General features: G+C 38.5%; 3 protein-coding genes across 6 annotated transcripts; 2 read left to right on the forward strand and 1 right to left on the reverse strand.

Moving 5' to 3' along the window:
* Positions 1 to 8,508: 8,508 nt before the first annotated feature.
* Positions 8,509 to 28,227, reverse strand: LOC134852914 (sodium- and chloride-dependent glycine transporter 2-like). Of its 3 annotated transcripts, none has more exons than XM_063868777.1 (8): positions 27,415 to 28,227; positions 22,880 to 23,100; positions 22,057 to 22,288; positions 20,955 to 21,389; positions 20,184 to 20,378; positions 13,458 to 13,618; positions 9,712 to 9,850; positions 8,509 to 8,857 (listed from the first exon to the last, which is right to left on the reverse strand). In XM_063868777.1, the coding sequence occupies exons 1-8, from the start codon at positions 27,665 to 27,667 to the stop codon at positions 8,655 to 8,657; spliced, it is 1,839 nt and encodes a 612-aa protein (XP_063724847.1). In that variant the 5' UTR covers positions 27,668 to 28,227; the 3' UTR covers positions 8,509 to 8,654. The 3 variants fall into 3 exon arrangements, 2 of the variants coding, with proteins under 2 accessions (XP_063724847.1, XP_063724848.1); XR_010164303.1 differs by having other exon boundaries at positions 8,751 to 8,857; positions 13,447 to 13,618; XM_063868778.1 differs by lacking the exon at positions 9,712 to 9,850 and having other exon boundaries at positions 8,663 to 8,857.
* Positions 28,228 to 43,103: 14,876 nt separating this feature from the next.
* LOC134853027 (uncharacterized) lies at positions 43,104 to 104,858 on the forward strand. 2 transcript variants are annotated; one of them, XM_063868942.1, is made up of 8 exons: positions 43,104 to 43,124; positions 98,838 to 98,901; positions 99,010 to 99,130; positions 100,097 to 100,223; positions 100,560 to 100,632; positions 101,238 to 101,352; positions 101,644 to 101,761; positions 104,162 to 104,858. In XM_063868942.1, exons 2-8 carry the CDS (start codon positions 98,847 to 98,849, stop codon positions 104,747 to 104,749), a joined length of 1,197 nt encoding a protein of 398 aa, XP_063725012.1. In that variant the 5' UTR covers positions 43,104 to 43,124; positions 98,838 to 98,846; the 3' UTR covers positions 104,750 to 104,858. The 2 variants fall into 2 exon arrangements, with proteins under 2 accessions (XP_063725012.1, XP_063725011.1); XM_063868941.1 differs by lacking the exon at positions 43,104 to 43,124 and adding an exon at positions 88,170 to 88,176.
* A 245-nt stretch (positions 104,859 to 105,103) lies between these two features.
* On the forward strand, positions 105,104 to 110,597 carry LOC134852909 (leucine-rich repeat-containing protein 9-like). The gene is made up of 2 exons (XM_063868771.1): positions 105,104 to 109,623; positions 109,987 to 110,597. The coding sequence occupies exons 1-2, from the start codon at positions 105,372 to 105,374 to the stop codon at positions 110,238 to 110,240; spliced, it is 4,506 nt and encodes a 1,501-aa protein (XP_063724841.1). The 5' UTR covers positions 105,104 to 105,371; the 3' UTR covers positions 110,241 to 110,597.
* Positions 110,598 to 144,179: the final 33,582 nt, after the last annotated feature.

Genomic DNA, 144,179 nt, shown 5'->3' on the forward strand with positions numbered 1-144,179 from the left:
TTCAGTGCACGCTCCCCCCTTAAAATTTGTAAAGGCGCCTTCAGAACATTTTTAGGGTCCGTCACCAAATATGGATATCTCAAAATAGTACAAAGGGATGACCCTTTGGGTCGGCAGGGGGTCGAATCCTTGAGGGGAACTTCCGCCCCCCCCCCCTAAATCCGCCCCTGTGACATTACATGTCAGGTCATATTTCATAACAAGCGACGCAACTCAAAACTTCGTTATAGGCAATAACTTTTCACAAGACTGCTAGTACCATGACGACTCGCTGGATAAAAACTGCCCTTTAATGTCTACGGAGTAGTGTCGAGTTTTTTTGAAAGTCATTTTCCCACACGCTATTTATCGTGATAGTATCTTATAAATTAGAAAAAAACTCCTCGTGTCATGGCTAGGTAAACCTACATGTTCCCAATGCTTCTAGGGTCTATGGAGTACTGTTCGCTTTTAAAATTTAGAATTTTTTTCGGTTTTTTTAAATCACTTTCGACAGTAAGTTAAATGCAATTAGCGAAGTTATAGATTGACCAAATAGCATGCTCAATTCAACTTGGAGCATTATCTGACACGAAATAAAACTCCGCTTACGCGTTTTTTGCACAAAAAATGTCTAGCGTTAATAATTTCAGGTTGGCCAGTTCGGCTATCTTTAAACCTCCTTAACTTAACAAAAATGATAATTGAAATTTTTTTTTTAAGTTTGAGCTCAAGAGAACCAAATTTTTTGAATGATTTTTCAGAAAACTGCGTCAAAAATTGCTAGAAAAGTATTCCAATTTTGTTTTACAAGTATCACCCCGAGCACAAATATTCCGTAACTTTTTTCAAAAGTCGAAGCAATAACTAGCATGCCTCAAGTCAAAGTAAAAAAATTTCTGAGTCTTATTAAATCAACGTTCACGCGTATAAAGCACCAAGTATACCGCCCGTTAATATCCCAAATAGCCAAATTACTTTGGCTTGGATCATTTAAACCGTGTCATCTTCTTTTTAAATAATTATTCTGCAAATAGTGAAGACAATGTTCTCTGAAATTTGCAAGCCTTAAAGATGTGATTTCTGTACCTCGGATAATAATGAAAACAAAAATGCCATGCTAATGTTTTGCCTTCTTGATGTTCCGCATTACGAGGCCAAAATGTGCACTGAATAGGCACACAACTTAGTATTTGCATGTCTCTGGAATGCAGAAACAAAATTTTTAAACATGTTAAAAATTTGTCGGAACGATCAAAGAAAATGAAAGGCCAAAAGAAGAACAACGTGAAGGCTTTCTTTGCTTACAATTCTCAAAATACACAGTTTGACCTCGTTTTGACCTCAAACCCAAAACGATTACTCAAAAATTGCCAGCGTGTTTTTTTAAAAGCAATCTAAAAATTTTTTAAATCAAGAAACATTTATTTCAAAGGTCAAAAAATGTTCTTTGGCGGCTAATTCCATTTTATGATTTATAATTTTTCCAAGTTATGCTTTTCAGTTTTTCTGTAACAAGAAGATTTAGTTTTCATCATCTCTTCGTAATTAAAACTTTGATAGCTTTTACTTAAAAATTTTGGGAAAATATGAAACTGAAATTCCAAAGATTAAGTTATTGGGAAGTTTTTGTTTAGATTCCCTCATTCTTGACTGATCTGTAACCTAGCTTTAATTGGCTACGTTACCTTGAACTTCCTGAAGGAGCTTTCCAATTGAACTGAAATAATTTTTTGTATAAGTTTTGCCGCGCGAACAATGACCAACAATTTTTGTAGTTCAAATATTGCAAGAGCAACAGAAGTCTTTCTGTTTGAAATTAAGCAACAGTTTGATTTCTGACTACCACCCGTGCTAAAGTTCTTTAAAAAAATCATGTCTGAACACCTTTAAATCAGGCACACACATGATAGATCTAGCAGACACATGATTAGATCTGGCATACACATTACCAGATCTGACAGACGCGACAGCAGATCTGGTTGAAGACCAACCAAAAAAAAATCAAATTTGCCAAATCAAGATCAAATCTTCATCATGTGACGTCAACACCTATGGTGACCTCATATATCGCGCTGACCTAAATCTCAGTAACTTTCAGGTCAAATTGTTGATATAAGACTGTTATGTTTGGTGTGGATCAGAGGATTATAAAAGATACAAGATAACAGCGTATTTTGACAATACTTCATCACATTTACGAATCGCCGCCGAAGTTTCACAAACATAACTTTAACAAAAATTTTACTCAAAAACAACGATGCTTTGTTTTCATAATCATGCTACCGTTTTCTTGTATTTAACAAATTCATAAAATCGCATAGTCCGTCTTGGGCTAAAAATTTCGAAGTTTTTCCTTTAGTGGATTTATCCTCCTAAGACAGAATAATATAGAGTCTATTAAAAGATAAGAAAAAACCTGTTTTTTTAGCACTATGTCGTGCCACAAAACACCAGAATTGACTTCATACACCAAAAATGCTTATCATACAATTCCATATATTAAGCGTATGCAGAAAAGCTTTTCGTACAAGTTTTGTTTATTTTCGATAAATGGGTGAAAAGGATATAAAATGTAAGTTTTGTTACAAAACTATTCTGAGGTTATTCGGTTTAGCATGCTCACAAAAAAGCTTTTGAAAGTATTTATGTTTTCCCCTTTTAGCTATAAACGTGTTACTGAGATCTAATTACGTGCCCGACAGATCTGATTACGTGTCTGCCAAGTCTAATCACGCGTCTGCCAGATCTGGTCCAGATCTGCAGCTGTTCATATAATTTCACTCCAGTGCACTCCTGTCATAGATGCGATCAGAACTGTTCTAGAATCAGAAATGTAAGTTAAATGGTCAGGTCTGGAATTTAAAAAAAAACTTCAGTACGGGCACAAAACTTGAATCAGCGACTCGTTATCATAGAGTCTTAGATCTCGTCAGCGATGCAAAATTAAAATCAATTGATTGTTTTGAAACATCAATCAGTCTTCGAAAAAAACTTTCATCTTGTGCATAAAGATGATTATAACAACAGCAAGAAATCTTTTGGATTTTTCATGGCGAATAAATTTTTGTTCCGATTTTCGATACGAAAGTAACGGAATATTTGTGCTCGGCTGGGTTTTTTTTCTTCAGACAAGTTTTGTCTTTTTGACTAGCCATTTTTAACGGATTTTTTTAACATTTAAAATGTATCGTTTTCCTGGGCCTAAACTTGAAAAGATATTTCAACTGTGATCATTTTTTGTTAAGTTGCGGGTTTAAAAATTACCATTTTGGCCAATTTGGGACAATTAACGCGCGCTATTAATGCGTAAGCGGAGGTTAAATCCGTCTTAGAAATCGCTCCAAATTGGTTGAAAGTAACTTATTTGCAATAACTAATTTGTTACAAGGAGCGGAGTCTATTCTTTTGAACTTAATTGGGCGTGCGGGGTGTTGATTTTCATTTAAAAAATTTCAATTTTTAGAAAGAAAATTTTTCATTTTATTTTATTACATTTATTTTTTTATGTTATTACTGCTCCATAAACCTTAGAAGTCGAAACTGTTGGAGCATTCGTCCTGACACCAGTAGATTTTATTTGTTTCGTGATCCTTATTTTTTGCTATTGGTATTTGAAAAGGCATTAACTTTTTCTTGAAAGCTGATTGTTTCATCAATTAGCTTTTACAAGTGCTTACTTTTTATGAATTCAGTAGAAATTTTTTAAATTTGTTTTATAATCTTGTCCTCCATAAGTATTGGAAGTTGAATTAGTCTCTCTCATTTTATCCTCAATTCTAATGTAAACTGAGATTTTGAGGCTCTTTCAGGCTAACTACTGCAATAACAATGGATATTTCACATAAAAGCACAGCATTTTGATAAAATCTAAGCGATCTCTGGATAAATTAAACTTTTCGCGAAGCAACAATGACATATGATGGACGCATTGCGAGATAAATATTTGGAAAACTTTTGATTATGAAACTACAACAAAACTGCGCGTATCAGGGCGAAACTCTGAATGTTCCGACTGCTTTTTAAGATTCGTGGAGCAGTAATAACTTAAATATCATTAGCAAATTAAATGTAATTAAGAAATGATTTTTTTTCTATCAAAACTAACCCGCCACACGCCTTATAAAATTACAAAAGAATAGGTTTCGCTCCTTATAACAAATCAATTATGGCAAATAAGCTTCTTTCAACCATTTTGGAACGAATTCTTGGACGGATTAAATCTCCACTTACGCTTTAATAGCGCGAAATATATCGCGCGTTAATTGTCCCAAATTGGCCAAAATGGCAATCTTCAAACCCTCATATTTTTACGGAAAGTGATCAAAGGTGAAATATTTTTTCAAAATTAAGCTCAGGACAACACTACCTGTTGAATGATGTAAAAAAAAATTACGTCAAAAATGGCTAGTTGAAAAGTCGAAATTTGTTTGAAGAAATAAAAACCACCCCGGTCACAAATATTCCGTTACTTTCGTATCGAAATTCGGAAAAATAAAAACTAGCCAGAAGAATCGGTGGTGCTTATTTGATAACAAGACTGCTCGTATCAAGGCAAATCCCTGAATGTTCTGACTGCCCATTTATTAGTCTCGAATAGTTTTTGGAAAATGAAATTTTGACATAGTTTCAATTTTAGGCTTATAATATCATAGCGCTAAAATTTGAGTCAATTATGGAATTAATAAGACCAATTAGCTTGCCTCAATTCAAGTTAGAACTTTTATGTGTGCGGATTATTTGCCACGCATATAAAATTCGGGGAGGCGGAGCAATAAGCAGAATGGACCAAGTGCATAATGGGTCCAAGTGTAGAAAAACCAAAAAATGTCTACTTTCAGAACTATCAGGGCTAACTGATAGAAACAATTAATAGAATCGTCAATAATAACACGAAAACGATTAAATTATGCATTATTTGGATAGTTTTATTATGTTTTTTGTATTATCAGGTAATTCAAGGTGGAATGAAGAAGAAAATTTTCAAATACTTTTTCGAGGTTCTATATGGAAAAATTATACTTGACGAAGGGAACGATGCTGGTGGATTTTGCAATTTTGACAATGCTCCCGGGCACAGAAGAATCGAAGATATAGACCTTAGCGGACTATTCTCTCTGAAGAGGCTCCCAAAGTAAAGCCCAATTCTAACTTTGGTTGAAGCTGCTTTTTCATGCCGGAAGGTGGCTATGAAACGAAAAAAGCAAGAAGAGATGGATTTGTTCATCAACGCTGATGCCTTGAAAGAGCCAGGACAAACACTTCAGGATTACCGTTTCCGGCATGTCAAATCTATTATGGAACGAACAAGTTGTGATAATACCCCACAGAAATGTGTTGGTTGGTACAACCATACGATCACATATATCCCTGATTGTTTGGCCAGGAATAAAATAGATGGATGAAAAAGGGCTGTTGCATAAAACCCGTTGATTCTGTATATTATATTCCGTACTTATTCATTTGAAATAACATGTTTTCAAATGAAGACACTTGTGAGCACTCCATCGTTTTTCTATTCCTTAGAACTTACGAAATAAATGTTCTTTCAATAGAAGTTACCAATAAATCTTTTCAAATTACCGATTGTTCAATAGTCTTTGATAAGGTGTAATAACGTCTACCAGGACAGACCCACTGGATGTGGTCACAATAGGGGTACCCCCAATGATTTCAGCGATCGAAGATCTAGCTACTCCTCCCAATTTAAGCTTTGGGCGTGAACCTGCAAATCGATATGATTCCAAAAAAGATCATATCAGAAGCCTCTAAGATGGCCACAGTGTTTCTTTAGCCCCACGGACGCCCAATCTCAACATTCCGCGATAGACATGACTTCGATGGAGCATGGGCTTGATTTGGATTCAGTCGCTAACATCATAGACGTTGTGAGAAAACCTCTGTAGGTGCAAAAGGCGAAGAAGAGTTCGCAAAAAGCAGGAGAGAATAGTCAAAAACTATTATAAAAGAAGATTTTTCTCTTCTAAAACCTTAGGGTTTATTGTTGCTTGTTAACAAAAATAATAGTCAGCATAAAACGCTACATATTTTAGAAAAATTTTGCCTGCTCTTTTGTTGTAGTGCCCAACTAATCAAAAGATTTTGTAAGGAGAATACGCCTGTTGTAGATGCTAAACGTTGTCTGAGAGAATCTAAAATGCTTGTATATCTTATTTTTGTTTTGCTGCCATACAACCTATTGTGCTTTCCTACTAATCATCACTAAGTTTAATTATTAAACGTTGATTATCATTCTCAAGTATTAATCATCCACAAGTCTGAACTTTAGCCTGCTCCAAAAACGTCAGCACTTCCTTCACTCTCTTTTGGGGTGAAAAATGTCTGATCCTCATTTTAGTCATATAATTTTTCGGGGTTATGTGAAGTAGTGATATGATATACTATACTGCATAGCAGTGCTGTCACTCAACTTTATCGATGATAATTTACTCTGATGATCTCAATTAGTACCTGCCAAAAGCGATAAAGTTTCGGACATCCTTCCTTTTTCGTTAGCTTAATTTTATTTCAATTTCAAGAACTAGATTAGCATGGTCAATATCTCCTAACGGCACCTCTAACTTAAATAACTTTCCTTTACATTAAAAGCAAACTTTTCAGTAGATATATTTGATGTAATCAACCTGGCCAGAAGGTAGACAATTAAATCATCCGATACCCGAACAACCGGCAGAGAACAAAGACGCTACACAGCCACAGAATAGAAAGGCAAGATATTTAGAACTCCAGATCTGATATATCAATTTAAAAATAGAGTTCAAAGCTCTACCTAGCAAAAAGCAAAGAGGACCAGACATTTTTTGCCCAGAAACATCCGAAAGAGAAAACCCTCACTGTCAACTTGGCACAATTTTAGAATTTGCTGAAGATATTTTTCGCTAAAAGAACAAACCTCGCGTATGGGCGCTTTAAAAACTTTTAAAGGCGACAAAAGCGTAAGACATTACACCGAAATTCTTACGTAAATGGCAAAAAACTGTAGTCTGAAAGAACTACAATCAAAATTGGCCAGGAAATTTTTTAATCAAAATTATCAAAGGAGATACAGAAAAAACTCAAAATTTAATATTTAAGCCCTGATAACATATTAGCAAATGTATTTGCTACAATCCAAAACGTTAATGTACAAAACAATCCGACCTTCAATATCTCAAAAAACCAAAATAAGTCGGAAATACGGTCAACTAATCAACAAAACCAATCTCTTTGTAAGTCTTGCAAAATGAAAAATTGTGAGATAATTGCGGTTGACAGAAACAGGTCGCAAAACACAAAGAGAGTGGAGGAAGCAGACAATTTCCATTAAATATCATCAAACAAAAAAATAACAACCAACAGCAATTTCCTTTTCCAAAGTTTGGGGTCATTTACATGGACTTTGTTTAGATGAACTTAGAAGGGGAGGGTTCTCATGCTTGAAGGACCGAATGCTTGAAAATTTTCAACCAATCAAAATCGCTAAGCGTTTCTATTGGCTGAATGCCTTTCTCACAAAATCGAAGTCAATCTTAACAAAAAATGTATAACGTCAGTCGAAAATAATCGAAAATATTACAAATTGCGGGCTACAACCGCATTACTATTCAGATAATCATCAAGATTAATGAGTTCAAAATAATAAGAATTTTTCAGTCTTGAAAACTTATCTACCTATTATCTAATCGGTCAATAATAACACTAATGGCCTGGATTTATTTTCTTACTTTGAGATTTTCAAGATTTATTTTGAGATTTTGAATACTCAATTTTGATTGGCTGAAAGCAAGCTAAAATTAATTTCAAGCATTCGGTCCTTCAAGTCGGACGCCACCAAATTAGAATACTAGCAATTGATGGAGAATTTGACGTGAGCAAAACACGGAGCAAAAACAAAAACAAAATGAAGACTGCAGTATAGTACAAAGTTCAAGAAATTAAGCAAAAACTAGAGGAATCCTTGGGCGACAATAAAAATTTTGAGAGCGAACTCAAATTGACTCGGAAACAGAAAATATCTTTCTAACATGAGCTAAAAGTCCGAGCCCATTTTTCAACAAAAGAGCCGGTAGATCAAACTATTGGAGGAGCGTATCAAGATTTTGGAAGCAACATTTTCTTAGTTTTTCAACTTAGATTAGTTAGATTAGTCTACCAGAAGGTAGTATCCAGAAAACAACTTAAAGCTATTTCGGCTTATTCCGATTGATATGTAAAGAAATTCAGCCAGTTTTTCTCACTGTCGAGTAAAAGTGTCAAAACGATTAAGTGACATGACCAGTAATCTATTTGAAATATAATCGTAAACTAAGCCAGCTGAAAAACTCAATTTTTGATTTCAAAATCTGGGAGTTCTGAGAACGCCTCTCATCTCAAACTTAGAACAAACAATGAGAAAAACAACGGATTTCTGGTGCGTTAAGTTTGAAGATACGTGCACTTCAGAGGGTAGACGGATCATTTTGGGCTCTGCCCTCATAAGAGTTATCTTGCGAGCATTGAGCGAACGATTTAAATAGCGAACAGCGTAGATAAAATGAAATATGAATTTGGATAATTTTTTCTGTATAAAATTTGAATATGTTGTATAATTCATAAGCATCGACAATTTGAAATAATTTCACAATTTTTATAGGCAATTTATTTAATATTTTCATTGAAAAAAATTAACAATTTTATTATAAGATTGGATGAGATCCGTCTGATACGTATTTGTAGCCCAACTTCTCTGCAATTAACTTGTTATTCATTGCTCTGTCTTCAAGGTCAGCTGGCCCCCAATCCTCACTGGGTTGGAGGTTGATCATAACTCTGCTCCACACTGATTCTCCTTTCGTAGTCCACACTTTGTAGATTGCATAGGCCGGTATAGGAAGTATTTCTAGAAACATTGGCAACTTGATAAAAGTTTGAGATGGCATGCTTCATTAATTTGAAACCATAGCAAGAGTGATACAAATTGAAACGTCGAAGTTGGACTTCAACTGAATTAGGTGGCTCAATTCGAAATTTAATATTATCAGGTTTCTTGAAATCTGCGTTTTTTGTAGAAAAAAAACAAACTATACAAAACTATCTCTCCCCTGTGGCTCAGCTCTCTTCTGGGGTAAAAACACACCTCCGAATGTGAAACAGAAAAAAACAAGGGCTGTACTTTTATCACAAAATCTCCCGACCATTCTAAGCGTTGCTTTGATGAAAGGAACACCAATAAAAATGACTTTTTGACACTGGAGGAACTCGCTTCAAGAATTAGATCTGTTTATTAGCTTATAAAAACGTATAAATCAACTTGCATTTAGTGATTTTAATGTCCTAAATCAAAACGAGTCATCGCCAGATTGTTCTAAAATGCTCTGAAAAGCAAGCAAAGATTCAGAACTTTTTCTCGACACCCAGAAACCACGCAAATTGAAGCTTGAATGACGAATGGAAGGGTTTTTATCTGATATCAGACGTTTATTTGCGGTACCTGGAACTAGAAGGAAAAAAACAGAACTAAGTCCGCACTTTCTCTTTCAGTGGATATAAACAAACGTTCTCTAGATCAAACGTTTTTAATGATTTGACTTACAATCCAGTGATAAGCTCATCCCGATTGCACTTTATTACGTGCCAACAAAAAAAAACCTTTCAAACACCAATGTATCATATCAATTAGGTTCAAAAAATTGAAACCTCAATGACTCATCAACCCTCCCACTCGAATTAAAGCAGAGTAATTGCATCTCCTACCGAGTAGCATGACTGTGAGTCCAAAGATAGACGCCCACCATGGGAACTGGTAGTGGCCTAGAGTGACGTCACTGTACCCGACTAGGTTGTAGGCGAAGAGAGACAGGATGATGGCGGGAGACACGAACATCCAACACACCTGTTCATCAATCATAAGCGCAATCATTGAAATAAACTAATAATAGATAGTGCTAACTCCTTATGCATTGGAAAAATTAGCAGAAAGTCTTAACTTTTTTTAAAATTCTCGATCTTGTCTCCAGGTGTGGTTGTAATGGCATTTGTTTTTCAGCAGATTACAACAGTAAAATATCAATCGTCAGAAATGCCAGCTAGGGGTGTGAAAAAATTAATAATCCGCAAATTATATTAAGCACATTTGCTCATAACAAAGTTTTGCTTGCTAAAAAATTTTGATCATTTTACTGGAATTTTTACTCCTGCTGAATAGGTAAGATTACGTATGAGGAAAAACAAGCGAGCAAAAAACTATCATATATTACAAAAGGTGGGAGATTCAAGTTAAATGGTTGGATCGCTCTTTGTAATACTTCGAACAGGATTTGTAATCTATTTCAAAGCCGATTTTTTGGCAAGAGATGTAAAAATTTGATTTGAAGCCATGCGAAATGTTGTTCAAAAAATCAAATTTTATACTTCTTTTGACAAAAAATTGGCTTTGAAATAAATTTCAAACACTGTTCGATAAATAAAAATGAGCGATTTAGCCAATTATCTTGAATTTGCCACCTATTGTTTTATATCACCTTGGTAGCATGTTCAAGTTATTAAAAATGAAAGGACTATATTATGCACAAGATTTCTTAAATTTAATACTTGTACTAGTCGGTTGTACTACTTGTAAAGTTACCACCTATTGTAACATATCACCCAAAATAATAGTTAAAAAGATTTAAGACCTGTAAACAATAGATCAAAAGAGGGAGACAGGATCAAGACGAAATCGGACATAGATCCAGAATATTACACAAAAACTTTTGACTACTAGACAAGTTGCCAAAATGTAGAAACTTGAAGAAACTTGAGAATTGTAGACAAAGCAAAAGACGGACACAATTAAATGTACATAAACAAAATACCAGGCAACAAAAATTGATAGCTTGAAGTCAAATCTGTTTACAGGGTGTTTTCAAAAACGTTTTTATGAATCTACTCTCATTTCACAGTTGTTTGCACTATTGAAGCCATTATTTTCGCAATAGGCAACAAACATTTTCTGGCTTCTGATGATACCAATTTTTTTATTGGATTGATATTAGTTCACTATCTGTTCGCGATTTATCGAATTTTCACTGCATTTTGTGCTGATTCAAAATAAACGGATAAAAAACTTGACATTGGTAAAACTAATTGACAATATTAAGACTAATGACTAATCGATTAGTTTTGGACAAAAACTGATTATTACACAAACTACGAAGAAAATTACGAGAATTTTTATAATGTAATTTATTTTCATGATTGACAAAAAACAATCCACTATAAAGAATGATGTTATCACATTTTGGCGATTTTTTCTACTATTGCAAAATTATTCGGTTTAATTGTCCAAACACTTCTGAAAAAAAATCGTGTTTTGGAAAACACACTTTATATATTTTTTTAATTTAAAAAATACACACGTATCTATATGTTCTAGAGGCCAACCTGGATTGTAGTATTACAAATCAACTTTTGTATATTTTTGAATAAGAACAATATTATCCAGAAAAGTTTTCAGGCCCCGGTTTTTCTGTTTATTGGTGAGAAAGTAAGAGGTGACAAGTTAAGCAATTCTAAGTAGTGATTGATCATGAATATCTTGAAAACACAAAAACTAATAACTTTCTATGCCAAACACTTACATGGCACTTTCAAAACTATACCATTTTGATTCCAGGTAAAACTTTCCCCGTTTCTTGAGATGAAATCAGGAATACGGATAAAAATTTGAAGAATTCCATCGTAAGTTTTTATTCAATTGAGCGTTTTCCAGATAAATTCGAACAGCAGCAGCTAATGTCAATCAAAACAAACATAAATTATCCCTAAGATAAAAATTTTTATTGCCTAGTCATTCCAAATTTTACTACCTTTCCTTAATGAGGTTGCTTGAATGATAATCGATACATGGATTATCATGGTATGTCTGCATGAAAGTCTAAAATTATTGATTATCATGGATTTTTCATCGATCAAAACAAATTAATCATTTTAAACCATTATAATTGATTATTTCGGATTATAACAGATATCTGAGGATTAAAATCGATCATAATAGATCATAAAGCGTTATAATCGATTTTAATGCATTTTATGTTTTCTGAGCAAGAGCCTGATTTTTCAAAAAAATTTCAGTTGAAGATTCCAAACTTGACGTTGTAAATGGTTTTTGTAAAAGTATTCTACGGGGTGTTTCTAAAACTTGTTTTTTATAAATCCTCTCTCAATTCCCAAACACTTTGCTGGTTGAATTGGCTTTTTTGCAGTAGGCAGCAAAAATTGCCAAAGTCTGATGATATTTTTCATTAAGTTGGGTTGTTTTTGGTTGACGCATGTTCCCACAATTTATTGGGTTTTTACTGCATTTTGTGCTGAAGAGGCGACAAAGTGCTTTAATTAAAACAACCGGATGGAATGGGTTTAAATACTCGTTTTTCTCAAGTATGGTTTGGCCGAATAAAGATGAGAACAAAACTTATTTGAATTTTTATCAAATTTTTTTGTATCGATATCTTCAAGCTGGTTAAAAACTTTGGTACAAGTTTGTTTTCTGGAAGTCAAAACTTATCTAGAAAAATATCACTTCTAGAAAAAGTTACTTCACTCTGTTAGAATGTCGAAATATGAAGTTGTTGAACCAAAAAAAATTGTCAGCTACTTTACGGCCAGTAACAATTCCCCAAAAGTTCAGTTTTTTGGCTCTTTCAACGACAGCCTTTTCTGACAGAACAACCGTTACAATTTTAATACAGGGTTTTGGGCGCTAATAAAAACTTCTTTGGCGCGCCCTCTTTCCCTCCTACACGTTTCAATTTTATCTTCGAAAATTTAGTTTATAGTTGTCATAATGCAAGGAACACATTCGTGCTTTTAACTCTCAGCCGAAGTTCATTTACCCACAATAGCATATAAAAGTACAGAAAACTTGAAAATATTTGAGTGGCGGGAAGTGGAAAAGATGAATCAATTGGAGAGGCGAGCGCAGTCCAAAAAATGCGTTTTTTGAATAAGACTTTGCAAAAAAAGCTCAAATCAGCATAGCTTAAAACTTAAGGAGCTCAAAATTTCAAATTGTTCGATCTGAAAAAAGGACAATATATTTCAATTGTTTTGGCAAAAAATCCTGTTACTGTTAATGATCATGATTCAGTTGCAAAGGAATTTGATATGGAACGTCTTTTTCAACTACTAAGCATTTTATTCTGATTAAACTCCCGTGCAATGAAACTTCCTTTTTTATAAACGCAATTATTTGTAATCTTTTCGGTATTGTCAATACATCTTTAATCTAATTAATAAGCGGTTGAAAATATTCACCAACCCTGATGAGAGAACCAAATTTGAACTTCTGGAGTCGAACCAGAAATTAAAATGACTTTGATGGAAACTTTTTATATTATAAACTGTGACTTTTTAAAGTCACAGTTTCTAATTTCACTTTGTAACTTTTTAATTTAGAAATGCGAGCGGGTTGGCTAAAACAGAATGAGTTTTCAGTAGAATAGGACTGACAGATTGGTTACCTTCCAGTAGATATTGACAGGTTTGCCAGTCATGGTCTGGATGTCGAGTGAGAATCTCTTCACCCCGTACACATATGCCACTAGCATAGACTGGAGGGACTGGATGAGGAAGATAGGGTAGAGAGCCACGTACCAGTCCAGCAGGAAGAACCAGTAGAAACCTGCCGACGGAACAGAATGAATGTCGTTACAAGCAGCACAGATTTCGCTAGGGGCTCGAATCTTCTAAAGCAGTTCTTTTTGCATATTACCCCCCCCCCCACAATCCGCCCCTGATCCCAACTATCATCTTTATACTATCATCATGAAAAGCTATCTCAACTCATCATCTTGATTGTTCATAAAATGATTAGTTCTTCGGGTGATTATGATTTTAAAAATATTTTTATTAATGAGCAAACTAATAATGGCCTTAGAACTGCGGTGACTGCTATTTTTTCTCTTATTTCTCTCTCATTTCAACTAGGGGTGGATCTAGGACTTTCGAGGGTGTCGTGAGGCCACCTTCGGTACCTCGTTACTTACTTTTTCTTTTGCAGTCTTACTGCAGTTTGATGTTAATTTCACTAATCAAGGTCATTGTGCTCACCTACACAAAATACCACGCTGTGCTTATTCATTATTTTTTGCTATCTACATTGTTTGCTAGATGTTCCTTATTCAATTCATTCTAATGATCATTAGGGATTAATTTCCTAACTTAAAAAATATATTTGAAACTAAGCAACAAAGTTGATTCAAGAAACCAATTATTCTATCCGATAAACAATTTAATTACTGTTCAACAACCAAGTTTTCACTCTAAAACCTCGGCAAATCTCATGGCGCAGCCAGCAGTTCCTGTGAACGACGACTGGACTGACCTGTTAGGCATTTCCCCTTTCAGGGCGAAAGCTTCTATTAACCCGCCATTTTTGTGGGAATTGTGGATTGGTCAATTTTTCTTGGCCGCTGGCTTGAAAGATAATATCAATCCTCACGATCTTCTTGTCGAACCCGCAGAGGTTCTTGATGAACCTCCTCCAAGACCTGAGACAATTGCCGACGGCGAAGATGCTGGAGCAGCGGACGCTCGAAGACAGAGGGATCAAGCGGCAGTTCAAAGAGTTAATGAACTAAACATCGAGAGGAAGAGAAAAGGTCCTCGGATCAGTCAGAATTGGTTTTACCACAAAACTGAAGCTCGTATGAAGTCTCGGTTGTTCTTCGCTTTGGGGAACGAAGGGAAGAGACGTTTTGCTGACTCTTTTCCTCATACGGACATCAGTAATATTCCTTTTCAGGAATTTCATAATGGCTGTGAGACGTTATTCAAGGTCGAACAAGAGTAAACGGCTGAGCGTATCAAATTGTATAACACGGTTTTCAAGCTCAAAATGACACTTTCTCGTCATTTTACGCTCGTCTGCGCGCCCAAGTAGCTCTGTGTAATTGGCCTCAGGCTCAAGAAAGTGAGACCTTGAAAGACCTCTTTATTGGACGAATTCGAGATATAGATGTTCAACAACAACTTATTAAGGCTAAGGCTGATCTTGATGGCACCTTCAAACTTGCACTAGAGTGCGAAAAGGGAGCGAATACGTCTGCTCAATTCCAAAGCTACTTCCTCATAATCAACATTCAAATGCTATCAAGGTTAATCAAGAACCTACTTTCTCCATTCAGTCGTGCAGAGGGAAAAGGAATTATCCTCAAAATCAAAACAATCAAAAAACCTCACAAAACAACCAAGAGAATAAGTCGTGCTACTTCTGTGTTAATGCTTTTAGTCGGGATCTCAAAAATCTTGTCCAGCTCGGGAAGTAACATGTAATCTTTGTCGGAAACGTGGTCATTTTGCGAAATGTTGCAACTCGTCAAAACGACGCGTCAATCTGGTTCAGAAAAATGAGGACGCTTCAGGTCCATCTATAGATTGTAATTTTATAGATGTTGAGCAGGACAGTGAGCCAGAACTTGGGATGTTACAACTGGAATCCGCTGTCATGATAAATAGTATAGAAACCCTCAAGTCAAGCGGAGGGAAATCTAGGAGCCTCAGTATTCAATTGCCTTCCGGTCACAGTTTTTTCTATTCGACTGTCGACACAGGAAGCCCAGTCTCATTCCTGAATAAACGTACCTGTGATTTACTTTTGCAATGGAACCCATCAGTTGAGTTTCGCGATATCACAAGATACCCTATTGATACCATATATGTTGGCTATAACAAGCAGCCCATTCGTCTACTTGGGTCGATTCAAATCCCGATTTCTTCTAGCGGCTGGAAGGTGGATAACGCTCAGTTCCTCATTTCGGAGAACCGAACTCGTAATTTTCTTGGATTGGATTTGCAGGAGCAACTGGGTGTTGTTACTACACAGATGAAGGCTGAATCAGTTCAGTTGCTGGAGACATGTTCCTCGGGTCCAATATCAGAGTATTGGAGCTCTTTCTTTGCAAAGAAATACGCCCATGAGTTCAGTCGTTTAGGTCGATCTGAACATCATAAAGTTTATACCAACTTCAAGTTCCCTTTGGTGCCACGTCAATTTAAAGGACGTAAAGTTCCCATTCATATTCAGGATAGGGTCGCAAGCGAGATAAAACTTCTGATGGAGCAAAAGCATATTGAAAAAATGGACAAGTGTACGACTGATTTCGTTATAGCACCAATTGTGCTAACCGCAAAAAAGGATGGCTGCATCAAACTGGCCCTTTAATGCTAAACCGGTGAATGCCCAGATCTGGAAAAACAAGTACCAGATGCCGAACATTCATGAACTCATTAATTCCGCGGCACATATCATAACTAAAAATGTTCCTGGAAAAGTCTGGTTCACGTCCTTGGATTTGAAGTATGCATTTAGTCAGCTGCCATTGTCATCGCTAACTAGAAGTCACTGTACTTTTTAATATTTTGTGTGGCGAGGCTACGGGAACATACCGATTCAAGACTGGATTTTATGGGTTCACTGATATGCCTATAGAGTTTCAGAAGGCAATGGATTTTACCTTACAAGTGTTAGAAGGGGTCATTTGCTACCTTGATGACATTTTGATAATCACTAAAGGAGATGTCCGGGAACATAACGCACTAGTTGAAAAGGTCATGCATAGACTCGATGTGGAAGGATGGGCTCTCAAACTGAGTAAGTGCGAACTCTCTGTTAACCAACTAATTTGGTCAGGGTATGACATAAATGAGGACAGTTACTCTCCTAAATTTGCAAAGATCGAGGCAATTCAATCACTCAAGCCTCCGCGAACTTTAAAACAACTCCGCTCATTCACGGGAACGTTAAGCCATTTACAAAGGTTTATTCCCGATTTACATACACACACTGTTCATTTCCGGGCATCTTTAAAATCCTGTAACAAACAGTCGTTTTTGTGGGGAGAGGAACAGAATAAGGCCTTTAACAACATAATCAAAATGATTGCAAAAATCCCGAGTCTTTATCTTTTCGATTCATCAAAGGGCTCAAGGGTAAAATGTGACGCTAGCCAAAATAGCTTAGGAGCTTGCTTCGAACAAAAAAATGAGCGGGGAGCATGGGCCCCAACTGCTTTTGCTTCGCGTTTTCTTAACAATGCGGAGGCTAAATATAGTACCAACGAATTGGAGTTGTTGGCAATCGTTTGGGCCTGCGAACATTTCCGTACCTATCTGTTGGGTACACGTTTTCAAGTGTTGACTGATCACAAAGCTATCATATCGGAACAATATTAAATGAGAACTATAACAATACCTCGTATCAGTCTCGTCTTGCTCGTTGGGCAGATCGTTTGTTACCTTTTGATTTCGAGGTTATTCATGTCCCAGGGGTCACGGTGGGAATAATCGATTACTTATCTCGTTATCTTACGTTCCCAGAACGTGAGCCCTCTAAATATGATGAACTCTTCGTTGTTAAATCTATTGAGGATTTTCATCAGGTCCTCACTTTCATTAACTCTTATATTTCATCTCAATTGAGGGATATAAATTGTCTGCCACCGCAAGAGGGTGTTCAATTCCTGTCGCAGTATAATTGTGCGAATTACTTTTGTCACTCGCCGCTTGGGGGGGGGGGCGATGAGAATGTTACTCAAAGTTCAACCATTAACAAGGGCATCACATCTTTTAACAAGCTTGGTGCGTATATGGCCCAATTTTGGACTAGAGCAGCTGTGGTTAATAACTGTGTAGTTATTGATAAAAAACTGGCCATTACCGAACCTCTTCGACAATCCGTGCTTACTCGTCTTCACCATTCTCACCCGGGACAAGAGGCTATGATGGCGGCCTTTGAACATCTCTGGTGGCCATTCATGAACCGTCAGATTATTGAAAAGTGCGAGAAGTGCTGTGAATGCACCTTGTTTGGTAAGAATTTTAAGCCAGCGACAACTTTTAATACTGCGCAACCTTTGCCTAGTCTGTCTGTACCTAGTCAGGAATTAGAACTAGATTTTGCTGGTCCTATACTTGATGATAAAGGTTCCAAGATCTTCCTTTTGGTAGCAAACGATCGTTTCTCTAAGTTTCCTTCAGTTCTTTTTTCTAAAACTACTGGGGCTAAGAAGGTTACTAAATTCTTTGCATCTTACATTCGTATTCATGGTTTACCTCACTCTATCAGAACGGATCATGGGTCAGGTAATAAAAACAACTTGGTGCAAGAATTTTGCTCTAGCAGAGGTATTAAACATATCCTCTCGCCGGTTGGAGATGATAGAGGCAGTGGTTTGGTTAAACGAACGATTCTGACAATCAAGAGAAAACTGGGTTTTGCAAAACTCGATCTTAATTTCAAAAACTTTAAGGAAACGATTCAACATATACTTGAAGATATACGCAAGAGTAATTATTCGGTGCTTAAGAAATCACCTTTTGAATTGCATTTCGGTCGTAAACCTAATACTGTATGGTCACAGGAGTTTAATAAGGATGTTCAATCTGATACTTCAGCCCGAGGACTGGAGCGGAACCCCATAACGCCAGACCAGATTGCCAGCCAGGACTATAGCAGGGACAGGGCAAAAGTTGTTCCTCGGGGCAGTGCTAGTCCAACAGTTCCTCCCCGCTTCAAACCCTTGTTTTCTCTGGACGGAAATGTGGCAGATAGTGAACCCTACAAGGCGTTGGCTGAACTCGCTCGAGCGGCGAATAAATGCTCGCAATTCAAACGAAACCTTCCACCGGATGGAGGGAAAAGGGTTCTCAAGGAACTAGCAACCCGGCACTCAGACCTCGCGCATTCCCTCAAGTCAGGACTGAATCACAACATTCTTCGCTTCTCGGCTTTAGTAGTATCTCTGGGGGCTCAAGTTAGCCCCAGACGTGTACCAGCTGTGCAACCCCGTCGACTGTCGAAAACAATTGCTCCAAACACTCTAGGTGATCGCCTCCAAGCCTCGAATTCTACCTCTCGGGGTGATGTTAAAAGGCCCGTTACGCGGTCTCAGCCTGTAATACTGGGACAACGGCCAAACAATCCGACTTTATCTACCCCGATGGTGGATCTTACAGTGGAATCTTCCAGTGAGAGTTCAGTTGAATCAAACGGCGGTCTCCATGTTATCCAGGACTCTTCTCCTGTGGAAAAACGCCAAAGGCTTCAGTGCGACTCACCTCCCGTTACGTTTGCTCCTCAGTCTAACTCCATATCGCAGCTTCACACTTCAACAAGTGCGAAGAGGGCCCAACTTGAGGAGAGCCCAACTTTGCCCTCTGAAAAGGTGACCGGATCTTCGTCCTCACCACGAAAACCCTTCATTCGGGATCGTCTTCAACCTGGATCTTCAGTGTCGATGTCTCCTCATATCGCTCATGCGAAAGAAGCTACCGAAAGGTTGACTATTTGTCAAGTTTAAAACTCTTCCTAACTCAAACAAACTCTTTCATGTTATCGTATTTTTCTATGTAACTGTACAGCATTTGTGTGGGATAGGGGGGCTATCAATCTTTTGCTTGTCTGGGTGCAGTTTATTATCTCCTAAATTTTGGGTTGTTTATCAAAATTCCGCGGGGAATGTCGTGAGGCGACCTTCGGTACCTCGTTACTTACTTGTTCTTTTGCAGTCTTACTGCAGTTTGATGTTAATTCCTCTAATCAAGGTCATTGTGCTCACCTACTCAAAATACCACGCTGTACGTGTTCATTATCTTTTGCTATCTACATTGTTTGCTAGATCTTCCTTATTCAATTCACTCTAATGATTTTTCAGGATAAACTTCCTAACTTAAAAAATATAATTGAAACTAAGCAACAAAGTTGATTCAAGAAACCAATTATTCTATCCGATAAACAATTTACTTATTGTTTAACAACCAAGTTTTCACTCTAAGACCTAGGAAAATCTCAGAGGGGAAGGGGCGGATTTTCCAAAAAAATTTTTGATTGGCTTTTTCGATCGGCTTTTCCGACTAATTGATTTTCTGAGACCGTTTTCGGGCACTTATTCGAAAAATTTGACAAAAGAGTATATATTGGCGGCAAAGGCGCCTCCTTTAGAAAAGCTTTAGGGTTGTTCGGTCGAAAAAGGATGTCATAGGGAGCCTTTTGGTTGGTGAGGGGGTTAAATCCTTAAAAAAAGGGCGTACGCACCACCTCCCCCCCTCCCCCCTAAATCCGCACCTGATGCCAACTTGATTCTATCATCTTGAAAAGCTATCTCAACTCATCGTCTTGATTGTTTTTCAAATTATTAGCTTGCTTTTATATCCTTTTTCATGTAGCTTGTTAGTAGTCCCACTCTTACCTGACTCGGTGCAGATGGGCAGTGACATGAGGGTGGAAGTGAGAATGACGCCTAGTGTGATGTACTTCCTGTGGGGCTTCAATGCAGGCACCTCGTCCAGGATGTTGGTGATGTTGGCCTCCAGTCCAGCGAACACACTGTCCACTCCCACATTCAACATCATCAGGAAAAACAGCACCGCCCACAACGGAGAAACTGCAGCACAAATTGAACAGGAATAGTTCTCAGCCTATTTTGAACTATGAATGATCGACCAATAGTCGATCCATAACATAGCTGGCAGGCATCTAATCAATACCGAAGGCCATATGAACTAAGTGTTTAATACAAACCACAACAGTTTGAAATATTTAACAGGGGCGAAATTAGGGGGGGGGGGGGTAGGGCGGACACCCTTTCCCCTTCAGGGATTCGACCCCCTGCCGACTCAAAGGATCCCACTTCACACAATATTGAGATATCCGTTTTTGACTGAGTGACCCTAAAACTTTTCTAAAGGCGCCTTTGGCGCCAATACACTAACTTTGAGGGAAATCTCGCGCCAAAAAACGCAATTTTTGTCAAATTTGTGGCCTAAACAGCGTCTGTTTAGTGCTTGAGGAGTGCTCGGAAAATCAACTTGGTCGACCTAAAAAAAAGGTATATATGTATTTAAAAAAAGACACCATTTTCAAGTAAAACCATATTTATCTGGAACACAACGTGGTAGCCAGCAAATCTCATAATATAACCTACTTTAACCTGTGTCTTTTTCCATTCTTCTATACTTACATGGCATTTGGACAGTTGCGCTTGGATAGGCCACGAAGGCTAGTCCCATTCCATCTTGCACTGCATCTGGCACCGAAGTCTCCTGCTGGTTGGCCAGAAAGCCCAGAATGGAGAATACTGTGAAACCCGCAAAAATACTGGTGCCACAATTAGTCACCGCGACTATAAAAGTATCCCGCTCACAATCAACGTTAAACCTCTTGAAGCTGGATAAAGTCTGGTTAATTCCACAGCCGAGAGCCAGTGAGAAAATGATCTGATTGGCAGCCCCGGTCCAGACTGTGAGGTCGGCTAGTCTGCTGAAGTCTGGCTGGATGAAAAACTTCACGCCTTCTTCCATTCCCGGAAGAGTGAGTCCTCTGATGAGGAGAATTAATAAAATGACGTAAGGTGCAATTACTGTGACGTAGACAACTTTCCCCACTGATTTCACGCCTAATAACACAAATTTCAAATAGCTCAAAGTGATATAGAGAGTTGCGAAAGGTTAAAGACCGAATTTTTTCCCAAAAAAAGAGCGCGAATCGAATGAGATTTTGTGGGAAAAAAAGCAACCGCTCATGTTTTAGAAGTTGATGTCCAATGGTCGCCTGAACAATTCTTTGCAAATTTTCATTAAAATTCCTTTTTTGTAATTATTTTGGTCGGTTGCATCGTTTTAGTTCTTGTTATATAATCTGACAAAGTTTGATCCAGGTTGCAGACGAAAAAAAACGGCTCTCATTGCAATAAAATTGCTCAGCCGAAAAAACCGTAACTCTCCAGCCGTTCAAGTCTTCCTACAATTGGGGCTTCAGCTATTGGTATTTCACTTGTCTGGTATGACATTTATGATCTTAAGTGTCAGAAACGAAACAATAGAACAATTAAAAAGCCCAGTGACGGGTTCAGATCTACTGATGGCAGATACTTTTTCCTTTTCTTGCCACTGGTCAAAAAATTCCTATGCGCAAGATAGTTTCTTCAGTGAAAAAATTGAAACTCAAAATGCTCTTTTTTTTTTTAATTTTTCCACTGCTTTGTGCTCTCTAAAATACCTGTAATCATGGGTAAAAAATCAGATATTGCTCCTGGTTAATTGGACACGAAAAGTGAGAGCTACCTTTAATTAAGATGAGGTAGATGATAGCCTGAGACATGACAAAAGCGGCATATTGAGGCAGGAGGAAACTTCCAACTTGGTCGATTCCGGGACTCCTTCTGAGTACATTGTTGATCCAGAACTCTTCAGCGGGCGAAGTCCAGTTGTCGTTGGGTTGGAATAAGTGGTTGCTGCTTCTTGATTCGGAAGGACTCACATCTGTCCGACAGACGAAACCGTCAAACTGACCGTTCTACAAAAAGAAATCAACATTTTTGAGTTCTAGTTTATCGGAAATTTTCCAAGAAATATAAAAAAAATCACTTTGTATATAGTTGACAAAACTTTTGCTACCCCAGTCATTTTTTCGTCACAACAAAGCTAATCTGTTTTTACTTTTTTGGCCTTTTAGTCTGAGACATGCAATTAAGTGCCAAATCAAATGTTTTGCGAGGGCGGGTGGATTTTTTGATGGAATATATCCAGCATTTTTGATGATTTTTACGACTAGAAGTTCAAAGAAAAATGAAAAGAAAGCGGCCATAAAAGTGTATCAAAGGAGACGAGATGGTCAAACTTCAATTGACTCCTTCACTTTTGCTAGTTGCAGCATCATTGCAACCGGATAGGAAAATGTTTATCATAGCTCTACATCTACTGAAATGGTAACACTTTAATTAAACTGTTATTACGCGGCCATAAAAATTGCATCAAAAGATGATCAAAACTTGACTGATTATCCTTCACCTTTGAAACATATTATCAACCATTGTTGCAGTGAGAATGCGAACAAAGGCAAAACACTTTCAAGTACTCAAACTAGAACACTGAGATAGGAGCATACTTTTTCTCGACACTGTGTGATGGGGTGACTGCAGTACTGTGAGTTCCAGCTGTTGTCACACCCACTCCAGGGAAGTGAGGTGGGGGTGAAAGAGTGGATGAGGAAGTAGATGACCCATCCGAGTAGCATGTTGTAGTAGATGGAGAAGAGGGCATTCATGATGAACATGGAGTAGCCTATGCCTTTGAAGAGGGGACAGAACTTCCACAGTGACACGGGACCTGCAATCAAATACAAGAAAAACACATCAGAATCTCTCATTCCAGTCAAACTAAGAAAAAATATACTACAACTTAGCACTGATTTAATTCAGAAAAATCACATCCTACGAACAAACAAAAGTTCGCTTTTCTGTCCTGAAATATACGGAAAATTTTACAGATAAAAACTTGATCTAAAGTAAAATAATAATGAATGCTCCATTTTTGTTGAAGTTTTTTTTTATTTTGATTTTTTTTGTCATGTGCGCGGGGTGGGGGCTAAAAAATAGCCTAACACGGGCAGCCAGTGACTTCATTGTCGAATCATGATTCAAAGCAATAGCAAAAATTTAAGCCTAAAGCGAATCAATATGAGGACTGACTTTTGAGTTTTGTTAGCACTGAACGAAAATTTTGAAAATTTTATAAAATTGATCAACTCATGACTGAAACGGCTGAAATATGATATATCAATTTACTTCAACTGATGTTTATTTATGGAAACTGACTTAAGAATAATGACTCAAAAGTGCGATTTTTGGTTACTGCAAAGTCCGCTATGATTATGAACGAATTCTGACAACACAAAAATATTCAAAATATAATTTTTTCATTAAGTAAAAATTTACGAGTTGATATTTTTTTAAAAGGGGAAGAAAAAAAACTCAGAGCAAAAACTATAACTAATATAACCGTAAGCTAAGGTTTTGACTCTAATTGTTTTTAATCTAACTTTTTGCAAATGGTTTTTATGGTTATATCAGATATGAAATTATCTATAAAGCTGCGACGAGTTTTTTCCTTTTTCAGTTAGAACAAAATTTTGCCTTTACAAAATTTTGCCTTTAGAACAAAATTTTGATAATCGAGCAGTCTTGTTCCAGATCTGAAAACAACTGTAATACTGAGGACGCATTTTTCCTTTTTCAGTTAGGCCAAAACTGTATAGTTTTAATTAGACATTAGCAGGTTCAAAAACGTTGGAATAACACTTGTATGCTTGAACCATGGATAAATTCAGTTCTAATTTCAGATCTGAAAATTTTTTTCTCGGTTAATTAACATCTAAAACTATCTACTCTCTGACAGCGCAAATTTTCCTATTTTGGCCAGCTCATTAATACTTAATACTTTATAGTTCATACTACAAATTAGCAGGTTAAGAAACGTTGAGATAACGCTTGTATACTTAAAAATGGATAAGTTAGCATCTTATTTCTAATCTGAATAATTTTTCGCTCGGTTATTGTTCCGACGTTCGAAGGAAACCGAATATTTCTGCTCTGTATGGTTTTTTTATTAAATCAATTTTCACCGCTCGAAATAATTATTTTCAACAACAATTCTTATACCCCATTAAAGATATAGAGTTCAAATGTAAAAAGATATTTAACTTCCGATAATTTTTTGTGAAGTTCTGGGAGTTTGAAAATTGCTAAATGTGCCTGTTCTGGACCAATTTATGCGCGCTCTGAAACGTTTATTCTTAATGCTGAGAGCGTAACACGTATTTTTTATGCGCGGCAAATTATCCCGCACAGCAAAATTGTTCCAAATTGAATTGAGACTAGCAAGTCGGTCGTATTATTTTCGTACGACTCAAAACTTTACACATTGATACTATCCAAAATGTATAGGTTTTCAGTATTTTTTTTTTCAAAAAGTATTCGATATAAATTATTGGACAGTCGGTACATTCACGGCTTTGCCTTGATAAACGAGCAGTCTTGTTTCACATCTGAAAATATCTGTAATACTGACGACGCATTTTTTTCTATTGCCGTTAGCTTGAAACTGTATAGTTCCTACTAGACATTACGGGATTAAAGAAACAAGGAATAAGAACATGTATGAATAAAAATGGATAAATTCAGATCTAATTTAGGATCAGACTACATTTTATCGCGGTTGTTTTAGATCTGAAAACATCTATACTTTTGACAGCGCACTTTTTTTCAATTTTAAGCAGATTAGTAATTAGTAATTTCTACCAGATACAGGAGGTTAATTAGCAAAATCTCCTATCGCAGAATGCTGAAATATGTTTTGTCCTAAACATCAAAATACAGAAAATGTAATAGAATAAAAACTGAGCAGTTTGATAGATCCGTTGATAACTTTGAGTCAGAAAGTGGAATTGGAGAAAAAAAATGTATATTCATTAATAATTTTTGCTGCAACTATACTTAACTATTGCAAAAAAATAGTGAAAATTAATTTGCACAAAATGCTTACAATGACATACATCGAATAATATACATTGGATTTCAGTTTGAAGACAGTAAAAAAAATTTTGTTGCGAAGTTTATTTAATTGAATCAAAATTTGGATTTCGAAATATAACAAAAAATATATAGCCGATTGAAGATATTGATTCCTTGAGACCAAAAAAATCATAATATTTACCACTGATTATTAATTTGAAAATGTGGTGGTTTGAAAATAGGCAAATTGGTTGTGCTCTGAGCTAGCTTAGACGCACTCTGAAGAAATTATTTATGTTGCCAATATAACGAAAAAAAACTATGCGCCCATAATTATCCCGCTTTAAAAAAGTTCAAAATTGAACTTAGAAAAGCTATTAAATTTGTTTTTACATCATAAGAATCATAATTGAGGTTTCATTGTCTAAATTTTACGTTTTGTTTTGCCAACAATTATTGATTCCCAATCCTTATGGGCAATTTGAATATTCAGGGCTTCCCGGAATAAAAAAAAACTCGTGTCAGACAAGTTAAATTATGAAAAAAAGCATTTCATATAGTTTATACAATTTCCTTGACTGAAAAAATTGCATGAAAAAAAGAGGCATTTTTTCCATAAAAATAAATTAAAAAATTGGCTTTTTTTCCTCACTCTGGAGTTAAATAACAAGCTGATTTGGGGATATTAGCTATGTAAATAAATGATTAAAACTTTCTCTTTGAATTGTATAACAAAAGTTTTTTGCATATGACTCGAAAGTTTTCAGTGGTTGAGCGAAGAGGCCTTATGTAAATTTAATTTCATCGTAGCAAATGAAAACAAAAACTGGATAAACGAAAACGCTTTCTTGATAATTTCGGATTTTTGGTAGAAAGCTCAATCTGGACTATGTTATAGACACAAAATATCAAATTTTGATGAAATATTTTTTTCTTAAGACTTCCGTTTGAGCTCAGAAGTTGCTATCATAAACCAAAATGAAATAAAAATTTTTTCAATAAAACTTTTTAAAGCCAAAGCTGCTCTCTCTCAAAAAACTACCACCAATTGATTGAGTCTTGTTTTACGGCCATTTAAGATAATTTTCAAAAAGTTCCGAATAAAATACTGACTGTTTATCAGAGATTTTTTTTCTGTGAAAAGTAAGTAATATTTTTCCGTAGATTTCGTTATCTTTCTTTACATGGTTTTCCCAATTATGAGATTATCTTTTTCAGATCTAAGTTTTACACAAAAAAATAGGGCATTTCAGATTTGAAAATTACTATCGATGGAAATTAACAATTTCAGATCTGAAAATCGACTTACTTCAGAAATAAGGAATTGAGATCGTTGTTAATAGATTTTTTCATGACAGGTCAATTCGTGTTAATTATTGTACAGCGCTGCTAATTTTGTTTTTTTTTTCAGCGGAGTTGAAACTTATAAAAAAACTGGAGCCAAAAAGTCATCAACGTTGTTCAATTACCTCAAACTGCAGTCAAATATTTCTTTTTCAGGTTAAAATCTTTTGTTTTGCTACACAATTGGCACGATAGTTCGCTTTCCATAGAAAAAATCAAGAAACTAACTCGTTTTTAGGATGATATTGTAGGTCGTAAAATAAAGACTACATTGACTCTGCAAAAAACAGTCCCATCTTAGTCAATATTTGAAAAAAAAACGCAATCAAACTTTCAGTCTTCATTCATTAATGTCAAGTTTGATTTTCAAATAATAACTCTTCCATAGATTTCCCTTGTATTTTTTGGGGAAAAATTGCTCCAAATATTTTTCAGTTTCATTAACCAGGCGCTTACATAGATTGAGATCAACTCTTTCGCCTCATTGCAGAAACTAAATAAATTCTCATAGATCAGTTCACAAAAAATGGTCAAAATTTCTAGTAACCGCTGAAAAGCTTTGAGCTTCTATTTCAAAAATATGTTATAATATTCCTTAACAGTTTGAATGAAAAATGATTGTAAGAACTTCATAAATCAAATTTATAATAATGTATGTACATAGCTTTGACTTCCCAATCACTGTGAATTGTTTTTTTTTTGAAATATTTTTTTATAGTTTTGAACAAAGTAATTGTCAACGGATCATGGAGAGAAAAAATAAAAAACCTGAATTTAAACCACTCACCCAGACTTGAAAATTGGGCCAGCGCCTGCTCCATAAAATACATAGGCAACCCTACCAGGATAAGCATAACAAAATAAGGAATAAGAAAAGCCCCTCCACCATTTTGGAATACTTTGTAAGGGAAGCGCCAGACATTTCCAAAGCCAACACAACACCCAACTGCCGATAAGATGAACTCGAAGTTTGAACCCCAGTGACCTCTGCTGGACGCAGCACTATGGGTACTCGATGAGCTTTTACTCGTCGAAGTCATGACTATTTAGTTAATTAATATTGTTCTGCGGTTAACAACAAAAGCGTCCAAGTAGAATGGGCCGATTATCAATGAAAAAGTTTATATCGTTTTTTATTTTTCTGAAGTTAATATAGATTTTAGGCCATTTTTTTGAATTTCTCGATTGTTTCTTTCAAAATTAGATATTTGCAAGTTGATTACTAAGTATATGCTTGATTATCAACAGCTAATTAATCTCCAGTCGCGAGGTACAGAATCTAGTAATATGTACCTGAATAGATACATGTCAAGTAAGATAAACAGATTTATGCATCAAGTAATCTGTAATTATGATATGGCAGACCAGATGGTTTTTACTGGCGCTAATCAAGACCAGTTAAAAGTAAGAATAATAGCATCCAATAGTAAAAAGTAAACACGATTTTAGCCAGCGCAGTCACTCACGGTTAACCAGGTGTACAAAACGTGACTCTCAGTTTAGATCAAGTCTTTGGCATTTTTCAACGATTGGTTTGTTTTAGTCATTTTCATTTTCGGTTCAGCTCATTTTCAGACTTCGCATGCTGTGACTAACAAAAGAGGTCTCGAAGACCACTTCATGCGGTTATTCTTTCAAATCTGCACTACTTCGGAATTTTCTTAAATCTCCAATGTGAACATTTGAATATTAAAGACAACAAACAATGGAAATTTCCAAAAGTCTCTTTCCAAATTTTTATTATTCCAAAGAAATATTTGACCGTTTTGGAAGACTTGCGTTGAAAAACGAACGCACCTCCAAGATAACTTTGAACACTTAATTACTGCACTTAAAAAGTTGCCTTGTTTTTCAAGCTCAACTGGTTTTTCTCAGCAGCCGCTGGCTGGAAACTAATTTTGAAGCTGTTTTTACTCATTCTGGTTGACTGGAAGACACAATTTTTAGTAAGAAAATCTAAAGCCAGTCTCAAGTGTTCGGCAATTTTTCAGCCGCTTAATGTATTAACACCTCAAAACTGACCTTGAACATCTTGATCAGCTTTAGCTGTTTTTTAGCCTGATTTGTTTTTTTTGGCTGGGAATGCAATGAGTCGACAAGGATGAACAGAACTGATCGACAGGATGATCAGAACTGATCACTGATCTTTTGAAAATTCTTTCGAAAACAGCTCACACGCAATATTGAAAAACTCGGTTGCAATCTCGACGCAATTTTACTATCTCAAATTTAGAATACTTTCATAATTGAGGCGTTGTACGAAAATTTTTTGGAAAGAAGACTGTACACTGTTAACTCCAAGGTATTGGCGAGTTTGGTGATCTTGAGCGGGGCTAAAAAATACGATTTTTTTTTGCTTTTTTTAACTTGAACGATCAAGATGAGCATCTTCAGTATAATTATTTTCATTCAGATACTACAAACGAAAAAATATATGACCAGCAATTGGACCAGCAATTTATGCCAAATTCGGATAAGCATTAGTATAATTAATACTATCTGAAGCAGAAAGCAAAATTTATCACACTAAAGATGTTAAATAAGCGTTTTTTTTATACTTTCGAATTTTATGATAAACTTTTCCCATATCCTATGAAATATTATTTTAATTAATTTTTTTCTTAAATGAAATAGAAAGCCCAGAGTGTAAGTGGCAATTACCATGCAAGTAAGTTGATTTAAGGATATGAAGCTAAACATGAAGCTGTTTTACCCATTCAGGTTGTCAGGAAGATGCATTTTTAGTGTGAAAATCTAAAACCAATCAAGTATTCGGCAAATTTTCAGCCTCTTAATATATTAACACCTTAAAATTGAACTTGATCAGCTTTCTTTAGCTTGATTTGATTTTATTTGGCTGGGGTTGCAATAAGTCAACAATGATCTCCGATGATCAAAACGAGCAGTCTTTCAGATTCTTTGATAAAAAAGTTGAAAACCTTTTGGACTCAACTATAATAAGTTACATCATTTATGGAGACATGTAACAAAAATCCTTTTTTAAAAAAATGATTTAAGTTTATACTCAATTACGTTTTTCTTACAATGACATTAAAAAAGAGTATATAGTTTGTTGAAGTTAAAGCCAAATTTTTGGCAAGTTCGTTGACCTCGAGCCTCTTAATCGATTTTAAAAAAGTCGTAATAGATGAATTATATTTTTTCAATATCAATTTTACGCGCTCAGCCGAGTGAGAGGTTGACTTTTGACATCCAATTGAGCAGTTTTAAATTTAAAAATTTTGTTCTTTATCGTTCTAACTTGTTGAGCAGTGAAAAGCGTTTAGACATGCTGTCAAAATTTAAAAGGAATGCACATTTTTAGTGACGTTTGTGTTATAAATAACTTAAGCCCAAATTTTCAAACCAGTTATCATTGAACAACGTTGTTCAGAAAATGAACTAAAATATAATACACAAATAATTGACAAAAATAAACGCGAATTTTTTTTTGGCGTTTTTAGATTTATTTTAGCTCGTGAGGTGACGCTGACCAAAAATTTTATCAACTATCTTTTAACGAAACTAGCCAAGTTGTGCAAACTGCGAGAAAACAATTTTATGAGCTTACTGGTCTAGCAACATACAATAAATGGTCTATTGTTTGAACAGGATAAATTCAAATAGAAAACAAGGCTGCTCGTATCAGGGCGGAAACGTGAATGTTCCGACTGCCTTTTAAGGTTTATGGAGCAGTATTAACATAGAAAATTTAAATGTAAGAAAATTTAACGATTTTTTATTCTAAATTTGAAGTAATTTAAATCACAAAGTGATAGATTTCGCTCCTTGTAACAGATCAATTACGACAGACCAGCGTCCTTCAGTCAATGCGGAACAAATTCGAAGACTGATTAAGTCTCCGCTTACGCGTTAGTAGCACGAAAAGTGTCGCACTTTGATTGTCTCAAATTAGCCAGAACGGCAATATTTAAACCTCCATAAATTTACAAAAAATGATCCTAGGTGAATTGTATTTTCAAATTTAAGCTACATACAACAATATCTTCTGAAAGACACAAAAACTTCCGTCACAAATGGCCATTTAAAAAGTCTAAAATTGTTTGAAAAAAACCTACACCGAGCACAAATATTCCGTTAGTTTTGTTACAAAAATTAGAACAAAAAGCAAATAATATAATTCAAACACCTTTTTTGAAATCATTCGGACTTCTAAGTCCATAATTAGTTCAAAATTATACAGGGTTGTCTGAGAAACATGAAAAAGGTCACAAAAGTTAGAAATAAAAAAGTTCGAACAACCTATAGCTTTTGGAAGCGTTTTTCAAACTCTGGCCTTCAAGCTAAAATTTACTCAAAATAGCTCTTTTGCATTTTGATTTTCCTTTTTTTATAGTTTTTTTTTCAGTTTTTTGCTCTGAAAAAAAATGTATTGCAAAACGCTTGTGAAAACAGCTCACGCGCAATTTTGAAAACTCGGTTGCAATCTCGACGCAAATTTACTATCTCAAAGCTAGAATACTTTCATATTTGAGACGTCCTATAATAAATTTGAAGAAATAAAACTGTGCACTGCTAACTCCAATGTTTGGGCAAGTTTGTTGATCTCGAGCAGGTAAATAAGATTCGATTTTTTTGCCTTTTTGAAACTTTGACGATCAAGATGAGCATCTTCAGTATAATTACATTCATTCAGATATTATAAACGAAAAAAAGTATATGACCAGCAATTGGACCAGCAATCTATAACAAATTCGGATGAAGATAAGTAGAATTAATATTATCTGAAGCTATTCGTAGTGCACGCTTGATGTCTCCCTCAGTTACTTTCTCGCATACCAACGGAGCAATGTCTCCTTTCCTGTTTGTCTGTCGATTGAATCCCCGTTTATTGTCCTTGGGCTTATATGTGTTCAACCTGGATAAAAACCTCGAGCAGTGCAACTAATTGTATTTAGCCTAACTGTTGTGATAAACTTATTAAATAGTTTCAGAGTGTTTTTCTGTGGAGGGGCTAGCAGTTAGTGAGCCCCATATACTTCTGGTTAACTCTGGGACCTCGTCATATCGCGCGCCTGGACTGGATCCCCCCCCCCCCACGACTGCCATATTCATTCTATTGACACCGTTCTGATCGCAACCCATGTGCTAACCCGAGGTGCACTTGACCTCGCAACAACACGTTTCCTGCTCGGTGCTGAAAAGCTCCAGGCAATGGTCGGACACCTTCATCTGCGCAAAGTGCTTAGGATGCCCTATCATCCAATGGTCAGGCCTCCCATACAGGCCTCACGCAGCGGATGGCGATCCTTGATATTCATGACCAGGATAACCATGATGCTATGCTGGGGGCTGAAAGCTCAATACTCACCCAAGACTTTGCTGGTATGAACATTCATGATGAATATGCCACCCAAGAACAATTTGACAAGAAGAGATGGAAGTGTCCCGTCTGCCACCGCTCGGTTGCCATCCTCTCCGATAGTACGCTCCGGTCTCATGGCTCTGTGGGAAATCGGTGTGCAGGGAAGGCATCAGCGCCAGCTCACGCAACGGGTGCGCAGGTTATATGCGCCTTCTCGGGCGATGACTTCGCAAAGCTGTTCAAAGGTGACCAGCCGAGGATTCTGAAGTACATTCCGAAAGCTGCTCGACCGTCAGTGGTAACAGCCCTGACTGAGTATCTCGACAAAGTACATTCGGATCCCGCAGACAAATTCGCGTGGGCTAAGCTGCTGATAGTCTTCACCACGTGTCTCAAAGCCCTGCCAAGAGGAGGCTCTGCACATCAGGGAAATCTCACCTCAATGGTCAAGAAGCAGACTGCTGCTTTTATCTAGGCTGAACACATTGATAAGATCAAGGACGTGGAGCCAATCGACAGACAAACAAGAAAGGAGACATTGCTACGTTGGTATAGGAGACAGTAAGTGAGAGAGACATCAAAGGTGCACTACCAATAGCGACTAGTGATGGTATTATTGCACCGACTCTCGAGAATGCTGAGAAGCTCGCAAAGCTAAACAGTCACCAGCACCGATCGACAGGCGGCCCTTCCCGTCGCGCAATCCTGAACCAATCCGAGTGTCAACTCAGTTTGTTCTTGAATGCATCCGGTCGTTTGCAACTGGAACAAATGCTGGACCGGGCCGCCTAAGGGCGCAACATCTTCATGACGCCACCTCACGCGACGCAAACGAAGCCGGTTGCAGACTGTTGACACTCCTTACAAGATTCACAAAAAGCCAGAAGTAGGCATCCATTCGATCGGTATTACGCTGAGAACTTGCCGGGAGTTGTGTCTCGAAACCTCACGCGACGCAAACGAAGCCGGTTGCAGACTGTTGACACTCCTTACAAGATTCACAAAAAGCCAGAAGTAGGCATCCATTCGATCGGAAATACGCTGAGAACCTGCCGGGAGTTGTATCTCGAAATCGAAAACACCTCGACTGTTGCACCAATTTGAACTTTTCTAATTAGGGACCGGAACGCGCAACTGATGCGAAGCAGCCGTTCACGCAGCAATGGCCGACGCACGCAATGACACTGCTTTCTTGAAGATAGACTTCCGAAACGCGTTCAATACAGTCAGACGCGATACTGCAGCTGAAGTTATTTGTGAGCTTACAAATTTTACCAAACATGCTACAAGAGTTCCACTTTGCTGTTCTACGGTGACCATCTTTTGAGCTCTGATGAGGGATTCTAGCAAGGAGAACCTATCTCATCCATCGGCTTCTCGCTGTGCATCCAAGATATCCTTGAGAGAATGCAAGCCACATTCAAGCAAGGTTATCTGGACGACGTGTCTTTGGGCGGACTTTGGGAAGTGGTTCTCGAAGATCTCTCAAAGCTGACGGACCAAGCGAAAAGAATTGGCCTAGGACTGAATGCGTCAAAATGTGAGCTGACTGTCATCGGGCATACTTTTTTCTGAAATATTCCGCCGGTTCTCAAATGTGTGCCCTGGATTCGAGCTTATTGCTGTCAAAAATGGAACCATGTTATCATCCGCCCTTGGCTCGTCTGCATTACCATCTGTTTTGACAGAAAAGGGCAACATGGTCAAGGGCTCTGCAAAACACAAGATTTACTCCCGCGGCACACAGCCGTTTTCCTGATTGAAAACTGTTTCTCCACTCCCAAACTAATGTACGCCTGCGCACCGCCCCCATTTTCTCTGCACCAGATGTCAATTCACAGATTGACTCGGAACTGAGATCCTCAGCGGAGCGCATCCTGAATGTAGCCATGGATGAGATAACATGGGCGCAAATGTCTCTGCCAGTCAAATTGGTAGCTTTGGTCTACAAAACATGATTGACATCTCCAGCTCTGCCTATGTATCCTCAACCAAGGCCAACAGCGCGATGATTGGTCGACTTTTTAGTGACCATGCATATGAGCTGCCGATTGATGCGGCACTAGCAACATTTATAGAGCGATTGAATGCTACGCCTCCAGACACGCAGACCTCCAAACAGACGTCATGGACGGAAAAGATCCAACGCCATACTCAATTGCGCCTTCTCCAACGAACCACCGACACTGAGTTGGCAAGGTACAAAGGAGCCAGCTGCACTGGTTCAGGTGACTGGCTGAATGCACTGCCCTCTTTAAACTTGGGTCTTGAGATGTCTGATGACTGCTTCTAGATCTCAGCCTGTCTGCGGTTGGGTGCCCCTGTTATCAATGATTGCTCCTGTTTTTGCGGCGCCACCAACGACATGTTTGGGAACTATGCACTCACCTGCCCCAACATGAGAAGCAGGCCAACTCGCCACCAGACCTGCAACAGAGTGATACAGGAAGTGCTCAAATCCTCTAGTGTTCCGTCCACGCTAGAGCCTCAGGGACTCTTACGTGATGACGGAAAACGCCCAAATGGCGTGTCGCTGCTCAATTAGTGCCGAGGCTGTGTTCCAGCATCGGAACTTACATGCACACACAGACTCGCCATCAGCAACTCACGCCTGGCCACCAGTGTCGGACCTGTAGTTGCCACCGAAGCTGAGCACCGCAAGCGTGGCTACTATTCTGCCCTTCCTGAGAACACTATTCTCGAGCCCGCTGCAATCGGGACGCTCGGCGAAATTACTAAAAGCAGTTATGATTTCTTGCGCACGATTGCTCTCCACATGAAATCGCTTTCTACTGAGCCGCGCAGCTTTGCATTCCTCCACCAGCGACTAAGTAATAAAGTGCAGAGAGGAAGTGCTGGATGCATCCGGGATTCGATCTGTGACGGAAGCTGATGGCCCTGTTTTAAGAGCAATGGAGGACCGCTGCTAGACTTTTTCCAACTGTTTTATTTTTCTTTTCTAAGGGTTTGTTCCCTCTTGCATTTTACTCTTATTTGTAAACGCCTGCATTTTTATCAACTCTTTTTTTAGCATATTGTGATTGATTTGTAATTAACATTGCATCACGTTGTTCATTTGTACTTTGGTAGTTCAATTTTTTATAATCTGAAGCTAAAAGCAAAATTTATCACTATGAAGATGTATAATAAGCATTTGTTTCATACTTCGGAATTTTATGATAAACTTTCCCCCCTTGAAATTGTATAGTGATCAATTTTTTTCTGAAACAAAAAATGAAGCCTAGATTGCAAGTGGCAATTATCATGCAAGTAAGTTGATTTAGATTTATTTGCTAGGTGAATAAATGGTTAAAACTTTCTCTTAGAATTGTTTACCTCAGCCGTTATTTTTTTGAATATATCTCAAAAATTTACTTGATGTTCGTAGAGGTTCACTTAAAAATTATTTATGGAATCAATATCTAGGCTCGTTAAACAAAGAAACAAAAATAAACGCTGTTTAAAAAAACCAAACTGATTTTTATCAGCCAAATTTTACTATCAGTTATACAAATAAATCCCTGAAATTTTTCATTATCCTCAATGAGATCAAGAAACAAATGTAACAAAAATGAATATAACAAAAATAACTTTAAAAATTTTCCATTTTGAAACATTGAATCCTTGTTTCTTCAAAATTTAATCGAATTTGAACAAAAAACAATAAATAACAAAAATTACGAAAAAAAAAACAAATAACAAAAACTTGAACAAAAAATAAAATTTGAAAACCAACATTCTTTTTCAATTTTTAGCTTAGACAAACGAAAAAAAACTAAGAAACAGCTGTAGTTCAAGATAATGAAGTAATGATTTTTGCGCGAAATAAGTAAGCAGACACACTAGTTTGTACATATAAAAGTTGCATGCAATCAATGTATGCAGATCTTGTTTTTTCAAAGAACTGAGAACTGCAAATCAATAGAAGACGAAAAATGCTATCAAGACTTCTTAGCGTGGTTTAGTCTCCTTGTGGTTTCTGCAACGAACTACATTTTAACGGCATTGTGCGTATTGAAAGTCTTCTCTGAGAATAACTGAGTTCAACAACCTTATTGCAAACAAATTTATGAAAAATAAATATCGGATTGTACCAGTTGACAAATATGAGTCCTTTTCCTATGATGAAGTACATTTGCTTAGATCGGTGAATACATTAAAGAATGCAAAAATGGAAAAAGTGCTACCACTATAGAGCCTATCGCCTCTAACTATGTCACAGAGCCCTTCTATCTTAAGGGGCCAAGTACACCCTAGGGGCCCGATGCACCCTCAGAGGAACCAAACAAAACCTAGCTCAAATCTAGTCTCAAGCAGCCAGAGATTTTGACGAGCTACGGCTCTAGAGAAAAAGATTATTCAAACTTCACAAATAACCAAACTTATAATTTAATGAACAATAATCGTCATAATTATGACTTTGGTAACAGATGTTATCCATACTAATGATGATTTACAGATTATGTGCCCGATGGATGACGACTTTATTTGTTTATGAATCAAGTCTATTAATTTCCTCAAAGGTAGGTACACAGCTTGTATCTCTAGTGCAGTTTTTTGTTTAATCCCTTTTTCGTTTTGCAACGTCGCCAACCTTGTTCCTCCTATGCGGGGACATCGAAGTAAACCCAGGCCCTGTCATGTTTTATGAGAACTTCAAAAGTTTTGCGACACAGCACAATGAATACATCAAGTTTCTAACTCTAAACTGCAGAAGCCTAAAAAACAAACAAGCTAAAATACGCTTCCTTTCAGAAATTCTCAAACTTTTTAATTTAATTGGTTTCACTGAAACTAGGCTGCATGAAACATGCGATCATCTCACATGATCCTTCTGTATGTCAACCCATATCATGTTGCGATGTAACCGAAATAAAAAATGGTCAAAAATCAGGAGGGGGTACACTTCTTCTTATGTCAAAAAAGTTTAACCTTAGGATCCGGGAAGACTTAAATTTCTTACGTCCCTCCCACTTCGTAGTCATCTGTGTAGAATTTAGCCCAATTTTTTCAAAGCAATCAAAAAAGCACGTAATAATTTTTGCTTACAGTCCACACAAGCAATTTGAACAACTATTCCTTGAGGACACATTGAAAGGTATTGACTATGTAGCTTGGGAAGGCAGATTTTAATCTATCCTTGGAGATCTCAACAATTATCTGAACATAAACGAAAGCTAAATTTCTCAGCAATTTGATTAAACCAGTATAATTTATTCATTGCGAAAAAAACGTTGCCAATATATATTTCCGCACATAGTAGAACTCTCTTGGATTTTATTATCACAACCAAATTAATGGCTTAAGCAACATTCAAAACGGATCAAATAATGACAAGTCGTATAAAGCAAATCAAAAGAAGAGAGAAAACTAACCCAATTTCAATTTTGAGCTTAAACAAGAAAAAGTACAAAAAAGATCAATTTCGTGAGAACCTGAACTAAAATCCATTACTTCTTAGCTACCGAGAACAAACAGTTTGAAATACTTAACTTCAAACAAATACTCTTAGAGGTTTTGAACATTCACGCATTGTTTGAAAAAAAGTTTGTCCGTAATATTTTACCACTTCAATTATCTAAAAAAGAATGAATTCTCTAAAAAGGTTTATCTAAAAAGCATGAAAAGTATAGAGTATGAAAATAGAAATTGCCCAAAGAAATTTCCACTCTTGATAAACTACTGTGGATAACGAAAGTTTTAAGCGTTTTTCATAAGCAGTTTTCGTAAGCAGAAAATCTCTCTCGCAATACAGGTTGCGAACGCTGCCTGTGTATCTCGCCTCTATTAATGATAAAATTACTTTTGAAGAAATTTTTTTATAGAGTCAAGGAAACAAAAACGCAGCTTCATATAAGTGGCCTCGTCATACCAAGTCAGTCTTTTTGAGTCACTTTCAACTCCGGTTTAATCTGTACAGCTGTTACTTTTTGTCAATCTGGTTGACTTGATTCCCTCCCAACCATCTGAATCTCTTTACTTCTATCCACATTTTATTGTACGCTTCTATATCTAGAAAATTCTGATGATTTTGACTGGATAATGTGATGAACGGACTGCTGACTGTAACCTCGGTTGCTACGATATTTTCGACCTTCTGATTTTGTTTTTTTTTTTGAAAATTTTTTTTTGAACTTGAGAGATGCTTACTAATTTCAGAGATTCTTACCAAAAGTAGATTTTCCCACAAATTTTTTCCTTTTCTTTCCTTGCCAGTTGTTCTTTACTCTGATATATTTTTCAAGCTTTTAGTACTTTTGAATAAGTCATTGCTAGTTTTCGATGAGTTGAGTCAGATCACGCAACCACAGGGGTTTGGATTCAAAATTTGCTTTCATGATTTTACAGAAATTGACCCTTGTCCAATGCGCTTGAGATACGCTATTGCCTTTTCTAGTTTCTTTTTACCCACTTACTGCAGACTGTTGCCGCGGATTCAATTTTACTAAGACTTTCCTCGGCGATATTCCGCTGTTAGAGATCTGAAAAGAAGATGTCGGCATCAGTACGAAAATGAGTCTCAATGAGTTTATTCCAGATTGGATATTATGGTCAAAATTGTTGATCTCGTTTTGTTGTTGTATTCTTGTTAGGTCGATATCTTTTTCAATGTGTATGTTTGCAGTACTGTAGCATATCAGCTGGTGGGTTTCAATACAGTTTTTTATCTTCATACGTTTTATCATTGGTAGCACGATGTAGCAATGTCTCTCGCCTTGTGTAAAGCGGTCAGTTGACGTCGAACATACTCACTCGAACACCAGATTGTTCGAGTAAGTATGTTCGACGTCACTTGACCGCTTCACACAAAGCGAGGGTCGCCTTTGTTGCATCTGAGTCCAGTGAGAAAATTCAGCATGCCTTGAGGATGAATACCGTCAATTTGATAATCCTTTTTTTTGATTGGATCCAAAGTATTTTATCTTCGAGATAAAAAATGGCGAGGTCCAGGATCTGTTGTGGGAAAAGACGGACCAATAGTGTACATCAGACACGGAGAAGCAGTTATCAGAGGTCATATTATGAAATAGTTTTAGTTAAAATATGAATACAAGGGGCAGCCGTGGTGGCCCCAATAGTCAATATTGAATTGCTGAGAAGTTTGATCACGACGATATCATATGGATTACCTATCACTGGACTTTTGGTGGAACTACACTGGACGGCTCCCGACTTGCTGTGTTCACCATCCCATTTCCCAATCAGCTCTTAAAAATTTGTTCTTACAAAGAGTTCTTAGAAATTTGTTTATTTAATTGTTTTCCTTAGTCTCTGCCCCTTATGATCAAAATTGTAGCTGCTAGTTCTCTCTTACCATTCCATCAATAAACTAGAACAATGGTAACAAGATAAGTTTGCTGATTCTGTTCGCACTTTCCCTGGCCTGAATCTTGACACTAGCACATCAAATTATTGCCTCGATTACCCAACATCAGCCCCTCTTGGGAACTGCAAACTTGTTCTCTGGCTCAATTTAAAAAACAACACAATAACATCGCACCCAAAAAAGGTGACATACCCCAAACATCGCGACCCTTAGGAGTATTCCAAACAGCCGGAGGAAAAAATGCTCAGTTGATATGCAACAATTGCGTCGAAGAAAAACGTCAAGATAAGTTGACTCAAGCTGCCCAAGAAATTACAACCTCGAAAGAATTTCAAGAAACTCAAATGAAAACACTGGAAAACAAAATGATTGACCTCACAAAAACAGTGACCGAAATCAAAACGCTGCTTACCACAAAAAAATCTGATTCAGATCATCCATTTCAACCTAACTTGATTGCCAGTCGCCAAGAACTGCCACCGAAACGCGCCGAGGAACTCGATGGCATTCGCATACGAGGATTCCCAGATTCAACGGAGAATGAAGCAAGATTGCGCCAAGAACACGACCTCGCCGGAGTTCAAAAAGTTTTGACCCATATGCATGTCAATGCCTTAATTGGCGATATCAAACGCCTGGGTCTATATGACAAGAACAAGACAAGAAGAATCCCTAAAAGTTCCCAATGGACACCAACGAAGAATGATCTTGCTGTCTGCGAAGAAGCTAAAAAATTCCCTTCAACCAATTTTCCTCAGCTGACAACTGACGAAGGAAGAAGCTGATCTAGAAAACATTGCTTTCGTCAGAAGAAGGCAACTTATCATCGACAAATCTGTGGACAGAAAGGACCTAAGAGTCCGCGATGCAACTCTGTTTATTCGGAGAAGTGGAAAGGGGATAATAAAGAAACTCCCCGAACCCGAAGCTCCCAATTGACTAGCAGCGACGATAAATAGCCTTGTTTACAATGTCAGAAGTATAATTGATTATCAACGGCGGACAACCTTCTCTAATGCTGTCCTAGTAAAAAAGCGTTTATCAAGTCAACTGCCTAACTGAAACCTGGTTGACAGAAAGCATCGGCGACGATGCAATTTTTTCTGACAAATTACGTTATCCACCAAAATGTCAGACCGAGTGATAAAAGTTTGACAAAACATGGTGGCGTACTTATAGCAGTAAACCGTAACATTCCAAGTAGCCAAATCAATTCCGCGTTTTAAGACTGTGTTATATCCGCATATCCATGAACAAGCCGATTATATTATGCTGCATCTACATCCCTTGCTCAAACAATACCTACACATGGGATCTCAGATCTAGTTGAATTCCTAAAACGCCTGAGGCTTAAGCGATTTAAACAAAGTCCTATTTGTTCCTATGTAAATGGAGATATAAGTTTTACTGTACACACTGCCGTCAATGAATTTAACTTCTCTAGAAGAGCAGTCAACCCTCCGCGAACTATGTGATCCAATTTTCCAACAACTAAAAAAACTCCTGATGGAAAATCACTAGACGCTCTCCCTAGTAACAAACCGCATTTTTTCACCAGCGTAAGACTTGACAACCATCTGAGAAGTCTATTCAGTTCGGCCATTTGCCACTCCATGCCAAAGTCTCATTTGACTACCGACCTGTTCATTAAAAGACACCAGCCATCAAACAAAAACTAGATGGGAAGAAATGAATTAATTCATTCGTCAAAACCCCTTCCAACCATATTGCTTGAGCAGCGTTGAATTGATGCTAGAACAATGATGCGAAATTCAACGATACCTGAAATTGATCACAAAGTCTAGTGCGATCACTTCAGAGATCTTCCTAGATCAAAAATAGCCAAAACAGACGCTCAAAAAGCTGAATTGCTTAACATATTTTTCCAATCAGTTTTCACACAAAACGCCAGCCTTGAGAAAACAGAACAATAAGACAACGAGCTTCTGAAAAGTATCAATTTCACTATCGATGAAATAGAAGATGCCCTAAACAAGCTGGACATAAATAAGGCCAATGGACCAGACAAAATTGGTAATGCTCTTCTGAAAAACCTCTCAAAGTCACTACCAAAATCACTTCACTCACTGTTCAACTTGATTGCAAATAAAGCGATAGTTCCATCAAAATGGAAGATCAGCGAAATCGCACCAAGTTTCAAAGACGGGGGTAAATAGCCGTTTCAAATTACAGGCCGACCAGCCTGCTCTCAGCAGTGTCAAAAGTGCTGCTTGAGAAACTAATATTTGAGAAACTAGCTCCAATTGTCGACTCAATCCTAACACCAGACCAACACGGTTTTAGACCTAAAAGATTGACGATAACAAACCTAATAGAGTATCTACACGAGATACTCATGGAGAAATTCCTCATGGAGAAATTATCGACTGGAATGGAATTGGAGGAAATTGTTTGTCTCTGATACACAGCTACCTCTCGAACGGGGAGCAAGCAGTGAGACTGAATGATACAATTTCGGGAGAGCTGGAAGTCTTCAGCGGCGTTTCCCAGGGCTCTATACTCGGGCCGCTTCTCTTCCTAGTTTTCATAAACGATCTACCGTCATGTGTCATTTCCGCAACATTTGGTTATGCAGAAGACTACAAAATTGTTAGAGACAACCATTTAACTCTCAACATAGATGTTAGGAGACTGTAGAGGTGGTGTGAGGAAAACTGCATGTCAATTAGCAGCGTTTAAGACTTTTTCAGCCCTCTTTTTTGCGTATTGCGTCCAAGAGAGCGTGCCGGTTATCAGGATGCCCTGATCTTTCATTACTTCAGTGGTTATGAAACTGCAGTTGGGGAGCGCAACCGTAGCTGATCCTGTAGTTGGGGAGCGCAATCGTAGCGCAATCGAACCTGACGAAAAGGATTGATAACCGGCACGCTCTCTTGGACGCAATACGCAAAAAAGAGGGTTGAAAAAGTCTTAAACGCTCTCTTCGTACTCAAAAGGAACCTCTCAATTGCATATTTTGCGACCAAAATAAACGCATATATCTGTTACCAATTCTGTGCTACAGTTCAACTATCTGGAATTCATCAGAAGATGACATAGGAATCATATAAAGTGTCCAGCGGAAAGTGATCTTGTGGATTTTTATGACAAGCAGTAGCCAAATCTCCTACAAAAATAAACTCGTAAAACTAAATATCCTTCTTCTGTCTCTACTTCAAGAACTTCATGTTAGACTGCTGTTTGAAACACTACTTGGTGGAAAAGTTGACATCGACTGGAGAAGCCATGTAAACATTACTGACGTTGGAAACCGAAGAACTCAATTGACACGAAATTTCGTCTGCTAGCGAATGCGTCTGAAGAAGGACGAGTCGGATTAGGGGTTTCGGGCATGTCGTCTTGCTAATCTTTACAACAGATACTTCAAATATGACTTATTGTTTGACCCATAATGCAAAAACAGACTTCTAGAAATATGCACGAAATTTTTCAAAATACGCTACAACGAACAAGATACTTGCACTTGACGCAATTTATGCGATTGCAGCATTTGTACAGACCTGACGAAACTTACACCTATAACTGAAAACTAAACTTTGAACAGCTCAATAACTGGAATTTACGCGAACCCTTGATTATGATCCTAAACCCTTTTTTTATTATGATTATGATTTTTATAAGACGAGAATTATGCAGCTTTCACCGACCGAGAACCCAGCAGTTACATCTTCAACCAACAGAAAAACAGATAAGAACAAAGCAGACGGCCGTGATAATGAGACCGAAGACAAAGTTAATGAGAGTTAAAGTGACGAGACCGAAGATATTGTAAAAAACATTTCCACAAAATATCGTCCTAATTGTTGTGATAAACTTATTAAATAGATTTCCTTTCCCCGTATACAAACTGTGTTTTTTTTCAGATATATGTCCTAGAGCTAAATCTAAAATCGCATTATTGAACGGAAAAATAGCAAAGTCCTGCTGCTCTAGGTGTTGCAGTTGAAGACTTATGGTGCACTTTGTTGGAGCAAACTCTTTTCGTGCGGCTATCGACCCATCCCTTAGAAATTTGCAACGAAAAATATTCCCCATCCAGACATCAGTAGGAGGATTGAGCATCAACTCTGCTACAAAATAGAACTACCAGTCAATCCAGGAAAACGAAGACAAATTTATTCTGTGGCACGACTTGATCAACAATACTGTGCCCCCCCCCCCCACCACAGCAATAGTTGGAAACATTGTTCAGTAGAACTACTGCTTTCGAATCTCCACGGACTGCGTCACCGGATCGCAGCAATAGTATACACAAAACGAACGAAAACCACAGACATACTAAAAAGATTGAGAACATTGGACATCCTCATTATCCCAGTAAAAAAAGTTATTATCCACAAGAAAGAGACAGAACAACAAAACTTGCGAGATTCGAGGCAAATTCACCGATCTTCGATCCTTGAAGAGAGACTAATCAGAAAAATCTACAGAAGTAGAAACAACTTGAAAAAATTAGTCCTGAAGAAACGGTCAAAGTCTGCTACGAAGAAGTCAAAGAAACAGTCAACTTCGAAGCGAAGGCAGAAAAATAAAAGCAAAAAATAAAAAGTAAGAAGCTTTTTCTGAAATTCCAAGGGTAGCTTCTTGGGACTTAATTGTCTTAGAGCGGCCCAGTAATAATCAGATAAGAGCTTAGTGGTTTTGAAGGAGAAATTACGGGGTAGCTTCTTGAGACTTCAGTTTCTTAGAGCGGCCCAGTAATTTTTGTGAAGTTGATTTCATTACGTAGCTTCTTGGGACTTAAGTGTCTTAGAGCGGCCTGATAAAATCAAACTTAATATGCCTCCAAAACCAAAAACTAGACGTGAAGGTACTGAATCTGTGAGTGAAATGGACGCTTGGCAATGTAAAACGTGCAATAAGACCTATGGTAACATCGATGATAAAGTAATGGAGTATGATAAGCGTCATGAGCACCTTTGTACAACATGCATAAATATGCCTGACCAAGTCTACGATTAATTGTGTCAACTAGAAGTCGACTAGTGTTGCATTTCCTGCACACCGAAGGTGAAACTTCTAACTGAAGCTGACAAAAATCCAGAACCGGATACACTACGGAGTGATCTGGACAACACAAGAGCGAACCTAAACCACATGATTAACGACTTCTACAAGTTTGTAGCAGGACCAAAAGACGTGAATCAATCTGAACAGAAACCATGGGACGTGGCCCAACAACCGAAAGTCAAGCCACTAAAAGAAATTATAATGGAAACATCTGAAGAGCAAAAAGAAAAGAAGAAGCCGACAAAAGAAGAAAAAAGAACTTGATAATTTACAAAGCACCTGAGAGTACACACCAAGATGGACATAACAGAACGGTAGAAGACAAACAACTGATAGAAACATTTCTAGCTTCGTTCAAAATGGGAAACAAAACAGCCATAAGTTTTGACCGACTTGGGAAGAAGAATGATGAAGCCACGACAAACAGACCACTGCTAGTATCCTTTGATAACGATAGAGATGTAAGCGAGACACTGAAAAATTTAAATAAATTAGAAGATGCCGAATACAAAGTCAAAAACCTGCCGATTGGCCCAGACAGGAGTGTCAAGGAATGAGATGAAGTCAGAAGATTGATAGCAAAGGCAAAAAACTTAAAAGAAAAGGAACAAGGAGACTACGTGCACATTGTGAGGTGGTTGCAAAAAATGAGAAAGAGGAAAAAACCTCAAACCGGTTTTTATTAATCTGGTACACAAATATAGACACATTAACTCAGGACAAACTGCACGAAATTACGTGGAGAATGAATCAAGAAAAATGCAAGCCTGATGTCATCGCTCTAGTGGAAGGCAAACCGAAAAATTTTCGCGCAGAATGGAATCCAGTATGGCATAAAAACCAATACTATATTATAGAATCAATAAATATGAACCCATCTGATCAAGGACGTGGATTTTTAGTTCAAAATAATGAAAACATTGACTACTCATTGAACACAAATAATTCTTCTTTCTGTGAAAACTTGTTTTTAAAAATTAAAATTGGCAGGAACATCATCATCCTTGGTGTATTGTACAGAAGTCCACACTCAACTGAAGAAAATAACCACCAATTAAAAAATTTGATCGCCAATTTGAACGAAACACAGTCAAATGACTCAATACTAATAGTGAGAGACACAAATCTACCACAGATAGATTGGGAGGCCATGAGTACATTAAAAGATGAAAATAGCACTGAGTTTAACTTTATAGAGGCAATAAAATACGCACTACTAACACAACATATCAAAGAGCCTACAAGGCTAACTGGCAGAGACAAGGCATCACTGCTTGATGTTGTCATGTCAGATATAGTCCTAGAAGATCTAGACATCACGTTAGAGGCGCCAATCGGAAAAAGTGACCACGTCCTTGTCAAGATAGATGTGCCAGTAAACAAGATTAAATCGAAATGTAAAAACCGGAGAAACTATGAAAAGGGAGACTACCACGGGATGAGAAACCATCTAGCTGACCCAACGGTTCAGTTGAATACATGGGAAAAACAGAAAAACTGCATGAAAGAATTAGTCGAAAAATTCGTGCCCTTAATTAAGATACGCAACAGTGGCAACCAAATGCCGCTAGCAAGGGCGGTGTGCATGAAGATAAAAGAAAAAAAAGCCTGGAAAACTTTTAAAATTTATCAAACAGCCGAAAACTTAACCAAACATAAAATCAAACAAAATGAAAATAGATCTGCAACACAATCGGAGGCACTCACACGTGAAAAAGAAATATCATGAGAAGTTAAAATTAATCCAAAAAAGTTCTGGAGTTACGTGCGCCAAAAACCTACCATACAAAAATCAATCCCAGTTTTAATAAAACCAAATGGTTCGCTAACTGACACAGACGACGAAAAGGCAGAAAAGCTCTCAAACTTCTTTGCATCGGTTTTCACTGACGAACCACCGGGTAACTGGGAGATCAGCCCTCCACCAACCGCCAGCATTGATGACAACCTGGAGCTTACAATGAATGACATCCGAGAAGAACTAAATCGGTTCGACACTTCAAAGTCGCCTGAACCAGATGGAATTCATCATAGCGTCCTATTTGAATTACGAGAATTCATCTTAAAACCACTTTTGATTATTTTTCAAACGTCTTGGGAGACAAGCACAATACCCGAAGACTGGAAGTTAGCTAACATTTCTGCAATATTCAAAAAAGGTAAAAAATCTATGATAGATAATTATAGACTAATCAGTTTAACATCAATATGTTGCTAGTTGTTCGAAAATTTGTTCGAAAGCATTTAAAGGATCATTTCTATGAAAAACGGCTATTAGCAAATGCACAATACTGTTTTCGATCTGAACGTTCACTGAACTTACAACTCCTAAAAGTATTTGATGACTTCACCAGGGCAATAGACACATGAAAATGTCAACGTGATATACTTGGACTTCAAGAAAGCCTTCGATTCGGTACCACACAAAAGATTGTTCGGAGTTCTTAGACAATATGGAGCAACTGGATGAAACTTGAACTGGATAAGAGACCTTCTTCCGGGACGACAACAGATGAGTACATTGAATTTACATCAATTTACAAATTTTCTTTACATTAATTTACATACACTTTGGTTCTAAACCATCATGTTAAAAAATTAGCCAACCACAGTTGACCTCTAAATTACTATTAAGATTAAAATAATTAATTAATTTTTTTTAAAATAATTTCTCTGGAAGTTTCTGAGTCATAGTTTCGATTTAGACATGCACGTTTTAAATAAAAAACCAAAAATGTTTTAGGACTAAGTTTTCAGTGTAAGGCAAACCCTAAGAGACAAAGCCGTTGAAAAAACGAGGAAATATCTCAACGATAACGGGTTGCTGGCTGTGCCTTTTGATAAGGGGGTTGATTTTTGGATAATGAGGAAACAAATGTATGAATCAAAGCTGGAATCCTTGTTGCAATCTGCTCAGTTTGTGAAAAAAAAGATGCAACCACTGATAAGGTTATACTGAAAGTTGAGAAGGAACTTAACAAAGAATTACTGGCCATGAACAAAAGAGACGAGATAAGTGATCAGTTATATTCTAAGATGAGGTCAACAGGGGGGCAATTCGCCCGTTTGTACAGTTTAGCTAAGGTACACTAGGCTGAGACACCCCCACGACCAGTACTATCACTTCTAGGCAGCTCGTACGAGAATCTGAACAAAATGCTTCCAAAGTTTTTTGACAACATCGATGGAGTCAATATAGAAGCCAATACTAAAGATGCCAGAGAAACAATTGAAAACATTGCTCTAGATCCGGATGAAACCATAATATCTCTTGATGTGAAAAGTTTGTACAACAACGTTCCCCTGAAGGAGGCAATTGAAATTGCTTTACAGAAGCTGTACAGCCAAGATTCTCCTCCTGAAATTCAAAGAGCAACCATGAAAAGGCTTTTGAAAATGGCGGTCAGCAAAGTATATTTCAAGTGTAATGGTTCATGGTATGTACAAGTTGATGGTTTAGCAATGGGTGCGTGTCTCGATGTAATTCTGGCAAACTTATGGCCGAAAGAGTACGAGTTTGCTCTAAGACAAGAAATACCGGTCGGAACGGAGATACAGCGAATTAATGACAAAAACGGCTTGTGCCCATGTTGCAGCAGGAAAGTCACATATAGATCAAAGGGGGTTGAATGCGAGAGTTGCCGAAACTGGTATCATCTAAAATGCGGAAAAATATCCGATGACGTATACGCATCAATAACCGAGATAATCTGGTACTGTGAAAGCTGCTGCCGAGCTAAGAACAAGGAGAAGGATACTCCCCAGGTGAAATTGTTCCTCAGGTATGTGGATGACCTTGTTAGAACAGTCAGAGGGGATCCGAGTTGTCTTCTCGATGCCGCCATCCAAATCTGCAGTTCACTCTAGAGAAAACTAATTCTGAGGGGAATATGCCGTTCCCGGATTTGAACATAAATGTATTGCAGGGTAGGCGTGTAACTTGCAGTTGGTATCAAAAAACAACAAATACAGGGACTATACTGAACAATAGAAGCTGCGCCCCAACTCAGTATAAGCGTAGTGTTATCCAAGGCACTGTACACAGGGTTTTTAGGAGTACATCTAGCTGGGAGCAATTTGATAAGGCTATGGAAACTAATAGTGCGCAATGGCTGACAAATCAGTACCCTAAAATCTTGTCCGCAAAGGTGGCTTCAGACGCTTTGTGCAAGATCATCGAGGGTAAGGGCAAGCCCCTGGACAGTGGTAGGTGTTTGTCAATTCAATCACGAAAGGTTGTGAAGCCCCCAATGCGGATGGTACAATATAGAGATAACCAGAACCAGTATTTTGCTAACAGCTTGCGAAAATTAACTAATGTTCAAGTGTTTTTCACCACAAGAAAACTAGAATCATGTTTACCATCACTGAAGTCAGCATTTTCTAATGACCTCAAGTCAAGAGTGGTTTATAAACTGTTTTGTAGTGGATGCACTTCCAACTATGTCGGAAAAACTGTCCTAACTTTGACTACTAGAATTGAGGAACATAAGAAAGGAGACTCACCGGTAGGCCTCCACCTTCAGCATTGCCAACTTGAGGGAAAGAGCGCAGATCTTAGTTGGGAAATAATAGAACGGTCAAACCACCAAACAAAATTGTTAATACTAGAGGCAATACATATCAGGAAAAAGAAACCGGGCTTGAACACGCGCGATGAGTTTAGGAACAGGAAGTTAACACTGAAAATTTACTCCCAAAATTTTTTTGGTTTTTTTAAATGTACATGTTTAAATCAAAATTATGACTCAGAAACTTCCAGACAAAATAATTTTAAAATGTTTTGTCAATTTTAGAGGTTAAAAGTAATTTAATCTTAATAGTAATTTAGAGGTCAACTGTGATTGGCTAAGTTTTTAACATGATGGTTTAGAAACAAATTGTATGTGATTTATTCTTAATAACATTTGTAAATTGATGTTTTATCGTCATTTAGATAGGTTTATTTAAAAATCCTGACGATGTACATAGTTGCGACAACGTTTGAAATTTACTCTTTTGGTAAAAATTTCCTTAACGATTCAAGATCCTCATGGCAGCGAGTAAAAATTGGGATACCCTAGGGTTCAGTACTCGGCCCAGTACTTTTTTTATTATACATCAACACAATTCCGGACAAAATAGCGTCAAAAATATTTCTATTTGCAGACGATGCAAATTTATACCTTCGGATTGAAAACAAATCGGATGTAACACGCATACATGAAGATTTACAGTCACTAGAAACTTGGTCAGGCCAAAGTTTTTGTCTTTTAATATCGACAAATGTGTTCACATGACAATAGGAACCAAAAAATTGGATATGGAGTGGAGCTATAAAATCAATGGCAAAAACATTAAAGAAGTGCAACTCAAAAAAGACCTGGGTAACTGGCTTGACAAGAAACTGACATTCGAAACACACATCATTAAAAAAGCATAGGGCAAACGGCAAGATAGCAGTAATAAAGAAAAGCTTATCTAAAGTCACAAAACAAGCATTTTTAAACATCTACAATTGCCTGATACGGCCACACCTTGAATTTGCGAACTTAATCTGGCACCCAAGGTTGTTCAAGCATCAAAAGATTTTGGAAAACGTACAAAGAAGAGCGACGCGTCTAGTTAGTGGTATAAAAAATTCTATCCTATTACGAACGCCTTAAAAAACTGAATATATCATCGCTGGAATACAGAAAGAAAAGAGGGACAATGATATAAATGTATAAAGTCTGCTATGGTTTTTATGATAGGAATGCCACTGCGAGACTATTTGAGCGGAATGATAGGAATTCTAGAGGTAACGCATGTAAAGTTGTTGTACGTAAAGCAAATCTAGAAATGCGAAAAAAATTCTTCACAATAAGATCACTTCTCGACTGGAACAATCTGCCAAAGGAAGAAGTGCAAAGCAAGACCATCGACGAATTCATGGGGAAACTGGACAAAAATTGAAAAGCGATTGGAATAGAAAAGTACGAATTCGAACGGAGATAGCAAAAAAACATTTGAAATGACCACAATAGGCACTGCCTAATGGTAAAAAAAAATTGACTCGACTTGACATGAGAGAAAGAACGCTAAAACGAGCTCGCCAGCACCTTTTATCTCAATATCTCATTAAATGCAAGTTCGGACGAACAAGTTACAGAAGCCAGGCGTTCAGTACATTCCAATGATTTTGACAGTCGTGGAAATAACTTATGAACAGCAAAAACTATTCCGAGCAGATGAAAATCGGTCAAATTGTGTCTGTTAAGTGTGATGGAGGAATGATCACTGGCCGAATTCTGAGTGGCGGTGGAAAGATGCCTGAGTAGGAGCGAAAGATGCCTTGAGCGAAATCTTTGGTTTGGAGCATGTGGATGGAACCTATGATGATGCGCTTAAACGGTGGTTTGACATTGGAAAAATTGAAATGGCTCCGGAAAATGAAATCCAAAAAAATTGGACGGAGCCAATTTTTGACAGCGAAATTGCAGACTTGGTTTTACGACTCGAACCAACGGACGTAAAAATGTTCAACGCGTTCCAAGATAGATTTGGCTCCCTGTGACATTCGACCAGAATATGAAAAATGCAATCTCTGCAGAATTCGGAATTTTAGCAGTAAGCCTTCCGGATTGGTGGTTTTTAGGAACTAAAGGCGTTATTGGAACGTTTAGCCAAAAGGTGAGGGCTGGAATATTCTAGTATTTTAAAATTTCAAAAATTCGAATGATGACGTCACATTTCTGAGAAATGCTGAAACGGCCATTTTAACGAAAATTGAGAGAAAAAACAGAACAACAACATTAGTTGCGCTAACGAGAACAACTTCATCGAAATTGAAGAAATCGAAATTGAAGAAGACGACAACGAATTGCAGAGAACGTTCTGGGTTGCAACTATTGTGCTGCTACAATAGTTGCAAGGCCGTTGCGAGCAACGGTGAAGGGTGGAGACCAGCCTTCCGTGTTATCGTGAAATCGAAGTTAAGGAGCTTGATTCACCGGATTCAAGAATTCGGAAGGGTCTCGGGACTGAAACTTTTAACCTGTTATATAAACTTTTAGCATCCTGTCATGTCTTGACTTGACTTTAATTGATATTTGGATTAGTTTTGACAAGGATGAGGTGCTAAGAGTTGGGGGGAAAGGGTTGATCCATCTTCGATGGAGATGATGATTTTTATCTACTGAACAAAAACAATAGTAATATAATAAGTAGTAGCCCTGTTTTTAGGAGTGACCTCGTGGTCTGGGGATACTGAGACCCAGCCATGAGCTCACTATTTTTGCATGTAATTCAGTTAATTTGAGCGTTCTGGTCGAAGCCGGAGAACAGTAACGTTTTTGTCGACCCGATGTTGGAAAAGACCACCGAAAAGTACTGGCTTGGTAGAGACGGTGAAAAACATGCAAAGCTCTGTTTAGACGCTGGCCAGTCGTCTTAAGACTTAGTTTTGTTATCCGTCGATATGTATCTTCCGGGCGAATGTTACATGTATGTTTTTATGGCGCTCCTGGGTGTTATTCTTTTTTAACATCATGACCGGCAGAACCGTTAACGAGCACTCCGCGCCGAGCGGATGCTCACATTAACGCCCTTAATAGGCCTAAACCGCCGGGGCGGAAGGGTAGTTCGGAACGCGGAAGCCTTCCGGATTACCGGGAATAGTTTTTTAACCAAGTTAAGACCGAAAATTCACGAACCAGGAAGGGTGGGGGGAATCGCGAACCCCTCATCCCCTGAGTGGTTTGTGACCAAAAACACTTAAAGATATAAGTAAAACCAAACAAAAAGTAGTATAGTACCCAAGAAAAACAAAAAACATAAAAAAATAACCGAAAAAACCAAAAACAGTAAAAAAAAAAAGTAAAAAATCAGTAGAAATCATCCCCCCAGACAAGATGTGATCCAACCCCCCCGTTTGTTGTTGATAGATATATTGTTGTTACAGGCATTTATATCAGTCAGGATCGTTACGATCAGTTTTGTAGCCCGTTTGTGAGGCTTGTACTGTAGGGTTATTTGAGCATTTAAGCACGTTAATGATAAATTGCGCTCAATCCGGAAGGGTCAGCTGATTTGCGCTCAATTCGGAAGGGTCTTGGGTGAAGACCGATCCGGCAAGCAGTACAAGGATCAACAAGAAGGGGCTCAACGACAACAACAATCGACTGTTGGGTATCGTTAACAAGTTTTGTATCCCTTTTGGTACAAAAAGTAAGATAGTAATCTGTGGGGGGCTCGACAGTGCTGCACTGTAGTGACCCTTCACCGAACTGCGAATATCCGAGTTAAGCACCTTAATTCGGATAATAAACAAACCCGGAGGGGTATAGTATTACTAATATTATTACTTATATAGCCTATATTAATAGTCTTATATCGTTTTTCAGTAAGAAACAACGAAAACAGACCGGTTTTTAGGGTCAAAATAGCGATATTTTGATCCCCCACAAGTCGCGATTTTTGAGATATCGATATTTTTTGAAACGGAAAAAAGCGCTAAGTTAGTGTGTTACATCGTAACTGCACTACTGTAATAAGTAGAACCGGTTAACTTTAGTTCGGAAGTGGTTGGAACTAGTTTGGTACCAAAAACCAAATTTTCCCATTTTTTGATAGTAAGAAACACTATAAAATCAGAAAATTTTTTGAAATCTTTGAGTTAGGACAGTAAAAATAGTTGTTCGGACAACGTCCACTAGTGAATCTACGAGTTTTAAAACCCGCTACCCGAAAGCCTTCCGGGTTGCAGAGAAATCGAACATAACGTGTTTGATTTGGTGGATTCATCAATCCGGAGGGGTCCAGGTAGCATAGTTTTTCGCAAATTTTTTCTACAAAAGCGTTTTAGATCGGGTCTTTTGCATTGAGCTAGAAGAGTATAGGCCTTCTGAGCTCGGATCAATAATTTTTAGGTCGAAAGGAACAGAATTGCGGAAAAAGTTAGGTAGAATCTATAAGTGAGAAATTTTTTGAGTTTGCAAGAAAGACGTTTTGGCTAATAACTTTTCGACAACTGGACAGATCCGGTCAATCTTGGTACCATTAGATCAGAAATTAGCTGAACTTACTAGTAGGAAAGAGAATTACTCGAGAAAGCGAGCGAGAAAATTTTTTGAGATTGTTTTTAGCAAATTACACAAATCCGGAGGGGTACACCCTTCACGTTTTATAAATTTTTCTGAAAAACCCTTAGACCCCTACCAAAAGGTAATAGCGGTTGAATAAAGTAACTTTAGGCCATTCTAGACCAAAAGGGAGGGCTAAAGGCACAGCAAAAGCTTAATCGAGCCGAAGTTAGGCCAGCGATAAGACCCTTCACCGTTAGCGTGAATTGTCAAATAAGAGGCTTAACTTCAATCAGGAAGGGTCTAGGAAGGTAGTAAATACCCTTCCCAGTTAATTGAAAGAGCATAATTGCATCGGAGAACGTATCCGGAGGGGTATAGGTTGAAAAAGAAGGAAATCTCAGAAAAGCCACTTTTACAAAACCGGAGGGCTCCCAATCCGGAGGGGTCAAAGTTTTTTCAAGTTAGGAGGGGTCCGAATCCGGAGGGGTCTTATAGTTGCTAATTCGGAGGGGTCCAAATCCGGAGGGGTCTTATATTAACCAACTCAGAGGGGTCCCAATCCGGAGGGGTCTAGATTTTGTTAGTCCGGAAGGGTCCTATTTGTGCCAATCCGGAGGGGTATTATTTTATTAAGGACTTAGGTAAACGAAAAGAAGACTAAAAAGCGAGAGGTATTAGGTTATTAATACACAGGCTAGGTATCAGTGACTGCACTGGTAACTTGCCTTTCAAAAAGAACCAGACTAATACAAAACAGGTCTGAACTCGGATATTCGCGACACTAAGTCTAAATTAAAAAGAGCGTGACTCATTGGTGTGGATTGAAACATAATACGTTTTTGGGAAAAGTGACTGCCCTGAGGATTTTAGAAGGTCTAGCTCGGGCAGTCCGAAGGCAGATAGGTAACACAGTACTCGGTGGGTGCAATAGACGCCCACTTGAGAAAATTACTGCCTTCAAAGTTTTGTCTGTTTGGTGCAGCACCAAGCAGGGAAAGCTTTTTCTTTAAAAGACAGGTTCGACTATTGTACTGCGACCGACTAAGAGTACAATACACATACGTTTTTTTATATATACATTCATATTGTGTCAATATATTTTTGTTTTTGATTTTAAATCAACGTAAACTGTGCTTGATTGGGTAGTGAACACACTATCTTTTAAATTGACTGATAACATCATATTGTGCTAGTTTCCAGATCTTTGGACCGGTAATCGGTTAGTGTGAATAAATTTTATACAAATTGAGCTCTAATAACATACAGGGATTCGTGGTCACTATTGAATAGAGTCTGGTGAAATTTATTGTGTTGTGTCATTATTATTGTTAACAAAACTATAAGGCTTTGAGTTAAGAGTTTAGGCATTAGAAAGTGACAAGTAGAGAATGAGTCTAGACAAGTCAAGGATACCAAAACGAGGTAATAGCTCTAGGAAATTCATACCTGAAAAGCAAAGAAAAACGATGACCGATCCTTTTGTGGATTGGATCAAGCGATCCCGGTCCGATAAAGAGGAGACGGTTTCAGGCAGAATGGTTGAAACGAGAAGTCAGAAGACCTCAGAAGGGCGACGAGAACTGTTAGAAGTGGAGGTCAATACGGACCATACCATGAACGACGACCAGGGAGTAAATGGACTGGAAGGGAGAGGCGGAAGGCTGGCGAGTGAATCTACTCCGGTAGAACAAGGCCACGATTTTGCCACTTCCACCGGGACATTGGATCGGGAAGAGATGTCGGAACTGTCCGACATCTCAACTGAAGTAGCGACAAATAGAAGATCTCCGACAGACAACACTATGATGGCAAGCGGAACTGGGAAGCAAACAACGTCGTCATCGTTCTCAGAGGATGAAGAACACCTTGGGAAACTTCTTTCCCTTCAGCATGGGAGGAGGAGCAGAAAACGATGGTGAGTCCCAGGAGGATGGGGAAGATGAGGAAGAGCAAGGGGACTTTGGATCTCAAGTCAGCCTCAATAGCTCGATCCAGGAGAGTGAGGCACACGTCGGAAGAGAGACTGGAACCATGGACAAATTTGGTGTAGTGACAACGATAAGCAAGGAGGCAAACACACCGGGCCAGTCAAAGGACTTCGCGATTAGGACAAGTTCGGAGCCACACCTGAAGACAGTAGAACCAGAGGGCTCGGCAATGCGTTAATGGATCCTGAAATAAATAATGAAAGGACGTTGAAGCAGAGAGTCAAGGCCCGGATCTCGACAAGCACGAAGTTGCCTGGGACCGACAGGGTTACACCGCCACTAGTGACGCCACTCGTGGATAACGGGGCAGCACTAGAGGAAGCCTTAAACAACATAGTGGGCAGTTTAGGAGAACAAAATGAACAGATGTCGATAAGGATGAGTGAACTAGAAAGAGCAGTTCACATTGAAAGAGAAAGTCTGCGGGAAGAAATAAACCGCATTAGACAAGAAGTTGGCAGAAGCGAAAAACGCTTGAAAGAAAGAACGGACGAACATATGACGAGGAACTTGTCGCGAATGACAAGAGAGGCGGAACAGAGGGAGTTACGCTTAAGAGCCGACATGGAGAAGTTAAGAATTCAGCAAGAGCAGTCTCTTGGGTCTCTTGACACAAAGATAGACGCGATGATGGAGAGGCGAACTCAGGCTATCATGGATAGGTTGGACGGGCTACTAAGCAGCAAGAGTGGACCAAAAGAAGGAGAGCCGAACTCGGGAGGTCCCAGCAGGGAACCGAGGGTGAACTTCAATGAACATCAAAGGAGGAAGACATATGGATCCACTAGAGGCAGGGGCAGTTCATCAGGCTATGCCACAAGGGGTAATTCAGCATGGGGCCCAAACAGTAGAGCAAATTCAACGGGGAACAGACAGACCTCTAACGAACGACCAACGCAAGGCACACATGCGACTGGGAGAAGTGATTCCGGCAACAGGGGGCATGCAAGCCCGAAGAGGAGTCATGTAGGTCAAGAGGGAAACACTCATGGCGATTCGGATTGCAGGGATGCACCTCATACAGAGCCTTCGACGAGGTGTGAGGACACTCAAACGGGACACTCAAGGGATGCTACTGCGATGGCCACGGCATTTGAACCCCTGAACCAATGAACGCAGTGAGAAGTCCAGAAGAGTCTTTAAGAAGCCAAGATGCTACAAAGACGAATCTGATGGCTGTATTGATACCTGGATAGAGGTAATGAAGCTGCATTTCGAGGAAGAGGACTTGTCGGAGAGACAGGAATGCAGCGCGCTCACCAGCAACTTAGAAGGGACAGCCCTGAACTGTGTCATGGCCAAGAAACAGTATCAACGTGACACTGCTGAGAAAATCTTCGAAATCTTGTTAAACCGTTTCGGATCAGGAGTGCAGGGGCACCAGGCGATGATGCGCTTCGAGAAACGGAGGCAACGAGAGGATGAAACCATAGACAAGTTTCTCGAGGATTTGGAAATGCTGAGAAGGCGCAGCCAACCGGATGAGTCAAACCGAAGGATGAACCTGGCCGTAGCCTCAAAATTCATCGATGGTGTAAAAAATGATGAACTTCGTACGATGCTAGCAACGCATTACACACCACTATCAACTAATGCGCCAACACCGGAGGAGTTGAGGCTCAAATCAAAAGAGTATCTGTTGTTGAAACCTCCTTCGAGATCTGGATATTACAAGAACAATTATGGAAGTTTTAACAACGGACCAGCAAACCAAGGGAACAATTGGTACAAACCGAGGGATGATATGGACAAGAGACGTTCTTGTGCTAATTGCAGTTCAACAGACCATCATGTGTCAGCATGCCCAGCTTACAAACAAGGCATGAAAGCAATAGGCTTTAGCCTCGAGGACGAAGATGCGTCAGAGTTGGATCATGAGGATTTCATGAGAGGAGTAATAGCGAGATTCGGCCCGAGGTGTTTCTTTTGCAACTTGGAAGGTCATTTTAAATCAGATTGTCCACAATTCTGGGATGCAGTGGCAGACATCAAGCATCCAAGACATGAAGAAGCTTTGTCAGGAGTGAAGGCCAGCAAGGCTCGACTTTTGAGTGAAGCGGAGGCACGCAGAAAGGATAAACCTCAAGAGCTGGTGGCAAAGAAGATGCAAGCGGTAACAGAGGAAGCAGGTGAACCGGAGCCAGCAACTGCGGCCGATGACTTCAAAATCGATTATAGGGCAGCTGCGAGGGATGCTATAAATAGAGTACAGCAGGAACTAGTGACGAAAGAGATTGAACAAAAGGTGAAACTCGAGCTGGAGAATGAAAAATTACAGGAGCAACTGAACGCCTTCGAAGCAACGGAAGTTGAAGAGGCAAAAGCACCAAGCAGCTTGAGCATGAAACTTAATGTTATCTCTGGTCAGAGGTTCGGTATGGCACCGCAAGGAAGTAAAATACAGTCGATAATCTCGGTGGCAGGGCATCGGGTAATCCGAAATCTGAGTGAACCGTCTGAGTTCACATTGATGCATTTGGACACATATGCAGACTATCTGAGGCAGGTGGAGCCACGCACCGAGTCGAGGGCTGTGAGGGCACTACTAACGACGGGTGGCCCTCGCATGAAGAAACTTCATGGACGCTACCTAGAAGTCTATGGGCCGTATCAAGTGATGCTGAACGTGGATGGGATCAGCATCTACACCAGGACTTATGTAACAACAGATGATGACCAAATAGGGCAGATCTATTTGGGAGAAGAGGAACTCAAGGTCCGCAGGATAGGCCATGACGCCATGATGGAACAAGACGCAGTACACATTGGATATGAAGCAGATGTGACAGCACATCTGCTCGACACCAACGGGACAAAAATCGGAGTCACAGGGCTTCTGGACACAGGAGCGGTAGTGAGTGTGATGCCGATAAAAACTTGGGAAAGAATGGGCTTCACGCGGGAAGATCTAATTCCAACGAATCTCGACTGGCCGCCGCCAATCGAGGAGCTATCTACGTGGCCGGAAGAACACCGATAACGGTCCTCCACATGGGAGGACGTGATCTTTGGATGAGCTTCCTGGTGGTAGAGAATCTGGACGACGCCGACCAATTCATCTTGGGCAGAGATTTTGTCAGGAATTTGGACGTGATGATTGACTTGAACAACGGTCTGATACGGATTAGAAACCCGGACCGAAAGTATGTTAAGAGACCAATTAATAGGATAATAACAGACGAAAACAAGGTACCAATTTTTTTAGATAGAAAAGTAAAATTACAACCAGGACAAGCTGTGGTAGCAATTTTTAGAATGAGAAATCTAAACTCGTTGAGTGATAGTAAACAGGTTTGCTTAGTACCGAATCCAAATAGTCAGAGTTCGGTGATTTTAGGCCGGAGCTTCTCGGTAACGCGAAACGGACTGTGTGTCAGTGTGTTGTTGAACACACTGGACACCACGGTTTCAATCGAGCGTGGAAAGAAGCTTGGCTACGCCTTACCGATGAGTACCGACTATGAGGAGACAGAAAACTTGAAGAAATATAGTGTGAAAGACTGTCCTTATCATGCAAATAAAGATAAAATCTTAAAGAGAATTAATGAATTAAAATATATTCATAAATTGTTTTCAATGAAATCCGAAACGGACGACGGCTTATCAAGCTGCTCGAATTTTCCGGAACGCCCCTCGTTATATGAACTAGATTCTGACAAACCGGTTTTGCCAGAAATAGAACATTTAAAAGGAAAAATAGGTGAGGGAGATTTTGAAAAATTGCGGGACCTCCTAAATCGGAACGCCGAGGTATTTTCAAAACATAAGGCGGATATCGGTTGCTGTAATTTCGTCGAACACGAAATCGAACTGGAAGAGGGCGCCGTTCCCCATAGGGAAGGCGCACGGCGAATGACGCCACATAAATCGGAAGCGTGCCGAGCGGAAATAGAAATGTTGCTTGAATACGATATGATAGAACCCTCGAAATCGCCATGGGCTTGCGGAGTAGTAATGGCGAAAAAGAAAGGGGGGCAGCTTAGATTTTGTTGCGACTTTCGTTACTTGAACGCGGTAACGATAAAAGATGCGTACCCGATACCGCGAATAGACGAGAGCCTATCTAAACTTGGTGATGCCAAGTTCTTCACCACATTGGACTTAGGTTCTGCCTTCTGGCAGGTTCCTTTGCGGAAAAAGGATAGGGAAAAAACCGGTTTCGCGTGCGAATTGGGGTTGTACCAGTGGAAGAGGATGCCCTTCGGCTTGTGCAATGCAACAGCAACTTTTCAAAGGCTGATGGCTCAGGCTTTGACAGGAGTGACCAAAAAGTACGGGAATCTCTTGATGTGCTACGTGGATGATGTAGTCATAGCGACACCGACCCTGGAGGATCACATTGATCGGCTCGATGAGGTCTTCGGATGTATGAAAAGAGCAGGCTTGAAATGCAAACCATCGAAATGTGAAATCCTTAGGGACTCGATCAAGTACCTGGGAAGAATGGTGGACAGGCATGGTGTGAGGCCAGATCCAGAAGCAGTAGAGGCTGTGCTGACATGGAAGGCTCCGAGGACGGACACACAGCTAATGAGCTTCCTGGGGTTTGCCAATTATTACCGTGAATTCATTAAAGGATATGCGGACAAGGTGTACCCGATGCAGAAGCTGATGCGCAACAAAGGGAAAAAGTTCGAATGGAACGAAGAGGCACAGGTTGCTTTCGAGAACATAAAGCGGGAACTGTGCGAAGCGCCAGTGCTGGGCATGCCTACAGAAAAGGGCATGTATGTTCTCGACACAGACGCATCGGTGGTGGCCATCTCAGGAATCTTGCATCAAGAGCAAGAATGGAACGGAAGAACAGTTCTCCGTCCCATTGCATACGGCAGCAAAGTCTTGAGTGACACAGAGATGAAATATGGCGCACCAAAAGCAGAAATGTTCGCAGTAGTCACCTTTGTGGAGAAGTACCGTGCATACTTGGGGAGCGCTCCCTTCAAGTTACGCGTGGACAACAGAGCGTTATCCTGGTTGAAGACCTACTCGATGGATCAGAGTTATATTGGTAGATGGATAGTAAGACTGGATGGCTACCACATGATAATCGAACATAGGATGCGTGATAAACACCAGAATGCTGACAGTCTCAGCAAGAAAACTGAGTTCTATGAAAGATTGGAGCAGAAGCAGGCCAATCAAGCGGAAATAAAGGAGGGATTCTCGTTTCTGGACAAAGAAACTTATGAAGCGCTTCCCCTAACGAGATGGTTGGATAAGTCTGGACATCCAATTCCAGGGCATCCTGAGTTACCTGTGGAGAAAGCAGCCGAGATAAAGATCCTGTCCAAGGGGGACCCGGTCCCCTTGGATTTGTTTCTACGCTCGAACCTGGTCCAGCAAGAACTCTCTCGCATGAATATAAACAGCCTCTCATTATTGGATAAAACGGTGCAAGTCACACCACAAATGATGCGGACGCCGGGTGGATTGTTAGAAAGAGAAGTGACCAGAGATGACCCCGAGTGGACAGCAGCAGTGGCATCGCTAACAGTCAGGGAGAAGGTGAAGATCATGCCGTCCAGACGACAACACGAAGAGAACGAGAGGGATTGTAGGACAATAGTTCAGCAACTAGTATCCTCAATACCCCAAGAGATTTTAACCAGTACTTCTTACGGACAGAAAGAACAGGGGAGCAGCAAGCGAAAGAAAACCGTCACCTTTGTAGACCGGGATAAAGAGGGTGAAGAGGTAGAACAAAATCTGCTGCAAGACTATTTGTCCGGGGAGAAGGATGATGAAAAGAACCAGCGATCACAAGATCAACACCCGGGACAAGAAAATTTGTCCGGGGAGTCTGAGATAGACGAGAAAATTCCTGATGAGAAACAGGACCCAGAGAACAAGGTTTTGTCCGGGGAGTTCAGATGGATGCGAAGAAAGCACAGACATGATCTGGAGGAGCGTGCAGTCTCCAGCACAACCTCTTCGACGGATGATGATTCCCGAAACTCAGGAATGGACACCTATTCAGACAGGAACTCGAGTTCGGGATCCGAACTGTCAGAACTAGCGATACACACGCTACTAGTGGAAACTCGGGCAAGGGACCTGGACAGAGAAGTGTACCAGGATCCTGACAGTGATCGCTACCTAATACCAAGCGAAAGAGTCTTTGACAACGCAGCGGATGACTTAGAAACGATAGCGGTATCGAAACGCTCGATAAGCCTGTTGCCGCAGAAAGAGGCAGTCAGGACTGATCTTCAACCGTTTCAGCAAGAAACACAACCGTTGGCGAAGATTTGGTGCGTTAAGATGGAAAAAGACACACATCAGCCCAACGAGCTGAATAGTCAGATGAGGGTCATGAAGACGTACTTGAAAGCGAGATACAGACTCTCGGACCTTCTAAGGGCGCAGAGAAATGATCGCATGACGAGCAACCTAAAAAGGTGGATAGAAAACGGTGCACCTGACAAAGGTGACCTAGAAGAAGACAGCTATAGGATCCTGAGACAATACTTCATGCAGAAGAAGGGGAGATTATATCTGAACAAGGACGGGATCGTGGCTTGCAGGAGAAGAGAAGAAGACAAGGTTTTATACAAATATAACGCGATAGTGTTGCCGCAACTCTATCAGACAGAACTATTGTTCAGGTCGCATGATCAGATGGGCCATCAAGGGATCGACAAAGTGTATCAGAGGATCCTGAAGCGCTTTGAGTGGCCTGGAATGAAAAAGGCATGTGAGAAATGGGTAACAGCGTGCCTGTCATGCCAACAGGTCAAGGATCCAAGGAAATTACGATTTCCTTTACAATCGATTGAGTCGTCTGAATTCAACGAGGTGGTGCAGATAGATCACCAGAAGATATGCATGACAGACAGCGGTTACAACCAAGTCTTGGTCATGATAGATCACTTCACGAAGTATGCAGAGGCCGTGCCCTGCATAACTGCCTCGGCGGAAGAGACATGCGACCACCTGATCAACACGTGGATAGCAAGACATGGTGGTCCGATGACGTTTCAATCGGATAATGGAACAGCTTTCGTAGGAGAGCTTACGAAAGAGCTTATGAGACGCTCACAGGTCGCTCAGGCTCACTCCACGACATACCACCCTCAAACGAATGGCCTAGTGGAAAGACAGAATAGGACGTTTGTGTCGATGCTGAGGGTATATTGTTCCAGGTACATGACCGATTGGGACAGATACCTTCCACAGGTGATGGGAGCTTATAATAGCACGCAACACTCCACCACTGGAGTCAGTCCACACATGATGCTGACGGGACACGAGAAGTCTTTACCCTTGACGTTCTTCTACCCAGAGTATGAGGGAAAGAAAACATCTCCACAGGTTTACGTAAGGGATGTGATCAGACGTCAACAGGAGTTGAACGATCTGTGCAGACGAAATACTCAGCAAGCACAGGCAAGGCAAAGGAAAAGATTCGACAAGAAAGCAGCTGGCGCAAAAGCTTACTCGGTGGGAGACTATGTATGGGTATTTCAGAACGTTATACCACCGAAAGGGACAAAGAAACTTCTAAAGAAATGGAGGGGACCCTTCATGATTACGGAGGTGCACCAGGAGGGACGCTTTTATAGACTGAGTACTGGCCGAGCCGCCCACTACGAGAACATCAAGCCACACAATCCATCGACAGAAGACTGGTGTATACCTGCAGACATGGAAGAAGGGGATTATCTAATGATGGATCCTGCTTGTGAGGTCAATGAAAAAGGCACCAGAGAGAAGAACGATGGAAACGAAGTCGTAGAGGAAGGTACGGATACACCATTGGACCTGGATCCAAACGAACAGATCGAAGCGGACGATGAAACCTTACCCTACGCAGAGGAAGATTGGCAGGATCCCGAACAGACAGAGGTTCCCAAGAACTTCGAACCGGACCTTCCGTTCACGATGCAGACTCTTCAGACGGACGGGACGAGACCAAGAAAGAAATACAATCCTTACGGTGAGGACTTTGTAGTGGATAGGATAGATCTAAGTAAAATAGTGGAGGAAGTAGTGGGTCTAGAGGAAATAACCGTGTCACAAGACATTGACATAGTCAATGATCACAACGATGAGTGGGTTGACGACTGGTCGAAACCCGAGGTAGAATTCGACGATGTGCAACAGCAGTCAAATGAACAGGACCTGACGAATCTGCGTGTCTTAGAGTGGCTGAACGAAATGACATCAGACCCTAAAAAGTCCAGCGTTACGATTCAAGACGTAGATCGTGAAAGCGCGAAATACATTAAGACCGAACGAGATGATCCTTCCTGGGCTGCCCAGGAAGGACAACTTCTCACTCCAGCTTCTAACCTTGACTTGATATCCGGTATGCGATCGACGGGGACGCCGATGGATATTTTTGTCCGGGGAGTGGGGGTAGGACTTACCCACACTGAAAACCTGATAATAAAAAAATTGAGAATAGCAAGAGAAACAGGAGAGTTAGAAGCAGAAACAGGCGAAGAACCTAAGAAACCTGACATAGGCAGGGTGGTTGAGTCATATTTTAACTTACCAAATGAGTATTCAAGTAACATAATACTAACAGACAGTGATTTCATACTCACAAACAGAGCATGTGCGATAGGAATCACAGCAGACATGAGTTTTAGGACAGCGTTAGCGGCAGACTTTAGGAGAGAATACAAAAACGTGGAATTCCTTTGGAAGCAGAGACCAGGGATAGGGGGCGTAGCAGCCTTACCTCCGGCGGTGTCGCAGATACCGGGAAAGTACTTATGCTTCTTGGTAACGAGGGCGACAGAGAAGCAGCACGTGGACCCAGAAAACCTAGTCTTGTCCTTGACGAGGCTGAGGGACTTCCTTGTGGAAATGGACGTGAAGGAGCTCTCGCTTCCAGTGTACGATCCAAACAGAGGAAGACTGCATCCTCGGGAATTGTACGCGCTTGTACACGTGACATTCTCTGATACAAACACACAACTATATCCACACAAGAAATATTACTTAAGTATAGGCTGAGTGATGTGCCAAAGAGTGTTAGGTCAAAGACTAAGTTGCATGTGATATGTGTGTTATGTTATGTTATGTGTTAGGTTATTAAGATCATGGGTAAGTAGGGGTTAGTGACCATGAACAACTAAATGACGATCTTGGAAATAGATCCAAAGTTTGGACTGTCCAATCTTAGGTCGAATTCCAAAATTTTAGAAACCAATTGATTTTAATAAATTTTAGGATAGATATATTTTTATCTGAACTGTTTTAAGCAAATTTTAACGATTTATGTTAAGGTGAAACTGACAAGTGTGACATTCGTGATTGCTTTTCTAGATCCTGATTGATCATTTAAATTGCTCACTTGAGTCAAAGAATCGAATCAAATCAAACTTGAAAAGAATAGAATGGACAACTTCAACCTGGATGAATTGATGGACCTGGCAGAGGCATATGTAGGACCGATGGTAGATGCGATCTATCGTCGGCTGATCGAACGAGACTTCGCTCTGGAGGACCCAGAGGTGGTCATGTTGCTGACCGCCCTGATCAACATCTTGGGGCACGACAACCGTGGGGACCGCCCCACGGAAGTCCTGTTGATGGCAGCATATGGAGAAAGAGGAGTACTTGACCGCCCGAACATGAGAGTGATGAGGTGGAGAAACGGGGCTCTCTCAGGGAGTGACTTGGCGAATGAGCCTGGGTTGGGAAGTTCTAGGACTTACCAACCAGGTGAGATGCCAATGCCCTCTAAGCCTAAACCTGGGCTGACGAGAATGCATCGGGAGATGAACAGCGAGGCGACCTCGTCTGGTTCACCACTGAGAGCAGCTGTGCCACCAAAAGGGGCGAAAGTAACACAGAAGGTTCAGACGAACCAAACCATGCAAGATCTGGACGAGATGAACGATCAGCTGAGAAGTACGAAGAAGGAGTTAGACGATATGACGAAGACCATGCTGGCGATGGAGGAAGACCGGGACATGTGGAGAAAGTTGTTTGAAGACTGCAACAAAAAGCAGGGTCAAGAGATCGAACGCTTAAGGCAGGAATACAAAGAGCGATCGGAACAGGCGGCGTTGAAAACGGCCATTGAGAAAGTGATACCTGCAAGGGATATTCCTCGTGGGCAGTCCCCGATGAAGCTCTTGACACCTCGAGAAATGAGTCAAACAACGGAGACACGGCTTCCAGCAGAGACGAACCGAGTAACAATCCCGGATCCTAGTGACACCTTGGGTGACCCCGTCGTGGAACAGACAGTGGGAAAACTGATAGAGACAGCTGGACGATTGGTCGCTAACAAGAATGCACCAGGTTCCGGGGTGATTGCACCCTATGGAACGATTGACGATACGGGCAGAGTACAACTCTCCCAGACAGTAATCAGACAAGGGATGAGTAACGTGACACCACTCATGGGGAGCTCGAGAATCCCAGAGAGGAGAGTACGGAAGATGCCAGCGAAGAAAGTGTCTCGCATAATGGACGTGCAAAAGAATAATCAATTGAAATATAATTTCACGGGAGTTCCGGAGACAGATCCGAGGGCCTGCTTCAATCGAGCTACCTGGAGCCCGGCTGTGAACCTGCAGCAACCACCACTCGGGACATGTCACCTGATATTGGGAGACAGCTTAGTCAGAGTACTGTCGAATCTGAGGACCTCGTGGGTCACCACGGTGATGGCCTTTGGAGGAGCGACGATTGCCCAATTATATCGAATGGTGGAACTGATGAATCCAGGAAAGATTCCCAATGTGATGATCTTAGTTGGGACGAATGACATCTCCAGAGGTTCAGACGAGCAGGAAGCACTGTGGGAGTCAATGATGGTGTGTTTGTTCACTACTCTCTGGCAGAAGTTCAGTTGCGCGGTACTGACCGTTTGCACGGTGCCAATGAACGCAAGAAGCCTAACAGCATCAGGAAGAAGGCACAACGAGGGAGTCATGAGATGGAACAACATCTTGAGAAACCTAGCAAATCGAAATGCCGGAAGAATGATCCTCATGGACATTGAACATGAATTGAGAGCCATGGATCAAGCCAGACTGACCACGGATGGCATTCACTTCGACAGCATCGAAGGACAGGCTTGGTTGAATCGAGTCTTCCAAGAACGGTTGGATGAGCTGGAAGCAGAACTCTTTGACACAGGAGTGCTGAAGGAAGAGGGAACGGTGAGTGATACGGTGATCACCACCTTTGTGCCTCCTAATCTGGAAACACGATTGGGTACGGTCCCAGCCGTCATAAATTACCGGCAACAAAGCTCCAGTGAACCAGGTCGAAGAACAGACGTGCAGGATCGGTTGGGAGAAGCACCGATGAGGAGGCCAATTCATCCTAGGAGAAGGATAGGACCTGTCAGCCAACCAATCGAAGAAGTCGCAGGCACATCTAGATCGGATACTAGATCGGAGACGACGAGTACCAGCCGAGAGGAGAGACCGAGCAGAGGTTCATTGTTGTGGTCTCGATCCATACCGTCTCCCTGGCATATATGAAAGACGAACTGATGAAGCTGGACCTACAAAGAATAAGCTTCATTGAAGATGCAAGGAGGATGCTGAATGGAGCGACGCTATCCGTCAGCAGATTATACTCAATAACCGGCGTAGACTGGTTGATAGCCGCTAGCAAAAATTTCAGCTCCACGACGGCCTTGAGATTTGCCGATTTGGAGGGACTGCCCTCCAACAACACAATGGGACCTGTGAATGCAAGACCGTTGCAAGATGTGAGATTGAACCATGATGAGAGGAATCGTGAAGAAAGACCAGGAAGATTCCTGACGGCGAGAGCGCCGATTGGACAACACGTGAAGATATTTAGGCAACTGACGACACCACCTGGTCATGTGAAGGAGAGAGTGTACCCAAAACTAGTGAACCAAGATGGTGATGCCCAGAGATATGGCGGATTGACAGCAATAAAGAAAGATGAGACCATCTTCGCCGCCTACGACAAAGCAGAGATGAGAAAGGCCAAAATCATGGTAGTAGCGAATTCAGAGTTCGTGTACACCTCTAAGTCTTTGTTTTGGCCGGACGTCATAATGCTGGCCGCAGTTGACCTAGACCTATTGCAATCAGTGTCATTGGCTATAGGGGTGCAAAGGCAGACAGAAATGAACCCGATAACGATTGTGTTTGCTGGCATCAATGACCATCTACACAGTAGAGGTTTTCTGAGCAGGCTCAGAGATCCTGCAACAGCAGAAAACGCAGTATGGCCAGCGATAAAAGACATCCTGGAGTCGATGGGTGAAGTGGTGGATGCGACGAAGGAGGGATAATTCAATAAAGTGACGTTGAGAGTAGTATTTGCGTTGTCTCCGGGATATGCACATCTCCCGGATGGACTGAAATTTGTGTATGCAATGGTAGCCTTACTTTCGGAAGGGAAATATGATGTGATCATATCAGCCCCGAATCGCATGATAGAAATGGAGAACCTGAGGCCACTTAAGGCTGAACTGCCTGCAGTATGGTCAGATATCTCAAACGCGATGAGAGGATTCAAGGACCACGCGCTACACATGTTAGTGTTGGACGAAGTGCTGGGGTTGGAACTGTCCAACTTCAGTCGGCAACTCAAACTGAAACCAGGAATAGATGACGACCATCGAGTGATCACGGCAATGTCCAACGACTTGTGGTTCCGAGCAATGGAAGTGGCGAGTGAAGACACGAGAAGAAAGAATTCACTGGAGACGAGAGCTCATCTGGAGGCGATGGTGCTGAGAACCAAGCCGGAAGTAAACCAGTGGCTACACCTGAATCCTAGAGTAGCGGCATTGGGTGCAGATGCTTTTCAGCAAGGCCCCGTAATGATCACGAAGATACATGCCTAATTGTTGAAGGAGGTGAACCTGGCGGAAAATGCCGGAGAAAAGACCGCTGAGTTCGTGAACATAATGTGTCAGATTACTCTGGAAACCTTCTGGACTCAGGAAGTGATTGGACAGGAGGGATTTGAAAGGACAGACAGCATGCTAGAAGGGTTGGGAGCCGGATGGACCGCGTCCTTCTTGGCAAAAGTTTACCCGAAAGTCTCGCACTATTTGATAAAAGAATTCCTCCAAGCAGTAGTGAAAGTATCGATAGTGGAATTAATAGCCTTGTTCGTGACATTCGGAGCGGAGAGTTTCGTGAAAGGACCGGCGATACTGCTTACGGATGGAATACAGAACCTGCGACTAGATGGACTTCTGACATTGATCGCAATAACCCACGGAAACTTGGGAGGACTAATGAAACTGGCACGTTGTCCAGAGCAGATGAAAGAGAGAGTGAGGAACCTGGATATGAAGAAATCCACGGACTCGTGGAACAAAATAAGAGACCTGAGACACACTCTTATCCAATATCTCTTGCAGCAAAATCGCTTTGGAACCGGAGAAGACGAAACAATTGATAGAGAGGAAGATGTTAGACGACATGTTGGAGGCATGCCGCTATTAACAGATCTGAGCTTGGCTATGAGGACCGATCCCTTGGCGCTGATCAGAGGAGTCACGGAGTTCGTGACAGTGATCTATGGACCAGCAGTCACCTTTGCGTTCCCTGACGTTAAAGTGGAAGCATATAGGAGGTCGGTGCTGCACCTGAACCTCATATCGGCAGTGGACGGTAGTACACTGAACTGGTGTGAGCAGCACACACTGCGGGAGCTCATGAGCGAAGATCTGTTGTTTGCGAAAATATCGGAGCCGGAGATGACAGTCATCAATTTTGACGATCACTTCTGTGACCGCATGGGAGAAGTAGAAAGAGGACACATCGAGGTGTTTCCAAAGCTTTGGAATCTGAGGCCCTATGACAAAACGAATGGTGAAATGACCAGAGTGCCTCGTCTCACAGCAGCCTATCACAAAGTGAGAGAAGAGACGAAGGACTGGGGCGATTACAAGAAGCTACCGGAGGCAATCCCTGAATTCCCTCTGATAAGAAGGATGCTGCTCGGAGCAGTCTCCGTAGTACAAACTCCTAGATTGAGAGCATTCGAAACCAATGAAAGGAGAGTAGGGAATTTCTCGGTGACGATGGATCCATACTTTGTGGGGAGAAATGCCTCCGTGTTACAGTACACACGATTTGCGTACACGGATCAAGCGACGAGAAGGCGAATAAGCAACGTCGCTACTCCCAAGCCTGGAAGATTTGATGAGGAATGGAAGGGACTAGACTTAGCTCCGATGAGAATGAGAGGCAGGACTGAATTGCCTGAAGCCTCATTAATCCTGACCAGTGTGAGAAAGGAGATGAAAGTTGGAGGAATATTGCAAACGAGAACCTTCCTAGCACCCTTCGGCTGCGAAGAAATCAAAGTGGTCCATGGAGAAGAGGAAGATAAATCGGCCGGTACATTGCTCATACCGAGATTCCAGGAAGAAGCCGACAATGACGAACAAGGACCATCGAGCTCGAATAAGGATAAATCAGAAGGAGATGACGGACAGGATGGAAGCCGTCAGACGGAAGAACCCATGCAACAAGATCAAGCTGGTGGGGAAGACGACAGGGCATCGACAGGAGGAACATCCAGCCTGGATTTCAATATCTTCAGTGATCTTGAGAATAATGCAGACACGTTGGAAACGACTGAGCCAGCGGATGAAGGCATCTCGACAATGGAACCTCTGGAACCTTTGAGGAAATGAAACGGAATTTGCCGGAGAGCAGCTCTCCTGGCAATTCAAGAAATAACGACCAGAGAATCCTCATGGAATCACCTCGGAGGAGAAGAATAGAGGCCTCAGCCAGAGTACCTTTCTTGGGAACGCTGCCCGAAGAAGAATGGGAAGTACATCACCGAGACCACGAGAGTAGGACGGGATGTAAGCTGGACAGAGTGGCGTTCATGGAAGAAGTCTGGACTGTGATTCAGAGCTATGGGACCCAGTCCATTCTCAAAACAGGTCTCAATCAACCCTTAATGAGAGAAGTACTTGACAAGCTTGATGAGTGTGAAGGGAGACTGAGTGAGTTATTGATCGACTCAGCCACTGATGAGAGTGAAGCGAATTCTCCCATCAAGATGACACCGCAGGACGATGAAGGAGAAGTGGTGTATCTGTCAAGAACCAGGAGAGGGACGATGCGATCGAAAATGGTGATTGATAAAATCAATGCGATGAAAATGAAGTTAGGCAGCAGAGTGATGCCGAGGAGAGTTGGAAAGACGAAGGTGGATTCAGAAATATCGATGAAGGCTGGTAACACAGCAAAAAGGAAGCGAGTCGAGGAGGTCATGGATTTGGGGCAAGGTGATTATCAATTGTCTGGCACAGATAGAATATTAACCGATATAGCGATGGTGCCACCCATTCTCATGGCGGGGATAAAGTCAACCGGTTATAAATCCAAAAGGAGTGACCGCACTCTGACTGGAGCAACGTTAGAAATGGAAATACTCAGCCAATGTGGAGAGAGCAAAATGAAAGACTTCAAGCCATCTCCCATGAATCATGGAAAGGGAAGTGTCACAGGACAACTAACACCAGTGGAATACAACCGGCTAACCGTGTCGGAGACAGTGTCGATAGATGAACCCACCGGTGGATACATGGAGATGTTGGAATGCCGAAACTCGGCTAGAGGGTATGTAATGGCCCTGGAAGAGGAAAAAGCCATAGAGGGTTATCTGGAAATGATGTTGCAAGGCACCACCCTCAAGCAGAAGGCGTATGGAACCTTGGCGTCGTCTGACGTAGAGTCGGAGACGATCGAGCAGTTAGTGAGCCTTCCATGGAAAGCAGTAGTATTGAGGTATTTCGAAGAAGAAATGAGGACTACGCCAAGAATACATGCTCTCGTGGCAGTACCTTACGTAAGGACAGAATTACAACTCAGGTTCGCCTGGTGCATGATGGGACTGACTCGCGAAGAATATGACTCAGAGGAAAGAAAAAGGTCAAAAGAAGAAAAGGTGTTCCTTATGACGAATCTGAGGGATCTGATAGTCCAGGAGGGAGCAGCAGTAGCGTGTGCGAAGCGGAGAGATGCTCTCTGTTTCATTCGATTCCTGATAGAACAGATTTCAGTACCTGCATTAAACACTTGTGTTAAAATGTTGAGGGAAGGCGATGAGCGAACGAAAGCCTTGTTCTTGCTAGCACTGCTGGACCTGCAGCAAAGTAAACCGATGAGGGTGAACATGAAAGAACCTGAAGAATTGGAACCCATGAAAAAGATAGACGAGATCAGGGGAGATTCTCAAACAAGGAGTTGAGACTCACTAAAGAATCTATGGGAGCATTGCCGAAATCCAGTGAATACTGTGGACCGATCAAGAAGAAGTCATATAGCTACGTATCTGGGATCATAGGGATAGCGTACAACCCTTTCCTGAGTGAAGACATACGTGACTGCTTCTTTGATTATGAGCAGGCGGTGTTACTAAGATTCTGGACGTCCAGAATTGTAACGATCAAGAGCGTTAACAATCCACAGGCCAAATTGGGACTGGTCTTGGAAGAAGAGGTAACTGCACCTTCAGTACCAAAATCCGACAAGAGAGTGGAGTTTGGGTTGGGATTCTCAGATGAATTACTGAGAACGAGCTTGATGGCAGTGTGGGAATTGATGAGGCCATCATGGTGTCCTAGTCCCAACGCTGACTCAATATTACGGGCGACACAAGACGTACAGAGGGAACTGAATGCCGACTGTAACCTGCGTGACCTCAACATCATATATAATGTGATGATAACAGCCTCTAAGAACAACGGAGAAGATAAAGTGGAGTTGCCTGGCTGGGGACCAGAAGACTGGGTCAAACCTGGTAGCTGTCTGGCGGAAGTCTGTGGACTAGAGGGTCACGTTTGTGGAAGTCTAGACTGTGTGAAAACCCTGGAGAAACAACACAAGCAATTGACAGTATTGTTTGGAAATGTAGTGATGAAAGCAAGAACGGAAGCGGAACTGATAGCAGATTGCCATGGAGGAACCGATGTGAATCTAGTGACAGCACTAGGATTCTACAGCATGTTTGGTTCTTTAGAGTCACTATTGAATCTAGAACAGAAACATGAGATGGTCACAGCCATCAGCGTAGAAGTATTCCCAGGAGTTCTGCAGACTGAGCAGAAGTATATAGGAAAATGGAGGGAAGCAATTGAAACAGAGATGAACATCAGACACAGCGAAACTTATTGTAGACCATCAGGAGCACGATATTTGGTGGGTTCAACGTTGGCTCCAATGTGCAAGAGCAGGTATCCTGTACATTTCGTAGCTGTGGACGTGAAGAGTACAAGAACGATTGTGGATCAAGCCTTCTCAGTGCCGAAGTGTGTGAGATTGGCGAGAATGTCTGAAAAATCTTACGAGTTACTATGTAAGATGTTCTCAGCAGTCCCAGAGAGAACCAAAGAAGAATTGGAGTCAATACTAGGGAAGAAGTTCATGGGATATGTGAGCGGGAACTTCAGTGACTTTGAGAAACAGAAAGAGAGAGGATCGACTGTCACAGATTACAATGCAGTAGATGAGAATGATGAAATCCACCGAGTGATGATGGAAGTGGAACCATTGCTGGAAGCCTCGGGAAAACGTAATTGGAGGAGCATCATGTTGACGCATGATGAGTTTCCTTGCCACTGCTTGCTGCAGACCTGGTGGTATCCCAAGCGTAGTAATCTGATGTTGATCTGGGACTCTGGAGAGCTGCTCTCCATGGGTTTACCAGATTCATCACAGCCCGTAACGATAGTGATAGTGGGAGTTATGATGGCGATACGATGGCTGGAAGCTCATGTGAGAGAAAATAATAGACAGGAGGCACCGACGAGAGAACAATTGCGGAAGTTAGATTGTCTAAAAGATTTAGATCTTTTTGAGACAATGTGCAAAGTTCTAAACATTCCGATGGAAGTGAAGAAGATATGGGTGAGAAATCGATTAATGCCATGGTTCAGAGCCAACATGACTGCATGGTTGTACGAGTATGCGAAAAAGCATATGTCGAAGCACGGCAGGGTGTACAGTGAATATCAGCTGGACATTGGGGCAGGAGCTTTCAAGCGAGCTCTCGTGACTCATCGGAATGCAGTGACCACCGCTGTGAAGAAAATTTCCAGGACGAGTGAGCGTAGTGGAAATGAGAAGGCAGAGATGCTGAAAGAAGATCTGGAGAGAAACGTGACGTTGTGTCTCCACAACAGCTTCTGCAGGAACAGAGAATCCAACGTGGATCCCCTACCTTGTTGTAAACAAAGGGTGGAAGAACAGAAGTGTTAGAGGACGGCCTCCAGCAGCGTCAGGATTGCTAACGATGTGTTACAAGATACGGAGACTGAGAGTGCAGAGTCAGTGTCACAGTAGGAAGACATGGAACATTGACGGATGGCCGAAGGACAAGATGAAAGAAGAATTTAGAAGTTTTAGAACTTCTAAACGACGAAAAAAGAAGAGAACAAAGGAGTGGTGAAGAAAAGTTAAAACTCAGAATTGTTTTATGTGTGTGAAAAACTCAAGTGAGAAACCAAGCAACCAAGTTGTAATTGAAAACTGAAACATTTAGTTGAGTTTTGAAGTTGTTGCATTTATAAATTTGCATTTTGATTTTAGTTGAAGTGGCTTTAGAGACACTCACTTATTATTTATTTGGAAAGGCTTAAGTGAAGGAGTATATTTAAATATTCCAGCCTGCATGACTGTTTTTAATCAGCTAGGAGAACTGATCACTTTGTGGTGACATGGAAGGCTTGAGTAATCTCTCGAAGAGGGAGATTGTTTCATTGTTCTTTCTAACCACAAAGTTTCTTAGTTTTAATATTCAGGACAATAAACAAGCAAGATTTCCGAAGGGAAGGAGCATAGTAGGATAATTTTAGCTTGTTGGTTGGCAGGACTGTCCTGCAAGCCAATACCTTTTAAATCTAAGAGAAAAAGTTTCAATCGGGACATTGACATTGGAAGTCAGAAAATATATTTTATCTTAGGTCATATCCTCAATGTGCAGATTAATGAGAGAATTTGAAGGCTATAGTGATGTAGTATGATGCCATTTATATTCTGCAGTGAGTCGATGTGACGTGGATAAAAGTAATTTCGTGCATTTTGTAAATTCTGTTCGATGACACTGTAACCATTTTACGAACATTGCGTGATTCAATGAGGACATTGACCGGACTGTCCGGGGAGTATGTGACATTCGACCAGAATATGAAAAATGCAATCTCTGCAGAATTCGGAATTTTAGCAGTAAGCCTTCCGGATTGGTGGTTTTTAGTAACTAAAGGCGTTATTGGAACGTTTAGCCAAAAGGTGAGGGCTGGAATATTCTAGTATTTTAAAATTTCAAAAATTCGAATGATGACGTCACATTTCTGAGAAATGCTGAAACGGCCATTTTAACGAAAATTGAGAGAAAAAACAGAACAACAACATTAGTTGCGCTAACGAGAACAACTTCATCGAAATTGAAGAAATCGAAATTGAAGAAGACGACAACGAATTGCAGAGAACGTTCCGGGTTGCAACTATTGTGCTGCTACAATAGTTGCAAGGCCGTTGCGAGCAACGGTGAAGGGTGGAGACCAGCCTTCCGTGTTATCGTGAAATCGAAGTTAAGGAGCTTGATTCACCGGATTCAAAAATTCGGAAGGGTCTCGGGACTGAAACTTTTAACCTGTTATATAAACTTTTAGCATCCTGTCATGTCCTGACTTGAATTTAATTGATATTTGGATTAGTTTTGACAAGGATGAGGTGCTAAGAGTTGGGGGAAAGGGTTGATCCATCTTCGATGGAGATGATGATTTTTATCTACTGAACAAAAATAATAGTAATATAATAAGTAGTAGCCCTGTTTTTAGGAATGACCTCGTGGTCTGGGGATACTGAAACCCAGCAATGAGCTCACTATTTTTGCATGTAATTCAGTTAATTTGAGCGTTCTGGTCGAAGCCGGAGAACAGTAACGTTTTTGTCGACCCGATGTTGGAAAAGACCACCGAAAAGTACTGGCTTGGTAGAGACGGTGAAAAACATGCAAAGCTCTGTTTAGACGCTGGCCAGTCGTCTTAAGACTTAGTTTTGTTATCCGTCGATATGTATCTTCCGGGCGAATGTTACACCCAATGGTTGAACGTCATCCCGTGCAAAAGTTTAAGGTTAAAACTGTCGAACCAACAACTCAGAATTGCAATAGGACTTCGATTAGGATCAAAAATATGCGAATGGCATAAATGCGTGTGCGGAAAGGACGTTCCCGAGGATGGTTGGCATGGTCTTTCTTGCCTCAAAAGTCAAAAGTGCAGGGAGATTCTCTAGGCATTCAAACCTGAATGCCCTTATAAAGCAGAGTCTATCATCTACTCACATTCCGTCTTTTTTAGAACCACGACACCTCTACAGGACCGATCAGAAGCGACCAGACGGATTGACGCTCGTTGCATGGGCTAATGGTAAGCAGCTCTTGTGAGATGTAACGGAAGTAGACTCCTCAGCTCCTTATAGGATTAATGCCGGGTCTGTTTGTAACCCTGGTACGGCTGCCGCTGAAGCGTAAGAGCAAAAAATTGACAAGTATAAAGATCTTGTAAATGATGGATATCTTTTTCAACCGATAGCTTTTGAAATTCAGGGCGCGGCCGGCCCCAGCACAGAAGTTTTTTGAGCAAGCTTTGTAAGAACCTAAGCATATGCACTGAGGAACCCAGAGCAGGCAGCTTTTTAAAACAGAGAATCTCCAACAGAGAATCTGGCAATACAGATTATCTGGCAATACAGATTGCGAACGCCGCTTGCGTACTCGAGACAATAAATGACAAAATAACTTTCGACGAAATTTTTTACTTGTAACACTTGTATATTATATTATCTCGTGTCGAGTTGCTTATTGTTATTGAAGAAACGTAACCCGTATCGATTTTAATTGAAAAGGACTTAAACACTTGTCATCTTCTTATATCATTATCACTTCCATATCTAAAAAATTCCAAGGATTTTGACTCGAATACATGATGAAGGGACTCATGACTGTAACCTCGGTTACTATGATACTTTTGACCTTCTGATTACCATTAAAGACGGTGGAAAGAAAGGCGGCAAACATTAAAATTGGCGCAACATTGAAGTTATTACGCCTAATTCGCAGTATTTAGAAGGCCAGAAAGTTAGCTGCGATGTAACAGCAGCTTCCTGCGTTGTTTCTTACCAGGCAAATCTAACAGACGAAGTGTTAACAGTAGATTTCGAATCTTTTTTAAATGAAAAGGTTGCAGAATTGCAAAACTGGGCCAATATGGGAGTGTACACGGGTGGTGAAGACAAAGGACAGCATTATGTGTACTCAGATGAGTTTGTACTGATAAAAATGGCCAGAAAAAAGCACGACTTGTTGCTAAAGAATTTGAAGATTTTGAGTTGTCTCGGCCTGAAAAACAGTCGCCTACCTGTACTCGTGAAAGTATCAGGATTATGTTGCTTTGTTGAAGCATCAAAAAGTGGCAGTTAAAATTGTTGGGTATAGAAAGCGCCTTTCTCCGCTTCACGGACCGTGTTCTTGCGACCGCCAAGAAGTAAAGACCTTGCTGTTATGACGTTTAAACAAGATTGCTTATGGCTTACAAGATGCGTCCTTAAAATGGTATGAAAAATTGCAGAAATGCGTTCTACAAACCGGCTGCAAAAATTCAGTGCTCGACCGGTCGTTATTTTTATTTTTCGAAGGAAACCTTCTTTCCGGATTGCTTGGAGTTCATGTAGACGAATTTTTATAGGCAGGAACGGCGAGTTTTAAAGGCAGAGTTGTTGAGGTCTATCCTCGGAATTGAAAGTTGGGAGCAAGGAATTCAATACCAAGACCAAATACCAATACCGAACTGTATCATCAGTACCAATGCCAACACCAATACCAAACCCAGTCAATACTTTGTTACAATACCAAAAAAATTTTGCAAAAGTTTTGAAAACTCGTGTTAGCAAAAATCACAAAACGTTTAAAACACGAAACATTTTGGGTAGATCTCAATCGAATCCCCTTGAAAAATTAATTTTACAATGATTTTTGTGATCTGAGACAATTCTTATTTGTCATTTGTCTTTTACTGTCAATAGCTTAACGTCAATTTGCAATAATTATTCACCTTATGCGCTGTCTTTGCTGAACAAAGTGATAAAACATGCTAAATATGAGCATATTGACATAAGATTTCCGACAACCATGAAACTTGAGACTCTGCAAGACGTTTGCTTCACAGACGCTTCGTTTGGCAACGTAAAAAACGGAGGATGTCGAGGGGGTTACATCATATGTGTTGCCAATAATTCGGGAGTTTGCGCTTCTCTTAGTTGGTCATCAAAGCGTATCCGACGGCTTGTCAAGTCTACACTGGCTGCTGAAACATTGGCACCAATAGACGGCCTAGACACAGCAATTTTTATTCGCCAAATACTGACAGAACTCCTCTACCAACGTATTGATTATAGAATTCCAATATTGTGATTTATTGACAACAACCACCTGTCAGTAGCGTTGAAGTCTAAAAAAGACGTTACGGAGAAGTGTTTGCGTTTAGAAATAAATCTTGAAAATATTGTGAAGGAAAACGTAAGTGTTGTGGGTGTCCACAAAGAATCAACTCGCAGATATATTGACTAGTGTTTCAGTGAGCCTTTTGCAAGAAGTTTGTGCTATATTACTCCTCAGATCAGTCCTGCCTTCCATTCTGTAGATCTTGTGCTTTGAAATGTGTTTACACGTTTTCTCTACGTTTTAACGGTCTTTTTATGAATAATATTAGTTCGGAGCCGTTGTGAAAAGTCAGTATGTGGCATTTTCAGCAATTAGTAATCTATTCATTCGATTGGCCAATCACGGCTATGCTAGAATCAGTTTCGTGGAGCGCTGACGCTTCATTTGATGTGCTTTACGCTCTATCGCGATAACGCTGTATTGCGATATCGTTAAAATATTTAAAATGAACGGTAGATTGAAGAGATTTTTGCTGAAAAGTAAATTGCAAACGTTTTCCCAACTATGTGCATCGTCAGGATTTTTACAATGAACTAATCTAAAAAACAATAAAGCATCAATTTACAAATGTTATTTTCAATAATTCAAATACATGGTTCTAAACCATCATGTGAAAAAACTAGCCAATCACAGTTGACTTCTAAATTACTATCTATCTATCTATCTATCTATCTATCTATCTATCTATCTATCTATCTATCTCTATCGATTATTTAATTGGCGTTTCACGTGACACATGTTTAAGAAGTCCCTATGTTGACGTGTTAAAGAAGTCCCTATTTTTGCATGTTTAAGTTTTTTCAACGTTTTTTTTTGCATATTTAACGAAAATATTTTTGCAAGTTTAAGCTATACCGTAGGTTAAAATGCTTAAGAAATTTCATTTGGCTCATGTTTAAGTCTGTTGGTCTCTTAAAAGGCCGAAAAATTGCAAGATTTGAAAATTTTTATATATACATACGTTCTATACATTCCTATATAGTGGGGCGCTGTTAAGTACATTTAGGGGTTGCAAATCTGGCGTTCAAGTATGACTGCTCAAATCCTTATTTTGTTCGAGATATGGCGCTTTTATGATTTTTTTAATTTTTTCAAAAAACCTAGAATGAAAAAACCCAACCAAACTTGAATTTTGAACACTATAGTGAGGTGCTGTCAGGGTACATTCAGGGGTTGCAAGTCTGGCGTCCAAGTATGACTGCTCAAACCTTTTTGGTTTTCGAGAAACTGCGTTTTTTATGATTTTTTCTTTTTTTTTCAAAAAAACTTAGATATAAAAAAAAAATTAACCGAACTTTAATTACTCAACCATATAGTGGGGTGTTGTCAGGGTATATTCAGAAGATACAAATCTGAACTACATTTATGACAGCTCAAATTCTTTTGGTTTTGGAGAAACTGCGTTTTTGTGATTTTTCCATTTTTTTAAAAATCTTAGATATAAAAAAATTAACCGAACATCAATTTCTCAAGCCTATAGTGGGGTGCTGTCAGGGTGAAATCAGAGGTGGCAAAGTTGGAGACCTGGTATGACTGCTCAAATCCTTTTGGTTTTCGAGAAACTGCGTTTTTTATGATTTTTTCATTTTTTTTTTTCAAAAAAACCTAAACGTAAAAAAAGTTAAGCGAACTTCATTTTCTGAACCCTATAGTTGGATGATGTCAGGGTACATTCAGGCGTTGCAAATCTGGAGTCCGAGTTTAACTGCTCAAGTCCTTTTGGTTTTCGAGATATGGCGTTTTTTTATGATTTCATGTTTTTTCTCCAAAAATTTAGATATAAAAAAACTTAGATGTAAAAAAAGTTAACCTAACTTCAATTTCTCAACCTTATAGTGAGGTGCTGTCAGGGTACATTCAGGGGTTGCAAATCTGGAGTCCACTTTTGACCGCTCAAATCCTTTTATTTTTCTAGATCTTTGGTTTGTCTGTTTTCTGAAGACTTGGTTTTGTAGCACCGGAGGTGCGATTGACTCGCTAGTTAAGATTAAAATACTTTTAACCTCTAAAACTAATTGAACGTTTTAAAATTAATTTGTCTGGAAGTTTCGAGTCTTAATTTTGTTTTAGTGTGTGTATTCTTCATTTCGAAATAAAAAATCAGTCCCGTAGAAGCCAGATTAAGGTCACCGGTGGGCGCGCTATGCGCGCGTCGACGGTTCGCGGCAAAAACCGGCTCTAAATTTCCTATAGAGTCCTACCCTTTGGTGGCAAGCTCACAACACGTTGGCGCGGCTGCGGTGATCACTATTCTGCAGCTTGAGTTTATGCTGGTTGAACAGTAAACAATCAATCCATAAATTCGCTGACTCAAATTTCAACCAATCAGAATTCAAAAAGATAAATTTTGGAACTTTTTGGGAGCTATGACTATCAGAACCTATGGGAATTCACTTGATTTAGACATGTGCGTTTTACCAAAAATATTTTGGGACTAAATTCTCAGTGTTAACTCCCTGCTCCTAAACTCATCGCGCGTGTTCAAGCGCGGTTTCTCTTTCCTGATATGTATTGCCTCTATTGTTAACTATTTTGTTTGGTTGTTTGACCTATATTTTCCCAACTAAGATCTGCGCTATTTCCCTCAAGTTGGCATTGCTGAAGGTGGAGGCCTACCGGTGAGTCTGCTTTCTTATGCTCCTCAATTCTAGTGGTCAAATAAGAACGGTAGATTGTTGATCTTGTTTTCTTGTTGTATTCTTGTTAAATCGATATGTTTTTTTTTGTGTGTATGTTTGTAGTACTGAAGCATATCAGCTGGTGGGTTTTAGTACAGTCTTTTATCTTCATTCGTTTTATCAACAACGACAATAGTTGCTGAATCAAATATGGTAACTCTGGCATCGATGGTTGTCACCAATCTCACTTTTCTGACCTAATGGTCGATCTGCCTTTCGCCCATTTTTTAAAGCTTCTTTAAGTTTGAAAGGTCAATTAAAGTGGGCCTTTCCGTCATGCGACGGTACGTACACAGGTTGGATAGGGCCGTACCAACACTATATAAATACATCGACAAAATTTTATGAATATATCAAGTCAATTTAAATGCATCAAGAGAATTGTCAATTAAAATCTACCCTCCTTGATTACAGCACAGACAGAATTGTCTATGTTGGATGTAAATTTAAGTTTTCTGCACCCCCTAAGGCAGAGGATTGCACTCCTCAGAAGTGCAAAACTTGTTATTGTTCTTATATTGTGTATTGCGTTCGAGTATGATTCGTTCCGTTTTTCGCTTAGTTTCTCTGCCTGTTTCTGGATGGTTATTGTAGAGCCCAGAGCTGCACCTCCGGTACACGCAAAAATTAGTGGAACAAAGCTAATGTGTTCCACATCTAGAATTCTTTGTTGGTATTTTAAAGTTTTGACACTCTCATGATATTTGTAGGCGTCAGATATAATTTTAGGGCAAGTTTTAGCATGAGGTTTGAAAATTTTTACATCAAAAAAGGTCGGCTGAATCGGCTTCCCCATAGTCCATTTGCCTCGATGTCAAGTCGAGCGTCATCTTCAATAGTGGTTGTTTTGGTTGTGGAAGCTTTCGCCTTCCAACGATTGAAGTTTCGGCTCTATTTCAACATCATGGCATACTTTGTCCAGGAGTGTCGCAAAGTTATCGCGAATTTCATTATGTTTTAGGTGAGTTTTAGTATATCCACCTTTGGGACAGTGTAAAGAGTGGGTCAGTGTGAACGGTTCTCCATATGGGTATGTATATGGGGTGTTTAGTGGTTCCCATCCATATCTCAGATGTAATCCATCTTTAAATTTTGATTTGTTGGGGGGAAAAATTGTATTTTTTAGGGGTAGCACGCTTAGCCAATTCAATGCTCCTTTCTGTGACGCTAGATTTATTGTCAATTTTTTCACTGATTAGCATTTTTCCATAATTTTAGTCTTTTTTTGAGAGTATGATATTCTGCTTCTTAGTTTTGATGTTTCTATTTATCAGAGTTTGTTCCGTTTCAGCTATTTCTGGATCACTGTTTTCTAGCGGATCACAAATGGCTCGTGACGATTCATAGTTTTTGGGAAAAGCCGTGTTACTGAGGAGGTCTAATCCTCCCATTCTTAGTAATAAAGCAAAAAGGTTGCGATCTTCATCGGTTATATAGCTTTTACCAGTATTACTAGGAAGTAGCTGCTGTCTTATGTTTTTCTCAATTTCATCCATTTTCTTAAATGCTTCCGTAGTTGTTGTGGTTAAAGAGCTCAATTTATTTCGAACTCTCTTTGTAAAGCAGTAGTACGCATTTTGTGGTGATGTTTGAGCTATTTTGGAAAGCTTTTCAGTTAGGGTAGCGTTCTTTTCATTTTCTCTTTCCATGTACTTACCGCATGCTGATGGTGTTCCTATAACCGATCCAAGTAATGTTTGTGCCTTCGAATACTTTTATGGCGCTTTCACGACAGTTTTCTTTTACTATGAGTTGACACTTGGAGGCTTCACATTGTATCCGAAAGACTTTCCGTCTAGATTGTCCTGACGGAGACATCTAGGTTGTCCAGTATTCCGCGTAGACTCTTTAGATCACCTGCAGCGCTTCCGTCATCTGCGTACCATTTTTGGGTGACATTTGGTTTTTGCAGGAGCTCAATCAGTGTGATTATCTTAATTCCGTACATAGCCATTGCGAGGGGATCACCTTGCGTTGTGCCTTCGGTAGATGTCAAAACCGTGTTATTGACATATAAATTTGAGGGATGTTTATATGAGTTGGCCAGCGGATGATGTAGTGCCGGACAAAGGATTTCTACATTCTGTAGAGCAAAATTTCTATTGAGCGAGGTGAAGGCGTTTTCTGCATCGATAAGTAGTATGGCGTCCGTTTGCGGTTTCTCAAACTCGTTCCTCAAGCTGTGGATAGCATGTTCGATTCCACACTTCTGGCCTAAGCAGAGTTGGAAATTTTTTCCGAGATTTTTAAGGTCTGATTTTATACATTGGGCGGTTGTTTTGCCAATTATTTTTCTCAGAACCTCTCCTATACCAATGGGCTGTACCCTGAATTTTTGTCCAGAGGTATCAGGCGAAACAAGTTGTACGCCAATAAGTTTTCATGGCGGACAACTTTACTTGCTATTGTGTAGGATAGTTTAGCAATTGTTTTGCAACGCTCAATGGATGTCTGGTTGAAGTGAGTTAATATCCTTCTCCATTCGCATGCATCTAGACCTGAGGGACCGTGACTTCCGTGCGTTTTCAGGGTTGATTTTCGAAATGATTTGGCGTTAATTTGTTTGAAAATAGAGGGGTGGTATGGCATTGTGTCTTCACTTCAGTTATATAGTTAGTGTTCGCTGTTTTGGCTGGGGAGTGTTTTTCGTTCAGGATACTAAGGACTGTTTTTCCTTCAATGAATTCGTTTAGGGGAAGTACTCCTTCTATTTTTTTGTCTGAAAGGCAGCCAATGGCAGGAGATATTTTTTCGATACTCATTACTTTTTTGAATTGTTTAAGCTTCCTCGTTTACTTCGGACTTCTTCTGTTTTGGATGTCTAATTTGGAGAGCTTTCGCTTCAGTGAAAAATTCGCCTAATAGGCCTTGCTTCCATAAAATTTTGGAATTTGATCCGTTCGTTTCTGATTTAGTTTTGGGGAGCAGCAGATGTGGGAAAATCATTGCTGCTTCCATTGCGACGTTAGAATTTGGTCTTTCTTCTTCTAATGACAACAGCTGCTGGTTCAGTAATTCTAAGAACTGGAAAGCGGGCTTGTTCTTGCTTAGAACTATGAAGCGCTGTTTCCAATTAACTACATTCTTGTATATTTCATTCATTTTAATTTCAAGTTCTTGGTCGATAAGTTTTCAGGGGGCTGTAGTGATTGCTGGGGGTGATGGATAAGATTGTGTTGCGTTGGGCAGTGCGTTTTTCAGGTATTGCCGGCGATGTTCCTTTCGAGTTGTGACGGGGCTGTGCTTGTCGGTCTGTTGGTGGAGTTGGGCACTTTTGCAAAGTTCTCGGGGTGCATTGTATGCAGGAGAACCCATCGTAATAAAATTTGCTGCTCTGTAGCCCGCTACATGAGACCTGGATGTATGCTTTGCAAATGACACACCATATTCCTCCTTTTCTGAGGTGGCGTTTGCAAATATGGCAGTTCGTTTGATCGGTCAAACATTGGCAGCGAGGAGGATAACTTTATGGTGAATATTTACAAGTTAGCTGAGCGAGCAATAAACTGAAAATTTTTTTGCCATAAAAAGAAAATTGAATACCATCTTTACAAAACATATTAGCACTAAAATTAACGTTTAGGTTGGGGAAATAATTCGAATTCTTGAGTGGTAAAATCAATTAATAGGGCGAAACAAAAAGTATTTTACAGCACCAAGTTTTCTGTTTATAAAGTGATTATTTGCAGAGAGGATGGTTTTGGGGATAATAAGCACATTTGGGTTGAACTTATGAATTATCAAATCTATTAAAAAACTCCAATCATTAGCAAAGTCTGAAAACGTAGACGAGTTATCCTTAAAGCCGGCTACTATGGTAACACAGTTCAGTTTCTGTGAGGGGTAGCGCGAGACAGCAGCGGCAAGGTCGGCTAGCTTTGTACCTCTGTACGAGTGAATCGTGGCTCCGACATCTTTGGGGCTGCAGTACTTGGTCCTTGAGGTTCCTACTATCAATTTCCTGCTCCACTTGGGTAGCCACTTCGGCCTGTAATTCAACACGGACATTCACTAAACAGGGTACAAAAGAGACAAAACAAGATAAAGAATAGATTGTTAAATGGATTGTAGGGAAATGGAGTTTAAAAACAAATAACGAAAAAGAAATGAAAGCGATTACAACCTGGTTTTTGACGGGTGGAGATTCCGGCGGGGATGTCCGGGTAGAGGGGGTTTATCGCGGTTTGACGAGCTTGTCTCTAAACTACCGTACCGGGCCTTCTTCTTACAAGCGTACCATTAGCGTATCATATCACATGAAACTATTTATTATGTTTATTACAACCATTAGGCTAATGCTAATCATTTGGGCATTTTTGTTATGTTTTCTTGATCTTGGATCATTGTTTAAATTGTAATAATTTCAATTCTGATGATGCACCAAATGTGCGAAAACATTTGAATTGGGTTTTATAATCTCCTTAGTGGCTTCAGTTGGCTGCTTCTTGAAGAATAGCAAAACAATTGTACATACATGGGCGATGACCATGGGAGACTCTCCCTGTGCCCATCAATGATGGGCCGAATCCACATTACTACTACTACTACTACTACTACTACTACTACTACTACTACTACTACTACTACTACGACATGCACCTGCCTATGATCAAAGAGCTACATCAAAGAACTAGATCAAATATCGATAAAGCCAATTTGTTTAATAAATTTTTTCAGTCAGTTTTTAGCCACTCCCTCTATCTAGGCAAGAATAACCCTTCTCATGAATGTAAAATAGCGAATTTCCATTTTACCGCAAAGGAAATCAAAAAAATCTTTGAAAAAAATCACTGTTGATCCAAAATATCAACAAAGCCAAAGAACCTGATAGCCTTAGGAAACATTCTTTTGAAAAAATTAAGCTATTCATCTCTGAATCCCTGTATCCCTGTATGTAATTGTTTAAAAATGTGTTTTTCCGTCAACATGGAAAATAAGCGAAATTGTTCCTATCTTCAAAGAGGGAGTTAAACAACTTGTCTCAAACTACCGAACAATAAATCTGCTAACGGTTATCTCAATGGTGTTAGAAAAACTAATTTTCGATAAAATGTTTTCATCAGTAAAATTCAGCATCTCAAACTCACATCACGGCTTCCGACAAAAACGATCTACTGTTACAAACCTCATTGAGTATCTCCATGAGTTATATACTTACTATAATAACATCGAAACAAATTACCTGGCTTGCCTCTACCTAGATTTCCAAAAGGCATTCGACAAGGTGAATCACGCAATGATAATTGAAAAAATTAGGAGCTTTGGTTTCACAGGACAATGTTCAAATCTACTAAAAATTTATCTAACAGATAGAAAACAAACCGTTCGTATTGGGCAAGCAGTATCCGAGCCATTACCAGTACACAGTGGTGTGCCTCAGGGGCCAATTCTCGGACCTTTGATGTTTATTCTCTATATAACTGACCTACCAGATTGTGCAATGTTATCAAGTTTTGGCTACGCACGCGATTACATATTATTTGCAATGACCCATTAATTTTAAATATCGATGCGAAGAGAATTTGGAATTGGTGTGTAAAAAATTCTATGGCAGTAATTGTGTCAAAAACATAAATTTTCAGTGTGAAAGGAAATGCAAAAGCTGAAGTAAATGGAACTGTTCTTGAAGAAACAGCAGAAATGAAAGATTTTTGTCTTATAATCACTAGCACATTAAGTTGGACTGGAAATGCTACAAATAGATCTGACAAAGCTCTGAAGGATTTTTGCTCTGTGAAAAGAAACATGTCCAAAATAACAACAAAGGCCATGAAATTAAAATCATAGAAATCATATGTTGCACCTATTGTAAGTTATGGCTCATAATTATGGAAACTCTCAAAATATTTGAAAGTGTACAAAAGAAAGCAACATCATGGATATTGAGTCCAACTCAAGAATACAAAGATCGATTGATTTCCCTACATATCCTTTCTCTATCACTTTATCATGAATTACACATTCCACTGCTACTGCACAAAATCCTAACTGGAAAAACTGACCTACAATGGAAAAAATTCATAAGTGTTAAGGAAAAAGGACAAACAAGATATTCGAGCATGAAAAAATACGAAAGAAAACAATTTCGACTGCAAAATCAGAGTCTGACTTTTTCCTGAGAGCCTGCTATATTACGAACGCCTTGAATGAACACCTCAAATTCGATGCCATGGAGCTCGAAAACATTAAAGAACTAATAACGAATGTTTTCTGGAGATTTTTTTGAGAAAAATTCAACGAAAACAATCCATGCTCGTGGAGAATTGACTGCCGAAGCATGAACTGTAAAACCATTAGAAAACTAAATTTTTAAAACTTTTGATTTGACAAAAACTGAAAGGGAGCTAACTCCCTTGGATTTATTTTTCCTAAATTCTTGTTTATTATGATTATTATTATTTGAAAACTTTTTCTTATGACGATCAAATTTATTTCAGATATGAGTTTTGAGTTCGAACAGTTCCAGCGCAAAATTCAAACAAGTGTTGAAGACATGCTGGGCAGAATCGATCGCAGCTATTTGAGATCTATGCAGAGATCTGCTTTTTTGTGCAGTGCGAAATGCTGCGACGATAAAAGTAGCACCGAAAGTGTACAGAGCTGTGTCGACAGATGTCAGGATCCTATTATGAATTCGCAGGTAAGTGTTTGATCATCGCTTAGATTTTAAGCGACTTACCAGGCACGGGATCGTAGGTAGATGGTACCTAAACGGAAGGGCCCCCTTTATAATTTACCTTTTTATTAAAATGTTTTAGAAACTTGTGGAATCTGAAGTACGCGACCTTCAAAACCGCTTGGCACGGTCTGTAGCTCAGTGTCAAGATAAAATCAAAGACAAATATGGATTTTCTGATAAAGTTGATCAAGCTGCTGCCAAACTGGAAATGGAGCAATGTGTTGTGGGAGCAGGAAACGAGCTTTTAAGTAGTCTACCAAGTATTGAAAAACGAATATCTAAAAACTTGCTTTCTTCATAAGAGAATTGAGATTGTTTTCCCAAGTTTTAGACTGAGAACCGAGCGCTATACGTACGACTTATCTATCAGGTCATGCAATTAACCCGTGCGAGAATGAGAACAGGAAATAGGATCTGACGGAAGATTGATCTAATATCCAACCGTATGGATAGAAATGATTACCCTTGCGATAAGCAATATTACTGCAATCGGACACTAGACTTTGTCCCAGAGGACTCACCTCCTGTATCCTGGACTCACTCATATACTTCCTTTTTTGTAAATTATAATTCAATCAACCACCTGGTGCATATGGCGAAGAGTGAACATATGGCGACTGCAAAGGCTTGTTGTTCAAATCCGACCGGAACCAGTTTTTTTTTGCAAAATCGGTGCTTTCGGGTTATCTTTATTCCGTTTAATTTTGCCGGCTGAATTCCCGTAGGACCCACTCTTGACGACAAAACCCGGGAGTTCAATTGCACTCGGAATCTGATTTTTTCTTTGCAAACTGAAAATTTTTGGTCATTTTAGACTTTTTGTCTGTCTGCTTATTTTTGCCCGTAAGTTCCCGCAGAACGACTTTTTTGAAAGTTCGACTTCTTTCTAGCTTTCCGAAAGATCCACGTAAATTTTCTAATGTTCTAAGTTATTTAGTTCGGAATCTTTTTTTCCAATTTTTGATCGCGATATAGGAAGTTCAATTCATTTCATTTCTTGTTAAAAAAGGCGAACTCAACTATTTATAAAAACTTATTAAATAGTTTCATATAACGTAATGCCTGAGACGAGGAATAGATTGGCATCCAAACAGAGTGATTGCTGTACTGTTTGTACCAAACCAAATGGAGAAAACTGGATTCTGTGTGAGAGCTGCCAAAAATGGACTCACGGTGGGTGTGCTGGATACTCGAACGACGAGTACAAATTCTTGGCGAGGGCCAAAAATGTGATGTTTTTCTGTGACACATGCCTTCCATCAGCACAATGCAACTTACTGAAAAACAACATCTCCGCAGAGGTCACCAAGGAAATTGCAGACTTGAAGGCCACAGTGGAGAGTGTTAAGTCTGCTGTGACGGCACTGACACCAACTGCCATAGAACCCGAAGCTAAGTATTCTTCAATTGTGAAAAATAATGCTGAATATTCACTTAGTTAAGGTTCAGCGGTTTGCCTGAAATAAGCGATGCCCCTAAAAAACCAAACCGAAAAGAAGTTTTTGAACACGATGAAAAACAGTTATTTGATGTTGTACATTATCTGTGTTGGAAAAGAAGATATATCCGGTTTCCGTAGGCTTGGCAAATACAATTAACAAAATCCTCGAGCAAGGCAAATTCTTGTTAAGTTCTCAAATACTTATACGGTTGATAAAATTTTAGCACGTGCACCAATGCTTAAAGTTTTCGAACCAACATACAACGATGAGGCCTATCGAGTTTTTGTTTCAAAATCTTTAAACAAAGAAGAGCAAATGAAAGAGCGAACACTTCTGAAAAAAAGAAGAGAGTTATTAGATACAAACCAACATGATCCAAAGAACATTCATATCAAAAATGGAATTTTGTATTTAAATAACCAAGCAGTAGTAATTGATGAGTGACTAGAAAATTCAACTGGTGAACTAAGCATGTTGTGTTATAACATTAGAAGTTTATATAAATCGGATCGAAGGAGAATTTTTTCGAATTTTCTGCTAGTAAATGCTGTTGATATTGTATGTATATCAGAAACATGGCTCACAGGCGATATTGCAGAAGGCGAACTTTTTATACCTCAATATCAATGTTTTTTATCGAATAGAAAAGCAAAATCCGGAACAACAGCACACGGTGGGACTATGATTTGCGTGAAAAATGAAATCAACTCTGAGCAAGTTAAATTGAATCTTGAAGATAATGGTTCAGTAACTGCGTGCCTGATTTGTTTATGTAAAAAGAAAATACTTATTGTTTGCTGTTATTTACCACCCTCAAACAGTACTTACGTTTACACGAACGCTGATATTGAAAACTTGTTTAAATGTTTGCAAAAAATCAAAAATAATTTTGATGAAGTAATAATATACGGGGATTTCAATTTCCCAACAATAAACTGGACGAGTCTTTCATCTGCTGTTGAGCAAGAAAATATTTTTCTTGATATAATTGATCGATATTGTTTGCAACAAAAAATCTCGTTCCAAACTGCTGCAACTGGTATTCTAGATTTGATTTTAGTGGGAAAAAACATACAGATAGTGAATATTGAAGACATTCAAAGGGATAACTATTTTAGCAAACTCTCGAATCATTTCCCGATCAAAGTTAAGTTTAACGTTGAAATATCGTCCTTGTTGCAGCGAAATTGCTGCAAAGATTTGATTTATAGCTACTGTAAAGGCGATTTTGGAAAACTACGAGAAACGTTGAATAAAACGAAATTCGAACCTTTCTGTTGGTCGAATCCTAATAAAGTTCTGGAATTATGGTATAGCTGGCTCAATACCGCAATATCTCAGAATGTACCAAGGAGAACAGCGCACAGAATGTCGCTACCACCGTGGATTACGCAAAAAACATCGCATTACATAAAGTGCCTTAAAACTGCGCGGAAGAATTTTCCAGAATTTCATGACAAGGTCATAGCATTAGCTGATTTAGTCGATACCAGTGCAGAAACTGACAAAGTTGAATACGAACAAGAGCTGGCTGCAGAACGAGCATCGTCAAAATTGTTCAAGTATTTCAAAGCATTTAGGAAGTCAAATCTCCCGCGGAAAATGTTTTACGAGTCTGTCTCGGAGGAGACGGACAAGGGTAAATCAGAACTATTTTCTATCTTCTTCTCTTCCGTGTATACAAAATCGACAAAATTTATTGAAGGGTGTAATGGAAAAGAATGCGTAAAATTGATTACCACTGTAAATTTTTTCGAAAAGGAAGTAATTGAAATTTGCATGAACTTGGACATAAACAAGAGTAAGGGACCCGATGAAATTCCACCAATATTGTATAAAAAATTGTGCATTACTCTTTCTAATTCTCTCTCACAGTTATTCAGAAAAATTTTCCAAACAGCCATTTTTCCAAACGACTGGAAACAAGCAATTTTAAGTCCATTATTTAAAAAAGGCGATAAATGCCATGTTACAAATTACAGACCGGTATCTCTGTTATCAATAGCTTCGAAAATTCTAGAAAGGATTATTTTTAGACGACTATACGATCATTACCTTTCTTTTTTTCGCGCAGCTCAGTTCGGCTTCAGGAAAAGACGATCAACGATTCTACAATTGATAATCTTTTTGCAAAAAGTGTACCAGGGCATTGAAAGTCAACATGATGTTGATATAATCTTTACTGACTACAGTAAAGCTTTTGACAGAGTGGATCATGGTATGCTTTTGAAATTTTTTTTTGAAACGGGCATCAGAAACAGGCTACTGAAACTAATCGAATCATACTTGACAAATCGAGTACAAGTCGTGCGTATAAATGAAGTAAACTCGTCACCAATACAAGTTACTAGCGGTGTCCCGCAAGGGAGTATTTTGGGCCCATACTTTTTCTGGTTTTTGTTAACGACCTCCCGAAAATGTGCGATCAATTGTTTCCCCTACTTTTTGCTGATGACGCCAAATTTCTCAGCGTGGGTTTAAGCACAATAGATTTTCAAAGTGATTTAAATGCGTTGTATGACTGGACCGTTAGAAACAACATGCCCTTCAATATGGATAAATGCTGCCTAATTAAAATGTCCAAAAACGAAAAACGATTGCTTTTTGGAAACGAATCGATTAAAACAGAGGATTTGGGGCTCATGCTTTCCTGTGACTTAAAATGGAATTTGCATATAAACAAGGTTTGCTGCAAAGCAATTCGTGTTTTTCATTTGATAAAAAGAAGCGTATCGAATTTTGGACAAAAAGCTAAACTGGATTTGTATAAATCTATGATCGTACCAATACTCACGTACGCAAGTCCATGTTATGGATTGAGTAAATACATTATTACGGAGCTTGAAAATGTGCAAAGGCGTATAGTTGAATGGATAATTCCGCATATGGATTCGTACAAAGATCGGTTAATCGAAATTTCACTATTGCCACTGCCAATGTATATACAGATCAACAACCTTCTGTTGCTGTCAAAAAATTTATCGAAAAATTACGATGTTGACATGTTGAATGTTCCATCGTATTCCTGTTCCTCGCGCGGTTGTATGTTTCAGCTCGAGAGGCCGAAAAAGAAATTTTTGGAGGACGAATTCTTTTACCAAACATGTCGGCTAGCGAATGTGATCAAAATTGACGTGAGAGAAACAAGCAGACTGAAGAAGCGAATATTGTGGTTATTTTGGAGAAAATTTGAGAAGGACTACGAACAAATGAACAAGTGCACATGGAGAATTGCTTGCGATTGCACAATGAATGACTGTAGAAGTAAAACTTCACTATAGAACGAAAAACTGACAGGGGGAAACCCCTTGTGCTACGAGCACAAAAGCCCTACTACTACTATCGAAATTTTAAAGGTCACGAAAAACGCCCTCGACTTCTAATTTCGAAAATGGTGTTTGATCATCAGATTTTCTAGCGAAACAAAAAGTTTACTCATTGATCCAGTTTTCTCAAATTAGTTAATTTAATCAATAAAAGTGTCAGTTATAAAATGTTCTAGGAATTGGAAGAGGAATTAAGTCTTGGAAATTCGAAAGTTGACTGTCTGTTGGCTATGTTCATTAATTCAATGAAATCAAAAAGCATACAAAAAGTGCAAGAGTATTTTAAGAGTCGATGTACGTAGTTCAGACGCTTATATATGTCGTGATGCTTTTGTTTAAAAGGTAAAGTCTTACAATGCTCTAATTAGAAAAATAATGCATTCATGCTTATAAATGCACACATGAATGCCCTAAAGCATACATGATCTTTTTGACAGTTCATTCGATAGAAGGTAGACAAAATGACTCTCCAATTATGGAAGCTGAATGCTGCGAAAAAACGTGATCGATTTCTATTTTCGAAAGTGGAGTTTTTATCTTGAAGTTTCTTGAAACTTGTTGAAGTTTTAAAAAAAACACAAATCAGTATTTTTTTCTTTTTTGTGTTCATTGACTCTTTTCCAACCTTCTGTTGGATATGTTTTAACAGAAGTAGTTTTGCTTTTTTAAGGGGCGGTAATTTGAATCTCCATATGCAATTTGTCTCCTCTCATTAATATGTACCAATTGGGGTACGTACTGTAAACCGATGTGTCAGTAAATGACCAGACCAGTAAATTGGCTTACGTAATAATTACTAATTACATCATTTATGGAATTAAAGATTTATAGAATGTTTCCTGAACTAGAACATTAATTTTAAAACTACGGGGCGCAAAGGAATAGTTGTTTTCTTCCATTTTTTGATTCAATTTTTGTTATAAGGAAAAAAACTTGTCATTTCGTAAAAGTGTTTTATTTATTTAAATGCGGGCTTCACTATCTCGTTTTGCTTTTTTAAGGGGCGGTCATTTGAATCTCCATATGCAATTTGTCTCCTCTCATTAATATGTACCAATTGGGGTACGTACTGTAAACCGATGTGTCAGTAAATGACCAGACCAGTAAATTGGCTTACGTAATAATTACTAATTACATCATTTATGGAATTAAAGATTTATAGAATGTTTCCTGAACTAGAACATTAATTTTAAAACTACGGGGCGCAAAGGAATAGTTGTTTTCTTCCATTTTTTGATTCAATTTTTGTTATAAGGAAAAAAACTTGTCATTTCGTAAAAGTATTTTATTTATTTAAATGCGGGCTTCACTATCTCGCCACGTTTAAGCCTTTTCAACGTAATCTTTTTGCATGTTCAACGAAAGATTTTTTTCACGTTTAAGCTATACCGTATATTGCAATGCTTAAGATTTTTTTGGATTTTCCAGATTGAATTCAGTGATTTTTCTACCGAGATTAAATAAAGCAGCACAATAGTGCGATTTCTGTCGGGATTCCCCAAAAGGTTGCGAATTTGGCCTCGAATTAAGAATGCTCAAATCCTTTTATTGTTAGAAATACGACGATTTTCAGAAAATCAAATTAAAAAATAATTTATCAAACTTTCCCTAACCCTGTAGGTGGGTGCTGTCAGAGTACTATCACGGATTGCAAATCTTGTTTCCAAATATGACGGCACAAACTCTTTTAGTTTTTGAGATATGACGTTTTTTTAAAAAAATTTTCAAAAAAATTATTTTTTTTCTTCAAAATTTGAATTTTTTTTACCCTGTAGTAGGGTGCTGTGAGGGTACTCTCAGGGGTTGTGAATCTTGACTCCAAATATGACCTCTCAAATATTTGTAGTTTTCGAGATATGATGTTTTTTGTGATTTTTTCAAAAAGCTTTCCAAAAAACTGTTTTTTCCCCATATTTAAAATTTTTTACCCTGTATTAGGGTGCTGTGCGGGTACTCCTAGGGGTTGCGAATCTTGACTCCAAATATGACTTCTCAAATCCTTGTAGTTTTCGAGATATGACGATTTTTGTAATTTTTTCAAAAAGCTTTCCAAAAAAATGTTTTTTTTTTCCATATTTAAAATTTTTTACCCTGTAGTTGGGTGCTCTCAGGGGCGGTGAATCTTGTCTCCAAATATGACTGCTCAAATGCTTGTAGTTTTCGAGATATGACTTTTTTTGTAATTTTTTCCAAAATTTTCAGAAAAATTTAACAAAGCTTCTTTCTTCAAAGTTTGAAATTCCCCACCCTGTTGTTGGGAGCTATCAGAGTACATTCAGTGGTTGGTAACCTTGCCTCCAATTATGACTCCTCAGTTTTCGAGATTTTACGTTTTCTATGATTTTTTCAAAAATTTTCAAAAAAAAAATTAATTAATTTTTTTTCAAATTTTAAAATTCCTTACCCTGTAGTTGGGTGCTCTCAGGGTACCCCCAGGAGTTGTGAATCTTGCCTCCAAATATGACTACCAAAATATTTGTAGTTTTCGAATTTAGATTTGACGTTTTCGAGATTTGACGGAAAATTGGAAGTCAGAAGAAAATCATAAATCGTGAAATTACCACTCCTGTAATTGGGTGCTGTCAGAGTACACTAAAAGCCTGCAGATCTGGTTTCCAATATATGCGGTTTTTCATGGGTGGTCAAAAATTCGAAGCATCGGAGATGCGTAACACGCTAGTCTTTTTTGAAACTAATTTGATTGCGTAATTGAATCATCAGTTTTCGGTTTGCTGATCTAGTCCTAACTTTTTTGGTTTACGTTTACTGATACATCGGTTTACTGGCCTACCACCGTACCAAAAAAGTCTGGGAATTTTTCTACTCTTGATATCACTAAATCAATCTTCTCTCTGCTTTTAGCTTCCGACTGACTTCGATATATTGATCGTTTTTACACTAGCTGCGCAGTGTATTAGTATGAACCTATTTTTTCTAAATACTCGCAAATAAATGTGCTCATGTGGCGGCACTGTTGCTACAATCACAACCTCTAGCATTGGAATGTTCATAGCTTCTATTCTCTGCTTAGTTTGGGTCTGGTGTTTTTGATCATTCAGCGTCTTTGAAAGTGAAACTCTTATTCTTGAGGTCGCTGGGTTGAAATTGCCGCATAGCAATTTTTTTTAAAAATTGAGGTCTATTTCTACTTTTTCTTTATAGAGCTGCTTTTTAAATCGTTTTCTCGCTAATGTTTTTGCGAAGCACAGCTTCGCATCTGTGTTGTAAGATAGCTTGTTTTTGCGCTGCAATGTTATGTCTGTTTTTTTTTATATCCGAAGGGATATTTTTGTAGATCAAACTAGAATAGATGTTTTGTTGATTTTTTGAGATCTTCGGGGAACTGCAGTGATAATCAAAAAGATCAAAATTGCGAGATGAAAACATAAAATCCAGTTATTTTTTTTTTTGCTGATTTCGATTTCGGCTGGTATGAGGTTTAGTTGTGTTAATAGTGCCCATTGTAAAAGCCGTCTTTTTTTAGCTTACAGGGAACAAAAAAGCCCTATGTCCGGCTGTAGCGGGCAGATTTGAGACCCTGAGTAGAACCGAATAAAACTCAGATTTTAAAGGGCGATGTGATTAGCTGCGTGTTTAAGGCATTTTCAAGGATCTTTCATAAGGTCCGGAGGGAAGTGCGCATTCAATAACGGTTGTAGATTTCAGGGGATTGCTTCTCTAGGTTCATTCTCTATCTTATCGACACTGAAAAGTGGTCCCTTGGGTAGTAAATTCAGCGGGGCGACCAATATTCACCTCTATCCACAATCCCGAATAGATCAAGTTGGATTAACTATTCTGTACTGTATGATGTTACTTGCCCCCTTTTGTACTGCTTTTAAAGCTGTCTCATCCGCTCTCACGATCGCAAGAATTTGTAATTCAATTCAGAAAATATAGGTCCAAGTACAGAAGGCTATAGGTGGCCAGAATATAATCTAATAAAAAAGAGGATCCGCGACCAATCAACACAATTGCGTAATTGCATTTTTAGTTCCAAATAATTCAACTAAACGATTCTCTCTCTCTCTAGAATATCTTAACTAGCGATTAACACTCAAATACTCAGTTCGACCTGCTAAAATTAATTGTCTTTACGGATCACTATTCCTTGGAGGTACTTTAACTGATTTCTTTAACTTCACAAGTCACTGTTCTCAACTCTGATGAGAACCAACTATTCTCTTCTAGAGCTAGTATCGTTCTGCTTAAATATAGGCTATTTAGTAATCACCGTGCTGTTTTTCTATTTGAGTTTTAGTTATAATTGGATTTATGATCGTCCCCACAAGTCTTGACATTTACTACACTTCTGCAAGATCTTTACTATATTTTTCTTTTGATGACACTTATTTTGAATTCCAAGTTCACTATAGGTATCTTTAACCAAGTTGTGCAAATATCAAGTCCAGCTTCTCTAAACCAAGTTATGTTTACTTAAACAACTTCCCAAAGTTATAATTTACTTGTCCCGTTAACATTCCGACTTCCCTGGGGTAAGTGAAAACGCTTTCATGGGTCGCTATTCGATTCCAAGTTCCGATCTATACTCTTTTCAAATCCCTATCTTTTAGCTCTTGGGGAACGTAATTCGCTTAATAGGGGTCAAATTGTACCATGAAGTCACCTCCTGTGAGCTAATTAAATATATCGTCCTTCAAGTTATTTAGGAGATCTACTTCCCGTGGTACGATCCTGTTACTGCCAGTTTCTTCTGGAACTACTTTTCTTTACCCTAATTGAGTTTTATTAATAGCTCATGCGCCGAGCTAAGCTGAACTCAATGTTGGTTAGGTCGTCTTTATTGAGTTCCACTACTTCAATATTAACATTTAGAAGCTATATCCCTTTCAGCTTCCCGATTTCTACTTACCAAGGGTTGGGGCTCGGGAAGGCGCCACTTTTTGTTTATCCCTGTGTTTTGTATGCGATTTTGGTAATAAATCCCTAAAGGTCATTTAAAGGTCAACCGAGGTAATAAATTTTGGTAATAAGTTCCTAAAGGTCATTTAAAACGCCAGACCCAAACATCCATATTTTAGTTCAGAGTCCCAAGAAGTTCTTACCTACCAAATTTCATTCGTATCCTATTAGTACTTCCCACGTTATCCCATTTCTAAGGTCCAATATCTTTTTTCCCTGGAAAAGGATAATAACACCTGAAGAAGCCGGGGTTTTACTCAGAAGTGGATTTTTTTGTGTTTAGTGCCTATTGCCGCTATTTTGCGTACATGGCCGGTCTTAAGGGTGCTTCTCCCAAATGCTTATAACTTCCGGTCCAACCGTCCGATTTGGCTTAAATTATAAAACATGATATCCTTTGTCACTGCCTATCATATCGCATAATTTAGCCTCACTGCGTTCAGTGGGGCCTAATAAACTACTTCCGGAAGTCGAGGTGGGGACTGTTTGCCTTGGGCGTAACACCGAAAATAGAGCCCACGTGGTCTGGGTTTCCCTAGCTTTAGCTTGCCTCATTTAGGTCTAACATTCTAAATTTTGTTCCCATTCCATTTGCTAGTTACCGAGTTCTAATGGGGCAATTTGCACTTCCGGTAACCGTTATAACCGGTGGCAGGGTGGTCCGAGTAGTCTAGATTTTAGACACTGTAACCCAGGAATTGTTATACGGTTCTATTGTATTTAAAAAATCCTAATTTTGAGTCTTCCATAATGTTTCCATAGTCGGTTTCCATAACCGTGCAAGTTACCTAATTTCCGTTTCTGCAAAAAATTGACAAGATATATGTAGAATTTGGCTTCTCACTTACTGCCGAATTATACCAAATTTGATTCACTTTTGCTATAGCATGTTTTGTAATCGGGAAGTAGACTTTTTCTTGTGACCTTGTTGACCTTGTTTGTTTTCAGTAAGTTTGAAATTCGATGTATGCTCATGTTTTGTCGGCTCAGTTGCCTCATCAGAGATTTTTTGTGCTGTGAGCAATTTTCCTTGTTCTTGCAAGCGTTGTTGATTTACTCCTGTTATTTGTTAATTTACCATCCTTGACTTATTATATTTTCGTTTGTTTTTTGGTTTAAAGCTTTCTTTATAAATAGTTTCGGCTTATGTTTTATCGTATTATCAAAGGTATTTTGTATCGTTTTAAGGGCAAAATTGATTAATTTTTCTACAAATCATCCAGGTCGATGGTTGTGTAAACATTCAAAATTTTAGATTGGAATCGCTCCAAGTTTGTTTGAAAAAAAATTTTTGAGGCATTTTTATTTGATTTTGGCTCAATTGGTCGCAATTTATTCACTGGTGGCTATGTTTATCGTTTGGTTTTTGAAATTGAAGTTTCACTTTTTCCGAAAAAAAGTCGTTTTTTTCGACTTACTTCCGTCTCATTTTCTATTCACTAGCTTGCAGTGCTGAACTTGCGTTGTATCACAAGTAATGCGACTTTCCGCGTCTGTTTTTGGCCTAGCAGATCGATACATGCAATTTTTGCATGCTTTCATCATTGTTGTAAACATTTTTTAGGAAATAATGAAAGACGAAGTGATTGTTGTGCAATATCAAAGGTTCAAACAGTCCTCATATTGTAATGAACAGTTGAAAAATAAGTTGGATTTTGGTTGTTCGAAAAAGTATAAGACGCCCGACAGACCTCTCTGGTCATGGAGCTGGATGAATTCGTCGACGAGTTTATGAAAAACTTCGGAAACGTCTCATGATGTGGAAAAAAGAATTTCGGATCGAGTGGATCTTTCGTAAAATGGCAAAAAATTCGTAATTTTTGAAACAATGATCACGGGAGAAATATATAGGCATAAAGAATGTCAATTCTGAAGGTGTTATCGTTAATTGACTCTCTCCTTTTGTTTCTGATACTTTTTTTACGGAGACAATTTTCGTAGTGTTTGTTACATTGAAGTGTTTGTAGATATTTAAATGTGATTATGAGGAACTATAGTTTGAGTTTGTTTTCAGATCTCGGATGCAACTAAATATGAAGTCGTTCAACATGAACAACCATTACATGCACTTTACAGGTAACAAACACCCTTAAGTCCCGTATTAAAAGACCAATTGAGAAGCTGATCAAAATTTTTGCATCGAAATTATTATTTGCTCCACTTTTTTCCAATGTGATGTTTCAGAAGCTGCGTGTGATCTATTTTCTGACATGGATGGAAACTATGGAACGAAATCAATCAAAAATAACATAAAATGTCCCAAGTCGAAAGACGAAATCATGAAAAATTTAGAAAAGCTGAACGTGTAAGCTCAACTTTGAACTTTTACAATTAATTGACTTGCTCATTTTAACACACTCAATGGTAAGCGATGCACAAATAATATATTCGAAACTAGGGGCGGAGTTAAGAAGGGCAGCCCCCTTAGGGATTCCACCCCATGCCGACCCAAAGGGTCCCCCTTTGTACTATTTTGAGATATCCATTTTTGGCTGACTGACTCTAAAATTTATCTAAAGGCGCCTTTGGCGCCAATATATACCAATTTTGAGGCGAAGCGCGCGACGAAAAAAGCGATTTTTTGGTTGAAATTTTCTGTTTTTTCAAAAATTTGCCTGGGGAGCAGAAAATTTGGCCAAAACAGGGTCATTTTAGTGCCTTGGGAGAGCTCGAAAATCACTGTGGTCGGCCTTAAAAAAAGGTTGACCAAATTTTCGAAAATCCACCCCACCTCGAGAAAATCCTAGCTCCGCCCCTGCTCGAAATAGATTTTACTTTTTAACAATTTATCATCGTAGTTTAGACTCTTATGTAGATCGCGATGATTTTTTTTCGTTTTTTTTTAATGAAAAGTTTTAAAATTTGTTCAAGCTCAAAATTACTTTTTCGCGGTTTGAGGAAGGCAAACTCCCCTATCGAACAGCGAAAGTATAAAGGTCACGAAAAACTTCTTCGACTTCTAATTTCGAAAGTGGAATTTAATTTCCAGCTTTCCCAGCGAAAAAAAATTTACTCATTGATCCAGTTTTCTCAAATTTGGTTAGTTTTATCAAAAATAGTGTCAAAAGTTAATTTAACTTTTTCAGAAAATCGAAAACGTATTTTTTTTTCTGCTGCGTTCATTGACTTTTTTCAACTTCTTGTTGGCTTTGTTATATATAATTGTCAATTTTTAACAAATTTAAAAAATCAAATTGGCAAACTTGGGGATATTGTTTACAATGTATGTCCTTTGATTTGCAATGTAATTTTGGCTTGATGTGGCGTGTAGGGTGCTGAAGGGAACTGGCAACACGAGTAGTCTGCTGTTGAGTTACTCCTACATGGAGAAACTCCACAAGGAGGCTCCCGAACTAGTAAAGAGTCTGACCAGTGCACAGCTCCTCATGATAACTCTCGTTAGTCTATCTACTTATGTTCGAGTTAATCCAGCGTCTACCCGTTTAGAGGATAGCCACCTTACATCGAATTTGTACTTCTTAATTTCAAGGCTGTTTTTTTTTTTTTTCATTTAACTTCTTCCGCTTTTCAAAACAAGTTTTTTGTTGTGTAAATTTTTGTGCTCGAAAGCAGTGGGTTCGCTTGAGCATTTGAATTATAACTTAAACTGTTCCTCTGGTCTAAAAATCGTTGTTTGGTCTAGTTTTTGAAGATCAATGTTTTCTATACACATGAGTTACTTTGATATCAATCTGGTTAAGCGTGGCGACTGATGTGTTTTGCTGATGTTTCAGTTGTTGTCAATCAAGTACCTGAATGATGAAGGCGAAGCTACGAAGCAACTATGGGATCTACTAGACATTGCAGGTGATATATTATTTCTAGAAAGAAACAGGTTGAATAACCCTTGCCCTTGCCCTTGCCCTTGAAGATTCATCCCATTATTCGCTAGAATATGCTTAGGTTCCGACTACTAAACTTCAAATGCGAGTGTTGCTTTCGCTTTGCGTGCGAGATCAGATACCACAAATAAACGTCCTTTGTGATCTATTGCAAAGCATAGTAAAGCTTTTTCAGTCGTGATTTGAGCTGGAATGTAAATAGCGCCTCTTTCTGATTAGAAATCTTTTTGATCATGAAAACATTGTGGTAATTATCTGCTGTAGGCCACCCGGAAAGAGATTTCAATAGTTTTCAATACGTTAAAAAGGCATTCCCATGCTAAGCGACAAGCTCAAGTATCAAATAAGAGATCTTACAGCCTTGATTTGATTTTTATTCCGACAAACTTTGAAATTTTATTTGTGCCGAAAATAATGGTTTTAAAAAACTGGTCTAGTACGAGAAGAACAGCAAAATATAGCCCCTCCATCCGCAAATGGTAAAGTTTTTGTTGAGGGGCTAGAGCTTTTATGTTGCTAGACGTGGGTGGGTTAATAATGGGAAAGATCCAGAAAAACTGTTTGTTTCAGAGAAGGAGATGGATTGTGTTGAGGATGTTGAGTTTGAAGTGTTGAATGCCCTCAAGTGGAGACTCCATATGCCCCCTCACAGATTCAACTCCCTCGCTCTCCTCTTCCACAGAAGGTACACACTCCTCTAAGACTCTTTGATTATTCTGAAAATATGAATTTGGAAAATGTAAGATGTTTCAAAAAATAGTTTTTCAATATTCGATGAAAAAAAATAACCTTAAAAACTATTTTTTGAAACATCTCTCAAGTTTTCAAAATTCAGATTTTCATCAAACATTGAAACCCATCGTTTTGATACCTCAGAGCGTATGCTTTTTTTGCGTTGGTTTGGAATAATATTGCTGGGTCCGTTGCTTCAGACCTTAGTAGACATAATTAAATGCAGTGAATCTGTTTGTTTCAGAATTCTGGGAAGCAAAATAAAGTTCCGTAATTTGGTTGACTACACAGATTTGACAGATTTTCTCACCGATCAGGAATTCTTTGAAAATTTGCGGGAGAGCATATCAAGTGGACTAAAGGTATGGATAACAGGGTATAAATATTATTAGTGTAACTAGCTGAAAATTTTTGTCAAGTGAACTACGGTACAATCTCCGCTTTGTATTTAGACAAGCCGAGCGTCGTGTAATACTACGAAACAACTTTTTCCCAATCTAAGTCGCTAAAAAAGTGCCTCATTTGTTGGCTTTTTGGTATATTCCAACAATCATAGGCATTTTTATAGCATGAGTTGCTGAAGTATTGGTGGGTAGTGTTAGTTCCTGCTTGATAAAAATAGGTTTTGTGAATATGTATGGAATCTGTTTTTTTATTTAAATATTTTGAGATGCTTTAAACATTCTTATTGTTTTCGCAAAAATTTTCATTTCTCTCAAAAAGTATTACTAATTTTCATAAAAGTTACCTATGAATAAACCGGCTACTTCTTCACGAGTGTGTTTATTCAGGTAGTCTCTTTTTCTCTAGCCCCAAGTGCTAATGCCTTCGAAAATATCAGTGGTGGAATCTTACACCCATTTTTTGGGTTTTTTTTTCAAATTTCTTGAAAATTACCCTGCCAAATTTGAGTTTAAGGTATAAATTGGAGAAAACAGTCAGCAGGAATTTCTATATAAGCAGCTACACCCTAATTTTTTGAAGAGTTTTTTTTTAAAACTACCCTGACAAATTTGAGATGAAGGATTCAACCGGAAGAACATGCGGTACTAACCCCCACTTCTTAGAGGAAAGCAATGTTAAATGTAGCAAAAGTCAAGTTTTAATAAAACTTTTGAAAATTAAGAAAAAAATTTTGCATCAATACAATTTTAAAAGCCATGAACGTAGTCACCGAAGTTAAATAGGTCTTAGTGATTTTTTTCTTTCAGGAAAAAGTCCTAAATTGCTTACGCTCAAAATTATTTTCTGGCTGTTTGACGTTTTTTTTTATCTTTAGTTCTTTAATTTTGTTAAAAGGAAAGAGCTCCACTATCGAACAGCAAATGCGTAGAAGTCATAAAGAACGTGATTGACTTCTAATTTCGAAATTGGAATTTATTTTACGGATTTCCCAGCGACAGAAAAAATTTGCCAATAGATCCAGCTTTCTCATTAAAAAAAATTATCTCGAAATTCTATCGGGTTTATTTTATCAAGAAAGTGTCAATCATAGATTTTTCTCAGAATTCAAAGAGCTATAGGATTTTTTCATCTCGAAGTTTTAATTTTTAGAAAGAGTCATTTTTTTCTAGTTTCTTTTGTTCATGACTCTTTTCCGTCATATCATATCATCTCTTTTACAAAACAAGTACCGCCAGCTTTGATAGGGCCCTAGCGTCTTTTTGTTTTAAGCGGCCATTGCACTGATGATATGATAGGTTATTTTTATTTTCTCGGCTAGGGGTTTGATTCCGGCACATTGCAGAATTTCTGTTAATTTTACTTTTTTCCGAACCTTTTAGAGCTTCCTTTTTGCCCTTCTCTCATTTGTGCTTGCGAAGTTTAGCTTAGGCATCTGTATCTAAAAATGGAATAGACTTTGTTAACGGAAAAAAAGCTGCAAATGGGATCAACCAAAACTGATGATCAGCAAATCAGGTTAATTGTTCCTATTTGATAAAAACAGCTCTAATGAAAATGTATGGGATCGGGTTTTTTTATACTTTTTGAAAGACTCTTTGGAAAAAATTTTAATTTTTTTCAAAAAATTAAATTTTTCTGAAACTACTCTATCGATTTTTTAAAAAGTGGTACCAATGGGAAGTCCGTCCACTACCCTGTGCCTGCTTTCCCTGGGCTCTTTTTACTTGCCCCATTTTATACAGCCTTCGGAAAAGTGTGTGCGGGGGTGAATTTTCGACCTATTTTTTTTTTGGATTTTTGACTTTTTCTATTTACCTTTTTACCGTTTTTTGAAACTTTTTGATTTTCCTCAAAAACTGCCCTCCCAAATCTAAAATTTTGAGTTAAATGGGTGGAACGGGTTGTAAGAGGCTCCCTTGCATGTGCGGCTTTGCCCAAATTTTCTTACACATTAAGTAGTGTCTCAGGGAAATTCCAAACTCACAAAAGTTTCACTCATATTTTAATAAAGCAATCAATATCTAGGTTTACCTCATATTTTAATAGAGCCATAATTAGGTTTTGGGTGAAGCCCATTTTCTAAGTTTTTGAAATTACCTATTTAATTCCGCATCAGAACAACAAAATCAAAATTTATCAAACAGTTTTAGCTGGGCCTCTAGTTTAATATGATGAAATGTTTTAAAACTAAAGTCAAATAAGTCATATCAGCTTTCAGTATTTTTCAAAAGTATATTCGACTAGAGGCCTGATAATGGATTATTGTTACTTAATCGCGATCTCAACATAACTAATCAGAATTGGTTTATGATATAGTCTTGAAACAGTTTCTTTCACTCATCCTAACATTTTTGCAGGTGTTATCCTGGGCTGTAGTGACTTACGTGACCCTTCTTGGTTTCACATCAGCAATCATAATATTATCACAACAAAAAGATACCACAAATGAAGGACTATGCGAAACAACCTCCGTAACAACAGAAACAGCAACTACTGTCACCAGGCTCCGCCACTCGGAATATCAGACGGAAATATCAGAATACCCAACAGTTAAATATCCGCAACCTACCAACTATATCAACCCCACCATGTGTTTTATTGCAACAATTGGATCCCAAATTAAAGACTGGATTTATAAACCAGATGTGGAAGATGACGTGTACAAGATGTCCGATTTAGCATCGTGTCTTAGATGCACAAGCTGGGCATCGCACGACAACGTATCCAAGCATCCGGGAAGACTTCCGAGTCGCGTCTTTCCGAGAGAAAGCACGAATGATGCAGAGCGAAAGGACGACGACCAAAGTACAACGAAATCTTCATCAGTTTATATGAATGAAAAAAGCAATTTTTATGAAAACGAATGGAACTTCACTAGATATCGATATGACATGAGACATTTTGTTATAAAAAGGGTGACAATAAGTTTCAACGCAAAATATTGATATATCTTTGGAAAATAATTACTAAAAATTTGAGTCACTATCAAGCCTTGGATCTATTGCTCTAGTCATACATAGGGTAGAAATTAAAAAATGAAAAAGTATGAACTTAACTTAAAGAAATTGATCATTCTTTTCTGCTTGTTAGAATTTTTCAGTAAACATCCAAGTCTTGAAGATTGTAAAACAGCATTAAATCCAATGTGTTGTTAAACTAATTCAATGTTTTTGAAGCAACTATGCTGATAAATTTAATTTTTGCGCATATGTGATAGCTTTTTTGCTTTAAACTCAAAGGAACCATTGTTATTTGTCATGTGGCAAATCTTCAAACGTTTCTTGCTTACTTTCAGATCTGTCATCATGTTGGAAGCACTAGACCGTTTTGATGCAAAATGTTTTTACCTCGAACTGAAAACAACTTTTTTTTCGGTTTGTCATGTTAGTCAAAACCAATCAAGCTGCGCATTTGTTCATTAAATCGCTTTTGATGGCCTAAGTTCTCAAAGTGAAGCTTGTTATGACTTATTATAAACTTCAAGTATTACACATGACTAGCAGAGAAAGTTAGCTCAAAAATCCGACAGTTTATTGCCGTCGTTAAAAGTTGTTAGCTGAGTTTAAAATGGCTGAAAATGCGAAAAATTCAGCTACGGACGAGGAAACCTTGAAAGAAGTTTGTGGCATGAACGGAATAAATTATGCCAAAATAGCCCAGAATCTTGTCGAAGACGTAGCCAAAATTGAAGTTTTATTCTCTCCTTTCTGCAAACTCGCAACATTGAAGCCTTTTGTCAATTTAACCCTTTTACGGGTTTTGAAATGCGATGTTGTAACTTTGGAGGGCTTACAATTCATACCCAAATTGCAGGAGTTGTATGTTATAGAATGCGGCGTTAGAACAATAGCTTATTTGGAAAACTGTGTTTCACTCAAGAAGTTGTATCTTTACGGGAACAAAATATCTAAAATCGAAGGTCTAGAATGCTTAAAAGACCTGCAAGTTCTTTGGCTAAATGCGAACCAAATTTCGACTATCGAGGGTTTGGACGAATTAAAACAACTTGTGAATCTGAGTTTAGCTGAAAACTGTATCACCAAAGTCGGAAACTCTCTGGAACATTTGACAAGTTTGGAAACGCTGGATCTAAGTGCGAACAAGATAACGTCGTTCAAAGATTTGACCAGCCTGGCCAAACTGGCGAGATTAAAGTCGCTGAGTTTAAAAGACCCAATGTGTGGACCGAATCCGGTGTGTTTATTATGTAACTGTACCACGCATATATTATACCACATGCCATCTTTAACTCACCTAGACTCGCAGGTAGTTACAACCGAAAGTGTCCGTGAAGTGGAGTCGATAGTGTTGAAAAAGAAGATGTACTATAACATGCGAGTGAAGACAGTCAGAAGAAATATGGCTGAATTGTTGAAGCAGCTTGACACAGAGACGAAGAAAGCGCAAAACATACCTGTTAATAAGTTATTAACTCTAACTAGGACATTGAGAAGTGTGGAGCGGGAGTTGATAGAATTAGGTGAAGGTTCTTTTGAGGAGCTGGAAACTTTCAATTACTCTGGATCAACGTCGGCGTTGGATCCAGCGTCAACGAAAGCAGCAAAAAATGTCGAGCATGATTCGACTCTAATCGCAAGTCTGAAAGAAAAGGTCATTGAACTCAAAAATGCGATTCTTAAATGGTCCAACTTGATAAAGCAACTCGACATGCAAAGCTCGGATTTCAAACTGCGGATCAAAAGCGTAGCAGAAGCTTCGATTCAAAGGCTGACAACCGAACTTGAAAGCGGTGGGAATGTGAGGTTCGAAGACGGTCTTCCGTCGGATCCTTGGTACACTTCATGTCGAGACCTTGTGATGTCTAGGTTCTGTGCATCGTCGCTGAGACAGTTCGACATTCAAGGGATTCGAATCCAAAGAATAACGAGATTACACAATCGCATGTTGAGACTAAACTTCGATGATAAACTGGATGATGTAATCGATGAGTCACAGTCAAGGAATACTTCCCAGTTTAAGAAGAAGTTTGAATACCTTTTCTATACCTGGAACCCAAACGTGCACCAATGTTGCAAAGATACAATGGATTTATACGAACAAGGTTTGCCAGATTTGGATTTTTACGAGTCGAATAGTGAACTTCCAGCGATTCCTTTGACTAATAGTGTTAGTTTAGCTGAAAAGCAAAGGTTACACAAGTTGCATAAGACGTCAGTTAAGCGCCTATGTGATCAAGAGGACGCGAGTCATGGCCAATTGTTGGTGTGTAAAGTGTACCTAGGTCGAACAGTGTTGACACATGACACATCTCGTATTAGTGCCGAGAATTTTCCGAACGTCGACTCGGTGTTCAACCCGATTTCGGCACAGAATACGACAGGAAGTTCGGCTCAAAATGATGCAAATGACTCAACGCAAAGCAAAACGGCAGTTGGGTCTGAAAATTCGGATGAGCATTCTAGCTGTAGCTCCAATAACACGGCTAACTCGAGCAATAACCAAAACTCAGATTGTGACTGTATCACAAGGCAGTGTAATTGGTTCCTATTCGATAAAGATCTAGTCGTTCCAGAATACATTGTAGACTTTAATTACAGTTTCAGAACTAAATCCAGTTCACCTTTCGTTAATTTACCTGACGGAGTTGGAATTCAAGGCCAAAGTTTGACCCTTACTGAGCGATTAGGAGTGAAAAGTGACCTTGAAACAGATGATACCGAGTTGATAAGTTCGACCTTGAAAATACTGCCCAATAGACTGAGGTTCACTTCGGCTTGCGAAGACATTCTGCTAAAAGTTACTGGGGAGAGTATTTTGACGAATATAACAGTTCTCAATTTGCATCACTGTGGTATAAACAGAGCGAAACCGATTCCCACGCTGCCTAATTTGACGAAGCTTATTATTAGTTATAACGAGTTAACAAGACTGGAAGATTTCGGTAAAATTCCAACGCTTGAATACCTCGATGTAACTTCAAATAAGCTAAACACATTGGAAGGTTTGAAAAACTTGACAATGTTGAAGTATCTGGACATTTCTTGGAACGAGTTATGCAATAGCAGAGATGACGTTGCAATATTACGTAAGCACGCGCCCAATATAGTTCACTTGAATCTCGCTAAAAATCCTTGGAGGAAAGCTGAAAATTTACGGCTGAGGGTTCTAGGTCGACTTAAGTTGTTGAAGACTTTGGACGGAACGCTAATAACAGATTTAGAAGTTTCGGCTGCAAATAAAGCCGCAGCCAGTGCTCGTGTTTCGCCGACGGCGCTGATTTCTAATGGCCGAACCGATTCTCATAGGCCGAGATCCTTAAGCTTAGCTCCCTATTCGGAAATCATGTTCAAAACAAGCAAAAAGAAACCGGAACGCTTTTCAGAAGTGGACGGAACCTGGCTGACTAAGATCACATGTTTGTATCTAGACAGTCAACATCTAAGCAAACTCTCGAATTTGGAAAGACTAGAAAGTTTGAAGTTTGCATCTTTTCGAGATAACGATATAACTAAAATCGAAGGTCTAGATAGCTGTGTAAATTTGGAAGAGTTATGCTTGGATAGCAATTGTATTCCCAAAATTGAAGGGATCTCAAAATTGACGAAATTAAAACGACTGAGTTTGAGTAATAATGTAATTACGCAAATTGATTCCCCCTCAACTGAAGCCTTGACTTCTCTATATTATCTGTCGCTAGAAAACAACCAAATATCGACTCTTCTACCGCTCAGTAACGTTGCAACCCTAATGGAGCTGTACCTCGGAAACAACCAAATATCCAACATTCGGGAGGTTTTTCACCTCAAAGGTTTCCAAAATCTGGTAATTTTGGACTTGTTTGGCAACCCAATAGTTTCAGCGGATGCCCAAAATTACAGGTTGTTTGTAGTCTACCATTTGAAAAGTCTAAAAGCGTTGGACGGAAGCGCAATCTCAAATTCGGATTTAAACCAAGCGAGAGAATATTTTGGCGGCAAGCTTACGATGGACTTCGTGGCCGATAAGTTACGCGTGAATGAGTTTACTCAAGTTCGTGAACTGGATTTTCCGAGTTGTGCGATTCGGTATGTGGACCTTGGAAATGCTAATCTATTTAGCAACCTCAGAAGTCTAAACCTCGAGCATAATTCACTATCTTCATTCAGCGGGTTAATTTATTTGGACAATTTGCAGGTTTTATGTCTAAATTACAACAAAATTGAGACTATTTTAGATTCAAAGTCGAGTAAAAACAGAAATTCAGAGGCGCAATATGGTTCAATCGAATCCATGCGATTTATATTGCCCAAATTGGAAGTTTTGCATTTGGGTTATAATGGAATTTCGGATATAGCCAGCCTACAGTTAGACAGAATTACATCAGTAAGATCGCTTTTCTTACAAGGCAACGACATTTCTGAAGTAGATGGCTTGCACGCTTTAACGTCACTTCGAGATCTAGTATTGGATCGAAACAAAATCAAAAATATCGGCCCGACAAGTTTTGTCAGAAACGAAATGTTAGTCGAACTGCATTTGGAAGAAAATCGACTGCGTGAACTAACAAATATTCACTTTCTTCATAGCTTGCAAAGACTGTACCTTGCCAATAACAGGCTGCAAGATATGTCCGAGTTAGACAGACTGGAAAACTTGCCTAACTTGGTGGAAGTGAATTTGACGAACAATGCGATATCCAGAAGGCTGTTACATAGACCAGTGTTGGTGTTCAGACAGCCTAATTTGGAAATCATCGATGGAATTTCGGTGACAGATGAGGAGAGACAGAAGGCGGATATGTACTTCATGGACCAACAGACCACCTTACAGGCACCCTCCACCATTCCCCAGATACAAATGACTGATAACATTCTACCAGGTAGGTTGCTACTTGTCTCTTCTTCTTCTTTCTTGTCAACAACAGTTGTTTTTGTCCTGACCACACTTCTAGATTGTGAAATAAACATATAAAGATGGCATACAGTCTTTTATTCTAATATGCTCACTCAACGTTTTAGATTAGATCGACATTTCCCACTTTTGGCAAGAATATCCTAACAATCTTGGATCTGGATAGCTTTGCAATTCTGCGGTACCTGGAAGCCTTTTCTGGTTTTAAAAAACAGCACCAGGGCTCATTAACTTCCTCAACTTGGTTTTCTTAATCGTAATACTGAACGAGGAACCTCTAATCTAAGTTTCCAAGCATTCAATCGTATTTTTATCGATATTACCTTTTCAGGTATTAAGTCGAGTTCCGTGAACAGTCCGATGAAAGTAACAAGCGTTCAATTGGGTTCGAGTCCCGGTCAGCACTTCGCTCTGGACGAATCTGGAGCCGCGATGACCCGCAACAGACATCAAAGGAGCTCGGGAGCCGCAAATGCCGGAGGCCATCTAGTATCGGGTCTGGCGGGTCAAAGGTCCGCTGGGAATATTAACATGACGACCAATGCTAGATTGTACAGACGGTTCTTCCAAACGCCTCCGAAGTAAATTAATACAGTTTGGGAAAACGCAGAAGAAAAACCAAATAAGTTTTTTTTTATTTCATAGCAAAGTGTCTCCCAGCTTTTAAACCCCAAAGTTTCTCCAAGGTTTGGCAGAATTTTATCCGCTGAGATTAGAAAAGTTCTGCAAGCTGGCTTTTTTAAGAAAAAAGTATGTTTTTCTGTGCTTTTTGATGCTTAAATTTATATTAGAGTTCGCTAAGCTAGCTTTAAGAGAGTTATAGAAACCATTATGCTATCAAATCATCTCAGGCTTGTAATTATTTACTGTGAAATTAGAGTGTAAAATTGTAAATACGTGTTCATTCATTGTAAATATTTATAGAAAGATAGATTTCATCAATATGCTTATAAAATTTTTGTTATTTACTTCATTTTCGAAAGGAATGCAATGACGAAAGGATGTCTTAAGAAAGCAAGATAGAAAGAAAAGAAAAGAGAGAAAAAGATTTATATTTCATTATTACTCCGACTTTGGACGAACGTGAGGAATATGGCTCTTTTCCGCTTTTCCCCGCCTTTTAATTTCAAAATTAAAAACCACTTAAATGTTGTCATAATGCACTGAAACTTGGCATGATGAGCAATCGCACACTAGAGAACAGATTTTTTCTTTGCTGTGCATCGTAAAATTAAGCGTTTAGCCATAATCTGCATGCGACAAAGCGGGTTTGCTACGCATTATCTCAAACGACCGTCGAGCCGTCGTAAACTGCTTGTTGAACTTTTTGAAAACTTTATCTAGGATTTTTTTCCGCAAAAAATAGTTCCGATTTGAAATCAGTCAAGCTAAATCAGTCATACAAGGACACATTATTTCTTTCCCCTTCATTTCAATTTTTTCTTAGCGACTTACGTGTTTTTATGGCTGAATGCGTGATGTTATGATTTAAGGTATAAATAGGTATCAACTTGATCACCGTTCAAAGTTTCATTACATTATGACAACGTAAAAATTGTTTTTTTTTCTTTTCTAAATGCGGGGTAAAGTGGAAAAGGGCTTAATTTTCTTACCAATCAAATTTCAATACTTGATTTTCAAGACTTTATCAAACCGGTATATAGACTTTCTTTCCGGGTTAACAACTTGTTTAACAGAATCACTTGAATTAATTGATATCTTGGTTCATAATGAATTCAAATTTCTAAGCGTCTTCGGCAGACTTAGTCTGGAGAAAACAAATATGCCTGGAACGCCAAAGGTCCTAGGTTTGAAACTTGACCTGTCCTTTTTTTTTCAAATGTGAAATAGTCAGCTTCAACAAAATTGTCGGCTTATTTTTGTCTGCTTATGTTTTGTCGGCTTAGTTGCCATATTGTAGAGTTTTAAAGTTTTCTTACATTATAGTTGCTTTTGGCTTTTAGTGGTCTGAATAACCTATGCTGTTTGTAATTTTACTGAATATATATATATATATATATATATATATAGGTTTGTCAATTCGTGCCGGATGACAAGTGTGACACTTTGGTTCGCATTCTAACCATAATTGTTTTAACGAAAAACTAAAACTGTAATAATAAATATTCAACAAAATAACCTGTTTAAGAATCACAGACGGTGCTTTGGCCACCAATTTTAAAGATAAATATCTGGAAAAATAACCAAGAAAGGACACGAGAAGTGTGAATATGAACTCTAATAACGTCATTAACCAATGAAGCTACAGTTTAGTCTTTTTCGCTTGAATTACTTTTCGTCAATACATGACGAAAAGCCTAAAAAGGGATAAAAACCGAAAAAAAAACATAAAGACTAAGAAGATGTTAAGTCCCCCTCAACCTCAAAACACAGACACGCACATATAAAACTTTTTTCGCTTGTCGAATGACGCCATATGAGGCCAAAAAAGGGGAAAAATCAAAATACATTATTTATATGTTTTGAAATGTTCTTCGTTTCAAAACAAATCAAAAAAGTCGAAAAAAACTAGATCTATTGAAATAATTAACGCTAGTTTTGAAACAAAAACATGACATGCCGTAGAATGTGTAATTAGTATCGGAAGATAATGTACCCAGCGGCAACAAAGTCAAAAAAACCTGGCCAGAAACCCTTAGTCTAAAAATGAAGAACATTTCAAAACATATAAATAATGTATGTTGATTTTTTTCCCTTTTTTGGCCTCATATGGCGTCATTCGACAAGCGAAAAAAGTTTTTATATGTGCGTGTCTGTGTTTTGAGGTTGAGGGGGACTTAACATCTTCTTAGTCTTAATGGTTCTTTTTCGGTTTTTATCCCTTTTTAGGCTTAATAGTTTTCGGCCTATTTTATATCGGCTCAGTGTTCTTCTCGTTTCTTTTGACGAGCAAATAAAGTGTTTTGAGGGTGAGGTGGACTCATTAAGATTTCAGAACTCTGATTAAAGGGTTTCTGGCCAGGTTTTTTTGACTTTGTTGCCGCTGGGTACATTATCTTCCGATACTAATTACACATTCTACGGCATGTCATGTTTTTGTTTCAAAACTAGCGTTAATTATTTCAATAGATCTAGTTTTTTCGACTTTTTCGATTTGTTTTTGTATCGCAAGTAATGCGAAGCTCAGCTTCGCCTCCGTATCAAAAATATTGGAGACCAATTAAAGGAAAGTAGGAAATACCAGGGCTTTGGCCTGATATAAGAGCTCTCTTGTTTTCCTTAATTAATAAAACGATTAAAAGTATACACCAGTTTGTAAATATAAGAAGGACAGTATAGAAATGATCAATTAATCAAACAAATTTCATTAACATCTTTTGACTCCTCATTTTATTGTGAGTTTTGCTGGACTCACACAGCTCACGCCGTCCTATTTCTACAAGAGAACGAATCATACGAGCGCATGTATGTTCTCCAGTGAAAGTCGAGAAGCAAAACGAACTAAATAGGACAAAAAGGAACAAGTTATCGAACTAGCTTAAGCATTGTTTAAATTTTTACGGCTGTGACAACTCCTCGAAACTATGGCACTGGGTTTCTTTCTTTCGCGATTCTAGTTACATCAAAGAGCTTGTAGGCGATGAAATGATAGTTAGTATCAAATCATAATAATCGCGATTCCCGCTTCGTCAGAAATCAAAGGCTAGTCCCAAACTCTCTGCTATTGAGGCGTAAATCTGGCAATAGGCAGATTACGTCGTCTTAGCCAAAAGACGAACTAATGGCCTTAACGTTTTTAGAACTTACAAATGGTTCGTTCATCTGTTTGAAAGCAGATTTTTAAGTGCTATTTATCTTTTCACCTTCAAAATGAACGAAAGCTTTTCAAACAATCCTTTTGTTCGGCTTTTGAAAATGATTTTGTGGTCGAAACTTTCTGTGCTACTTCAGCAATAACTGACTATTTGTGTTTTAATGCTTTCACCGTTTTATAGTGCAGGTCATATCATGAAAATGCATCAGAATTGTCAAGATCAGAGAACAGGTCTTAGCGTAGCTTCGGACAATTTCTTTGTGAAACGAACAGATATAGAATTCTAACCATTGTATGAATAATTTTGAGTTTTAATATTTTTTCTGATTTTGTGGCTTCATGCTTGGTTGTCGAGTTAACTTCTGTCATATTCATGGATGGCGCAAGCTTAATTGCTTCATGGTTGCCGACTTAAGTTCTGTCGGTGTCGGTTCCCAATTGTGTATACTGCCTTGCATTCACTACATGTACAGTGCTGATTTAAATTAACCGGACATAACCGCTAAACTTGAAATCTAAAACGGGTTTTTCTCTAATCGAGTTGAGTTTAAGTGAAAACTCATGAGGCAAAATTTTGCCTTAAATTTTGTCAGGGGAATTTATGTGGTGTAATTTGTTTTGCGAAATTCATGCTCAAAATTTTAACCCAAAAAATGGGTCAATTTGGCTTTTCTTAGTTAATCAAAAATTATGCCGAAAATACCCAGTCAATCACAGACATAATTATATCAAAGTTAGCCCCTCACGTAGCCCAACAAACTTTAAGAAAGGTAAAATTCGCAATCCGTTTAAAAATTGTTTTTAAATAAAAAATTGGTGTTTTATATAATAAAAACGACCTTTTTGTCGATCAAATAAAAATAAATGAACTCATACAGTGTTTTGGAGAATATACTCTTCATAAAGTTTGTTGGGCTACGTGAGGGGCTAACTTTGATATAATTATGTCTGTGATCGACTGGGTATTTTTGGCGTAATTTTTGATTAACTAAGAAAAGCCAAATTGACCCATTTTTGGGATAAAATTTTGGACCTGAATTTCGCATAACAGGTTACACCATTTTAATTCAGCTAAAATTTTAAGCAAGTTTTGTCTTCATAAGTATTCACTTAAACTCAACCCAACTTGAGAAAAACGTGTTTAAAATTTAAAGTTTAACGCGTTCTGTCCGGTTAGTTTAAACCAGCACTGTATTGCAATCGTGAATCCTATTTTAGAGTTTCATACGTTTTCTCCCAAAAGTGCTGTGCGAAAGTGTTTGGTTGACTTTCAGCTTATTTGGTTGTCGGCTTTAATTCTTGCTCAACTTTCGATGTTATTTTTGAGATCAATTTTGCTAAAACTTTCGATGTTATTTTTGAGATCGATTTTGCTAAACTTTTCGAGGTTATTTTTGAGATCGAAAGGATTCTGACAATCGGTTTTCGAACGGCTAAATTCAATTCGACAACTCCAAAATCAACACCTTTTTTAAAATATTGTATAAAATTTATATGAAAAAATTTCATAACTTTTTTCTTGGTTTGTTAATTGATACATGGTTCGACATCCTCCTTACTACTTCTTCGGAGTCATGTTGTCTTTTTCTTACTTTTGTTGTATCGCAATTGGTGGGAAGCTCAGCTTCTCCGAGTCTAAAATTCTCATTGGAGTTGAATTGAGATAACAGTATCTTTCTTAAATTTGGTGTCGTTCAGTGTGAAAAAGGAAAAATTTACACCCGTGTTTCGAAAAACATAACTTTTTTAAAATGAAAACCAAATTACAGCTGAAAGGCCTTCAATATGGTACCACATATGACAACCTACGAATTTTCTTTGAGGTCGTCAAAATCGGGCAGAAAAAATCTATAGCTAAATCATAGTTTTCTCGCACTAAAATTGCACAAAGTTGCCTGGAGTGCTTTTGAATTTGAGGAAATCATTCAACTTCAAAAGCACTCGAGACAACTATATGCCTTTAGTTCTTATACATGTAGTTATTTCCGATTTATGAAAAATAATTTCTTCGACTTCTGGCCTCCGTCTCGTTTTCTGACAGAAATGAGACGCAATGCCACTATGTTTGTGTTGTATCGCAATGTCGCGAAGCAGCTTGACTTCGACTGTTCAAGTTAATTAAAAAAACTTTGTCAAGGTGACACCTTAGACCAATTTTGTTTGTGATTGTGATATTTTGAAGAATTTCAGAGTGGCACAAATGGCGACTTACGTGAAAGATGCTTTCAAACTACTCCGGCTGCCCCAGAAGTACAGTGCTTACTCTAACATCATGAAACTGTCCATTGGTGGAATATTGTTGGGCACTGTCGTTCTGGGTCAGCAGATGTACTTCCAACACGACCACTACTACTCTCAAATGAAGGCCAGTTGTCTTTAGAAAACGCATTTCGCGCCATTCAGTTTTTCGACCCAATTGTTGTTATGATTGCCGCGCTTATTGTATTAACTTCAACCTCACATCTGTTATTTGAAAGCCTCGTAACATAATGCATGCAGGGTAGTTTTTCAGTTGTATATACATCTCATTTTAAAAACTGATTTCAACCTTGTTCTGTTAGTTCGACTTTAAAAATTTTTGTACCTATTTGGAGCAGGGAGCGGGAAAATATAAACCTTTTTTTTTTAATTTTTTTTTGCTCCTGCTTAAGTTTAAAAAGTGCCATAAGCTCTGACCTGTTATAGTTTGACCGATCTCTGATAAACGCACAAATTGGAATCTGTGAAAAAACTGTGATTTTAATGTTTTTTGTATTTACTTGATTTAAGTTTGTAAATATTCCAGTTTTATGTTTCGATTTTTAATCCTAAAACTTTTCGATAACCCGCCCTTTGACCAGTTAAAATTATTTTTTGATAATTCATATTTTGAAAACGGGAGCTATGAAATTTTTGACGACATTGATAAATGTTGTTTTAATGATCGATGTTATTTTCAACGATTTTTTGCAGCTTAATGAATCCTTGTCGATATATATTTTGACCACATTGACACATTACTATTGCTCTTTGACATCAGATAATTATTTTGGTTTTCTATTTTGTTTGTAGGGCAAGTCTCAGTTGTACAGAGAGAGGATGAAGAAGTTGCCTGCCAACATTGACCCCTGGACGGAAAAGCCCTATTTGAATCAACCCAAGACAGAGTAGAATACAGACAATAGCCAGTTGGGGATGAGAAAACTTATAAATTTGTAGATTTGATAATTTTAAAATCTTGGAACAATATTGTTTATAAAAATTGCTTTTCACAGAATACTGTAGCTAAAAGATGTTTTTGGCTACGCGCTTGAAATGTTTGAGAAGCCAAACATAGACCATTGAGTTACCCTGATGATATTGTGTCGCCTAGCCAGCTAGGACGAGATTCCAGACAAATAGTTATGTCTCTAAATCTTGTAGTTAGATATCGAGATATCTTGCTTAACATTTCTCACTTAATCATTTTTAGCTGATTTTACTGTTTTTTTTTGCATTTTCTTTTACATCTACCTCTAAACACGGGCAGAAAAAACTAAAACGCCTTACCACTCATAACTTGTGTCGAATAATCAGAAATATCGTACAGTAATGTACTTATGGATTATAATATTCGAGAAGGACTCAAAATGAGCTAACAAGCTCTTCTAGTTTGTGCCCTTTTATGAGGCACCTGGATGGGAGCATAGTTTAGGAAACAGTTACAAAGAGAAGATCTCATTTTTTTTTATCTTGTGTAAATTATAAATCATTTTCTGCTGGAAATCCAACCTTGGGCCGAATTAAAGGATTTTTTGAGAAGCATCTCAATTGGCTTCATGTTCCCCTTTTGATCCGTGTTTTGATTCGACAAAAGGAATATATATCGGTTTTCTTGTAGCTTGCCTGAAAACCGCGAATTGTCTCATTATCTACCGTGCAAGCATAGTTCTTACGAGGTTCAACTAGTTCGTGACCATTACTTACACTGACGATTTATAAGTTATCGCTCTCAAATTTTATCTTCTCTCGAAAAAAATATATAAAACTGGTCATGAATAGCTACTTTTGATGGCTTTGTTAGTTTATTCTCAATAAACCGATCGTTGACTAAATTGAGATCAATTTTTTATTCTGAGAAGAAAGTTGCCTAGAAGTTATTGTTTTTCATTATCGGTACAAAGTGTTACCTCGCTATTTTTTCTTGCTCAGGGCGATCATTTACCAGGAAAAAGGCCAGTAAAACAGGAAGGTCCTAAGATTGATCCCTGTGGAACACTAGTTTTAATTGCAGACTTTCTAAACAATTGTTCTATAACAATTGTTTCTAATCAATATTTCTATCATTGTGTGAGCACATGATTATTTTGAAGAAAAATCACTTCCTTGCTTTGAAAATGGCTGCAATTTGCAAAGCACTTTCATAATATTTTAAACCATTTATTTTGAACCATTTATTTTAAACCATTGTGAACCATTTTTTGAAGAACAGTATCCCTTTGTTCAAATTACCTTTTATATGTTTCGTCATTCAGGTTTATATTTACTTTTCATTGAAGTTATCAAGTGGTACAACACTATCTCAGCAGGTAATGATGTATGAAGTTATTTGTTTAATTGTGTTTAAGCATGTCATTACAAAAGTTATATTACCCAAACTTTTTGCAGAGTTTTTTGAAGTGATTGATCTAACAAACAAGAAAGGTACCGTTTTTTCTTGCTTTAGAATTCGAAGATCTCGGATTTGTTTGTAGTTGTATTTGAACTATCATTTTTTATTGAAATCGCTCGCCGACCACAGACGGAAAAACGATTGCTCAGAGGTATTTTCAGAGTGCCTGTATATACGTAATTGGAACATATCTTATGGTCGATACATGGTTTTTCTCCTAGTTGATCCATAATTTTGACTTGAAAATAAAATGCTAGTACAAATCGCTGCAATCGAAGCAAATGGACCAATTTGCGTGAAGTTGTTAACGTAGTTTTTAATCTAGCGTTAGCTTAGAGTATTTTTATGAACCTTCTTTTTTTTCTAACCTAACTCGGAAATAAAAGTTTTCATTAAAAGTGTTCACTTATTTGGAACTTTCACTTTACATTGGAAATTGCATAGCATCTGTTCTCTGCTTTATTTGTGACTATTGTTTGGCAATTACCAATTAAGTTTCCGTGGTAAGGGTTTGGGACTCTTGGTCTGTAGGTCGCAGGTTTGAATCTCAGACCTAGCCGAGTTTTTTTGCTAATTTGAGTCTTATTTCTGCTTTTTTGTTTTGCACTTTTTATAGCTGCTTTTTGCCGTTTTCTCGCTAGTGCTTGCGAAGCTTCGCCTCTGTGTCAAAATATGTTGAATGTCGTTTTTATATTGTTAAATTGTCAGTCTCTGGACCATTTTTATCTTTGTCAGTCTCGGGACCATTTTTTTCTTTGTCAGTCTCTGGACCATTTTTATCTTTGTCAGTCTCTGGACCATTTTTATCTTTGTCATTCTCTGGACCATTTTTATCTTTGTCAGTCTCTGGACCATTTTTATCTTTGTCAGTCTCTGGACCATTTTTATCTTTGTCAGTCTCTGGACCATTTTTTTCTTTGTCAGTCTCTGGACCATTTTTTATCTTTTTCAGTCTCTGGACCATTTTTATCTTTGTCAGTCTCTGGACCATTTTTATCTTTGTCAGTCTCTGAACCATTTTTATCTTTGTCAGTCTCTGGACCATTTTTTATCTTTGTCAGTCTCTGGACCATTTTATCTTTGTCAGTCTCTGGACCATTTTTTATCTTTGTCAGTCTCTGGACCGGCTTTCATCTCTTCTTCTGTCGGCTATCTTGACATGCTATGTTTGTGTTGTATCGCAACTGTGAGAAATGTTATATTTGAGTGTATTGTAAATGATGCGAATTTTGTCTTGTTTGAAACCTATTTAATGTATGTATGCATTGTTGTATAACATAGGTAAACGGTTAATTTGAATCAAATGGCCATTAAACAATTGGTCAACAATCAGACCGGATGTTTCGCTCAAATTAAGTTGTGCGTTTTAACGAAACTTGATCAGTTTTATCTAAAAAGGTCACAATTTGAGCCATAGTCGCTTCAAAATGAGCTTATCCAAATTTTCACTTTGCCACTTGCCATTCAAGGTGGTTGAACGGACTCTTCAGTTTTTGATAGACCAGGAAGATCATAGAGCTTATTTTCAACGTGATCAACACCTGGTACCAACTTCCGGGGGCCCCATGTCTCCAGGACTTCGCGACATTTTAAACTTACGCGCAACTTGTCGTTATTTTAACGAACTAGTGAAAATATCGGCACTTCTATTCAAATTTGACCAGTCGCATGATCAGTTACTTGATAAGAGACCAAATTTTGCTAAATTCTTCAATATGCTCAACGAAGAGTTTAGTTGGAAGTGTGAACATTTATGTATGACCATATTCGCCTTTGATTTCGAAGATAGAAATAAAAAAATACACGAGTTCGTTGAAGATACCTCCACTATTTACAATAATTTGTTCGGGGAAGCTCTAAAATATTTCAATGTATCTCTTTACAGTGAGCATGCTTCCGTTTCTTATTCCAATAAGCATGCTTGGATCGAATTTTGCGCCATAATACCAAAAATGGTGCATTTATTTTCTATTGAAACTCGTGTTGACTTATCAATTGGAAATTTCTACCAGGTTGCGTTTAATTACACAATTCCACTGGAAATTGGAAAACTGATTAGGAAGATTGACATCGACGACACTTTTCGGAAAGATGGCTATTTGCGTTTCAGCTATTTCCTTGAAATGTTTCCGAACATCAGAGAATTGTGGATAGACAATTTAGAACTGCATCGTTTTCGACCATATCAACTGAGATACGTCTTAGAGTTTATCACATAGAGTGGTTTCTCTTTTAATACACCGTCTGTTTGTCAAGCTATCTAATTTTTACTGGATAGTTTCTAGCGACCCTTAATACTAAATCTAAGTCCTAATCTACATTCCGTAGTCTCAATAAATCTTGGGGAAAACTGGTAAAAGCGAGGTTAGGCTCAGATCAACTTTATTTCAATTCAGTTCTCATCAGTTTTTAAAAAGCATTCACGGTTTGATTATGGATCATGATTGGTTAGTAATAAATAATTAACAGTCCAATATTTTAAGTTAAAAAGTATTCAAAGCAAGCAACAATACGTTAAAAGAGGAACGAAGCTGGTCACACATCGATTGTACAGCCACACGAAGCTAGAAGTAGTAAGATAAGGAGATTGAGGACTGGGCCGAAAGAAGAACAAGCTTTCTTCAATAATGACGCCAGCAGGCAGCCGATTTATGTGGACGTGGAGGAATTGATATTGGGAAGCTGTTCTTCCAATCAGATCCATTTTTTCCCTAGATTAATCAATCGCCATTATCGTAATTTGACCTACTTGGAAATCGAGTGTCCCTCTGGTGGATGTGCGTATCTTTGCTTGCCGCCATCGTGCAAAACAGTAAAAACAAACCTGGTAATGCTGTCCACGTTTGCAAACTGCCAAGTTAGTAGACCTGCATTTTGCTACAAATTTTGCTCACGCCTTTTTGAAAAATAGTCACGTTGATTTTATGTCGTGATGGCTAAATTGCATGTAACATAAGCATTAAAATTACATAATAAAATTTTGGATTTATTCGAGTTTTGAACCCTTTTTTTACTAAGAGTGTTGTGCACTACACGATCTATGCTAAGTGAGCTTACAAAGTTGGCAATCAATCTTTTGAAATTGTTAACTCGACTTGAAAATTGCGTTAAAATTTTGCGGCTTTCAATTTTTTCATATATGTTTTGAAACTAATTTTCATTTAGTACATGTAATGATTCGACAATTTCGCTGCAATTTATTTCATAAAAGTCATTTTGAATAGAATTTCATATAATTAATTTCAGAAAAAGAAATTGGAACTGGAAAAGAGCCGCAATTTCTGTCTTGTAGGGCAAGTTGGAGTAGAACAAGATTGGTTGGGGCAAGTTGACCTGGCGCAAAATTACATGTAGCCGTAAAATTGATGAAAAGCTTTATATAGCTTCAATTCGAATAAATAAGATAGCAATCAAGCCAGTAGATTGGGCCTCCACCTTTTCAAATGCACGCTTCGCGACTAACAATTTCGCCTTTATTGATTGCAGTGTTACATTTCCTCCCTTAACGTATTTGACCACTGTGCTACCTAAGTCGCCGCCAAATTTGCCGTGGGTGTTTTTTTTCTATGCAAAATCAAGCACCTTAAGCGACGCTTGTAAAACAATAACCAATCGTAGCGTTTTATTGTCAGATTGGATGGTCTTGGTTGAAAACTTTTGTTTTGATAGCCGCTTTGTTAGAAAACAAAAGTCAATATATGGTTTTTGCGGTTAGAATTTGATGATGCCATCAACATCTTCGGGGACCCTTGATGGGTGTCACTTGCGGGGTGTCAATTTATGAGAAACACTTTGGGTTGCCCTTACAGAATGACACTTATCCTTGACGAGTGACCCTTGAGGGGTACCCTTGCAGTGTCACTTGCTGATGAGTGACCGGTGACTTGTTCGTTTAGTATAAAACACTAGTCAATAGTAAAATTTAGTCCTCAGATTGGTTGGTCTTATTTGAGAACTTTTGGTTCCGACGTCGCTTCGTTAAGAAATCAAAAGTCGCCTAATACTTTTTGCGGTTAGAGGTTGATTATGTCATCAACAACGCTCATAGGGCATCGAATGTGAATTTGATTAAAGATGTTCCAGGCGCGATTTGGAAATAAAGTTTGCAGACAAAATTTTTTGGATGTTTTAGAAGTATGCACAGCTGGGTTGATAAAAAGACGTGGAGATTTGGAGTGCACTTGAAATTGTTTGTTTTTAAAACCGTATTGGAGGCTTCAGCTTAAATGATTTTTGAAGTCTTAGTTGACATCATGAATTGTACTTGAATTTTTTTTCAAATACATTTCAGTAATTTGTTTTTACTGAATCAGATTTTTTGTAATGTCATTTTTTTATTGAAAGTTTCATTTGCGTCTGTTATTTCGGCGTATGATTTCTCTGTTTAGTGACATAACTTTGCACGGCTTGAAAGGAAAAATAGATTTTTATTCTTTTCTGTGTTTCCATAGTGTTGAAGGGAGGTATAAAGATTAGAGTTTCAGACATTTCAGAAGTTTTTCATGACAGCATTTTACTCTCGGGATAACGGGATTTTAAGCCACTCTTTTCGATCTTGCTGCTGAAGACTAAATATTTCTATGCTATGTTTGTGTGGTATCACAAGTGATGCGGAGCTGCGCATTGCCTCTTGTTGTTTTTCCATTTTTTAAGCGAAGAAACGATCATCGTGGACGATTTTTGAGGTCTGGTTTATGTGGTTTTTCGTGAGATTTTTGACACTTTTCCAGCTCTCTGTTGGCTATGCTTTTTCCTTCAAAGAAATCGCAACCTTTAACTGACTTTTTAAACGGTTTTTAAATGCCATCTGAAAAAATTTTTTGCCCCGAGCCAATGCCTTCAAAATTAAAAAGGTATTTCACCTGCGACCATTTATCGTAAAATCATGATGATATGCAAGTCGCCAATTGTTGATAAATGAAGCGCGTTATATATTGTTCTTTTGCGTTCACTGTTAACGCTTAGGCGGTGGATTAATCCCTGCAATCATTTCAAATTTTGAAGCGCAAACGTTTTTCCATTCGCCAATTTAATCTCGAAGTCGAAGTTTTTGATCGAAGTCTGAAGTGGTGTGAAAGCTCGCGAAGACTCGGTACTACTACCGTTATCTGTGATAGTTGTAAATGTATCTATCATAGGAAGTTCGGCTTTTTTTCCTTCCCCCAGCTACAAATTTTTATAGTTAAAATTACTGTTCACATTGTCCGATTGTCATGAAAATTGACATGCAGACTAATTGGGCCATGAAAAACATATTTATTCGGCATAATCAACATTATTAAGCCACTCGTTAGACCATAAAATTGATGCTCGTGTGTGGTGGGACGGAGAAAGAAAAAAGCCGGAAGTTATTTAGGGAATTTATTTAGCTGTAATATGATCTTCTAAATTAACTTTACTCAGCCCTGTCTCGTAACAAAAACAGATTGGTCCATCCTTTATTTATATTTTGTTGTTTTTCAATGAGTTCCAACTCCTCTGATTGTTATTTTTGTTGCAACCATTGAAAATGGGAAGCAACTTGGTATTCGGATCTGTTTTCGTTGTTATGCTTTTTTGTTTTTCTTCCCACGCAAAATCATGTACCATGAATAATCATCGGCATGGGTCAAATAATATAGTATATCAAAGCCATTCTTGTCGTTATTTGAACAAAACCAAAAAGTTTCCAGGTTCGAGAAAAATTTGTTTTCAGTTTTTGAGTTTAAGTTCAAATTCGAGCGAGTAAAGCGAGCGAGCAGTCTTATAGGCGGATAAGCCGTGAAACCTAAGTTTTACTACATTAAAATGATTCTCTGAAGTTTTTTAGCGTCATCTTGGGAATAAAAAATTCTAAAATTCAAAAAAAAAGATTTTTGTTTCCCATGTGGACAATTTTGCTTATTTTTCTATGAATACCGAATATGCCCAAATTGTAATTTTGGAGATTAAAATTTGTCTACTGTAACAACTTTTTCAGTTTATCGAGCATCTGCACGTTGACTGCAAGAGTTTGATTTTTGATGCAGCTTATAGTAGACTGCTGTCAGACGCTGTGGAGAACTTCAAGTTCAAATTACAAACCATAGCTATCACAATTATGGGAGTGGAACGTTTCGACTATTCCAGTTTTCTCGACAGTGTTGCTAAAAAGCTCCTAGAACAGCAGTTTAGCCTACACGTTATTGCGTTGACGTTCACAGAACATGAATTTGACAAGATCTACGGAATAAGCTTGTATGTACCTTGTGAAAGAAACTACATAGACGATCCGAAAAACGGGCTGTCTAAGTGGATAGATCAAAACGAAGACATAATATACAGACACCCATCTTTGGAATATTTCCGGTTTGGAGACAGTTTCATTGTATTAAAAGCATCGCTGACAAAAGAGCGAATACGTTGGATGGACGAAATGGACGCGGAGTTTGGCTGGATGCTGCGATCACTTGACAAAAGATGCTCTCACTTTAAAATAGTTCCAATTGAAATGAAACCATCACTTTTTACTGTTACATAACTTAGATAAAGATCCATAATAAATACTTCTGTCATTTTTTTCATTGATTGATTTATGTAATGACGTAACATAACCAATTAAGACTGTAGCCTAACTTACGTTTTGATCATAAATCAACATATAATTTAAAATTTAAATTTTCCTTATTGATTTTCTTTCCGCCAATGTACTTCTTAATTTTTTCTATGTACTTGTTAGTTTCGCATCAAATTTCAGGACGCTTGAGAATAAATAACTCAAAAAAATAGATGACTACAAACTGCATATTGAACGTAGTGCAAGTTTAAGACATTTTGCGGTTTTGAGGGAAAAGGCTAGATTCAAGATTATTATTAATCCAAGTCAAGTTTTTCACGTTTTGAATCTTCACGATTTCATCAATACAAAAAAGCTGGTACCACAAAATTATTGTATCGTATTGAATCATTTTAATGGTTTCATTTCGAATAAACCACAATGAACGCTAAAGGCGATATTCTTAGTGTTTAGTGTTAGGCAGCAAGTAACATACCAGCTGTTCAGCTTGTTGCGACAAACTGCAGTTGCCTTGATTGAAACCTACGGCCAGTTTTCCTCCGCTTAAGTAGGAAATTTTATGAAACAATATTATTTGATGTTTACAGATTAAGGTTATGGCGTCAATGAATTTACAGCACTGGTAATGACCTCGGAGAACAGTCGTCGTCGTGTGGCGAGTACTGCCCCTGTCCCCTCCTCTAGACTGATTCTGCCGGGGGATGTGTTGGTGAAGGCGGAGAAGTGTGCGGAGGAGATGGGTCACGTGTTCAGACTGCCTCTCTCTACCTCTCATCACAGCCACAGGTGGAATGCCAGTCTCAAGGTCTCACTTCCACTCTAACCACTACTACGAACGGATAACATGCCAATCCTTCTCTTTTTCTTCCTTCTCTTTCAGTTCTTAGAAACAGAGTTGGAACCGGGCCCGGCTCGGCCCGGTTGCTTCAGGCCCGACCCCGGCCCGGTTGGGAAACAAAAATTCCAAGCCCGGGCCCGACACGCGCCGACACGGGCCCATTTTTCACGAGTTTCAAATTCAAATGTAAATTTTAAAAAAAATCAAAATTTAACAAGGCTGATCGTATAAGGGCGAAGCCCTGAAAGTTCCGACTGCCTTTTAAAGTCTATGGAGCATTAATAAGATGAAAAATTTCAAAGTAATAAATAAAAATTTTTTTTTTTTTAAATTTGAGATTTTATGTAAAAACATCCCCCCACACGTCATAGTGATAAATTTTGCGCCTATTAACAAATCAATTATGGCATATACGCTTCCTTGAACCAATTTGGAACGATTTCTAAGACGGATTAAATCTCGCTTACGCGTTAATAGCGCGAAATTTATCGCGCGTTAATTGTCCCAAATTGGCCAAAATGGCAATCTTTTAACCCCCGTAACTTTACAAAAAATGATCACAGGTGAAATATCTTTTCAAGCTCAAGCTCAGGACAACAATAGCTTTCGAATGATATAAAAAATTTGCGTCAAAAACGGCTAGTTAAAAGTCGAAATTTGTCTGAAGAAAGAAAAACCCACCCCGAGCACAAAAATTCCGTTACTTTCGTATCGAAAGTCGGAACAATAAGTCCATTAGCCACAGCCGATCCTAGCAGTTCAATTTGATTGATTCTTGCCTCAGAAAGGAGGTTACGCTTGTCTGTCCGGATTTGCCCGGCCCTTTTGAAGTCACATTCCATCTGGGCGTTTCTAGCTTGAGCGCTGAAAGGTGCGAAAAATCAGGTCCGGCCCGTAAAAAGCGCGGGCCCGGTTCCAACTCTGTTCAGGAACCAACGTTAATTAAAACTATTGCCACTGATACAATTATAATTTTCCGTTCTTCTTTCAATTCTGAGATGTTTTTGGTTGTTAGCTAATTGCTGTATGCTGATTAATTATATATTTACACAAGCAAAGCTTGTGTCATAATTTGAACCATCTTTTTTTCCAACCTAAGTCGGAAATATTGTTGCGACGCAAATATTGTTGCAACAAAATGTGTGCATTTGTAAAGTCCAGTTTGACCACTAACCAGCTATTAAGTACAGTCAATGCTAAGGATATTAACACAGACCATTATATTACAAGTAGCACTTTAGCTTCAAGGTATCATGGATCTGTAGCGTAGAGGTAGGGAAGGAGACCCGCATTAAAATAAGAGGGTTAGAACATGGGCAAGGTCGATTTTTGTAATGATTTTTTTTCGTATACTAGTTTAAATGCATCCGCTCTATAAATTAAGGCATGGTAGTTGGTATTTTTCCTCAAATTTACTGCTAAGTTGGCTTGCGTCACTTAGCAATTATGTATACTGATAATTAGAGTGCGTCACTTAAGAAATTTTGTAGACTCAAAGTTATACTCATTCGGTTTCCCCATTAGCGTTATCGGTCAAATTTTTCTTGTGTATGCGAAGTGCAACTTCGCCTCTGTGTAACTATTTGCAAATTAAGATCATTTATCCACGATGGAACGGAAGACCAATATACAATTAATGTGGGCAACGTATTAATATTCGGTTGTTTTTGTTCACGCAAATTCAGCTTCAACAAATACACGTTGTATAAGATTGAACAAGACTGCTCGTATCAGGGCAAAGCCCTGAATGTTCCGGTCGCCTTTTAAGGTCTATGGAGCAGAAGTAAAATGAAAAATTTAAAGTAATGAAATAAAATGAGAATTTTTAAATTTTTTTGTGAAAATCATCCTCCCACACGCCATATGAAGTACAAAGTGATAAATTTCGCTCCTAGTAACAAATCAATTATGGCAAGTAAGCACCCTTCAACCAATTTGGAACAATTTCTGAGACGGGTTAAATCTCCGCTTACGCGTTAATTGCGCGAAATGTATCGCTCTTTAATTGTCCCAAAATGGCAATCTTTAAACCCCCATAACTTCACGAAAAATGATCTCAGGTGAATAGTTAAAAAGTCAACGTTTGTCTGAAAAAAAACCCACAAATATTCCGTTACCCGAGCACAAATATTCCGTTACTTTCTTGGTAGGAGAAACGAAATGTTTATTTCCGTTAAGTAGGACGTTGATTATTCACATCTGGAACCATGAACCAAAAAAAGTTGGAAAGATTTACTTTACTATGATAGCTGTCATCTGAGCAACTCTGTGCTACTACTTGCGCAGCAAGCAGCTTTTCTCTTGTTGTTCCGACTTTCATGTTTTTTCAGTCGGTCAATTTTCGGCGATCGAAATCTATATCTATATAATATTTATATGCACGTGACGCGTATCTTGCCGTGTTTCAGCGTTTTTGGCACAGTGAAGGGCATAACGTTTTGGCACATGAAGGGCTCTATGCGTGGTAAAGCTATATCGTATATTGAAATGCGTAAGATTTTTTTAGACTTTCCATTTTGAATCTAGTGTTTGTTCCACCGAGTTGAAAGTAAACAACACAAAAGTGGGAGGCTATCAGAGTTTTCTTAGAGTTTGCGCATTTGGTCTCCAATTGAGAATGCTCAAATCCTTTTAGTGTTCAAGATAAACCAATTTTTGTGATTTTTTTCAAAGTTTCTCAGAAAACTCAACTTTTAAATTAATTTCTCAACCCTCTAGTTGGGTGCTGTCAGAGTACCTTCGAGAAATGCGATTTTTGTCTTCAAATGTGACCTCAAATACTTGTAGTTTTCGAGATATGACATGTTTTATGATTTCTTTTTAATTTTTCAGAAAACTTAGATTTGAAAAGTTTCAACATTTGAAATTCCTAATATTGTAGTTGGGTACTCTAAAGGTACTCTCAGGAGTTTCAAGATATAAATCTTGCGCCCAAATGTGACCGCTCAGATGCTCTCAGTTTTCGAGATCTGACGTTTTTGATTTTCAAAAAACTTTCAGAAACCTTAGATTTCAAAATTTTGAAATTCCCAACACTCTTTTTGGGGCTGTCAGAATACTATCGGGGGTTGCGAATCTCACTTCCAATTATCTTCTTCAATTATCAGTTCAATTTTCTTTTCAAATTTTAAAATTCCGGACCCTTTAGTTGGAAGCTGTCAGAAAACTCCTGGGGGGTTGCAAATCTTGCCTCGAAATATGACCGCTCAAATCTTTTTAGTTTTCGATATATGGCGTTTTTTTGTGATTTTTTTTTCAAAAAGCTCTCAGCAAACTTAAATTTTTTTTCATTTTTTTTTAAAGTGGGAGGGGACTATCAGGGTAAATTTAAGTGGTGTCTAAGCTTGTCTCCAAATGTAACTGCTCAATTCTTTGTAGTTTTTGAAATATGACATTCTTTGCCCTTTAGTTGGGTGCTGCCAGAGTACTCGAAGGGGTTGCAAATCTAACAGCCAGATCTGACTGCTCAGGATTTAAACACTTTCTCAAAATTCGAAGTTCCCAACCCTGTAGTTGGTTACTGAGAGAGTACTCTTAGGAGTCGCAAATTTAGCGTCCAAATGCGTCTGCTCAAATGTTTTTAGTTTCGTTTTAAATTTTTTTCAAAAAAAACTTGGATTTATAACTTGATTTTTCAAAATTTGGATTTAAAAACTCATAGAAGAAAACTTCTCAACATTTGAAATTACGAACCCTGTTATTGGGTAGTGTCAGAGTACACTCAAAAGTTCTAAATATTTTTTTTCAATATCTTCGGTTTTTTCCAGAAGTGCGTTGCACGCTTGTAAGTTTTCAACTAAAAATTTTTATGACCCATTGAAGATATCGACTGTTTAAAATCAAATTTATTAAGATGTTTTACCTCCGATTATTTTTACAAGGTTTTAGGAGTTTGAAAATTGTCAGTTTGGCCATGCTAGGTTATCGGTCGTCATAGTTTTTCATTATATTTCTTTTTTTAAAAGCGATTCGATTTGGATTAAGGGCAGTCGGAACGTTCATCCTTTTCCCTGATATTCGAGTAGGCTTGTTAACATTTGAAGTGTTCACTTTTTGCTTGATTTAATTATAATTTTGCTCTCTCTTTCTCTCATATCTTTTCAGTTCTGTCAATTATTATATTTACGTTCAAATAAAAAATGTATAAGAAGAGCAGTTTTAAGCTTAAAAAATAAGTTTTCACCAATAATAGTCATTGATTCATTGGGTTTTGTAGGATTTTGCTGGGCTGGACAAGACTCTGGCTTCATTAGACGCGCATGTGGCGAATATCGAACAAGACATCGCAGTTATGAAGAGCGAGGAAAGTCAGATGCGAATTCAGAGTGAAAATTGTTTAGAGATTATAGAAATCTTGAAGAGAATCGAAAGTGCAGCCAAAGACTGATTTGTATTTTTTGATTTCAAATAATTTCATTTTAAGGATGTGATAAAAACTGAAGATGAGGATTTTAATTAAGTAAATAGCCTTCAAAATCTAGAATAATTTTAAAAATTTTGATATCCAGCTGAGATCACTGAGTTAAATCGAGAGCACTCGCCATTCAACCTTTACCGCTGGTTCGCCCGAGAATGAACACGTCTGGTCGTATTAATATAGTCTTGAATTTTGCAGCTGGCTGGCAAATTGAGTTGTCAGGAAATTCAATGTAAGGGAAATCAACACTACATTTTTCATGAAAAAACTGGTCAATTCAAACAAAAAATAAGTAACGAACAATAAGTCCGATGCAGCCGGCACCAAATAGTTTTTTATTCAATTGATCACGCTGATTCGATTGGAACTGTTTATTCATTACCCGTTTATGTAATTCTATTGAAACTCAGTCTTGGGGTGTGTTTTTTACACAGGCTGAGCGTCGCGTTTATACTTCGATGCAACTTTTCCAATCGAAGCAACAAATAAAAGTGCTCATTTAGTGGCACTTCTGGTATACTTCCAACCATGGTCAGTTTAATGGCATCTGTTGCTGCTTTATTGGTATCTGGTGTAAGATAAGATCCAATTGACCGTGGTGCAAATGCAAGGGTGCGAGACTCCTTATCTACAGGTAGGAGATTCAAATATGGAATATTGAAATAGTTTTTCTTCATTTGGTGGAATTTTTGCTGCATAGCATAGGCAGTTTATTAGCAATTGTAACTGCCTTATTGGTAATTAGCGTGAGTTTATTTTCAAGTGATTGTGGCGCAGATGCTAGAACTTCAGACTCCTAATCTCTAGGTCGGAGGTTCGATTGGAATTTCCAAGTCGTATTTTAACCCGTTCTTTTTCTTTACTTCGTTTCAAGTTTGCCGTTTTCACGCTTGTGTTCTTAAAGTTCAGCTTAGACTATGTGGTCACTTCGTTCCACGTAAAATCAGGTATAAAAAAGATCAGAAAGAGCCGAGTGACGTATCATAAAGACCCTTCTAGTCGTTATTCAAACGACATAAAAAGTTTGCTAAATGTATTCTGTTTCGAGGAAAAACCGGAATGATTTTTTGCTTTTTAGATTTTTTAAACTAATAAAACGAGAGAGTTGAACTTGTTAAGATTCAGAGTTAAAGCAACTAGGATTAAGAGCTGGGGTTTGAGACTCAGATAGAATCTTAGGTTTGAACTGAGGATTGAGAAGAGGTAGTGATTGTTGAAGAATGAATTGATAGTAGTGAATATAAATGACATGACAAACTACGCATCACAAAAGTACCAGCTAATTTATTACAGACTAATTTATTAGTTTGAGATCACTATTTGACCTTGTATGAGTTTCAGTTTCGATTATGATTCAAATAATCTGTCTGACCTTGAGATGGTCTGACCTCAACATCCCCACTCAGGCTGAATTGGCTTTGTCCAATGTCAGGCTGCAACCCATCAAGGTTCGATGATGCTGTTCCACCTTAGCCTTATTCAGGGCTTTTGTCAACAAGGCAGCTTCCATGAATTCAGTAGGGCAATATTGGAGTTCAACTGTCTCATCTTCAACTCGTTCTAGAACAAAGTGGTATTTTACATCGATGTGTTTCGTTCGCTTCTGCATCACAGGATTCTTGCACATCTTGATACAGCTCTGGTTGTCCTCCTTGATGAGAGTTGATCCGTCCATGACTACGCCCATCTCATCGAGAAGTGATCGCAGATATGGAGCCTCTTGAACCGCTGCGGCCATTGCTTGGTACTCAGCCTACCTGGTAGATATGGCATCAGTTTGTTGCTTCTTGGTGGTCCAACTAATTGCTGCCCCTGTCTTTTGCAAATGAAAGCTGTATCCAGTAGTTGACCTTCTATCATCCAAATCTCCAGCCCAGTCAGCATCTACGGATCCATAGAGTTTTACACCAGCAGCTTCTTCGTGAAGCACAGCTCCAGATCTTTGCTCCCCTTCAAGTAAAGAAGAACCCTCTTTGCAGCCACCCAGTGCCACTTTCCCAGATTCTCCAGGAAACGAGAGAGTTGCGTCACAGTAGCTAGAATATCAGGCCTTGTTTGCTTAGCTATGTACAATAACGAGCCCACAATGCCTCTGTAGTCCTCAGGTTTCATGGATACTGCCTCTGCTGACCCAGCTTCAGGGCAGCCCTTCTTCGACAGTTGTGCGCTGATGTCCGCTGGTGTGCCCACTGGTTTTCATTCAGCAAGGCCAAAACGCTCCAAGAAGTCTTCGATGTAACGAGATTGATTTACTGTTACTGTCCCAGGTGACTGCTTGACCTGCATTCTCAGGAACCAGGACAATGCGCCTCTGTCATCCATCTTGAATCGTTCGGAGAAACGGCTCCTCAGATTGTCAATTTCGTCTCGTCATCTGCACCCAATGATGATGTCATCTACTCAAACCAGCACATAAATCATTGCATCGTTTGTTCCCCTTATCGTGAACAAACAGAAGTCGTTGCTGCTTCTATTGAACCCTTCATCAAGTAGGAAAGTGCTCAGCGTCTGATACCAGTCTCTTCCTGCCTGCCGCAGCCCATAGAGACTTAGTTGTAGCAAGCACACTTGGTTGTCACCGCTGCTGAACCCCTCTCGCTGCTCCATGTACACTGTATCTGCTAGAGGAGAGTTGAGGAATGCTGACTTAACATCCATCTGATGAAGTACAAGATTGTCTTGTGTCCCCAGAGCCAGCAGTATTCTCTTTGTTTCGGGTTCACAGTTTGGAGCAAACGTCTCATTGAAGTCAAGTCCTTCCACTTGCATGAACCCTTTCACTACATATCGGGATTTGAACCGCTCCACTTGTCCCATCGCATCTCTCTTTACAGCAAGAACCCATCGTCCCGGAATAACTTTTCGAGGTTGTGGTCTATCAACAAGTGTCCATGTTCCCATGGCTTCTAGAGAATTCACCTCTAAAGCCATAGCTGCTAGTCACTACTCCTTTTTGGGTCCAGACACTGCTTCTGAATAGCCCCTTGGCTCTTGAATTGGAGCGACTGAAGCATGGGTATAGGCCAGTCCGTATCGAATGGGTGGGTTCCTTGTTCTAACGGACCTCTGCACTGGATGATCAGTAGAATGTGAATCTACTGCTTCCTCCTCGACAAGATTTTCTTCAGTAGCCCCCACTGAATCTGCAGTACCATCCTCAGTTTGCGCGCTTTGTGCTTTGCTGATTTTCGTTGTGCTTGGTTGCTCAATATCAATGCACCCCTCGATTGATAGCTCCAGGGTTTGTAATGGCTCACTGTCAACCATGAAATTATCTGGAATGGTGTTATTATTGAATGTCATGCTTCTTGCTCGCACCACTGGTCTTGTCTCTAGATGCATCAGCAGTTAGGCTTTGCTCTCCTCGTCGTAGCTGATGAACTTGCTTCTCTTGTCCTTTGGATCCAGTTTCCGTCTGTTGCCTCGATCCAGATAGTAAGTCAGACAACCGAACACACGCAAATATCTCACTTTTTATGGTTTCCCATAGTGCATCTCTGTCGGTGAAAGGCGCTTCTCATTGCTGGATGTGGGGCAGAAGTTGCGAACCCTTACAGCTGTCGACATTGCTCGCACCCAAAATATCTTCGGTAGTTTTGCTTCTGCCAGCAAACGTGGAGTCATCTCGGTGATCACTTTGTTGTAGCGCTCTGCTACACCATTCTGTTGGGGAATTTTGGGCACAGTAATTTCTTGCTTCACCTGGAGTTCACAAAATCTCCTAAATGCATTTGACGAATACTCACCTCCATTGTCAGTTCGCAGGCACTTCAGTGCTCCATGCTCCGCCACAAACTCCTGGAACTTCAGCAGAGCATCACTCTTCTTCACCAGGTACTTGACCACAGCCAGCCGACTGAAATCGTCGATGAAGCTCAAGGCATAGCGTGCACCATGCATACTCGGTATTTCAAATAGTCCCTGAATGTCACTGAAGACCCGTTGCCCCACTGCCGATACTCTGCTGTCAGTCTTCTTAGGCACTGCTACTTCATGCATCTAAGAAGCTGTACACACTTAACAGAACTCTAGCTCACCCACATTGACAAGCGATGAAAGATCCTGCTGGTTGAGTTGCCCCAGTCGCCGGTGCCACAACATTGCATCACTGTTATCCCTCCTTGTTTTCGTCACTAGAGTCATCGGGTTTCTGTTGAACTTGCAATCAAGGAAGAAAAGCCTGCCGCGCTGCTTCACAGGTAGCTGTCCCCCAACTGGTGCCAGTAGATGTGACGCATCTGCGGTGAAACTGAAGCTTGAGCCTCTAGCCACAGCTGAGCTCACGCTCATCAAGTTCACACTGTAGCTCGGCACAAACAGCAGATTGTGAAAAGTGTAGCTCCTCACAGCATCATGGCAGTCCCTGATCTCCACTTCCACTGATCCTTTGCCCTCAGTCCTTGACAGCGTGCCGTTGGTGTTCTCCGCAGTTGTCCCTTCATTCCAGCTCTCAAAGCTAGAAAAGACAGTTCTGTCGCGCACCACATTATCAGTGCATCCCGTATCCGCAATGAGGTCGTCTCCCTTCATTGAAGTTGCAGCACAACAGCTGAAAAACACTGTCCTCCCCTGCATGCACTCCCTTGCAAAATGTCCAGGTTGCCCACACTTGAAGCACCCTTGCTTCTTTGCTGCTGACCCACTTGCTTCGTTCGACTCATTGCCTCGAGCACTCGATTGTCCGCTGTCACTTTTGGATTTGCAGTCCCTCGCCATATGACCCTTCTGACCGCACACATAGCAGCCACTACTTGACACTCTTTTCTTCTTCCTCACAGCTTGCATGGGTATATGACCATGTCCAGTCCTCTCTCCACATCGAGCCTTCCTCGAGTCATCGTAGTTCTTCAACCTCGTTCTCAGCTCTGGAAACGTCTTGGCTGATTGAAAGCTCTCTTGCACCACTAAATGCTCATAGCTATCAGGCAGCGCATTGAACAGTGTGTCCGTGATTACTTCTCCAGCTTCGCTCAACCGCGTCATCAGCTCTTGACTGCGAACGAAGTTGTCGTCCAGATCCTCCTCTGATTCTAGGCGCAGCTTCGCAAGCTGACCTAATAGAGTGACCTTCGTCGGCCTTTCTACACTGCAAAACTTCTCTTGAAGCAGCTTCCGAGCCTTCGTCCCATGGCCATAGCCATCTGAACACGCGCAATCGTTCTTTATGTAGATCAAAGTGGTGTTGTTGAGCACCAGAGCCAGGTGAGACCACACAGTGTTTCGATTGTCTTTCCTCTGCTGGATCAACACTGCTCGCTTCTGCATCTTGGCATCGTAGGCTGCCTGCTGACCAGCAATCTCACTCTCGGGGAGAGTATGTTCAGCCTCCGGCAGATCATCATTGGCCATCACTGTCCTGAACAGGCCCTTGGTGTGCATCAGCGCCACAAATTTCGTCAACCAAGCAGGAAAATTTTCAGACTTTCCTCTAAAAGCCGCCAATTTCAAGTCCATCGTTGCTTAAGGCAGCTAGCTAAAATCTAAAAACTCTTACAGAAAAATAATACAAGAAAAAAACTAGAAATCGGGGCCCATAACCTGTTAAGATTCAGAGTTAGAGCAACTAGGATTAGGAGCTGGGGTTAGAGACTGAGATAAAATCTGAGGTTTGAACTGAGGATTGAGAAGAGGTAGTGATTGTTGAAGAATGAATTGATAGTAGTGAATATAAATGACATGACAAAAAAAGCATCACAAAAGTACCAGTTAATTAATTACAGACTAATTAATTAGTTTGAGATCACTAGTTGACCTTGTCTGAGTTTCAGTTTTGATTATGATTCAATTAATCTGTCTGACCTTGAGAGGGTCTGACCTCAACAGAATTCATAAGTTATTTTAGGAAAAATTTTTACTGAAGCTGTGAAAAAATTGGTTTTACTTCAGGAAAACCAGAATTGACATTTCCTGCGCTTGTTATTTTTAAGACAATCATAACAGAATATGACTGTTACTTAAAAATTACGTTGTTTTCTGAAAGTGGTCTGAGCTTTCTGCCACTTGCACAGCAACCGGCTTGACTCGCTATCAGAGGTGTGAACGCTAATGAAGTTTGCGCTAATCGCTAATGCCGCTATTTCATGTGCCGCTATTCGCTAATGCGCTATTTTACCTACCACTAATTGCGGCTAAAACATTAAAAGAAGCAGGAAATCAATTGAATTGATTATACTTCAGAAGTAAATTATTCGCCAAACTCTCAGGTTTAAGTCGAGATCTTTGCGGATTTTGCACAAAACCTGCAACAGAAAACAGTCGTTCCACAGCTGCACTGTTTGGCATGCATGCCAAAACTGTCTGAATGAGGTCTGTAAGGAGATTAGGAACCCTTCCAGCCCAGTAGCGTTCATTTTTCACATTAGTGATATGAGAATACAAAAACGTAAGAAAGTGAGACCATACAACATCAAACTTGTCCGACGACCCAGTTGTCAAAGAAGTTCGTTGAGGCGCAACATCGAGTAGAAACTTTCTAGGCTTCTTCGCAACAACCACGCTGATATTTATAATGTTTGAAATAATAGTCTGATAAGATGGGGCAGCATACCTTGGTTCAATATCTTTCATAAATTTCCAGAAGAACTTGTTCTCGGTAGATTAGAATGGCATGTTACATCCGGCCACTAAATTCCAAATTATAGATTCAGTACTTTCCTCTTGTTTTGTAAAAGGGCGCTGAGTTGATAATTGTAGAGTTTCAGGCCCAGTTTGGATAGTATAATTTCCAGAAACAGAACAATTCAAAACGCGCTTAAACTCTGCTTTGTGACTAATTTCATAATGAGTACGTAAATTTGAGACGCTTTTTTTGATTAATTTAGTGTCATTCTGACCATTTTTGCACTTTGCTGTAAGTGAAACGTGGTCATTGTTTGTGTTCAATTTGTCGTACGCAATCCCCATAGCGTCTGAAATTACACGTTTCAAGTACCATCATAAAATTAGGCTGTCTCGAGTGGTTAACCAATTAGAAACAAATGTTGGATTAGCTAAACTCAATTCTAATTCAATTCTTTTAATAGTATTTAAACTAGAATTGAGTTCAGCTCATCCAATTATAGCGGCCGCTTTTACAGCGCTATCGAACAATCCGCCGCTAACTAATTCGCTATTGGTCAATCGAAACACTCTGCTCCTCTGCTCGCTATCACACCTCTGCTCGTTATCGTTTTTTTTTCTTAAAAATAAAGGGGATTAAAGGCTGGAAGGTAATTTTAGAAGCTGTAATCAACTGCTTGCGCAAAAGTTTGTGGATCCAAATCAAATATCACAAAATTTACCAGAAAAAATCCGCCTAATTTTGAAGGCTGATTTTTCTCTTGTTTTCCTCGACCTCTCATAATCATCATTTTTATGGTATAATGAGTGGTTTTACAAGTTCAAGTAAGCAGCTCAAATCTATTTCCCGTGACTTAATTAGTCTGTATGTCTGTTTCCATTGCAATCGGACAATTTCAGCAAACATTTTGCCTGTAAAATTTTGCAGGTGTGGGAAGGGGGTGTTTTGATATAACCTGTGTTTGTCTGACTAGCAGTCAAGATATATATTAAATCCAATAAGCACAAAGTTGACTAGCTTAAAAAGCCATTAAGTTTGTTCAACTCAGCAGACATGAAGCAGATAGAGGTCTCAGTTTAGATTTCTTGCATGTTTGTTATCTGCAAAGACTAGAAATATTTGCTAAATTTAGGTACCAATTAATTAGTAAAACGCCGATTTTGAATTTAGTATAAATTGTATGAAATTATACAATTTTGCAAACAAAGTCAGCTTGTTGTAACTGACTTTTTGCATGTAAAAGGGATCGAACTGGCATATGTTAGAACATAGTTTCGCCCATTTTTCAGCCCACAGAAGTATGTATAGGGCACAAGTAGAATGAAGCCCGTAGTCTAAATGGGTTCTTGTTCTGACTATTTGATCTCACGTTTGATAAACCTGCTCTTGAATCAATCAGACTATCGAGTTGCCATCTTGTTATAACACGAATGCACCATAACAAAACATAACTTTGAGTTGCCATTTTGTGAAAACACAAATGAACCATAACAAAACACAACTTTGAAATGCCATTTTGTTACTCAAATGAACCATAACAAAACACAACTTTGAGTTGCCATTATGTTATAACACGAATGATCAACAAAACATAACTTTGAGTTGCCATTATGTTATAACACGAATGATCAACAAAACATAACTTTGAGTTGCCATTTTGTGATAACACAAATGAACCATAACAAAACACAACTTTGAGTTGCCATTTTGTTACTCAAATGAACCATAACAAAACACAACTTTGAGTTGCCATTATGTTATAACACGAATGATCAACAAAACATAACTTTGAGTTGCCATTATGTTATAACACGAATGATCAACAAAACATAACTTTGAGTTGCCATTATGTTATAACACGAATGATCAACAAAACATAACTTTGAGTTGCCATTATGTTATAACACGAATGATCAACAAAACATAACTTTGAGTTGCCATTATGTTATAACACGAATGATCAACAAAACATAACTTTGAGTTGCCATTATGTTATAACACGAATGATCAACAAAACATAACTTTGAGTTGCCATTTTGTGATAACACAAATGAACCATAACAAAACACAACTTTGAGTTGCCATTTTGTTACTCAAATGAACCATAACAAAACACAACTTTGAGTTGCCATTATGTTATAACACGAATGATCAACAAAACATAACTTTGAGTTGACATTTTGCTATAACACGACTGCACCTTATCAAAACATAACTTTGGGTTGCCATATTGTTATAACACGAATACACATTAACAAAACATAACTTTGAGTTGCCATTTTGTGATAACACAAATGAACCATAACAAAACACAACTTTGAGTTGCCATTTTGTTACTCAAATGAACCATAACAAAACACAACTTTGAGTTGCCATTATGTTATAACACGAATGGTCAACAAAACATAACTTTGAGTTGACATTTTGCTATAACACGAATGCACCTTATCAAAACATAACTTTGGGTTGCCATATTGTTATAACACGAATGCACATTAACAAAACATAACTTTGAGTTGCCATTTTGTGATAACACAAATGAACCATAACAAAACACAACTTTGAGTTGCCATTTTGTTACTCAAATGAACCATAACAAAACACAACTTTGAGTTGACATTTTGCTATAACACGAATGCACCTTATCAAAACATAACTTTGGGTTGCCATTTTGTTATAACACGAATGCACATTAACAAAACATAACTTTGAGTTGCCATTTTGTTAAAACACAAATGAACCATAACAAAACACAACTTTGAGTTGTCATTTTGTTATAACACGAATGCACATTAACAAAACACCACTTTGAGTTGCCATCTTGTTATAAGAAAATTTTGTTTAAGAAAATTGTGTTTTGTCCTAACAGACGGGCAACCATGTTTCCCTCATTCTTTCAATCGCAGTATGGATTTCGTGGGGATATCTGTGACCAATTGATTTCCTTCTATACGCCATTGATTCTTATCGCAGTTGCAGTTATCGTGGAAGCTCAGATGCGTTTCGGCAGGTTATTGTGATTTTTGTTCCGACTTTCGATACGAAAGTAACGGAATATTTGTGCTCGGGGTGGGTTTTTTTTTTCTTCAGACAAATTTCGACTTTTTAACTAGCCATTTTTGACGGAATTTTTTTATATCATTCGAAAGGTATTGTTGTCCTGAGCTCAAATTTGAAAAGATATTTCACCTGTGATCATTTTTCGTAAAGAGACGGGGGTTTAAAGATTGCCATTTTGGTCAATTTGGGACAATTAACGCGCGATATATTTCGCGCTATTAACGCGTACGCTGAGAGTTAATCCGTCTTAGAAATCGTTCCAAATTGGTTAAAAGAAGCTTGTTTGCCATAATTGGTTTGTTACAAGGAGCGAAATCTATCCTTTTGTACTTTAAATGGCGTGTGGGGGGATGATTTTCATTAAAAATTTTAAATTTTAGAAAATTTTTTTTTTTCATTTTGTTTTATTTTATTGAATTTTCTAATGTTATTACTGCTCCATAAACCTTAAAGGGCAATCGGAACTTTCAGGGCTTCGCCCTGATACGAGCAGTCTTGTTTAAATTGCTTTCATTGCATTGCATTATTCCAGTTCCTTGTTCCTCGATGTCTGGAGTTTGCTTGAGTTAAAACCTTGAAATCTTTTGAAGACTACGTTCTTAAATTTAATGCAAGTCAGGGCATTATTTTAACTGTAGATAGTCGGTTGTTCTAGTGTTAGGGGAAATAATTGGGGCTTTAGCTATAGTTCCGTTCTAATTAGCTGGAAGTGGCAAATCAAAACAAGAGCAGCCAACAGTATCACGAAAAGCTCCAACCACATTGATAAAAAACAGTCAAACCTTTTTTGAACTTTCGTGTCGTTCTTAGTGCATGGCTTGCCATGAGAAGAGTAAAACGAAAACTTTTATTAAAATAAGGCATAACCGACTACAGTTGTTGTCGAAATGCGAAGGAAAGAATCTTTAAATGAATGTGTTTTATCACTAGAACCAATCCGATCATTATTTGCGGTGCCGATTGTGCGGGGCAAAGTAAAATTCAATTGAAGGCATAGTTCTTCCGCATTTTTGATGTTCAGAACAACAAGGTATCAAATACCTTCAATCGCAAAGTAATAGTGCAAAATGTTGAATTTCAATTCATGGAGGTAATTATAATAAACAAACATTTTTTTTTCAAATTATAATTTTTTCAAGAAAACATTTTCTCTAAGAAAATTTAAGCAGAACGGAACTTTCAGAGTTAATTTTAGAACAACAATTATAAGAGATGAACTGAAATATAAAGCTGCAGACGCCAAGATTTCTAGAGGACAATTTGAAAATTCATATTAGTTTCTACTCACCACGAAAAGTTTTTTTAAGTCAATTGATAAATCAAAGGCTTTCGAATCAATATATGCAACTTGCGCTATGCTTCCCGGGAATGGAATTAAGTTTTGGTCGGTGCATGTTTTCCCTTTTAAAGTTTGGGGGTATTGGCTTGTTTACATGTAAAATGACGTTATATACCTATTATATGCGACCAAACTATATGGTAAATAGGAAAGCACAAAATTTTGGCAGCGGTAAACGATTTCCTTCAAAAATGCATGTTTTATTGCTGAATCTCAAAGAAAGCAAAATTCGTCAAGTGCGGCGGCCGCCACCTCTATTTAGGCATAAATTATTAATCAATTTGACCGAAATAAGAATGAAAAATTTCGTTCAGCCAAATGAAGGTAAAAACAAAGAAAAAGTACGAAACACTGAAAACTCTAAAATAATGAAATTGGCTTGAAAATTTCGACATTTCCATTTTCCGTGTCTACAGGAGACTGAAAAAACGTCTAAAATCTATAACAAAAGCTTTGATTTTATAGAAAGGTTGAAAGAGCTAATAAGTTGAAGTGGGTAAAGATCTTGAAAAACGAGAACACTGATGAAAGCCAAAAGTGCCGATTAATTTTGCTGCAGCCATTTCTAAGACTTACATATACCACTTTTTATAATAAAAAAGAAACAAGATTCGGGGCTTCTAGAAAACGTTTAGTATTTCCTATTAACTTTTTTGTGCTAACAGAAATTTTGAAAATGTTCATCAAAGCGGACCTAGAAACTGGGGGAAAACTGTTATTTGTGTGCCAATATATACGACAGAACAGAGTAATCATCGAATAAAGCAGGTGAAAACTTATTTGCGACTTTTAAGGAAAGCAGCTACTCAAATTACAGCAAACTCAATCGGGAAAGACTGAACACAAACTAAGACAAGTAATGGATACAAACTCAAAACTTGATATGAATTCGGAGTTATAATTTGAGCATCCAAAATTTTTGATTTTTCCATTAAAAGAATATGCAATTGCATAGTTTTTAATTTGATACTACAATCTAGTCAACTGTTCTCAGTATCTTCTAATTAACTCAATTTGGCTTTATCAAGAGTTTTCTATTCAAAATTTTGAAGCGCTATCAGTTATTATCATTATTAACCCTCTGTTCAACAACATAAATTTTGAGTTTATTAATATAGATCTGATCTTTTGAATGTTTCCATGATTACGCTATTGTCGCTCAAAATACGGTGGCTTTTTGACCAAAATATTCGAATATTCATCTGCAACTAATTGTGTTATGAAGAGTTCAACCTTTCTTTCAATATATGTTTGAGGTGATCCAAGCTTTCACATTCACGTTCTCATCACTAGTAGTATCAAAACAGTTCGCATCATGATATTTCTTCTCATTTTTGCATCGATATTTGTCTTCTCTATTAACAAAACATGTCTTCGAAAAATGGTTAGTTGTTTGAAATTTTCAGATAAAAAATCAAGCCTTATCATCAACACTCTACCTGAATCTTCGGATTCCGTCAGGATGATAGCTGTTTCACACTAAACAACGTTTTCACACCAATTTGGCTACAGCAGTTTTCGAAAATTTGTATGTGCCATTTTGTAGTTTCAATGCATTTCGATAAACGTCAATTATGTTGTGTTATCTTAAGCTAGAACGACTAACAAAGACATGTTTAATTTGACAATAAAAAGTTTGTTAGACAGTTTTACTTTGAGGAATTAAAATTTTGAGCCTCAATGCAGAAAGACTTGCTATTCATTTCAAAGCAAAAAGGCGTAAGCATTTTGACCTATTCATAAAAAGCTCTATCGACTAAATAAATCTTGAATTTAAAAAAAGTGGTACTGACTGTTTATCTGATTACACAATTGCTTCACTTCTGTGGGTTTATAACTTTGATTCAAAATTATGATTTTTCAAATGAAAACCATTGAAAATTTGTGGTTTTTAGAGATTGATCAATCATCCTTCAAATATACAGTACCTGTCACTGAGACTTTGCTCGCTTACCGTCTTCAGCTCTACCAGCCGCATGTCTGCACGATCAATGATTTTCCTCACTAAACCATAATTTTTTTCTTTTCATTTTCTTATCGTAATTTTTACCTCTATGAGCAACAGTTCATCAAACACTTTGGACTCCATGCTGTCTCCAATTGGACTTGTTGTTTGATGCTTCCATCGACAAAATTTTGTGAAAATTTGAAAACTGATCTTTCTTGTTACAATTTTGAAACATTTTTCATAATCATTGACTGCAGGTAAATTGAAATTATCAATGCAACATATGCCACTTTTTCATAGTGAAATGTTCATAATGAGGATACCTGGAAGATCAAATATTTCGAGGAAAATTTTTTCAAAAAAATTAACAAATTGTTTTGCAAATCAGGAAAATGAAAAAAAAGTGTCATTATAGTGTCTGGTTCATTATTCTAGAATATTCGAGAAACTTAAGAAGAAAGATAAGAAAGATTTGGATTGAGTTACATATATATGTTTTTATATGAAATAAAATAAATGATTACAACTAAACTCAAACATATATACCCCACCAAACATATAAAACTGCATACTTGTAAACATAAAAACATAAACACATTTTCATAAGTTGCAAACTTAAATGCATACTCACAAAAAACAGTCATGCGTATTTTATTACAAACATACGTTTATCCATGCACATTTAAATACTTACATAAGGTTAATCATGCAAACTTACATACAAAAACAATTACGTACACATTTACTGAATACAAACATACATACATGTATACATAAGTACAAACTTACATAAACACATACATACATGCATACATAGATACATACATACAAACTTACTTATCTACATACATATATAAAGTTACTTAGAGACATTCATACAACCATACGTACAAAATTACATACATATATGCAAAAATACTTCTATAAATACAAACATTCAAAAATGAAGTCTTACATAAAGGTATGAATACAAACGTACATAGTCTTATACATAAGAAGAATGCAAATAAACTACCATACAATCATAAATTTTACATACTTGCTTACATGCTTTTAAACCTGCAAACAATTATACGAAAATTTTGCTTTAACGCATGCAAAGATTTTGACTTAATATTTCTGCTGACCTTTACAATAGAACCACATTTAAACACACAAACCAGCTTAATTTCACTTCACACTTTCAAGACGAATATATACACACATTCAGACAAAAAGAGTCAGGCATCAGAGACTGGCATTCATGCGTCTTTACATACAATCATATAAACAAGCCTTTCATACTCATATACGAAAATGCATAAGTACTTACCTACAAACAGACATGGTTCGTACTATACAAGCATGCTACGAATCATGTGTACACACTTTCCTTTTAAACAGACATAAAACTTCAATCATAAGTTTATACAATTTGCAAACA

This window comes from Symsagittifera roscoffensis, chromosome 8 (assembly GCF_963678635.1).
Source record: "Symsagittifera roscoffensis chromosome 8, txSymRosc1.1, whole genome shotgun sequence".
NCBI classification, from domain to species: domain Eukaryota; kingdom Metazoa; phylum Xenacoelomorpha; order Acoela; family Convolutidae; genus Symsagittifera; species Symsagittifera roscoffensis.

Bases quoted from the DNA above. Each gene is read 5' to 3' on its own strand.
- LOC134852909 (XM_063868771.1), top strand. From the start codon at position 105,372: ATGGCTGAAAATGCGAAAAATTCAGCTACGGACGAGGAAACCTTGAAA. The intron at 109,624-109,986 runs GTAGGTTGCTAC...TTACCTTTTCAG, and splicing joins GACTGATAACATTCTACCAG to GTATTAAGTCGAGTTCCGTG.
- LOC134853027 (XM_063868942.1), top strand. From the start codon at position 98,847: ATGCAACTAAATATGAAGTCGTTCAACATGAACAACCATTACATGCAC. The intron at 101,353-101,643 runs GTACACACTCCT...TGTTTGTTTCAG, and splicing joins GCTCTCCTCTTCCACAGAAG to AATTCTGGGAAGCAAAATAA. The intron at 101,762-104,161 runs GTATGGATAACA...ACATTTTTGCAG, and splicing joins GCATATCAAGTGGACTAAAG to GTGTTATCCTGGGCTGTAGT.
- LOC134852914 (XM_063868777.1), bottom strand. From the start codon at position 27,667: ATGACTTCGACGAGTAAAAGCTCATCGAGTACCCATAGTGCTGCGTCC. The intron at 13,619-20,183 runs GTAAGAGTGGGA...TTCCGTCGGCAG, and splicing joins GCCCATCTGCACCGAGTCAG to GTTTCTACTGGTTCTTCCTG. The intron at 8,858-9,711 runs GTAGGAGATGCA...CAATGTTTCTAG, and splicing joins ACTCACAGTCATGCTACTCG to AAATACTTCCTATACCGGCC.